General features: G+C 45.6%; 4 protein-coding genes and 2 long non-coding RNA genes across 7 annotated transcripts; 2 read left to right on the top strand and 4 right to left on the bottom strand.

Annotated features, from left to right (window-relative positions):
- Positions 1–21665: 21665 nt before the first annotated feature.
- Positions 21666–25144, top strand: LOC9272092 (uncharacterized). Of its 2 annotated transcripts, none has more exons than XR_010740116.1 (5): positions 21666–21797; positions 21886–22431; positions 22635–22710; positions 23934–24093; positions 24750–25144. It is a non-coding gene; the product is annotated as an uncharacterized lncRNA (long non-coding RNA). The 2 variants fall into 2 exon arrangements; XR_010740117.1 differs by having other exon boundaries at positions 24731–25144.
- Positions 25145–28525: 3381 nt separating this feature from the next.
- On the bottom strand, positions 28526–30329 carry LOC4333363 (dolabradiene monooxygenase). The gene is made up of 2 exons (XM_015774537.3): positions 29381–30329; positions 28526–29235 (listed from the first exon to the last, which is right to left on the bottom strand). Exons 1-2 carry the CDS (start codon positions 30287–30289, stop codon positions 28609–28611), a joined length of 1536 nt encoding a protein of 511 aa, XP_015630023.1. The 5' UTR covers positions 30290–30329; the 3' UTR covers positions 28526–28608.
- Positions 30330–48917: 18588 nt separating this feature from the next.
- Positions 48918–61625, top strand: LOC4333362 (DUF21 domain-containing protein At1g55930, chloroplastic). The gene is made up of 14 exons (XM_015776281.3): positions 48918–49732; positions 50836–50933; positions 51187–51280; positions 51374–51456; positions 51556–51654; positions 52325–52406; positions 53272–53411; positions 53483–53561; positions 53672–53735; positions 53976–54067; positions 55247–55312; positions 56206–56322; positions 57000–57179; positions 60669–61625. The coding sequence occupies exons 1-14, from the start codon at positions 49157–49159 to the stop codon at positions 60936–60938; spliced, it is 2040 nt and encodes a 679-aa protein (XP_015631767.1). The 5' UTR covers positions 48918–49156; the 3' UTR covers positions 60939–61625.
- Positions 60936–61537, bottom strand: LOC4333361 (uncharacterized). Its single transcript, XM_015776282.3, has one exon. The coding sequence runs from the start codon at positions 61535–61537 to the stop codon at positions 61127–61129; it is 411 nt and encodes a 136-aa protein (XP_015631768.1). The 3' UTR covers positions 60936–61126.
- Positions 61626–77565: 15940 nt separating the features above from the next.
- LOC4333359 (chlorophyll a-b binding protein, chloroplastic-like) lies at positions 77566–78913 on the bottom strand. Its single transcript, NM_001402184.1, has 2 exons — positions 78623–78913; positions 77566–78533 (listed from the first exon to the last, which is right to left on the bottom strand). Exons 1-2 carry the CDS (start codon positions 78760–78762, stop codon positions 77882–77884), a joined length of 792 nt encoding a protein of 263 aa, NP_001389113.1. The 5' UTR covers positions 78763–78913; the 3' UTR covers positions 77566–77881.
- Positions 78914–90134: 11221 nt separating this feature from the next.
- On the bottom strand, positions 90135–92643 carry LOC136355810 (uncharacterized). The gene is made up of 4 exons (XR_010740268.1): positions 92368–92643; positions 91983–92048; positions 90795–90913; positions 90135–90660 (listed from the first exon to the last, which is right to left on the bottom strand). It is a non-coding gene; the product is annotated as an uncharacterized lncRNA (long non-coding RNA).
- Positions 92644–101663: the final 9020 nt, after the last annotated feature.

Below are 101663 nucleotides of genomic sequence, written 5' to 3'. Positions count from 1 at the left end.
GTATAGGTGACATTGGATCCCTTGTCGCAGGGCTATGTGCGTTTCAAATTTATTACCCAAATCATCATTGACTTTTATACGGACACTTCCCTCTTCAACCATTCTAGAAATCCAGTGACACCACTGCTGAGAAAATCCCTTCATGCGTAGTGTTATTTTCAGAAAATTTGAATTGTAGTGAAGTCATTTTGGACCATTTTAGCATGAAGCTGCCTAACCATCTTTGAAACACGCAACACAAGTTTCTTGCTCCTGTTCTGGTTTTGGGCCACATGATCAGGGTTTCCATTGGCTAATAACAACAGGGGAAAAAACAAATCCATTCAGTCAGGCATATACATGACAAAGCACAAGTCACACATCGATAAAAAAAATCCAATCAAGAAAATCGAAAATCCCAAGGAAAGGAGAAAAAGGAACAGAAAACGTGAAGGAGATACATCCATCTATGTGTCTCTCTTCTCATCCCGTTCTCGAGATCAAAGGCATGGAAAAAAGAGACAGTCAACTCGTCTAGATCAAAGGCATTGAAAAAGAAACAATCAACTCGCCTAGATCAAAGGCATGGAAAAAAGACAGACAACTTGCTATATGGAGCCATCCTCATCCAAGAGGGGCACACAGAATCACGGTGATGCTATATAACTGGCTTCATTGCCTCTTGGGTTGGACCTGTTGATGGAGGCTGCAAATTAAACTCCCGATGAGTGGTGCATAGTCTTGGGCATGATTACTAGCGTGAGAGTAGGAGAAGGCGTGAGCGATGGCCGGCGTGGGAGGACACGGCACTGATGCACTGTCGAGGGAAAGAGACAGAGAGGCGCGTTGGATTAATTCTCGATGTAAGGTGAGGGGGTTTGTAGATGAGACCAACTTGTATATGCCTAAATTTGAGGACATGGGATTAAGTCAGTCGAGCTGAGCTAGGCTCTCCGGTTCTCTAAAGTTAAAGTTCAAGCGCAACTCAATTATACTAGGCATTTTACACTTTTTTTTTCTGAAACAGTAGGGCGACCACCCTTTCCATTTCTTGTTTTTTTAAGGAAAACAACGGCAGAAGGACTGCCGGAATATATTAGGAGAAATAAAATTTATGTTCAGGCAAACATAAAAAGGGCAAACAAAATTATTTACAAGAGAAACATCAAGGGGGTTCGAAGGCCGTATGGCACAGATCGAGATCCTGTTGAATTAGGGAAGTCACTTTGTCGGTCGTCGTGCATATATTTTGAAAAATATGTTGATTCCACTCCAACCAAATGTTCAACCAGAAGGTGATTAGGCACCCTAGAGTTCTTTTTTGCTGGGGTTTTGGTCGAATGGCTGAGAGCAAATTCCACCAACTTTTTAAATCTAAGGTGTTAGGCAAAGTATTTTGACCTAAACCCTTCCAAACACAAATCTTGTTCCACACGTCGATGAAGATTTTGCGCGGTTTAGAGTTTTTTGGTATAGAATGAGCCAGCCAAGAAAGCGATGTTTTGGCTTAGTAGGAGCTGACCAGATTTTCGTAAAATCGGTGGTGGCGAATATGCCCTGAAATTGCATGCTTTTTGAGGTGTAAATTCCGTTAGATGAGAACTTCCAAAGGATATCATCTGGCAAACTTGAAAAGAGGTGCATGTTCTGAATGAGGGCTCCTAGAGAAATAAATGCATGGATCTCCTCAATTGTAGTAATCTACCGAAAGGAGAAGATCCAATTATTGTTAGTCAGCTCGTGATGCACTGTATTTCTTTTTCGTTTTACTAAGCTGAAAAGCCTTGGAGTAAGGTGTTTTGGGCATTGGTTTGAGAGCCAGTTGTCATCCCAAAACAACGCTTTTTTTTCCATCTCCTAGCACGATCTCTGTAGCAACTTGGAAAAGACTCTTGTCAACATTGTCACAAGGCAACTCTGAGCCCAACCAAGGCTTGTTTTCCTCCTTCCAACTGAACCAAGAAAAGCGAAGACGAATGGCTCTAGAGAACTTGTTGAGGTCTACACTTCCGAGGCCTCCTAAATTTTTCGGCATGCAAACTGTGCTCCAATTAACTAGGCTGTTTCCTGCGCTGATATTCTCGGGGTCGTCTCTTTTCCAAAGGAATGCTCTACAAAAACGATCAATGTGTTTAATAACCAACTTAGGTGTTTGGGTTCCTATCATATGATATATTGGAAGGACGGTGAGAACTGATTTAACAAGAGTTTCACGGTTTTCTGAAGTGAAAAACTTTCCTTTCCAACCTGGTAAGCGTGCACCAAATTTGTCAATCAAGGGAATGAAGTCCACTTTCCTCAGTTTGCACGTATGCAGCGTCAAACCTAAATAGGGGCAGGGGAAAGTTTTTATTGACCCCAGGAGAACTTGCGTTATATCTTGAACATCCACCCCCTCACAAGCTATTGGGAATATTTCAGTCTTTTTAATGTTGGTGTGCAGACCGTATGCTCTGGCAAATGAAATTAAAATCTGGCACAACATGTCGAGATCTTGTTTTGTTGGCTTGACAAAAATAGCAACATCATCATCATAAAGAGAACAGCGAAAACGGCTCATTTTGTTTGACACCGGTATGAGAATAGACAATTCTTCAGCTTTACGAATCATTCTTTGCAGCGGTTCCATGACAAGAATAAATAGGAGAGGTGAAAGGTAATCACCTTGTCTTAAACCTCTGCAATGCTTTATTTCCTCTCCTGGTGAACCATTGAGGAGAATCTTTGAAGAGGAGGCAAGCAAATTTGAGACCCAATTGTGCCATCTTGTTTCGAAGCCAAAACGTTGTAGGACTTCCAGCAGGAAAGACCAGCTTACCAGGTTCATTTCTATTAACAGAAATGGCAGACTACCAGGTTCATTATTACAGCTGAAATTGAAAGACAATGCAAGAAAACTATAATGACATCTATGTGATACCATCTCATCACACAAAGATATATAGCCGCTGAAATTAACGTAAGTTCAGGAATTCATCCCGCTAGAACTACTAAGATCTAGCAACCTAGCACTCTCATCAAGCAGTTCAGGATTATCACAGTCCAGAACACAATAGAAATGCGCCATCCTGCCTCAAAAAACCATCTCAGCAACCATATTTCTCTTGCTTTCCTAGAAATCTCCTCTTTCACTGCAACTTTCTGATGCCCCATCTCCAGCTGTATTTTCCTATTTGGTGATGTAGATTTCATTGCTACTCGCTTAGCAGCGGTTCTCCCCTTGTCTGCGACTTCTTCAGAAGTGACCAGGACGAAATCCATGGCAAATAGCGAACGTAATTCAACTGGTAGGTTCTTTGTGGTGGAATCAGCCCACCTGCGTTCAAATTCTAGATTTAATATGGGTTCTCATATTTACGGCTATTTATTCTTTCAGTGGTGGACGACGTACTCCTTGACAGCGAGGCGCCCGTGGTGACTTCATCATATAATAAACAGGGGCAAAAGAGTAGTTTTAACTTTAATTAAATAAAATTGGCAATTTATATATATTAGCTTTCTCTTATGTGACATTTCTGGATGACGTACTCCTCGACCGCGAGATGTCCATGGTAACTTCATCATATAATAAACAGGGGCAAAAGAGTAATTTTAACTTTAATTAAAAAAATTGGCAATTTATATATAGTAGCTTTCCCTTTTGTGACATTTCTGGACGACGTACTCCTCGACCGCGAGGCGCTCGTGGTGACTTCATCATATAAAAATAGGGGCAAAAGAGTAATTTTAACTTTAATTAGATAAAATTGCCAATTTATATATATTAGCTTTCTCTCATGTGGCATTTCTGTAATGAAATTTGGAAGAGTGGTATCTCAAGAGTGCCACTATGTAAGAGTGGTAGTTAATAACCCCCCTCCCACCCAAGAATAGCTGCAAGACGCATAACACCAGTTATTTTCTCTCTTTGCTAAACTATTTATTTCGGCGATAGGCAAAAGCTTTTCACATAAATATTTTCGAAGAATAGCATACAACCGTGACATACCGAGGCGGTCATTGGCAGGTTAGGAGGAGCGCATAGCCCATTGAACATAAGCTACTCTAAACCAAGCGAAGCTCCTAATATAAGCTAAGACAGAGAGAAAGAAGCGATGCTATGCTAAGTTATGTGCCTAATCGCTCCTGGCAGTCGCTGCCACCCATTGTTGCCCTTCTTCTACAATACATCCACCACCGTCGGCACTTGAGGCAGAACCCTATCAAATATACAGGCATTCCTCTCCTTCCACAAGTGCCAGGTTACAAGGTTGATAAGGGAAGTGCACCACCTGCCTTGGACCACTGAGTGGTGGCTTAGAGAGAGAGAGAGAGAGAGTATCTTCAGCTTGCACCAAACTTGCCTAGCAAAGACACGGTCAACAAGGACGGCGTCCGTCGTCTCCTCCTCTTGCTCATAGAAGGGGCACATCGATTGGTTCTCTATCCCCGACTGAGCATCCTGTCGGCCGTCCAACAACGTCGCGGAATCACTAACTAAAGAGAAATCTTATGCTCCCTCCGTTTTCTAAATATTTGACACCGTTAACTTTTTAAATACGTTTGACCGTTCGTTTTATTAAAAAAAATTAAAATTTAAGTAATTATTAATTCTTTTCCTATCATTGATTCATTGTTAAATATACTTATATGTATACATATAGTTTAACATATTTCATAAAAGTTTCTGAATAAGATGAACGGTCAAACATGTGCTAAAAAGTCAACGGTGTCAAATATTTAAAAACGGAGTGAGTATTTAGTTGGCATGCCACTTCTTATATTTAGTTGGCATATGCCGCTTTGCCAAAGAAACTCCGCACATTGGAAGGAATGGCAGCAACCAGACCTCAAATGTACTATGGTGAATTCTTTCTATTTTCCCAAACTTAAAAGTGCTATTTATAAACACTCCAGATAAAATGAGCCGTATGACATTTCAGGAATAAATGCTCAATTCTTTCATCTTCTGAGCAAAACAAACAACTTTTCTCTTTACCTTTCCATCCTCTCTTTTATCAAGTTATCTCTAAGTTAGGATGCAATAATTTCCATCCTCTCCTTAAGTAGTAGCGGCATGAACACTTTGATTTTAACAGGAATTTTGAACTTCCAAAACTTTTTTAAAAGGAAACCGTAAGTTATGAATTTGTAAATATCTATAAAAGGAGCTTACAGAGGAGCCCACCATCACAGAACAATGAGTTGTAGGTTTTGAACTTCCATGTTTTCATTAAGATCACCAAATTCTGTCCCTTTCACTAGTCAGAACAACGTTCTGGGACCTACTATTCAGTAATTTCCATTGGATTAGTTTGTCACCAGAGATGCTTCTTCTGAACTTAAGCACTCCAAAATCAGTATTAGAACCTTAACAACCATCACATTTCTTGTGTGATATGTTAAATAAGGAAGGGAGTTGATCACCTAGGGATTGACTACGCACCCAGATATCTTCCCAGAATAGAGTTCGTTGACCATTTCCAGGCTTCCTTGTGCAATTTTTTTTTGTGAACCCAAATAAGGAAACTAGCTTTGAATCTTCTTTGACTAAGATTTTTATTGTTCAAATATATGTTCCCCAAGTTACCATTCTCTTTATTCTCACCATAGCCATTTACCTTACAAGGCTTTGTTCATGATTTCTAAATCAAGTATCCCCAAGTCACCACGAACTTTTGGTCTGCATACAACAGACCATCTCACCATATATATGATATTTCCTGGCTTCCAAGTCTTCCTGCCACAAGTCCTAAAGTACTCCATTTCTTTTTAACCTCTTGAGGCATGAAATAAAATGGCATCATATAAATATGTATTGAAGCAAAAAAAAAATGTATGCTGCTGAGAGCCTGAGACTAGAGTTAACAAGGGTCAATCTCCCCACAACTACGCAGCATTCCTTGCCAACATAGGCTTAGCGTCTATGTTTCTGCAGCTTAATTTCCAATACTTATTACAAGTCCTTTATTTCATCAATAGGAATCCCCAGGAAGACCTGTCCCTGAGCACGTACGAGCTATGCCACCGTACAAGGCTCAAAAAATTATGTGTGTTTCAATTTAAAACAATACGTTCCGATATATATATAAAATCTCTCGATTCCTTTGTTTCCTTCAAATTTCACTTTTTATGTTCCATTGAATCAGCGAGAATGAGTTGTTTTCTTCTCAACTCCACGAAGTGTTCGATGGCAATCATAACTACATCCAAGAAGTGTATTTCATGACAACGATGTGAACGCACGTTCTAGTCATTGAGGATTCATTTTTCTATTTAGTAAGAAAAAAATGAATTGTTGCAATTATTCTTTTTCTGCTTAGCTGGAACGCCACTACATATGTACGTGGGTGGGCTTGTTTTCATTGGTTGAAAACAATTCTTGCTTGTTTGATAGCAGGGCATAGTTAAAGAAAGGAGTACCGGACTTATGCTACCTTTCGTAACATGGTTGGAAGGCAGTTGAGATATAGAATAAAGCAGAGTGACAATAGAGACCCACCCCATGTATTATAAACAATACGCATATCCCTTATCTATTATGCAATTAGCTAGTATATTTTTAAAGATAAGGACTCGTTTATTTCGCACGAGACTCCCAAATTGTTAAGGTAAGCCGTGTCCCCGGATATTTCATAGTAAAGTAACCAATCTTACAAGTTAGTATCTTGCTATACACTAGTTCTTTAATTTTTTCTTTGCAGCCACAACAAGTTAGTATCTGGCTATACACTAGTTCTTTTTTCTTGGCAACCCCAGATAGTACAAGTCACTTTTATGAAAGTTGTTTTTCAGCCCTAACTTCTGCTAAAAAAATTAAAATAATATATTGAGGTTTTTAACTACATAAAAAGTCATTTTAGAGTAGAAAAATAATTAATGTAATCTGCATGTTAGAGGATTGGTATGCTTTGTTTTAAGAATCCTGGTCCGAACTGCACTAAATTAGTGTATTTGGACCAAGCTGCACCGATTGATTCGTTTTTTATCTGCTGAAAACTGAGAATTTCTACCCGAAGAGCAGTAATACGAGTAACTGGGAAGAAGGCAAGACAGAATCTGTCTCGCAACTTTTCCCAACTACCGTTTATACATCCAACGGTAGAGGTGTACCATTGCTTCGCTCTCTCTTGAAGAGAGAATGGAAACAATCTCCACCGTACAGTCTCCTGTCTCATGCCACGAATCTTAAGGCATGAGCAGATTTGCTCAAAGTCTCACATATGATGGTAGGTATTTTCTAGATCAAAGCCAGAAAAAGGATTTTCCTTAACCATGCTGATTAGTTCAGGGCAAATTTTATAGCCAGTTGTATAAATGGGCTCCGATGAAGGAGGTGGCTCATAGAATTCGCCCCTAGGAGCAGATAGCTCAAAAAGAGGTTGCTCCATAGTCGAGAAGAATTTAACAGGAATACTTCTCTGGTTAGCAGGGGTAAAGGAAGAATAAAAAAATGAAAAAGAGATACGAGGATGATCTGGGTTCGGAAATGATCAGCAACTGTTCCCCGGCAACAGCGCTAGAAATGCTTGTTGGTATTCCTTACGATCACAGATGAAATCCACAAGCGCACGGATATACCGATGTAGCACTTCCTCTACGGAGTATTCCAAGGGTATCGAATCCAAGGGAACGTGTGTGGTCAGGTCTTCTTCCGGTTCATCCAAGGACACTAAGCAGATGATAGGCCAGGATAGAGAGGATTTACTAGCGAGAAACAGTGTCTATGGAAAGCTTAACTTTAATCCTAACGCAATACTTCAGGCACTGGCAACCCGCTGTTCCCAGATATCGCTCTACTACGCACCCGGACAGGGAGGACTTAAGTGCTCTTGAGGACTATCACCACCTCTACACCTACCTCAAACATACTGTGGGATACACAGCAATCACTAGAGATTAATTACCAAGACACCGCGTCTACGCAATTAATAACTACTCTAGTGCCGATCAAGCACTAAAGCAATCACTATAAATAAATGGACTATAGTGAACAATGATCCCGTATGCTATTTAGGAACTAACCAAGAGATAATTCTCACGAGATAAATCTAAATTACTCAGGAAGAATATTATATTGAATTCAGAGTAATAAACAGAATAAAATAAATGAAAGAAGATTACCGACAACTTCAGAATTCTTCCGACTTCTTCTACTCTACTCTCTTCCTATTCTAATATACAATATAGTACAATAGAGCCTCTTATAATTCAGCTCAAGCTTGGAAGTGTGTGTTGAAGTGAGGTCTTTATATAGAGGTAGATATGATGGTTAGCGAAGCGGAAATGTCCGAACTGCCCCGCAACCGCCATCAGGGAGTGATCTGGAGCGTCCAAGCCAAAACCTAGGATCAACGGTGATCACCAGGGTTCGGCCGAACCTGGGCTGGGCCCCCCTGGCCTGACCTTTGGCCTGGCTCCTCTTCTGGTACTTCTCTATCCATTCCTTAGTATTTTGGGCTGATTCTATGGTATTTTGATGAAGTTCACAACCCATCCTTGTATGGATATATATTTCTCCTCACTTTAGTCTAGATTTCCTCCCAACCTCAGGGTTTATCACCAGCATACAAATATACACCAACACTTGTGGAATATGTGAGATTAAGCACCTATCACTATGTTTGGATATTTTATTATCTGAACTTTATGCAGATGTTGGCGGTATAGAATTGGCATTTAACAACCGCCAACACTCATAGGGTCTAACAAATTTCTTACTATCCTTAACCCGGCTTTCCTGAGCCAGAGCTTTTTGCAAGAGTTGACTAACATCAAGAAATTGTTGGCTTTCTAATCTTTCTTTAATAGGAGCAATTAAACCATTAAAAGCAAGATCAGCCAAATCTCTATCAATTATATTCAAGCTATAACATCGGTTTCTAATATCCCTAAATCTCTTAATATAATCAATGATAGATTCATTGTACTTTTGCCTAACCGATGTCAAATCACTTAGCCTAAGTTCAGTTTCACCAGTATAGAAATAATCATGAAATCTTTGCTCTAATTGAGGCCAAGTATGAATAGAATTTGTCGGTAGAGAAGTAAACCATGTAAAAGCAGTACCAGACAAAGATAAAGAAAACAAGCGCAATTTAAAAGTATCAAAACTACTAGCCTCACCACATTGCTCTAAGAACGGACCCACATGCTCCCATGTGATCCTACTATCCTCACCACTAAATTTGGTAAATCCGAGAACTCTATAACCACGATGATATGGGATATTGTCATAGTAATCAGGATACGGCTTTTGATAAACCTTAGCACGATTTCCTAGCTTCAATCCCGAACTTATCCCTAATAATACCACTAATCAATTCCTCCATATTCTCAGGCCTATGTTGATTTGGTGGTGGGTTTGGTGGCCTAAGAGGTGGTTGTTGCGGCGCAATAAAATTATATTGGCCATACCTAGTATCGGGATGATATCCCCTAGTAGTATCATTGTAAACATTAGGGACATGTGGGAGAGCTTGGGGATTAACAGTAGATACAAGGGGATCATGTGCTCGAACATGGTATAAAAGCCCGTTATTTGTCATTGGATCTACCGCCCTGTATTGGGATAATTGCACCGGTCTGACCGGTCCAGGGCCCGGTCTGACCGGCATCCAAAGGCGCAGTCAGACCGGTTTGGGGTCCGGTCTGACCGCCGGGAGAAAACCCGGTCTGACCGGCCATCTGGCTGGTCTGACCGGCGGAAAACTTGCGGTCTGACCGGCCATCTGGCCCGGTCGAACCAGCTGAGTGCGCAGCCCATCCCTCACCGGTTGTTTGCATATTCGCTCCATCGGTTTTGCTATATATTTGATCTATAGGAGGTTTGCTAGCACTGGTAGAGGCTTTATCTTTAGATTAGAAATCGGCTAAAAAAGAACCGAGCTTATTCCTCAAGAAATCATCAAAACGAGATTCAAAAGATGCATCTATCTTACTATTTAAAGCAGCAATGGATGAATCTATTGTACTTGCTACATGTTGTTGGATAGGGATTGATACCTCTTCGGTACTTACCACATCAAAAATAGGTTTAGGCAACGGTCCAGGCTTGAGAACCACACCTTGACGGGTCCTAGTGCATGTTCTCATCAGTGCCTCATGCGTGATCGCCTTAATCTACTCCTCCATGGCCTTGCGTGCTTCCCCATCAAGATTCTCCAATGAGATTGGCATGATATTGGATGGTTCCACCTCCGACTTGGTTGATGGCGGCTTTGTCATGGCGGCATCGAAGTTGAGATGGTGTTGAGCAGATTTCCCCAGTGGAGTCGCCAAAAATCGTGTTGGCGACTTTTTGTGACAAGTTGACAAGCACGATCACAGCACCTAAAGCTTTGCGGTGATCCTAGAGTCGCCAACCACCTCAATCTAGCAAAAGCTAAATCAAGATGGGTTTTGATAAGCTAAACCGGCTAGCGGAGCCGATCTAAATAGAACGATAGATAACTATCCGTCTCGTGGGCAAAACGGAAGGTTTTCAGGACAAACCTACAAAGAGGTGTTGCACTCTCACAGTGGCGGCGGACGATTTACGGCGCAAATCGACAAAGATAGACAAACTAAACTAGAACTAGAAGCAAAAGTAAAAGAACGATACGATTGATTGATAGTTGATTGATTTTACAATGAACCGGCCTTACCCCTTATATAGGGATTGGTCTTGCCCTCTACAGGCCCTCCTCCACGTCCAACTCGGGATATAATCCAAAGGAAACCTGAAACATGACTTCCTGAGCAAGGAAACCTCGAGACCCGACGAAACAGACTCGGGTTTGGACTCTGCCAGTCAGACCGGCCACACACCACCGGTCTGACCGGCCCTGCATCGGCGGTCTGACCAGCCTATACACGGCGGTCAGACCGGCCCAATCAGAGAAAAACCGGCAGATTTCCAAACTTTGGTAATTTTTCCTATTTTATCCCTAGGTGCCAAATTTGGGTGTAAACAATATCTATAAGTTGGAATAACCTTGAAAGCCATTAAGGAAAGGTCAAATTCCACTTGGCACTCCACGATATAAGACGCTCCATTAGAAACCTCGTGTAGCTATGATTGCAATTTGTACTGCAATTCAGCAAATGCATATGTAAATGATGCTGGACTGTACTGTTTTATGATATTGCCTCTGTGTGATTAATGTATGTATCTACTGGCCCATTAAGGATTGCTGATCATACATATCCACCATTTGAACAGATATCATTGCATAATCTTCTTTATGTGAGTCTTTCACCCAACCTGAAAAACACAACATGTAATATTTGTGATTTGTTGTAATTTGTGAAGTTATATCGTGTCAGCTTTGTGCACACTCTCTAAGTTTGTTTTTTTTTGTTGTCTTTGTATTTGTATTTGTCTTTGTTAGATTTTTATATTTTCATTTGCTCCAAGACAGTTATTGACATGATACATCAGTGGGCATTGTTAGATCAAGAGGTATCTATTTCTTCTCTACAGATTATATGTAAAGTGTCATGGACATCATGCAAACTTGGTAATGAGTACTAACTGAATAGACAAGCATATTCACACTGTTGTGCTGCTACTGCCGCTTTCATGGCTCAACTTTCTGCTTTTTGTTTTTGCTGCTACTTCATATTGTGCAAAGTGCAAAGGCAGGAATTGTTTCAATTCTTATGTTCAGATATACCTGATCATTGTGCAAACTACTATTTTGTTCTATGTTTTTGCGGTGAGCATTTGTAAGCATCTTGTATTTTGTCTTATTTGTCTTTGACTTTGTCTTTGTCCCTGCATTTTTTAAGTCAATAGGTTGGTCTTGGCACTGGGTTGGTTTTGTCTTTGTCTTTGTCAACTTTTATAAAATTTAGCTACATATTTCTATTGTTTTTCTCTGCAGGAGTTCAGAGCAAGAGGAGCCTAGGGGGCCATGGCCGATGATGCCTATCTGGAGACCCAAGCAATTCCAAATGTGCCAAAGTGAGCAATTCCTATGTGCTACTTCACATTGTGCAAACTACAAAGGCAAGACTGTTGTTCAAACTATTTTTGTTCAAATGTTTCTGTTCAGACTGTATCTTTCAGTTTTCCGATATGCCTGACCATTTCTAGTAGAATCTAGAGTTCTACACACTTTCGGTTCTGCTGTAATTAGCGTTCAACAAATTGACTCAAGATTGTCTTTGTCTTTGTCTTTGTCCCTATTAAGCTACTAAAAATCTGAAACTAACATGACCTATAGAAATAACAATCTAACTCATGTGACACTCTGCTCTCCAGACAACTAATGGAATTATATAGTTTGCAATTTTCAGTTGTTTTCATTGAGAAACTGAACATCTCAGAGGCTCTAAGAACTAGTTTGTGTCTTGATCTATGTTCTGATCTAGTGATGGGTCTTGAATAATGAGAGGATTGGAACAACAAATACACATTAGCCCCCAATGCATCTACAGAAGTGTTTTTATCCCAGTAACAAACAGCCGATGGTCAGACTACTGTATGGAGTCTTTTTGAGTATGTATTTGATGTATGCATACTATATGTAAGTTTCATCAACTTAATTAGTTGTTAAAAGCTGGCATGGATTCAAGTTCTTCTTTGCTTTATTATGGTTGTGCACTTTTTTGATTTCCCAGGGGAGGTCTCTTCAAAGTGGCAACCGCAGCAAATTTCTTGAACCAACAAGCAAGGAATCAGGGAGGTGGATCTTTGTGTTTTGCTCATCACGTGAAATCAAAAAAAATTTGTTGAAGCAGCACACGCAAGAAACCAAAGAGAAGCACCAAAAAGTTGAATTCAAAGAAAACTAAATGGGATTTTTCGTCATAGTGATTTGTGTTCATCTTCGGCTCATCTCCCTGAATCTCCTCATCGTCCATCTATTTGATTCTCTCCTCTTCTTTTCTCTTTGATCTGGATTTTGATCTGGTTTGTTCTCCTTTCTCCTTTATTCTTGGTTACTAAGCCCTTTTCTATTTCTGGTAGGCACACGGGATTTTGTGTGGGTGACATTGCGTGCTGCACGTGATTTCTTCGTATTTGGGCTTTTTAATCCCATCATGGGCTGCGGGCTGTGGGCTGTGGGCCATGTGAACTAGTGGGCTTTTTTGTTTGTATTTTTTTGCACAAATTGTGACGGGCTTTTTGTTTCTTCAAAGAAAAGAGGATGTGGGCTGTGGCCTAACAAAAAAACAGAAATGGACTGTGGCCTAAAAAAAAATTAGTAAACAGAGTCACGCTACTTTTTTTCTGCGCGCATCAATTGTCTGTGCGCGGATCGCACGGCCAGCGGAAAAAAAAGGCTGACAAACCAAAAAATTTCAGCCCCATGTTACATACACAATCCCTATTATACTAGAAAAAAAATACACGTACGTTACAACGGATAAAATATTTTTAGATCGTTATATATGTTACTCTTTCATTTTATACCAAAAGCTTATTCCTTCCTTCATTTTCAGTCCTAGCTTAGCCCGCTACCTTCCTTTGTCGACCGCCGTACTCAACCTCCGGAAGACCGTAATTGAAAGTGAAAACCATGAGGAAAATTAGGAAGAAACACATGCCGGAGAAAAGGTGATGAAAAAAAAGTAAAGTACAAACAGCGGAGGGAGATAAACCGAAAAAAAAACGAAGAAAAAATCAGACAGAAAAAAAAAGCCAAAAATAAAAAGGAAAAAAGGGTGAAAAAAACAGAGGGAAACAATCGGAAAAAAGGGAAAAGAGAAAGCGGACAGAAAGAAAGAAAAAGAAAAAGGAAAAAACGAACGGGAAAAAAGAAAAAGGAAAAAGCAACGGAAAATAAAAAAGACGGAGGAATTTTTAGCGGAAGCCTTACGCATTTTTTAATTGAGTAGATAGATATAGATATAGGTACACGTATAGTTTTTTATGAGTAAATTTCATAAAACTCCATCTATTACGGTTAAATCACAGGGATTGTGACACATGACACATAACTCTACATATTATGGTTCTAAGGGCCCCTTTGAAACAATGGATAGGAAAAACACAGGAATAGGAAAAATGTAGGAATTGAAGTTGTATGTTTTTCCAGTCCTATAGGAATTGAAAACACAGGAAATAAAGAGAAGAGCCCTTTGATTATAGGGTAAATTGGAACCATGCCATTATAATTTTGTAAAGTTTGAGATATGCCATCGGTATCTCAGTGACATGTAGGACACACATGAGTCAATGACATGTGGGTCAGGATGACATATCTTAAATTTTGCAAAATTATAATGGCATGGTTCCAATTTTCTCTTGATTATACCACAGGATACACTCAACAAAGGAAAGCTTCACAAGAGGTCTAACCTCTTGCTTATTTTCCTATGGAATTGATCATAGGAATGCAATCCTATGGAAGTTTTCCTATCTCTTCCTATGAATCAAATAGCTCTATAGGAAAAAATCCTTAGGAAAATGAATCCTCCAAAATTCCTTTGCTAATCCTCCATTTCAAAGGGGCCCTAAATTTGGACCATAATTAGTGGGGTTATGTACTCTAATGGTGGTCTATCAGTTTAAATAAAAATCAGTGATTGAGTTTTTTTTTCTTTTCAATTGAAATTTCAAGGATTTTATCTAATAATTTATTAGAGTACCATGTGAACGTTTATAAGAGTACCTTGTGAAGGCTTAGGGGCGTTTGTACAATCTTTACTGGGCTTTTAGTATATAATAGATAGATAATTGATTTCCATTTGATTTGCTTGTCAACATGGATGCTTCTTCTGAACTTAAGCACTCCAAAGTTACTTAGAACCGTAGCAAGAACTTTGTCATGTATTCCCTCCTTTTCAAAAATATAACATCTACAATGCATTCTGCTACTATAATTCTAAACACCCTAATACAGTATGACTTGATAAACTTTAGTTATATAAAGGAAAAAGTACGAATTACCCCCAAACTATCGCGGTTGACTAAATTATCCCCTTGAACCCGAAAACCAGACAATGCTCACCCTGAACTTTCAAAACTAGACGAATTATCCCCCTCGACTCAATCCAGAACGGTTTTGTCCTATGTGGCATACATATGGCAATCCAGTCAGCATTCTCTTTAAAAACAAAACAAATGGTGGGACCTGTTGTAAACCAACGCGCCTATTAGCGGATCACCGGATCCGTTCCTTGTCCCTCCCACAGCAGTAGAGACGTGAGATGATGTAGAACACCCGCGCCCATCCCGTTGCCCTCAAGAACATTGCAGAAGTAGACAATGAACACAAATATAGGGTGGAGCTCTCTCTTCATTATAGATCTCATCTGTAGTACAAGCCAGCCATTAGCCATTAGATGTCACACCCTGCCCCTGTATATATAGGGGTCTTAGGAGGAGATAGATCTTATCTCTACTCCGGTTTGGATTGGCCCACAAGAAACTTATCTCCAAGAGATTTATTTCACAACACTCCCCCTTGGGCTAATCCGCGACTAACTCATGCCTCGTCAAAACTCCTACCAAAACCCAGTGGGAAAAAGGCTAGGAGAAAGAGTGCATAGTTATCGCTCATGCATTGCACATTGTTGCCTCGTTAAAAACTTTATGTGAGGAACAACAGCTCCACTCACTCAAGGGAAAAAGAGTACAACACTAAGGACTACACAGTCCATATTGTGGGTCATGTTCTTGGGTGCTCTCCCCCTGAACCTAGCAAACATCAAAGTCTTCTCATCCCAATTCTCCGGAAAAGCTTCCGAGAACTAACAGTTGGGAGAGACTAGGTGATCAATCCTCTAGATTATCACTAAACTTGAATTGCTACTCACCTCACCTCACCTCAGGAGTCTGTGAGGTAGCCCACTTGTATTTGGTGTCGGTCAATAAAGACAGATCTTATTATGATAGGACCTTAGGAACAGGTCTAAGTGATCGTCATCGAGTCAATGCCCTGGGCATACTCTAAGACATTTCAATGTCTTGCAAATGACAATCAACACATAGCACATACTCCCCCTGATGACAACCTTTGTCACAGACCATGTTCCCATAGCATTAAACATCTCTCAGATGTATGCGTAGGCAAGAATCCTTCAGATCCTCAAACCATTAGTCTTAAAAGACTTGTCTCATTTCACCGCTAAAACGAGAATAGGGAACACAGAGAGTAATGCATTCCATCACTATCATATACCATAATACCATACTGCTGTGCAACGCAATCTGTTTCATCCTTCAGAAGGATTATGGGGATAAATAAGTCGCAACGGCACGCACCTCCTCGACGTGACTCCATCAAGAACTAGATCTTGATCATTGCAACTTTCTCAGACGATGTCAACAACAATGGGGGATCCACAAGATCAACCACAAGCCTTCCAAAGACATGTTGTAACGATCAGAGTAACTAGCTAGTCTGAAAATTTAAGCACTGTGGGGGATAACACACGGCCAACAACACCAAGTATACCTTAATAGGTATTAGAGGACACCACCGTTCCTACCATCGGGTAGAACAGATATCACGAGTGTACATACTCCAGTGATAATCGCGAGATGCACATGTGCCTACAGACCTCGTCTGTGATCTCATCAGGTTCCTCATTGCAATCTTACCGGGTCATAAATGGGCCATCATTCCTCCAAGGGATTATACAATATGGTGTGTTCAAACTTACTAATTATTTTGTATCTCAGAGGAAAATTCATCAATGAGGTCTCCCCCTCAGAGAAAATTCCGTCAATGAGATTTTCTCCCAACGGGAGATGGTACTCTTACCGGAATACCTATTGGTACGAGATTTGCATGCTGCAACTTCACTACCGAGTCTATTCAAGACCTCACGGATTTCCTAAATCCGTTAACTGCATATTTAATTTCATGCTATTTTGCCAATACCTTTATTTAGCGGAACATTCAGCTCATGTGGGAGAGGTCACGTCAAGGACCTACTTGAACCATCGCACATCACCACCTCATTATCTCAATAATGACCCATAAGAATCCGAACAACGTTCGCGATTTTCAATTGGCGATTCAATTCCGCCTCAATTGCATTTCCATTTGACCCGATTTGAGCACCGCATGCTCATGCCATGGACTTGTTCCGGATCCGGGTTCTCTCTAAGAGAATCATTAGCAAGAGGCAACATAGTGTCGACACATTTATTCCCACTTACACATTTAAGCAGATCTTCGTTATTTCCCAAAACGATCGATCAATGGTTGTTCCGTATTCCTAGCACCATATATGCGCGCATTGCTAGGAATGTCGTCTCCACGACGAACATCATTATGAGGTATATCACCTTCCAAAGGTGAATTCTCCACCAGGAGAATCAGAGGAGTATGCTCACATCCAGTGAGAACTCTTATGCTCTGACTAAGGCCTACGAATCGTGTTAGCAGGCGTCCCCGCACAACATGATCAAATGCCATAAGTCTTATGTGGATACGATATTATTCCCGGGTCTATCCACATTTACCACAATTGGGAGCATTACTCTTTTTAACAAATATCTAGTTGTTCCTCATATGATTTTGTTGGCAAAAACTCCGTGCACCAAGCAACCAGGAGTATGAACTAAACATGCAAGTTCAGCTCATTTAGTGCGTTCACTCAAAGAAATCTCCAGGCATTCCAAAATGGGCGATTCTCTCCCCTTAATGCCGAGATATCTTACAATAGCATACTACCAATCCCCATATCGTGGCACAAGATTAAGGCATTTCACCTCAAACACATGTGTTCTCCCACGATTGTATGCTACGGTGGTGATATATTTGGGAAATATTACGCACTTTAATAGGAGAGATTTTTCCATTATATGCAGTGAGCCTGGACATATACCAATACAGTGGCATGAATACTGTATTCTTCCTTCTCCCGAAGGGTTATCCTTAACCTCCCAGTTAGGATATACAGGTTTGCAAAAACCACCATTGCTATCAAATGTATATGCAACCAACATGCAAATACTTTAGCCAAATGCACTCTCCATGGATTAATGCTCACCTAGTGCCATTCAAACTCACAATCGATTCCGGGTCGACGTGCATTAGACATCGCATGTCATATGCTTAAGAAGGCAACCTATGATGGCATAACGCATTCCGATGCGCTCAACAAGGAGTATGATAGAAAAATGCGCGGCCACTAGCCTGCGCTGCCAAGCAGATTTTTGTGGTGCAGAGTTGTTTTAAAGTCCATCTCGTTTAATGCCCAAGTTTGACCCCAATTACTCATACCAAACTCTAGAATTGGGTCATAGTTAAGCAGCATGTATTAGGTACGATCCACGAGCGAATTATCAAACCACATTTGCTAATGTCCCCTGGACATAGCCATCGAGAGATAATCCATACCTCCGACAATGGTAATATTCACAATAAAACCATTATATTCAGACATATCCACAAAAATAGTGGAATGTGTCGGTGCAACCGTCATTGGCATAACGAGCTCAATGCATGCAACATGACGAACCTTTGCACGGCTTGCACACGTCCACACGCGAAAAACGCCAGTGTGTGACAAGCATGGTCATTAACCCATGGATGACCAACCAACACAACCAGGGAATAGTCATCGACTACGAGAGTGCGATAAAACGCAATAGTGCATAGCCAACATTTGTCTGAAATACAGTTACGTCGAACTGTGTGAGTGGTTGTAACTCCTCAGATTATACACTAATTGTTCTTCTAAACTAAAGCATTTTATCAATTCCAGCATGAAGATAAGCTTTAGAATAGAACAGGAAAGACCAAGAACGTTATTTATCTGAGAAATATCAATCTAATGCAAAGTTCCAAACTAAGCAAAAGATAAACTGCTTGGCAACAGTATAGTCGACCAATGTCCTCCTAGGACATGCTCTAAACTAGCCATATAACTCCCATTGTCAAAACAACTTTATTAGACAAACACTACCAACAATTGGTCAACAACCATAGGTGGCCATTTAGCTAGATCCACACGAGGACCGAGACTGAGTCAACACCCAAGTCAAGCTGTTGGCGCTATAGTGAAGTGGGAATCATGCCTATTCACAGCATCTACCCTTGGGCTTATTCCTCTAGATTTGCCTCCTCTTTTCTGGTGTCCTTGCAAGACATCAGGTTCCAAATAATATTGAGAAGATATGTGCACACCAAGGGCAACCATACGAACAATGTCATTCCACCACATGGAAAACACTTTACATCTTTCACCGGGCCAGGTGAAAAATATCTCAAATTATTGAACCTCGCAACTCCACGTTGCCAAAAAATTGAGGTATAATCATTTATCTCCAAATCAGAAAAGCGTGCTCTCAACCATTGGGAAAGCAAAAAAAATGTCAACCGTAGTCCGACCATACTCTGATTGAGATGTTAAGCCACTAGGGAAAAAGGCACAATGAATCCCAAACACATTGTCTAATTCCATACATTTCAATGACTTAGAATCCCATTCTTGAGTGTGATCATAGGGATAGAGTGATCTACATTAATGCCCAAAGCCATATAATAGTCATTGAAGGCCTTTACGTGAAATCACCCGCACTATCTATCCGAATCGTTTCATGCGGTTCTCAGAGAACGCAACATGCAAACGGACGATATGTGCAATGAATTCGGCAAAAGTATGGATCTCATACAACAAGTATACATGACTCCATCTTGTAGACACATCGATATCACCATTTATGTATAGAGGAGTGTACCAGTAAAGAGTGGTCTTATCCATAGCCATGGATATTTAATTTCCCAGAATTTCCATGCATTAGGTGATTTTCTGTTATTTACTTGGTCTTATTTGGCATTATATTCCCAATATTTATGCCACACAGAAAACCATCACACATAAATGCAGGAAAATAAACCCATCATAATGCTTCCAAGGGGGGATTCTACACTATGTGAACACAATTTATGGAAGCATCATAACCTAGAAAACCATCTCTAGATTATTTAGTTGGAATTGCATCAATTTTAAAAGCAAAGCAATGCTTAAAAAACACCATTACATAGTTATTTACGAGTCCGGAGACCCACACGCAAAACCAAACTATACAGGGCCTAAGCAACGAGACATAGCCACACAAAGAAAATTAATATAATTCTTGTTAATTATAAGGTTCAAACTGTAAAATTGCATTAAACAGTGAACTATAGCATAAAAACCCAACACTCCGGGGGCTTAAACACAAGTTGTCAATAAACCGAAATTAATCGGGCCGAATTACCGTTCAGGCCACGATCTTATTTGGGCTAGCAAGCACAGTGTAGCCCAAAATGCCTAATGGGCCGAATTTCCAAAACTCTAGGCCCATGAGGATTTCCAGGTTTATTATTTTTATTAATTTGTTTGGGCTGTCTCGTTACTGTTGGGCTTTATTCGGTCGGGCGGAGGCAGACCAGCCCAGCCGGTTCGCCTAAGTGACCGAGAGAGGTAAGGGGGGAATTAGAGTTTCTCCTTTCCCATTCATTGTCCGCAACGGCGTCCACCGCCCGGTGCACCGGCCCCTCGGGCACGGCGGCAGCGTTGGAGGCCGTCGACTGTTGACTTTGAAGGGATTTAGGGCGGTGCACGGCGAGGAGGTCATCGACGACCCATCCACTACCCTGATTGGCAGGACGGCGGTGACGACATCACTCCCGTGTGGCAATTTGGTGCGGTGGCGGCTCGGTGGCACACGACGGAGCTCCGCGTCGACCCGCGCATCCTCATGACGGCGGCGAGGCGAACTCAACGACGGCAACTGAGACCCTAACAATGGCAACCAAATTGCATCTGGCCATATCGTCTCGGCGGAGGTTAATCCGGTAGTGGACAGCCGACGACCCATCATCCTCCCACCACGGCTCGACGGCAGCGTCGATGGGAGGTCAACGGCGGTGGCGCCTCGCTTCGGCATTAACTCCAGCGGCAACGGCGATATGGGTTTAGGGCTTTCTCCAAGACGGCGGTTTCCTGCGATGGCATCGACGCAAGGCCGACGGCGTACCCAACAGCGACGGCGAATGATGGCCAATATGTCTCTAAGTCCGACTACACAGACTGAGAATATGTCACCGCGTTCCCGGCATGGCATCATCAGAGAAAGAGAGAAATAGAGAGATGCGAGGGAGGTGGGCGAGTCGGCCAATTCGGCCCAGCCGAATTAGGCACTTCTCCAATCCAGGGTTTCCCATCAATTTTAATGATTTCTCTCACACGGTTTTCTTCAGTTTTCATCAAATAAAATAGATGCATATATATATAGATCAAAAGCAGGAAATTAATCTACTGCTAGATCAAGAGCAGGATCAAGGCTACTGCAAATAAAGCATCTATAATATGATAAAAACGAGAAAATATAATCTATCTATAAAAACATATAGATTTCATACCTGAATAGATACATGGATGTATCTATGAATTAGTAAATTAGTTTAGGAACTAATCATACTAATTACCGTGATTAGTGTGCTTGATGAGGATGGTTGCACACTTTAATCTCCAGGGATCTGTGCACGTGGCCATCTGGTCAGGTGCATGCAACATATCTCTACAACTTAAAAGTTTCGTAGCGGTGGCGGTGACTCCAACCTTAACAGACACGTGAAATATAGAACGTGGGATCGCCTAATCGAACGGCTCAGATTGCCTTTCTCTTCCTACGCATCCAGCGCACGCGTCTCCCTCGAATCTCGATCGCTCTCTCCTCTCCCCTACCCTCAACCCCCCGATCCACGCCGCCGCAACCCCCTCAACCGCCCGCATCCCCGATCCGTTCTCTCCCCCTTTCCTCCTTCCCCACCGTCGCTGCCGTCCTCCCCGGCACTCCCATCCCTTTCTCCTCCATGCCGCACCCCTCCCCATCGTCGCAGCCGCCCCGTCGCCCCTGCTCGCCTGCATCCACCACACCGCCTCCCTCCCCAGTCGAGACGGTGTCGCCTCCTCGCCCCCTCCGCAGCTAGATTGACACTGCGCCATTCAATCCACCGCCTCAAGCACCATGCATCGTCGTCGTTGCAGGCGTCGGCACGGGCGCGGGCACTGCCGATCCCGAGTCGAGACGACGTCGTCCGCTGCTGCTTCTCCACCACTGACGGTTGCCCTGCGTATATCCTCCCTATTATCGCGGTCCCCATCTGCTCCTGAATCCTGATCCACAAAAACAGCGGAGCGCCGTCGGCCTCTCTGCCTCCCTGCGACCACCAGTGGCATCTGCCCCGCCGTCGGCTCTCCCTCACCCGCGACTCGCCGACATGGTGCTCCACAAACCATTCAGGCCGTCACTGGTCTCCGGAGCGCCCGAGGCCGACGTGTCTCGCACTCCCTATAATCTTGCTTTGCTGCAGCAGTAACAACATCATAACATATCGTGGTTCATACAATGGATCAGGCTGGTAATTCGATTCCAATTCTTGCTCCTGAACTTTTTTATTGGTGATTCCCTCTAATGTTCAGCAGATTGGGTTTGGTGGTGGCAGTGCGGCACCACTGATTTGTGTTAGACATTGGTCCTTATCCAACCCTCTAATCTCTTGATTATGCTCACTTACGATGACTTCAGCTCAGGTGGTTGCAAGAAACACTCCTAGACTGCTATTTAGTTTTACGTTACAGGGATTTGGCTACAGATAGTTGCAAGCTGCAATGTTCTGATATTTGTTATGTTTTAGAGCAAGATCTGCCTTATATATAATGATATAATTAGGCTTCGAATTTCTTGCTTATGTTCTTTAAAAATTCCAAGTAACCTTTTCAGTTCTTTATGTCAGGTTAATTGACAGATCGAGTTGCACTTACACATATCTTGTTTTAGGAAATGCTCCAATGGCCCTTGAATCCAGCAAAGTAAGTATTTTTTTATGCTTGATCTGTGACTGATCTCAAACAGATAAATTGAAATGAGTAACTTGTACACAGATAAAAAAGTGACATGGGACTTGATTAGAGTTACGGTATTTTTATCTTACGAGGCGCCAGCATTATTTGAGTTTTATGAGTCAAATATTCTTCCATTTTTTCCTGTCATTTGGTTGTGTCATGTCATTATTTGAGTTTTATTGGGTAAATTGTGTCCTGACTGGCCCTGAGCTGGATGCAGTGCTTAATTGGTGCAAAAACTGGGCTTAATGCAGTCAATTTCCAGTCATGTGTTTGAAACCATTGTTTTCTGATTACTTTAATTAAATAATCCATGATCACAATATAAACCATATGTGCAAATATCCAGTCATGTGTCATGTGCATGATCAGATGACTGCTATTGGCTATAATGCAGTGATTCTGAAATTGCTATTTGCCAAGGCTTCCTATTTTTGCTGAACTGCTGCAGCAGAATAGTGCCACCAAATGAAAGTGAACACGTAAGCATATTGTTTGGGAGAAGATCACAGTTCGGAATTTCAGATTATAACCAAGATAAAGAATCACTCAACTTTATGATCGACTTGCTATTCATGTTTATTACTCCCTCATTTCCTAAATGTTTGACGCCGTTGACTTTTGTAAACATGTTTGACCGTTCGTCTTATTCAAAAACTTTTATGAAATGTGTAAAACTATATGTATACATAAAAGTATATTTAACAATAAATCAAATGATAGGAAAAGAATTAATAATTACTAAATTTTTTTAATAAGACGAACGGTCAAACATTTTTAAAAAAGTCAACGGCGTCAAATATTTTGGGATGGAGGGAGTATAAAATAGTTCCTACTGAACATTGTCGGCTACTTGTTGATTCTTTTTAGGTGGTGTTTGTTCCTGTGCACAAATAGGTCTACACATGCACATGCGATTTCTCTTACAGTTATTTTGGTGCTTTAAAATGCTTTACGTATTGGTAATATTAGAGCCTAGAGGTCAAAAACTATTTTGTATAGAGAAAATTATCCCACATAGCCATCTGTTGTTTATTCAAGAAAATATTCTATGTATCTTCAGGGAACCATATGTGATACACAAATTCAATTTTATGTCCATTGTTAGAGAATCCATTTGCTTGAATCAAAATTAGAGAATCATATATCTGATGGAAAATTGTCTTTTTACCAATATGTTTGCCTTGCAGATTGGTAGTTCCTCTCGTCCTCCAGGCACCAGCTATGGACAATATCTATACCTCAAGGAAGCCTCTTCATGTTCCCCTCAATATTTCTTTCTGGGTGCATGCACTCTATGCTTGCTATGCAAAACCCAATGTATGTGAATGTGATCCTTATGCTGCAAAGGTGCTACTATAAACACTTCGTTCTTTTATCTATTTATTTAAACATTCTTTGTTGGTGTCGGTGCATTGCCTCTGAATTTTAGATCCTTTTTTAGTGCAAAATGCATATGAATGTGTGGCATTGATATTCCCTTGGAGATGAAACAAGGTATTCAGTGTTTGCAAATTAACATTTACGAGTAGGATTTACCTAGCTAGCATGGCCTCTTTCATAGCCACTTTTGCATGTATGAATCTTTGTGAATTGTGGTCCTATAGGCAAATAGAAAGGTAAAATTACGTGATCAACTCGAGCTCTTTTTCATATTTGTGCCACTCATATTTGTCCTAAGTTTTAACTGTATTTTAATTTAATCTTAAATTCAGGCCAACTACTCTTGCGGATGTTATTTAATGAATTTGGATGTGATTGTACTGCAAGTTAATCTAGAAATTCATTTCCCTGTTTTCATAACAACAAAACTTTTAAAGATGATATCCCTTTATTGTCATTCAAGTCAGCATTAAGCTTGCTGGTTGAAAATTTGAAGTTTTTTTAATTCATTCTGAAGTATGAAGTAGTATAGAACTTTCTGATTTTCTATTGGTGTTTAGCTCTTAATTGTTGTTTTATCTGAGAATTCACTGCTGACTGCTAGCTTAACCATCTCAATAAAGCTGATGAAGACAAGGTGCTCGATATTCAGACGATATTGGTCAAGTATAACATATTTCATATTGACCAGTGAGAAGCATCCAGAAGAAGTAAACGAATGAGCATTGAGTTCCAGAAAATGGTGTATAGTATAGATGGAATTATGAAAAGCAATCAACCTCATGTTTTATGTATAGTTTTTATTATTTTGTGAAAGGATGGTAGTGTCAATATGTAGAGTTTTTATTAATTTGTGAAAGGATGGTAGTGTCAATATTTAGTTCCAGAAAATGGTGTATTGTATAGTTGGAGTTAGCAAGAGTAATCGTCTAGCTCATGGTTTTGGGAAAGGATTTTGGTGTTAACTATTTTTTCGATCAGATTATCAAATTCAAAACTGCAAGTATTTTCACCCGAATGTTGTTCGTGAACCCGTGAACTTTATTAGCTTCAAATGTTTTTATTTTCTGATACAACTCACATGCTATTTTATTCACCAACTTTCGTTGTTTGTAGATTTGTATTACTACCATATGAAAACTATAAACATGTGATATAATTATTATTCGTGCTATATTAAAGTTTTTATTATAAAGGAATTACACTTAATAATTATTTAACATTATCTTACTGTGTGCTTTTAAATTGGTTTATAACTTTTACCCGTTGTAACGCACGGGCATCTATCTAGTGTGTGCATGTTTTCACTATTCGTTCCATCAATCCAAGGCGTGTGATCCCGGCGGCACGCCGGCACAGCCGATGACCCGCGCACATGCGGGTAGATGCACGTGGTTTGGCCACCAGACAGAAGCGAACGGCATCGCTGCGTCGTGGCGCCGTGCGGTAGCCATTGCCCATCGGCCAAATCGCGCAGGACCGAAACAGGCGCTCGGCATGGCCCGACCTATCCGGAGCGGCTGTGCTCCCGCAGGGCGCGCCGCACATATGCGCGACAGCAGGGGCCAGCGGGCATCGAAGCGCTTCAAGCGCACACGGGTACGCCGCGTCTCTGCGGTCGCTCGACTTCCCGGCACTTGTGTATGGACGCCATGCTTGCTGGCGTAGTGTCGTCCCACCGGACGATGGCCAAGTCCAAGCTCGGGTCGACGCTCGGCCACTTGATCCGATCTTGTGCGCATGCATGTTGCCGCGGCCACATGTCCGGCCGGCGTACATGCAAAACAAACAAATCCAATTAGATTAGCATCAAGGAGTTAGATATGTATATCGACACAATGATGCATATTAAATCCATCCATCCACTTGTCCAACGACATGCATGCATGCCGATCCATGCATGGTTGTAGCGATCAATACATCTCGTCGTGCGGCTGACACACCGGCATCTCGATCACCAGCGGTATATGCAAACAAAAGCAATACCGGAACAGATCAATCTGTGAATAGAAATTAATCTAATAATAAAAACAGATTGGAACGACAAACCGGTGATGGAAGAGCTGCTGATAACGTGTTGTAAACCAACGCGCCTATTAGCGGATCACCGGATCCGTTCCCTGTCCCTTCCACAGCAGTAGAGACATGAGATGATGTAGAACACCCGCGCCCATCCCGTTGCCATCAAGAATATTGCAGAAGTAGACAATGAACGCAGATATAGGATGGAGCTCTCTCTTCATTATAGATCTCATCTGTAGTATAAGCCAGCCATTAGCCATTAGATGTCACACCCTGCCCCTGTATATATAGGGGTCTTAGGAGAAGATAGATCTTATCTCTACTCCGGTTCGGATTGGCCTACAAGAAACTTATCTCCAAGAGATTTGTTTCACAACAGGACCCACCTATCATACCTCCTTTCCCCTTTTCCTCTCTTTTTCTCTCTCTTGGGCAAAAGGCATGCACTGCAGTGCTGGAACGGGCAGTGGACGGGCGGCAGCGCGCGGGGATGGTCGGCTCGGGGATGGGCGATGGATGGCGGTGCGCGGGGATGGTCGGCGCGGGGATGGGCGATGGGTGGCGGTGCGTGGGGACGGACAGTGAGCGGCGACACGCATAGCAGCGCGCGGACGTGGAGAGGATGGGGGAGGGAGAGTGGAGATGGATGGGGAAGGGGAGGTCAGCGCACATGGTGGCGTCACCGGGATCCGCCATTTGTAGGTGGGAGGGGAGGGAGATCGGAGGGGAAGATGAGGTGGCCCGCGCCTCCGGCCGCCACCCGCCGTGCCGACCACTTTGGTCACCGCCCGCCTCTCCGCTATGCCCCTGCCTCGCCCGCCATGGCTGCCGCCATGCGCCGACCTCCCCTTCCACTTCCATATCTCATCCCTTCCCTATCCACCTCCACGCCCCTCCCCTCCCCCATCCCTTCCACCTCCCAGCGCGCTGCCGTTCATGTCGTCTGCCTGCCCGTCCATGGGCGCCGCCACCCACCGCCCCTCCCCTTCCATCTCCATCTCCTCCCCTTCCCCATCGACCTCTCCCTCCCCCATCCCTCCACCTCCCCGCACGTGACCGCGCACCCGTCCACGAGCGCCACAATGTGCCCACTGCCTGTTCCCGTGCCGACTGCCCGCCCGTCCCCGCGTACCACCGTCGGCCAACCACCCGTCTCCGTGCCGCCGTGCACTCCTTGCAACTAAGAGAAAGAGAAAGAGAGAGGAAGAGGGGAAGATGAGGTATGACAGGTGGGTCCCAACATTTTTTTAAAAAAAAAGAAGTGCTGGTTGGATTGCCACACGCACACCACGTAGGGCAAAACTATTCTAGATTGAGCCGAGTGTGGTAATTCGTCCAGTATTAAAAGTTCAAGGTTAAAATTTGGTCGACCGCGATAGTTCTGCGAGTAATTCATAATTTTTCCTTACTAGAAAAAAATACCCGTGTGTTGCAACAGGTGAAGACTAATTTAAACTTATTATTTTTATATGGTTTAATTAAGATTAAATTCACAGTGGAAATTCGCTTGGATATATATATATATATATATATATATATATATATATATATATATATATATATATATATATATATATATATATATATATATATATATAGAAAACCATGAGCTGCAGTTAAGAGCCCGATCATCTCAAGTTAGCATGCGAGTTTTTTTAAGAGATTTCTTATACGACTCCTATATTTCCAAAAGCGAACGAACTTAAAAACTGACTCATATAAGAATATATAAGGATGACGATCCAAAGTACCGGTAAAAACATCTTTAATTTTTATAATAAGGATAGATTTAAATTTAGACTAAAATATTTTCTTATGGAATGATGATTCGCAGGATCAGGACAAAACGAGGCATCTCTTCTGTTGTGCTTTCTTGGAAATAAATTCCAATGATTGGCCTTGTGATGCCATATAATTGGATTCGTCCTTTGTCATGGTAACCGATATATAGTACTCCCTTCGTTTCCATTCTAGCTTATTCATTTTGTGACGAGTGGGTAAGCGTTAATTTTGGTAGCAATGGATGACAAGACGAGAAGATTGAAAAACTATGCAGAAATTTTGAGAGATTGTCGATTGATAAAGGAACACGGCATTGGCATACATGAAGGAACACGGCTCGTTACAAGATACTTTGTTTTGTTTTTTTTTTTCTAAAAGATGTACTACCTTTGTCTTAGACTTAGAGTATAGCAATCTAAAATTAGACATAACTCAATCCGGTACTACAAAACTAAACAAGTCACCTGTCCAGATTTATAATTCTAGGTTAATTCTCTATTTTAGCTTATTATATTCTAGGATGAAGAAATTAGTATAGTTATAAATCCAAGAAACATCCTAGCCTCCGCCTTCTTAAAATATGTACATAGCTACATTATTACGAGATAGGAACATTTATTCGACAGAAGAACTAAATTTCATGGTACCATTATTACACGGCTTCTATAGATTAATTAATCAATACGTGGATATATAGGGAACTCGAGGTATTGCGTGCAACCAAAGCTTGGACTTCCTTCTTACCGTGATACCAAATACCTCTGTCATGTCTAGCTCCTCAGATTTGATGCCGTCGGGAAGCTCCCAATCAAAGTGGTAAAGAAGGCTAGCAAGAGCAAGCTCCATATTAGCTAAACCTAGCGCTATACCAGGACACATCCTCCGCCCAGCTCCAAACGGGATGAACTCAAAGTCCGCCCCTCTAAAATCAACTGTACTATTCTCAAATCTCTCTGGCCTAAATATCTCGCCATCGCCCCAATATTCGCCTTCCCTGCCTATCTTCCACACGTTGACAAAGACCTTGGTGCCCTTTGGCACATCATAGCCCATGACCTGGCACGTCTCGCGGCACTCCCTGGGGATCAGGAGTGGCGCTGGCGGGTGTAGCCGTAGGGTCTCCTTGATCACCAGCTGCAGGTAGCTCAGCTTGGCGACATCATCCTCGGTTAGCTTGTCTTGTCCCTTGAACGTCTCCCTCACCTCTGATTGCGCCTTCCGCAAGATCCGCGGGTTCTTCATCAGCTCCGACATGGTCCAGTCTAGCGTCGTCGACGACGTCTCGCTCCCGGCCGAGAAGATGTCCTGCAGCCATGAGATCGACCAGACACGCATCATATATCATGCATGATGCATGCCGCTGTCACGCTAAAAGATTTTCTGTTTGTACTTGGGATTTATTGCAATTAAGCAGGTGTTAATTACTGGAGTACGGTGTGAGATGGCTTACGAAAATGACGGTGCTGATGATCTCGGTGGTGAGTGCGAACTTGAGGCCGCCGCTCCTCTGCAGCCGGAGAAGGACGCTGAGCAGGTCCTCCTCGTCTCGCTCCGGCGGCGGCGCGCCGTCGCGATCGCGGATGATGCTCTCGGCGATGCGGTAGATGTTCCTCTGGCAACGCGCCATGTCCCGCGTGGCCGCGCTGAGCCGGCGCACCAGCCGTGAGGACGGGTACAGGTCGGCCAAGTTGATCCCGCCGGTGAGCCGCACCGCCTTGTCGAGCTCGTGCAGGAACTCGTCCCGGTGGTCGCACCGCGCGCCGAACGCGGCGCGCACCACGGAGTCGTTGGTCATGCGGCAGATCCTCTCACTGAGGTTGAAGCAGGCGGCGCCGCCCTCGGCGGAGGCGGCGGAGACGGAGCGGAGGAGTCGCCCCACCTCGTCCTCCCTGACGGGGCGGAAGGAGAGCACGCGGCGGTGGTTGAAGAGCTCGAGCGCGCACACCTTGCGGAGCTCGCGCCACCGCTCGGTGTAGGGCCCGAAGATGATGTCCTTGCCGCCGCAGCTGAGGATGTCGATGGTGGCGCTGAGGTGGCGGCCGGCGAAGGCGGCGTCGTGCGCCCTCATGACCTCCGCCGCGGCCTCGGCGGAGGAGACGACCAGCGTGGGCACGGCGCCGAGGCGGAGGAGCATGAGGGGGCCGTAGGTCAGGGACAGCTCGCGCATGGCCCGGTGCGGCAGGTCGCCGTACCGTGACAGGAGGAGGTGGTGCAGGCTGCCGATGAGCGGCAGCTGCGACGGCCCGGGCGGCAGCCGCAGCGCACTCTCCCTGCCGGACGGCGAGGCATAGCGGGCGATGAGCTCGACGAGGAAGAAGAAGGATATCAAGGCCAGAAGCAGCAGTGTCGTCAGCTCCATTGGTGCTAGTTTGCAAGTGAGCGTGCAGCTGTACTGACAAAAGCCAGATCATATTCATATGGGTCCCTTTATATTGGAGCGGTAGGTGGTCAGTGATCATTGGATACAGGATACTTTTACAGTGACGGAGCTTGAGCTAAATATGTGTGTGGCTAGTGCTAATTGACACAGGAATCACTGATGTTAACCAATATAGCAAAATATCTCTCTTGAGCTAAATATGTGTGGGGCTAGTACTAAATTTGCATATATCAAATACTAATATTTTTTAGGTTAATTGGATTCATACCATTACAAATATGTCATTTTAGATAAATGCCATTACTATGGTTGCGTTCTTCTCCCTCCTTTTCCAACTCACCTCTCTTTTTTTTCCGCGCGCACATTTTTCAAACGGCTAAACGATGTATTTTTTTAAAAAAAAATTATATACGAAATTTACTTTAAAAAAATATATTAATCTACTCCCTCTGTTTTTTAATAGATAACGCCGTTGACTTTTTCTCATATGTTTGACCATTCGTCTTATTCAAAAAATTTACGTAATTATAATTTGTTTTTTTATGAGTTGTTTTATCACTTATAGTACTTTAAGTGTGATTTATATATTATACATTTGCATAAAATTTTTGAATAAGACGAATGGTCAAACATGTAAGAAAAAGTCAACGGCGTCATCTATTAAAAAACGGAGGTAATATTTTTTTAGAAAAGAGCTAATACTTAATTACGTGCTTATAGAGAAAGGCTATTGGCACATCCATGTCTCCTAAAATCCTGTTGAGAGTACATCCACATGGGCCGATATTCGTGGGCACCCTATAGTGGATAGAACGATGCACCTATAATTTCACCATCATATGACCGGTGCATCTAATTCTATTATTTGACCATCATATTAGCGGTTCTTCTCTAAATTCTAACACTTTCATCCCGTAGTGATTCAAGATACTGTTTGCTTGCACGTATTATATGACATTAACCAAAAACAGAGTGGTACAAAAAGAGTAGATGGATGCATAGACGATAGATGTATGGCTCCGTGAAGGCCGTAACCAAGTGGCGTGAAAAGAAAAGTTGGATACACGTATCTCCTATCACCATACATATATTTTTTAAGGGGAAACTATTTTGATCCCTTAAGAGGATGTCCCCTTGCTATTTACATCACTACTACAAAAACCCTTATAGGGACTGGCCTTATAGGTGCCGGTTCATTTATAACCGGCACCTATGAAACTTTTCCCACATCCGCACATTGAAAAATATACAACCGACACCTTTAAGGATTATAGGTGCCGGTTCATTAGAAAAACCGGCACCAATACTATATGTACCGGTTTTTAAAAAGAACCGACACCTATAATATATAATAGGTGCCGGTTAATTAAAAAACCGGCACCCATACCAAACCGAGCCGAACTGGGCGAGCCGAGCCGGCCTCATCTCCGGACTTATCTGCGCGTAGGTCCCTGCTTCTCTTCCTTATCCGCGCATCTTCTCCTCCGGCCTTATCCACGCGCGAGAGAGAAGTCTCGACTCCTCTCCACCGCGGCACCGCCCTCCCCTCCTCCTCCTCCCCCTCCCACCCACGCCTTCTCCTCCGCCGCCCTCCCCTCTCCCTCCCCCTCCAGCACCCGCCGAGTCCCCCTCTCCATCCGCCCTCTCTCTCTCCGGCCGGCCGCTTCCCTCCCCCTCCGTCCCCATCTCCTAGCCGGCAAGCAGGGACGCATGGACCGGCGCGCGACGAGGAGGAGCACATCCGGTCCCCTCTGCCTCTCCCTCTCCATCGGCTTCATCGAAGGCGGCCAGATCTGGAGAGGGGGAGGTCGGGGTGGTAGGTTGGTGGCAGCGATGTCCGGCGGCGGCGGTGGCCAAGGGAGGTGGCAAGCGGCCTCCCCATAGGTGACCGGGTGCAGATCCGGTCTCCCTCCTCCTCTCCCTCTCCGGTCGGGGCAGCGACGTGCGGCGGCGACGTGCGGCGGCGGCCGTGGCCAAGGGAAATGGCGGTGGCAACGGACCCCGGCTGTGATTGGCAGCAGCGCATTGACGACGACGGAGTGAGTTCGTGCATTTGCTTCTGTTGTTGATCTGTGATTTGTGATTGATTGGATTGTTGTTCACTCGGGACTTGTGATTGTTGTTGTTGATCAGTGATGGATTTTGTTGTTGTTGTTGTTGTTGACCGGATTGAATTGCATATGTGATTGTTGTTGTTAACCGGGGAATTGCATCTGTGATTTGTGATGGAATGCATCTGCTTGAATGGTGTGGCTCAAAAGCATCGGCTCAGCTCGGCTTGGAGCCGGCTTCTTCATTTTTTTTTTTGAATCTGGGAGAGCACAAAGGTGCCAGTTCTACAACCGGCACCAATGACATAGGGTCATTGGTGCCGACCAAAAGGTGTCGGCCGGGAAACTGGCACCTATTGCCGGTTCCCAACCGGCACCTATAAGGGTTTTTGTACTAGTGCATGTCACTCAAATGGTTATGAAAAAAATTTGAGGAGGTGTATTAACATGTGATATATCACTCCACAAACATGCAAGTTCAAATTCAACTTCTATATCTCGCAATGGAAAAAGAAATTAAATTAACTATTTGAGTGACATGTAAACAACGGGGGACATCTCGTTGAGAAATTAAAATCCACGCCCTTTCTGAAGATAATGACACACACAGCTCCTCAGTTCTTAGGTTATCAACAGATCAATCGAACTGACATTTTGCAGGCAATTATTAAATAGAGTACTACCTCCGTCCCAAAATATAGTATTTTTTTTGGCTATGAATCTGGACAATTGCTACATTTTAGGACGAATGTAGTACTTAACTCAGTAGTCAATCTTCACACTTGGTACGTAGGTATTAGGTACTAGTCAGCAGCTAGCACGAAGTCTTAAAATAAATGAACAAGAACATCACGAGCTAGAGAACTACGATTAGAATTGAACAACAAGAAAAGAACATATAACCAACGGTAGGTCATCAGTAGATGCCGTGCATAAGTCATGCGAAATTATCCCTGCTGAGATATATTGTAGAATTAATTTTATTTTCCTAGCGATCAAATTATGCACGTAGGGCCATGGCGCGCGCCCCCCACATGATTATGGACGAGGTAACATCCACGTGATCTATTATATAATTTATAAAAACAGCACGCGTGGCCTCGTGGGAACAAAGTTAATTTGATTGCTCTTGTTGCAGGCACGACCAACAAAAATGAAATTAAAAAAAAAAAACTATGCGTGTCTGCTAGACTGCTACATCCAAAATATATGATGTAACAAACATTATGAAAAAAAAAAGAGTGAGTATAGTTGTCTTCATGTATGTCCGTTGTGTATGCTCACATGCGCATTATCAATCAAGAACAACCCATGCATTGATCCACTGGGCCACCAAAATGAAGTATATGCATATACTATCTCCCTTTTTACTACAAATTGATCTTTCATCTTATTAGAAAATATACATATTTATTATTTTATTTTATTGTGACTTGTTTTATTATTAAAGATATTTTAAGCATAACTTATACTTTATATATTTTCACTAAATTTTTAAATAAGATGAATAGACAAACGTCATGTCTAAAAGTCAATAGCGTTATATATTTAAAAATGGAGAAAGTATTCCCTGTAGTTTTTAAAAAATGATTTTTAGAAACTTGTATAATTTTGTTCTCAAAATTATCTCATTTTGTAATGCTCTATTCAAAACTTGTTTGCAATAATTGCATTGTTAGGTTGCTATCAATGCTTGTTCATGATGGCGGCACTGAACAGTTAGTTGTATGACCTAATAGCATCATCAAGAAAATGAGAATAATCCATTCCCAAAATTTTTTATTAGATTTTCTAAAATGAAAATAGGAATTGAAAAAACTCATCCCTCTAAGAGAAACCCTAAATTTAATTCTCAAAAACTAAAAGTGAGCCCTTCTGTTAAACTACCAACAGAAATCTCCCGTTTTCCATCATCCCCGCAAGAAAAAAGATCGCGCGACCCATCCCATGCACTCCTCACTACCCTGACGCTGTGTCGATCTCCCTCTCAAGTGCTACCTGGCCCCGAGGCCGATCTCCCTCCCACGTACTCCCTGCCCAATGCCGATCTCCCTCCCACGCACTCCCTAGCCAACACCAATCTCCCCCGGGGATTTTTCTCAACTACAGGTACTTGTATAGGTCACAAGGCAAATGTTCAGACATTACAAGTAGATGATCAAATGAACTCACAACATTGACTCTTTAGCAGTTTGCCTCATCATGGTCCAAGTGGCAAGCAAAGATGGATGAAGAAATATAACATTATATGTTTCAGTTTTAGGACTATATTTTTTTTACTAAGATTTGTGCTATTTAATCAAGTTATTGTGTAGTAATACGTTTTAGATGGATGACTCTGTAACAATATACTTGCTACGTGCAATGACATGTGATTCATAATAAAGATTTTTCAATAATGATTTGTGACAGCAACAAGAAATTATTTCTTAAACTGTGTTTGATGATGATACTATCACTGCGGTTACTATAATGAAAAGTAGTGTTACAGCTTATCAGAACTCATGTGTTACCAGTGCAAAATTATGTGTTCCTAGGCTATGCGGCAACACATGTTCTTGTGTTACAGGAGCTAAAAATGGTGTTACTAGCTAAAAAGATGGTAACACCTTTTCTTAGCAGTTGCAACATGAATTATGTGCTACAAGGGTCATACTGTAGTAACATGGCCAATAGGAATACATATCAGTTTGTGTTACTGGAGTCCTCAGTAACACGTTTTTGGGCATGCAGTAGCGCAAAGATGTGTTACCAGAACCCTGTTCTGTAGTGGTGCACCATCCCCTGTCAGCTCCCCTTCCCCTCTATCCCCCGCCACTGTTCTTGCTCCACCTCTCCCTCCCCTCGCTTTGCCACCTCTCTCTGCATGCACTCACCATGCTAAAAAAACAAGGAGACGAGTTGTCGAAGCAATCTCGTCCAGATGCTACTGGATGATGAGTCTTCATCGGATGATGAAGAAGAAGAATTTTTTTTAGGTGGTTCAAATAGTGTACTGTCAGTACATTGAAGAATCGAAGCGAGACAGGTCTGTCTTTGGACATGAGGTGATTGATAGGGAAAGATTGGCTGGTCATTGGAGATTGTACAATGACTACTTTTTAGAAGAACCTACATACCTTCATGTTCATTTTAGACGCAAGTGTGTAATAGTGAATAGTATTTTTCTTCAATCTTGATTTGAACAGTGATGCATGTATTAATTCTTATTGCTACTTATTGTGCAGGTTTAGAATAAGAGGACATCTCTATTTACGCATAATGAATGATGTTGAAGTGCATGATGATTAATTTGTGCAGAAAAGAAATGGGGCTGGTATCCTTGGGCTATCCTATTTGCAAAAGGCAACAATAATGTCGCGCATGTTATGTTATGGAATAGCAGGAGATGCAGTGGATGAGTAGGTTCGTATTGGAGGTAATATCATTATTGAGAATCTTAAAAGATTTGTCATAGCCGTTGATGAAGTTTTTGGAGAGGAGTACATGAGGACACCAAATGAGAATGATATAGCTAGGTTATTTGCAGTTGGAGAAAAAAGAGTATTTCTAGAAATGTGGGTTCTTTAGATTGCATGCACTGGAGTGGAAAAATTGCCTGACTACGTGGCACAATTAGTATAAAGGGAAAGAGAAAGTTCCTACTTTAGAAGTCGTTGCCTCACATGGCCGATGGATTTGGCATGCGTTTTTTTTGGTTTACGTGGAACTCATAATGATATTAACGTGCTCCAAAGGTCATCGTTATTTGCAAAGCTAGCTAAAAGGCAGGCTCCTAAACTTTATTGTGGTATTAACGAACATGACTATACTATAGGGTATTATCTTGCATATGGTATTTATCTTTCATAGGCAACACTCGTGAAGAGTATTCAGCTGCCACAAGGCAATAAGAGAAAATATTTTGCTAAAGCACAACAGTCCGTTAGGAAGGACGTTGAACAAGCATTTGGGGTGCTGCAAGCTCGCTTTGCTATTGTCCGTGGACTAGCTAGTTTTTGGGATGCAGTTGAAGCATGTAGATGTAGGCCCTGTTTGTTAATTCTGGTACTCCCTCCATCCCAAAATATAACCACTTCTAGCCCTCAGAATTTGTCCCAAATATAACAACTTCTCCACCAACATTCTCTTCCCAATCAATCATCACCCTCTACCATTCACTTTTTTCCAGCAACCTCCACTTCTCAACCAATCACAACCTCTCCCCATTTAATTCTTCCTACTTTCTTAATAATAGTGTCCAACTCTAAAACTTCTTATATTTTGGGATGGAGGTAGTAATAATGACAAGCGCTAATTGTGGACTAAAGTGATATAATTGAGTTAGAACCACATGATATACATACCAAGGGTGATTACCGCAGATTAAAATTGATGGTGCAAAGCAATGGGATAAAGGTGGTAAATCTAGCCTTTTATTTTAATCGATCGAGGCATTGGGTGATTGAATTTTTGCTAGGTTTATTATTAGCTTTGCCGTACTATCAAAAAGGGTAATAACTTTACTAAAGAAGTGATCAAAATGTCGCATTATGTCATATGCATAAGGTCACTTGGTTTGATTATTTGTTCCCTCCATCTTTTCAATCTCTAGTCGGTCTGACCGTGGGCAGACCGACGGGTCATGGCCGGTCCGACTGGGTGTTTGTGAGTCGGTTGGATGGTCACGGTTTGGCGATCCAGAACAGCCAAAGCCAATGCCGGTCTGACCGAAGCCACAGGCGGTCTGATCGGCCGGCCCATGGTGGTCTGACCAGTGGGTCTTCGGCGGACAATGGCTTGTTTCTAGCGGTTGCCCTAGAGGCCGGTTTGACCGGCCACCCCCTAGCGGTCTGACCGGCAGACATCTGAGAGTTGGGGTTTTGCCCTCAACGACTAGTTTTGGTGAGTGGGGGGTATATAAATACTCCCCTACCAACAGCGAGGGGACGCTCTAGGAACTCTATTCACTTGCATAGACCCCTTGCATTCACTCTCACATCAATTGAGCTCTTGTTTATTCATTGTGGTTGTTAGAGAGTAGTTTTAGCAAAGACAAGTACATTGCATCATTGATTGAGTTAGTGTGACACTTGATCATCTCCGAGCCAGGTTGCTACTTATTACTCTTGGAGGTAGTCGCCTCCTAGATAGCTTGGAGGAGTTGCCCTGTGACCTCTCCGAGAAGGTTGTGGAGAGGTTTAGTGTTGGTTCTGAGTGGTTTGGAGTTCACCATCTTGGGAGCGAAGGGAGAACTATTCTAGTGATCGAGGCTTGGGTAGTCTACTTCGAGACCAGCTCCCACCTTGCCCACCCCTTGACGAAGGGGTTCGGTGGTTGTTGTGGTTGTTATAGACCAATTTTGACCGTCAATATTTCTGGAAATAAAAGAGAACTAGCAATGCTTGCATGCATATTTAATCAAGAATAATATATTTCCACTTGTACTTGGCAAAGTATTTGTATGCAAGAGATCTTCATATAAATGGAGGAGAAATGATGGAAAATAACCTTTCAGCTCGACGTGTGGCACACTTATGGATGAATGGGCCCACAAACCCATTAGAACACCTGTAAATGGGCCCAATCACCATGCCACTAAGTTTAGGATCCATCAAGTGAAGCACCAGAGAAAGCACGGGCCAGATGGGCCAGCCCAGGGTTCGGCCGAACCGCCACCGGCGCTTCTGATCCTGGTCTTCCACGTGGACATCCCAGATGGCTTCCCAATGATGGTTGCGGGGCGTTTAGGACATTTCCAACTTTGACAACCGTCATTGGCAGCCTATAAAAGGACCTCTCCCCTCTCCATGTCAACACACACAAAGAAGGATCAAGCAAGAAGCTCTCTGTAGTTTATTTACTTTGTTTTAGTGCTTGTGGAGTAGAAATAGAATAGTTTCTTAGTTCTTGAAGTCTTTCGGTGAATTCGGATATGGCTCTAGTAGCTTCTCTCTCTTGTAAGACTTTATTCAATAATAAAATATTCTTCTCTATATAGTTTTGGTCCTTTACTTTACTTATATAATTATTTGAGTACCAACTTTAGTTCATACTTGACTCGTCATAATTATGTAGCTAGCTTATTGAAGATATGCAATGGTATTAGTTGGTGTTCATTTATATGATTGCTCTATGTCATCTGCAAAGATGTGGAGTACTATTTAGTAATATAAATGCGGTGCTTAGATTATTAGATACCATTAAATGGTGCTATATGCCACATATCTGTAGAGGTAGGCCGCTGATGGTGACAGTTCAGTACGTGTATTCCTCCACGTGCTTATATAGGGCTAAGAGAATTTTCTAGTGTGGGTACTCCTCCATATCCATTACCGGTTGGATGGCCATGATGGATTATCGTAAAGAACTCGACAATCAAGGGTTGTTTCTCTATATACCAAGAGAGCATAGTTAGAGGGTATTGGCTGCATAATTGTACCATAGCAAATGTAGACTAAAATGACTATATACTAGAAGTACAGAAAATGATGCTTTTCTTATTCTTTCTCCACTTAGCTTAGATTATTATTTTAGTGAGAATATTCTGGTTAGTTTCTTCTATGTGTCAACCTATCTTACCCTTGAATTGATTAACCCCTGCATTAGACTTTGATCTATACATGTGATGTAAATATTAGCATGGTACTCTCTTATAATATATTCCCTTTGGTTTGAATAAATACGATACCTTGGAATACTTCCGGGTGAAATGCTAATATTTCAAGCGTCATTGCTGAGAATTATTTCTTTCTCCACTTAACTTAGATTATTATTTTAGTGAGAATATTCTGGTTAGTTTCTTCTGTGTGTCAACCTATCTTACCCTTGAATTGATTAACCCCTGCATTAGACTTTGATCTATACATGTGATGTAAATATTAGCATGGTACTCTCTTATCATATATTCCCTTTGGTTTGAATAAATATGATACCTTGGAATACTTCCGGGTGAAATGCTACAGCGGTATATCTATGCGCTTGCGGTTTATATTTGTAACCGTAAGAATACTGAGTAATATTTCAAGCGTCATTGTTGAGAATTATATTTCTAGTAAGGCAAATTTTGCTACAGGACATCGCGACTTCGTGGTTTTAGCTGTAGGATACCGCGCGAAGTCACTTTTAAGGAAACACACTCACAAAAGTTGGATATTTGCTGGTGGACACCACACCCATTAAAATAATAATTTTCTGTTGGAGAAGAGAGAGAAATCATGTGAAATGTCAGAAATACCCCTGGCCCCACATGTCAGCTCTCCATCTCTCTTCTATCTGTCCTCTCTTCCTCACTGCTTGGATGTAGAGCCGGTGCGGCGTATGCTCCCACGGCATCAAGACCGGCATTGCCGCGGTGTTCACAGCGGAGTGCAAGGCGACGACGAGTAGGAGAGGGACAACAGCGATTTCTTGGGCGGTGGAGGTCGGTGGATCCAACGACAAGAGAGAGAGCGAGAGGATTCGATCATTTGAGAGAAGAGTGAAAGATGGCGGCGATGGAGGAAGAAGACGATGGAAATGAGAGAGAGAGAGAGATGACAAATGTGGTCTGCCGGGGAGCCCACGCCTCCTCTGCGGCTGCCGAGCAGGCCGCTTGCTCGCCCTCCGGCCTCGGCACGCCACCCGCCGCTTCCACATCACTGCCGGCTTGGGAGAGATAGAGAGAGGAAGATATAAGGGGCAATTTGGTCAAGCCGTGTAAAAAAGTGGACCCTCTCTCGCCTAGTTAGCACGAAAACATTAATTTAATGGATGGAGTATCCCCTAGCAAATAACCACATTTATAGAGTGGGTTCCCCCAAAAGTGACTTCGCGCGGTGTCCTACAGCTAAAACCATGAAGTCGCGATGTCCTGTACCAAAATCAACCGTGTCTTTGTGGTTTGAGCGGTGAAGTTTGGTTTGCCTCAACGGGGATTACGAAAGCAGTGAAGTTTAGGAGCAGAAGAGGGAGATTGTTGGACCATATTTTTGGACTAGAATAACAAAAAATATGGATTGGGAGTGGATTAGAGGCACTGCTGGTGATGTTCTACAAGCATATCCAGTAGATGTGCCATATGCCCATAGCTAAATTTAGGCAACGAGGACAAAAACTAGCTCCAGTAGATGCACAAAGGTTTTGCAAAATAAAAAACAGAACCGAAAATTCGATTAGTACTTTGAACCAACCAAATTTATTCTGGAATAACGAAGTAACCTAGAAGACTTAATTTTATTATAAAGCCCAAAAGAAGGCAGTATAAGCCCACGAAATCCCTAACCTATCCCCCTCCTCACTCAGTTCACAAACTCATCACGCACTCATGCTCCCCTCCTCCCCCTGATCGGCAAGGCAATGGCTGCTGTCGAAGGGTAAACTCCTCGAGCGGGGGACTGTGAGGGCCCCTTTTTGGTTCGGACCAGGGGTGCGGGTGAAGGCTTGAGAGATGAAGGGAAGGTGATGCAGAGGCATAGTTATTAAGACCAGACCAGTAATCAAACCGGTGAGGCTCTTGGTTAAATGGTTCACTGGTTCAACCGGGTGAATAGGTGGTCTAACCCGGTTCAATACTTATCAAATATATTAATCATTCTATTAAAACACAAGAGGCAAGGTAGCCTGGTGGTTGAGAGAGCACTTTCCCTTCCTATCCCACGCATAATTTTCCCTCATTTTTCCCCCACCTGCACGCGCACTTCCCCTTCCTATCCCACGCATAGTTATTGAACCGGCAAGGCCCTCGGTTCACTGGTTTGATTGGTCGCACCGTTGGTTCAAAGCGGTTTAATAGTTTAAATATATAACTGATTCAGTTCATTCAAAACGACAAGCATGGCCTGGTGGTTGGTGCGCTGTGCTTTCAATCAACCCATCGTGGGTTCTCGAGTCCCACCCAACACCTTTATTACCCTATATTTTCTCCAACTATCCCCCGCATGCACGTGCCCTCTGAGATAGCAGCGGTTCAGTGCCGATTTATTAACCGGTTTTAGGCGGTTTTCACAAAAAACCGGGCGGTCCAGCCGGTTTTTACCGGTTCAATCGCACAAGCGGTCTTTTAACTGGACCAGACCGATCCTACGCAGCTGTCGGAGAATGAACTCCTCCACCAGGGAACCGTGAGGCCCCCCTTTGTAAGTTCGGCCGGGGGCAGCAGGTGAGATTCGAGGGCTTGGTGAGCGAAGCTGTGTGATCTTGAGGGGGTTCAATCCCCCAAAGACGATGAGACAAAAGGGGTTTATATAGGTTCGGGCCACTAAGTGTAACACCCTACTCCTGTGCTTGATTGATTGAGTGTAGAACATAAGTGCTTGGGGTTGCGAGACCCAAGCGCCAGTTCGCTCGGAAGTCCCCCCCTTTCTCACTAGGCCTGGACCTCCTTTTATACCTCAAGGGGTTACCACATAGGCCCAACAACCTAACTTCGTCGAGAAGTATTACAATCTTTGCATTAAATACATGTCTTGTTCCTTGACGTGGAAGCCGCATACACGTCGCCTCGGTCGTGGGGCCTACCAAACCATGCCGCCTGACACGGGGGATGCCCATGTCATTCACCATTTAATGGGTGAAGATTTCTGGGCTCCTATTACACCGGGAAACGGGAGCCTAGCTTTGACCGGAGTGGGAGGACCGACTCCGGCTAGGATAAGAGGATGAGAACCTCTCACCATCATTATTTGATGAGACATGTCAGGTTGCACGCTGCCTGACACACGAGCAACGCACAGGCGCACTAGCCAGTCCCATCGGTCATTCGACCGGTGACAGACCGGTTGAGTACACTGCACGCCGCATTAAATGCGGCGTGGCGCGACCGCTCGGGTCGCCATAAATGTGGGTAGGTGGGCACCTGTAGGCGGACACCTAACCCAACGTACATGGTGACCTAGAGAGGGGGTCGGGGGAGCCCAACCCCTAGTCACGGGAGGGAGCGGTCGCCGCCCGACCTCGGGCCCGATCCCCCCGCGGGGGAGGGCCACGTGGCTCCTGGGGCAGCCTTCTCCCTCTAGTCTTGGCCAGGGAGTGGCCGCCACCCTACCTCGGGCTCGATCCCCCTCGGGGGAGGGCCACGTAGCATTGGGGGGCAGCCTCCTCTGTCCAATCTCTGGGATGGAGTGGTCGCCGCCCTACCTCGGGCCCGACTCCCCTCGGGGAGGGCCACGTGGCATTGGGGGGCAGCCTCTTCCGACTAGTCTTTGGGAAGGAGTGGCCACCACCCCACCTCGGGCCTGACTCCCCTTGGGGGAGGCCACGTGGCATCGGGGGGCAGCCTCCTCCGACTAGTCTTTGGGAAGGAGTGGCCGCCACCCCACCTCGGGCCTGACTTCCCTTGGGGGAGGGCCACGTGGCATTGGGGGAAGCCTCCTCCCTCTAAAAATGATACCCCTGGGCCCATATCACCGATAGTAGCACCCGGCGTTAGCCCTGACCAAAACCTTTCCCAGGTGGTCAGGGTTGACGCCAATCTGCTAGTCAGTTGACATGTGGGCCCGATCTTCTGTCCTATCATTCTGGGAGTTGGGCGGTGGGAGTTTAGTCACGTTCAAACGTCGCCTTAACTTCCCACTTTCCTCCCGGTTTCCGAGGCGTTGTGGGCTCGGGAGTTTAGCCCGTACCTTAGGCCGTGAACTTATTTCCTGTATATAGTTAGCAAACGTTGTTAGATTCTCTCGGGCCTGTGACCTTACGCCGTGTACCTTGCTTGCCCCTGCCTTTTGTTAACCTCTGTTCGTGTTCTACTTCATCTATTCAAACGATTATTTTGGCGTGAGCGTGAGGACTGAACTTTCCATAGCCAGCAATCTTCACCCGCGATCAAGCCAAGCTAGGCACTGTAGCCAGCCGGCGGGGCTAGAGCCAACCACTACGGAAGAGCCAGCACAGGGGGCCCCGGGCGTCGACGGCGCCCAGAGCTTGACGCAGGGCTAGGAGAGAGCTAGGAATCGTAGCCCCCGCACTTTAAGCAAAGAATAGTTTGAATGGTTGAAACGAATACAAACTTTTTGTTACCAAGGGAGGCAAGCCAGCGCGCGACACGTGGGTACCGCGGGACCGCGAGGAAGAGATGGGTGAGAGATAAATATAAGCAATAATAATTCTATGCAAACGATTACCTTCGCGTGAGTGCGAGGACTAAATTTTCCATAGCCAACAATCTTCACCCATGATCAAGCCAAGCTGGGCGCTGTAGCCAGCCGGCGGGGCCAAAGCCAACCGCTACGGAAGAGCCAGCACAGGGGGCCCCAGACGTCGACGGTGCCCAGAGCTCGACGCAGGGCTAGGATAGAGCTAGGAATCGTAGCCTCCGCACTTTAAGCGAAGAATCGTTTGAATGAATGAAGCAAACACAAACCTTGCTTGCATGTCGCGACCTTTCAAACCTTTAGCTCGAAGAGGGCCTCCCACCATGGGTTCCTAACCATTTTGGGAAGCCTGCGACCACTTAGCAAATGAGGTGAGGTTCCCACGAGCCTGTGTCCTCACGCTACACATTCTGTTTGCTCTTTCCTTTCGGTGGCTTCCTTCCAATATCTCTCCCTTCTACATCGACGACTACTTTCGCACGAGTGTGAGAGCCAAAAAAACTCTAGAGCCAGCGATCCCCATCCATAGTTGAGCCAAGCCGGGCACCGTAGCTAGCCATCGGGACCAAAGCTAGCTGCTACGGAAGAGCCAGCACAGGGGGTCCCGGGCTTCGACGGCACCCGGCGCTCAATTTAAGGCCGGAATAGGGCTAGAAAACTTAGCCCCCACACTTAGCGAGGAAACGTTCATGTAGATGGGAGAGAGGTTGGGCTCTTACCACCGAGGGAGCAAACAAATGCGTAACACGCGAGCGTCGCAAGGCCATGAGAAAAGAACGGGGGGAAAATAAATATAAGACTTCAAGCTGTACTAAGCTGATGAATTGAAAAATTGAAAAATACTTGAAGCTTGAAAGGACGATTAGTTGAGCCGGGCCGGGCACCGTAGCCTGCCGGTGGGACCAAAGCTAGCCGCTACGGAAGAGCCGGCATAGGGGGTCCCGGGCTTCGATGGCACCCGGAGCTCAACTACAAGAGTCCTCCCAGGAGTAGACCGAGGCAGGTGGCAGGTTCATAAGCGATCCCCGTGCTTGGCCCTGGAGGGCCATGGGGAAGAAATTCGCCTTGACCCGGTCGTCACCCCACGCCACCTCTAAGATCGTCGTGTGGATTTGGAGGGACTCGGAGGGGTTGACGCTTCCGTGGTACCTTTCGGTGAGGCCGGTGAAGATGTGGGGGGACTAGCCCCCTGCCTGGGGTGGCGCGGCTCTCCTGAGGAGGCTGCGCCTTCCCCCACATTGGCGGTGCGACGCTCGTCACGCCGGCGCTCAAAAGAACCTCAAAAATCACGAACGCGCCCCCTACCTGGCGCGGCAGATGGCGGGGAATGAACTCCTCCACCAGGGAACCGTGAGGCCCCCCTTTGTGAGTTCGGCCAGGGGTAGCGGGTGAGATTCGAGGGCTTGGTGAGCGAAGCTGTGTGATCTTGAGGGGGTTCAATCCCCCAAAGACGATGAGACAAAAGGGGTTTATACAGGTTCGGGCCGCTAAGAAGCGTAACACCCTACTCCTGTGCTTGATTGATTGAGCGTAGAACACAAATGCTTGGGGTTGCGAGACCCAAGCGCCAGTTCGCTCGGAAGTCCCCCCCCCCCTTTCTCACTAGGCCTAGACTTCCTTTTATACCTCAAGGGGTTACTACATAGGCCCAACAACCTAACTTCGTCGAGAAGTATTACAATCTTTGCATTAAATGCATTTCTTGTTCCTTGACGTGGAAGCCGCATACACGTCGCCTCGGTCGTGGGGCCTACCAAACCATGCCGCCTGACATGGGGGGCGCCCATGTCATTTACTATTTAATGGGTGAAGACTTCTGAGCTCCTATTACACCGGGAAATAGGAGCCTAGCTTTGACCGGAGCGGGAGGACCGACTCCGGCTGGGGTAAGAGGATGAGAACCTCTCACCATCATTATTTGATGGGACATGTTAGGCTGCACGCCGCCTGACACACGAGCAACGCACAGGCGCACTAGCCAGTCCCATCGGTCATTCGACCGGTGACAGACCGGTTGAGTACACTACACGCCGCATTAAATGCGGCGTGGCGTGACCTTTCGGGTCATCATAAATGCAGGTAGGTGGGCACCTGTAGGCGGACACCTAACCCACCGTACGTGGTGACCTAGAGAGGGGGTCGGGGGAGCCCAACCCCTAGTCACGGGAGGGGGCGGTCGCCGCCCGACCTCGGGCCCAATCCCCCCTCGGCGGAGGGCCAAGTGGCGCCTGGGGCAGCCTTCTCCCTCTATTCTCGGCCAGGGAGTGGCCGCCGCCCTACCTCGGGCTCGACCCCCCTCGGGGGAGGGCCACGTGGCATTGGGGGGCAGGCTCCTCCGTCCAATCTCTGGGAGGGAGTGGCCGCCTCCCTACCTCGGGCCCGACTCCCCTCGGGGAGGGCCACGTGGCATTGGGGGGCAGCCTCCTCTGACTAGTCTTTGGGAAGGAGTGGCCGCCCCCCCACCTCGGGCCTGACTCCCCTTGGGGGAGGGCCACGTGGCATCGGGGGGCAGCCTCCTCCGACTAGTCTTTAGGAAGGAGTGGCCGCCACCCCACCTCGGGCCTGACTCCCCTTAGGGGAGGGCCACGTGGCATCGGGGGCAGCCTCCTCCCTCTAAACATGATACCCCCGGGCCCATATCACCGACAGCAGCAGCCACGCAACCCGCTATTTCTTCAGAACTGGACGGTCTAACCGGTTCACAGCAGGGTCGATTGCATGCTGGTCTTTTACCTAGACCGGCAAGGGCTCTGGTTAGTTTTTTCCGGTCCAACCGCCAGTCCAGTCTTTTTTCCAGTCCGACCGCCAATCCGGTCCGGTTTTAATAACTATGTGCAGAGGGGGTCGGGCCCCTCGGAAGCAATGGGGACGCAATCGGTTTATACAGGTTTTGGCCGCTGTGGAAGCGTAATACCCTACTCTTGTGTGTGGTTGGTTCTGGTGGGAGGATACAAGTGTTTTTTTCTCTTCGGATCCCTCTCCCCCTGTTGACGGTCATTAGCGATTAGTTTCGACCTCAGTGTTACCAAAATAGAGAACTAGTTATGCTTGCAATATCCATGTTAGAATAATAATATTCCTCTAGCATTTGGATCACTAACCTTTTGCAAAGAATAACCATAAAATGGAGAGGAATCGACATCAAACCAGACGATAAATCAATCGGACGATGTCGAGGATCAGACTTATGTATGAATGGGCCAAGAACTCAGAAATGACACGACCAATTGGACCAAAATTCACAAGTCTATAGAGAGGAGAAGTCCAGGAGGCCGCCAACCAAAAATGTGCTGGATTGGACCAGCCCATGGTTCGGCCGAACTAAGGGGTTCGGCCGAACCCCCATCTGCTCCGTTGGATGCAGGGTTTGGCGTGGACGTCCAGGATTGCTCTCCAATGACGGTTAGAGAGCATTTCCGACCATTCCAACTGCCATAACCGTCATTGGGAGGCTATGAAAGGACTTGGCACAATCATATGCCTTTGTGAGAAATTATACACTTTGAGTGATCGAGAGAATCAATTGAGGAGCAAAGCAAAGTTATAATTTCATGAAAAGTAAGGGCGACTTGAGTCAAGATTGTTCCATTTCTCAATTCCCCAAGATCGCATGGTAGACACTACAAAGACCCACAAGTATAGATATGACTTTGAATAATTTGTTTGCATAATTATAAGGAAGTCATAAACCTTTTGTAGAGTCCATAGCCTTCACTCGGGACGAGCAAATGTTAAGTGTGGGGATGTTGTTGATGATCCTTAAATCGTAATATTTGACCGTCAATACATGCATATAATTAAATAAAATATGGTATCTAACTTAGTGGTAGGGATTATTACTAATCAATTCCACTAGTGTTGGTAAAATATGTGTATGTAGGTATTTTAAGGAGAAAACACACCCGGCATGTGAGGAAACACACCTCCGGCCAATCAGACACAAGCACATAGATTGGAGGGCCCACAAGTCAGGTGGAACCACCATGGAATGAGTCATAACTGTCATAACCGCCATCAGGGCCCACCAGTCAGTGTCCCTGTCAAAGGAGAGGCCAGGAGGTGGGGCCCACCATGGGTTCGGCCGAACCACCACAGCCTCCTCTCATCCTGACCTTCGACGTGTACGCTCCGGTTGAAGTCTCAATGATGGTTGGAGGGCATTTAGGACATTTCCCATAGCTGTAACCGTCATATGAAGGCTATAAATAAAGCTCCTCTCCCTCACTTCACTCACACACAACTTTGAGCTAAATTACAAGAGGCTCTATTGTATCTTTTGTACATTAGAATTAGGTAGATAGTGAGGAGAAGCTCTGGAGGAGTGCCTGGAAGTTTGGCGCTCATCCGACTTCTACCTCGACGAGTGTAGCTCTCTAGGAGGAATTCTGGAGGAGTACCGAAGCTGTCGGTACACTCTGCTCCGGGTTCGGAGAACTTCTTCTATTAAGTAAGCATTCGAGATCCTTTCTCTTGTTATTTAATTACTTAGTCTGAGTAATACAAATTTCTATCTTTGCGGGTTCATTGTTTAGTATTCATACTAAGTGCTCTAGTACTATGACTCTGGATAAAGAAGGAAGTTCCTGTATAAGTATTAGACTAGTAATTAATAACATAGACGTGGTGTCTTGGTTAGATATTACCTTTGTTTGTTGTGTATCCCACGGATTTGTCAGAGGTAGGCTGCAGGTGATGACAGCCCTGAATCCCTTCCTAGTAATCCTCAACATTCGAATACATCATGGAGCTATAGCCGGAACCACGCTGGCAGACCAGCAGGGGTCGGTGCCCGAAACAACAGATAGAAAACTACCTTTGCTTAGCTTAGATAATTAAAATACATAGAAAATCCTCTCTAGCCTGCCTAGCCTACCTATAGCTGTTGTCCTTGGATCATCTTAGCCTTAGATAGATTGTACACATTTTCTGAGTTCGATATCCTTTTGGGGTCACCCGAAGGTGAAGTGTTACAGCGGTATTCCGTGCGCTTGCGGATTTATCTGTGGTCGTAAGAAATACCAACATTGCCGCCACCTGTCGCCGCCGATGCTCCTCCTCACCGGTGTCCACGCCGCCTGCCGCCGCCGCTTGCCCGCTGTGCCACCCACCCCCCGCCGCCAGCTTCCCGTTGACTAGGATTGTTGACCCTACATTTTTTTCCCACTTACATGTGGGTCCTAAAAATTTAATTTTTAATTTTTGCTTACTAGTATGCCATGTCAGCAAAACTAGGCAAAAAAATACTACCATAAGACCTCCTTTGAACGGTTTGTGTGAGTTTAGAGGTAGACATTTCTGGTTTTGTGGTTAAAGGACCTTAAAAAAAACTCGCTGTTAAGTTGAGAGACCTCTGGTGAACTTATTCCAAATAATAAAGCTCATATAAGCAAAAAAAAAAAAAAAAAAAACAAGCCCAACCAAGAAGCGGCCCGCTAAACTGCATGTTTCTCCAATCTATTGGACTCCGACGATGTTCTGTAGGAGTTGAGTAGGACCATGCGTCGACTCAAGTGGCAGTAGGTGGGGCCGCGGGTGGCTGCTCGCTCGTGCGCACCGGCCGCCCCCACCTCCAACCATGGCGTCATCCTCTTCCTCCTCCTCCTCCTCCTCCCCCTCTTCCCCCTTCTCTCCCTTCGCGCAACCACCACCCACCACCCCCCTCGCCGCCTAGTTCCCCCCACCTCCGCGCGCCACCCTCCCGCCCTCTCTCTCTCTCTCCGCCGGCGGTGGCGGCGGCGAGCGGCCCCATGTCGTCGCCTTCCACCTCCACGGCGGCGCTGCTGCTCGCCAGCGGGAGGCACCCGCGGCAACAGTTCCAGTCCCTCCGCGCCCCCACCAAGCCCCCCTTCCACTTCCCCCACCTCCTCCTCCCCTCCCGCTCCTCCTCCCGCCGCTGCTGCTGCGTCCCCGTCCCCGCCCCCGGGGCGAGGTCCCGCGGCCTGCCCGCTCCCGTATCCGCCTCCGCGCTGCCCCTGCGGGTGACGCCTCCGCCCGGGGTGGAGGTGGAGGGTGGCGTGGGGAGGGCGGTGGCGGCGGCGGCGGCGGTGAGGAGGGTCGCGGTGGCGCTGGCGTGCGGCGCGCTTGCGGCGGCATGGTGCCACCGGGCGCTCGCGGTGGCGGGGGCGGCGGGAGCCGCAGGGGCATCTGGGGCGGTGGAGGCGGCGGCTGGGTTTGGCGGGATGGCACTGCGTGGTGGCTGGCCGAGGGTGCTGCAGATTCTGCAGCTGCTTAGAGAGCAGGGGATTATTCTCGCTGTGTTGCTTGGCCTCTCGGCGTTTTTCTCCATGGCTGAGACTTCCATCACCACGCTATGGCCTTGGAAGGTGCGTCTACCAACTATCAAGTGCCATGATACAAATTTGTTACACAATGTCTAATTGTTGCGTAACATCACTTCACTGGTTGAAAATTTGTTACACAATGTCTAATTGTTGCGTAACATCACTTCACTGGTTGATGGTTGTAACATAAGTCTAGCTAGATCAGTGATTGTGCGCAACTGGGCATGATGATGAAAATGATAGTATTTGGGGTTTAATTTTAAAATTTCCATGGTGAATTGAGCCATTTAGGTAGGAAGGACACGAGTTTACATGAGGAAGGTGGAAGCCGTATAAAAACATCTCTGATGTTGGTTTTGAGTGTTGACGGGTGGGTACTAGGCCATTAGGCATTACTCAACAAAGGGAGATTATGTGCATCAGATGAACAGTTTGTGCAGGGGCTTAGTTGCTTCCTGTGCTGGTGTTGTTGCATGATCCTGAGCTGGTACTGACCCTGTAAATATTTACCAGCTCCCAAAGTTTCTTTTGATGTATTTATGGTTTGAAAGAAATACATACAGTACACACCATACTAACATATGCACTACTTCAAACTGGATGCATGCACTGATACCCCTGTAATTGTCAGGGGAATGTGCACTGTCACAGTGTCACTGACTGCCCATGCTAATTCTTATTATTTTCTTTGTCCCAACAAACAATTAGTGTTCATCCAGTGGTAGGTCAAGTTATTTGCACATTTTAAGTTTAGTGCGGCTTTATCTTCATTCTTCAGGATCATGATTTAAGCTCTAGGTTCAGGTTTAGTAGGTAATAACATTAATTTAACATTGAGTTTTAAGCTTCTGTAATAATTTAGTTGTTACAATTTGGTCTTTGTGTCATCGTCTCCCAAATCAGCATGCTTTGGATGGACAAAATTTAATTGAATCCATTAGCAAGGCATATGACCATACTATTGAGTCCATAGTTTCATGTGTGCATCTCTGCTGGGATTATAGTTTGACATAACATCTTTTGTTGTTCCATGGCAAATGCATAAGTCCCCACCTTGTTTATCATCCATTAAACCCTGTTGGTTGATGGTAGTCCTTTTCATGTCTAAACAATTGATGCTTAGATTTGGTTTTCTGTTCCACTAGGTTCGTGAGTTGGCTGAAAAGGAACCTGAAAATGGTGTTTTCAGAATGCTCCGAAGTGATGTTACTCGCTTCCTGACAACCATACTCATTGGCACAACGTAATTTATTAAACCTATGTGTTCTGCCATGTTTATTATATTTTTTTTCTATAATCCATATTATGTCATTGAGTTCAATCCATACCCACAATATGCCACTCACTGTGAGACAAACTTTTGGCCTTTTGGGTCTTGGAACCACACATTTGGAGATGCCAGTGGTGTATTGTGGACATTGAGTGTAATTCAGTGGCATAAATTGGATCCCTCCTTATTATTTTCTTCCTCACACTGGAATACTTCTGTATGAAAGTGTGGTCAACATTGGCGCAACAGCAATTGTTACTGAGGCGGCAACTGCAATGTTTGGTGAAGCAGGTGTCAGTGCAGCAACAGGCGTCATGACTGTATGTCGTCTCTTTTGCACTGATCTACTCATAATAAAAAATGTTCTCTTATGTTTATATGACGTCTAACTGTGGAGCCCCACCTTTTTTCAGGTCGCCATCTTACTTCTTACAGAAATCACACCCAAAAGTGTTGCAGTTCATAATGCTACAGAGGTTGCTAGGTTTGTTGTAAGGTGAGACAGATGTAAGCAGGACTTAGTTTCAAATATTTGTTGAAATAGCCTGCTTGTTAATACGATGTTTAATGCTGTATATCTATTGTAATGTATCAGACCAGTTGCATGGCTTTCATTGGTCCTGTATCCAGTTGGGCGAATTGTCACTTTTCTGTCCATGGGGATGCTACAGATTCTAGGCCTGAAGGGAAGAAGGTAGGCATACATAATACTGGCATTTAATGTATATTTTCTGCTTGTGTAGCATTGTTAATTGTTGTTCTTGATTAACTGAGTAACCAAAACTTTAAAAATATGAGTAGCGTGTCCTTCATAAACAACTCCAACAGGTTACAAAAAGCTTCTTCCTTCATATTTTGCTATTGGTGTTAAAGGTAACTAGGCAGGGATGTGAACGGCATGGGTGGTTCCACAAAATATGCACCAATATAAAAAGCCAAGTCGATCAAACTCATGTACAACAAGGATTCAAATATGGATTAACCGAATAGGTGGTTATCAGTTATCGTAAGTATTGGATATTTATATACTATATACACAACTATCACTATGATGGATTTGGATTCAACTGTATATTTTGAACCTAATATCTGTATGTGTATTGTTGTGCAATTTAAACATGTTCAGAACTCGAGGTGTGAAGATTTTTAAATAATCATCAGATTTTTTTTAAAAAAAATTGGTAGGGTAGAGTTGATAATTTGTGTTTGGATTGGCGCCAATAAGAAACAAATTTATGGGTAATGCTGAAACATTTGGTAGGGCAAACTTTTGAGGGGATGTTTGGTACGGTTGCAAACCAAAATGGACGTACATTTTTTAAGGACACGGAATTCTGTGTGTTTTACACAATTTTTTTTTTCAGTGAACCATATGTTACTGAGGATGAACTGAAATTAATGTTACGAGGTGCAGAGTTGAGTGGCGCTATTGCAGAAGACGAACAGGTTAGATAATATCACAATAATTTCATGTATATATTTTGCTTACCTATGTTGTTGTTTATTGCCTTGATTATTATTAATTTTGTGAATTTGACTTATTTTTTGTATACTGGCCAGTGTGTGCACTTGTTACTGGAAGTTTATTTTCGTTATTGATGTCCATTTGTACTTTGAATTGGAGTTGCTATGTTGAAGTTTTACTGTTTGAAGTGGTAAACACCAAACACCATGATATACCAAAAGGATGTTATTTAGCTATTTTCATAATATGTGCTAGATCATTGCGCTTTCTTTCCTGGGAATGCACAAAAGACTTGCACACCTTTATATTAAGGAGTAAAGTTGACACAACACCCTGCTGCAAAACAACAGGCTGATGAAAAGAAAAAACACAGAAACACTAGGCAACTATCTGATCACAATGTGTTCTTTTTACTATTGTACCATCAGATGGTAACCTTTTATATGTTTTACCATGGGGCTCTTATTCATGGCTTGGAAAGCTTTCCGGTGGTGATTGCATTTAATAAGGTTTATGTAGGCAACTTTCTAGTACATGCATATTCATCCGTTCTGCATTGGGAGTTCTCATTCTACACTGCTCTTTGTCAAAGGATTGTTTAATCTTGAGTTCACTGACATAAGGAGGCAATAAATGTTCTCATTATCTATTATTATTTCTTCTATTGAAATGCTCCGAAAGAACGCTTCAAAAAGTAAAGTTAGATGAACACAAAGATATAGGTGCAATATGTTTTCTGTATTTCTGTATTGTACTATTCAGAATTTCTGATCCATCCCTGCTTGTACTGAACTCTTAGCTAGTTATTCTTGATCAGCTAAATTCAATGAGTGACATTTGTAACAGGATATGATCGAGAATGTACTAGAGATAAAAGATACACACGTCAGGGAGGTAATGACGCCTCTGGTGGATGTAGTTGCAATTGATGCTACCGCAACACTGATTGATTTCAAAAACTTATGGGAAACTCATCAGTACTCTAGGTATCTCAGCTGTGAACTTTTAGTATGCATCTTCAATTCTTGTTGTTGACATGTGCAGCTCTTACTTCCAGAGTTCCAGTGTTTGAGGAACGCATAGATAATATTGTTGGAATTGCTTACGCCATGGATATGCTTGAGTATGTTGAAGAGGTCTGTCTCTTGTTTACCATTTGAATTTTTAAAGTAGAAAAGGATGAGTAGGTGACTCTTATTTGTTCGGATTAAGGATTTTCTGAAGAAAGATGCATTTTGATTTGAAGGTTGAGAAGTTGAAGGAGATTACTGTGAAGGAAATTGCACATATGCCCACATACTTTGTTCCAGGTAAACTTTCACGAATGATACTCATTACAAAAATGTCCATTGATAAATCTAAAGGCAGATACAGAACATTACAAGTATTTGAGTACTGTCCTTTTTCAGCATCCATCTAACCTATTTATTTTCTATTTCAATGGATTTTTTCAAATCCAGATTTGTGTAGGGCATTGCATTCTTTATGTCTTAATGTTTCCTCTGGTCCACATGTCATATATGTAAAAATGTGATATTTTGTCTTGACAGATTCAATGTCTGTTTGGAACTTGCTAAGAGAGTTTCGCATCAGGCAGGTTCATATGGCAGTGGTCCTCAACGAATATGGTGGGACTATTGGTGTAAGATTTTATTAACCAATCCTTTGTTCCTTGTACTTTCTCAAAATAGAATTGACTTTCTACTTATAGTTCTTATTATTGATTCCATTTATCATTGGTTATTTGAAGGGGATCTTTTAATTCATATTTGGTCAAATAACTGGAAATTCAATATTTTTAGCTCAACTTAGACACCTTTGCTCTTTCATGGTTTGTTGTTCGATAGGAAAATCATTTTGTTCTCTCCAATCTGCACAGTTCAGTTTCACCTGGTTTCTCTGAAATATAAAAATAAAGATTGTTTTCTCTTTTGTTTTGAACAAAACACCCCAGAGGAGTCCTCTGCTGTTATATGAAGATCTTTTTTTTGTTTTGCTTCACGAATTTGTTATATTATAACTAATGATTAGATGTTCCAAACTAGAGTAGTATCCAAACCAAGAAAGCAAGAATAAAATGGACTGTAGTATTCACAATCTAGCTGACAAGGCAAGAATAAACAAAATGAGGGTGTAACAGGGATGAACCAACCTGATTGCAGAAAGAGGGCAGGTTCTGGTTTACGTGACAGTAACTGCCTGACTGTAGTTGGTTTTATGAACCTTGCTTGCCAGCATTTTGATGGGACAGTGAGTGGTCTGTATATTCGGAACCGCAGATGTGTGGCAATATTTGGAGGGAGGATTGACAATTTTCCACACTCATCTTTGGCAATTGAGGATTTTCCACTACATATATCCTTGTCCCACATGTCATATCAGTGGCAAATTCTCAATTGCCAACTATCAGGAGTGGCAGAGCCTTGTATCCCAATATTATTGACATTATTTTTAGGTTGTGTTATATATCCATAGTTTATTGTCAATTTTTATATGCAAATACCTCTTGCAAGTTGTAGGGTCAAACGTGTTTACTCTTTACAACGATCTGAAATCAAAATCATTAAACATCTTTACAGCACAAATACATTCAGCAACTATTACTCTATATTGTACTTGTTGGGAATTAAACATGCCTTCTGGATGAAACTCAGTTTTATTGTAAGGTTTCCTATTTCATTAAATAATTATTCACACTCTTGCACCAGCTTTGTCCTATGTTCTGTGAATAATCAGAAACAGCTTCTGTTCATTACTTATCCCATGCATCTCTTACTTTCGGAAGTCTCTCTGACTAGTGACTACTGCTAAAAAATTGCAGATTGTAACATTAGAAGATGTTGTGGAAGAAATAGTTGGAGAAATCTTCGATGAGAATGATTCAAAGGTTGGCTATTTCAGTGGTCCTTTTGATTTAAATTTTACAATTCAGAGTCTAATGCCATTTACCACACGCTGTATGGAAGTGATATTTGATTTCTGCTTTTCTTTTCTCTGATCACACTAATCCCTCCATCTGTGTAGCAAATCAAATGCTAATCATCTTGTATAAGGATTTCATGAGAGAAAGAAAACTTAAGCACACGTGCTATTATGACTTTGTGAACATTCTTATAATCACTGCAGTAGTACAACTTTCAAGCTCTTAGTATTTATGTGTTTGCATTGTCTTAAGAGTTAGTGTGTTCCATAATTAGCCTTATTAATTAGATCCTGGTCAGTTACATCCCGGTTTGATGGAAATCATCCAGCAACTATCTAGTGCCAATTCTTATAATTAATACTACCTCCATCCCAAAATGTTTCTATTTCTAGCACAGTACATTGTCCCAAAATGAATCTATTTCTCCACCTACCTCCTCAACCAATCACAACCATTCTCCTTCACCTACTTTCTCTTTTCAACCAATCACAACCTTTCTTCAATCATTCCCACCTACTTTCCTAATGCTTGTGCCAATCTAAACAATGCTTACATTTTGGGATGGAGGAAGTACTATGTAATGGTGGGAATCAACTGGCATCATGAAGAATCATTCTGAATTAACATAACTCAAGAGTATCATAAAAACTTGGCATTGAAGTTGTCAAACTGGCAGGGATGAAGTGCTCTGCCTCTGCTACTGTTTGAGCTATAACTGCCTGATTCTTGCCAGTTCTCTTAGTTTTAAGTCATAACAACATATTGCATTTAGTAGACCATGATCCATTTTGCTACTCTTTTGCTTAAGTAGACAGTTGTACCCATTTCCTTATGCTACTATGTTTTTACCTTTGCAGGAGGAAATCCAGAAGAAAACAGGTTATATAGTGATGCTGGATGACGGAACATTTGACGTTGATGCAAATACATCAATAGACCACCTATCTGAAGAACTTGGTGTTAAAATACCAGAGGTGTTATTTCTTGTTTGGTCTTTGCTTTTTCTACAGTTGCTGTTTACTTCTACAGTCACTATAAGTGTTATTTTGGACATTGCCATGGCAATCAAATTGGAATCTTGGTCACCAACATATCTTGAAAATCTAGCAAAAAATATTATATTTTATTTTCCAAGGCAAAATCATTTATATGATCGTTATAAATAATATTCAAATAATTTAACTAAATGTTCCCATGGTGACACATTTCTCACTGGAGTTAACTATATGTGCTCCAAGGGTAAATAAATGCATTTTCCACATATCATATGCAACTTGATATATTCGAATCAGTTCATCCCATATTTCCATATGTAAGGCCTATCTCCTGTGGCTGTTCCTTCTTATTCTTGAATATGAAATCCTGTTAATCATTATAATATCAATTTCAAGAGTTATCTTGAACACATCAAGTTTGTCTCGAGCTAATTCCTGAGGATTGAGTGCTTCTTCATTTACTTAACAGAGCTGATTGAGTGCTTTGAGATTTCTTCTGAATTGTCAATAACACATCTTGCTAGGTGTTAGCTTTAGAATGATATATGCCACTTGGCTTATATTAAGCATAGTTTTCTTAAGTGGAATGTGCTACTGCAATCACCATATGCTGGATATGAGGTTCACTTGGAATTTGGAAATGCATTTGTTTGCAGGGTCATCAGTATGAGACGGTGTCTGGTTTTGTCTGTGAATCCTTTGGTTATATACCAGAAGAAGGTGGGAAAATGCTAGTTATACTCGAAAAGGATAACAGAGAAGAAAATGATGAATATAAAGAAGAAGGATCTGATAACCAAGATGATAAAGAAAGAACTCAGGCTTATGAACTTGAGGTAAGTGGTACAATCCTCTGTTTACAATTTGTTTGCAGCAGGGTCAGACACTAGGTCTCTAGTAGAGATGTATATTAGCTAGTGTTTCTAAGATCATTCTAGATTTTTTTTTTTTGCCAACACCATCCTGGATTATGTTTGCCAAGTCCTCCGACTAGAAACAATGATGAATAATCGCTATATACACCCCTAGGGTCTTTACTTCCTACATGATTTAAAATGATTGTTGGTATAATGCAAGCTTAAGGACCTTGTGAAATGATCACACTGGCTTAGTTTTTTGTCCACCACAGCCTATTATTTGAATGTATGAGCCAACATTACCCTAGATGTTTTATTCTGCATATAAGGAAAACAAAGAGCAATAAACAGATCTAGAGCTACTTTCTAGAAATGGCCTTTATTTTTAAAAAAAAAAAATTGTAGGGTACAATTTTTTTCTCGAACGCAGGAGAACTGCTTGTCATTTTGTTAAAGAAGAACATACGGGATACAACACCAAACACACACACACACACACACTCCAGCCCATATACATACATAAGACGTTTTCTAACTTCACACCAGACTTTAGAAAACAACCAAAATAGGAACTCGGGTTGATGTTCCTAGCTACTTTGGTTGTTCATATCATTTCATCATGTAGGATACATTTTATAACTTTTTTTTTTGTAAGCAGAGATGAACATCTCCTGCATCTATATTTTTTTAGTGATTTTTTTCCAAGCCCGGAATGGTTTCTAATGCATTTGGATGCACAAATGTCATCCAACAAAATTGGCTTATGTTATTTGTGTCATGTCCAAAACTTCCTTTGGTGATTCATTTCCATTTTGTTCACGTTCTATTTGTACTACTTTGCCTTTTAAATACCTTTCTATTTCTACATAGGATGAAATGTTCAGTTATGTGTTCTGATAATTTGTTTTTCATTTTTTTGCTTTATTTGAAAATAGTTAATATGAGTTCAGTACTTCAGTTATTAACCTGAACATAGCATTAATAAAGGCAATGGAATAATCAATATTACCACCTCAAGGTTGGGGTAAGTTTCAGGTTTTGACTGAACCTCATGAACTGCACAATTGGATATCTTTACTCCTGAACTTTTGGAACCAGAGCACTTAGACCTTCATGGTGGTCTTACCTCCAAAACACACACTCACTATACATAACTTTAGAAAAATTTGGAAGTACACAGGGAGTACAAAGGCCATAGGTGAACAGTCTCAGACAATGTTCTGCTTACGGCGGAATTTCAAAACTACATCAGCAAGGTGGCGTGACCTGAATCATCAAGGACCAGCTGAAGGTCAAACCTTGTTTCCTTTGTGTCAGCTCGGATCCATACACTGGCCTCTTTGGTTCCTTATCCCAGTGCAAGGGTCGTGGTGTCTCGTGGCAAACAGGTTTTGGGGCATGGACTTAAGTTATTGTTCCGTGGTTTGGTTCTTCAAGACCACACTAGGATCCCCTTATGAATACAGTTGTGAAGTTCATCCCACATGGGACATCGTCCAAGATGTCTCCCTCTGGATGTTCTCCACCGTATCCTAAAGTCAGGGGTGGAGGAAGGATGAGACAGCAGGGGGAGCTGTGGCTGAAGAGGGGGCTGCTGCCGAGAGCTGTCATTTGGAGTGAAGGCATGAGAATGTGGGGCTTTGTAGGGTAGTTGTCAATCTCATGATATTTGTCTGTTTAATGCAATTTGCTAAATAACTAGTGACCTACAGATTACCTTTCTTCTTTGATCCATAATTTTAGCAACCCATGGACCATGTCCTTGTCATAGGTTCCCTCGTGCTATGCACTGTAAAATAATCTTGGCACATCATGCAACTATACCTGGCTGGCCTAACCAATCCCACTTGGCCATCAGCCTACAATCTCTGCTTACCAAATCTGGCTAGAGTTTAGAGTTCATGAAAATGGAAAATTTGTCAAACTCATTGCACCTTTTGAATTATTTATCCACCATATATATAAAAAATGGACCATACTGCTCAATCACCATGTCTGCTTTTGGTACCCCTATTTTGGTTCACCATGTCCAAAATAATAGTTTCTTCAAACTCATCTTACATATCAATAGACTTGTAGTTGCATATGCTTTATATGCTTAGGGTCAAATCCGGGGAAAACATGGAAAATTGAGAAAAAAAAAGTTGAGAAAAAAGAAAGGTAGCTGGATTTGATGATTTTTGTGTGAATTTTAACCAGTGCCCCTTCTGCTGTCTGACCTAGTTCAGGTTTCCAAAAACCCTGTGAGAACGTTTACTTCAGTTGATTTATTTAGCTTTTATTCAAGGTTGTATTTATTGGGTTATGTCACCACTTTCTTTTCAGTTGGAAGATATTTATTGTGTTCATGCCTATTCTGTGTACATAGCCCACAATAAAGCTGTTTTTTTCCAGTACTCATTTCTTTCTCTCTTTTTTTATTTTGCTTTTTTTTTTACAGTCCCTGAGCTGTGACTTACAATTATTATTTTTCCAACTTTAGATCACTCGAATTTATAAAGTATAATACTATTTTCATATATCCATATTCTATAATTTTAAGCATAACACATGATGTAAGGTGTCAACTATCAAATGAAAAGGGTAATATGAAAAGTAACATGGTTCTAGGAAACAACTAACTTCTTGTTTGTTTTTTTTTACCTATTACACTTATGTTCTCTAGATAACAATATAATAAAACAGTTGAATTACTAAAACTGTATGAAGGCAAATCCATGTATAATGTATATTTGTCTTCAGGAAAAAAAAAGGAAACATACCAACATACTTGATCTCTAGTCAGGCTGGACTAAGTTCCAAAGCTTGCATATTTTTCACATGTTTAGTAAACATTGTTTACCACAAGAGTAGTTGCCCAATTATGCTTGCCATATTTTTTTTCACCCTTACCATTTCCTTACTAGGGAAAGTGGATTTTAAATATTCTATTTATGCAGGGATATAAAGTAGTACAATTATCTTGCTCAAGATCGTATTACTTAAATATTTTTTTATTTTCTAATAAATAACTCAAGAAAAAAGAGCTGGTAGCAGAATAATCACAACACTTTTCATTGACGTTTTGTACAGAACTTTGATTTAGTTGTCTCCAGATCTTTTTTTTTTGGTGCAGTTAGCAATCCTTCTTAGGAATCTGAAGCTTCCTCAGTTGTGCTTTAACTTGCATCATGTTCTGCTTACTAATTACTCCCTCCGTCCCTAAATATTCGACGCTGTTGACTTTTTTAAACATGTTTAACCGTTCGTTTTATTCAAAAACTTATATGAAATATGTAAAACTATATGTATACATAAAAGTATATTTAACAATGAATCAAATGATAGGAAAATAATTAATAATTACTTAAATTTTTTGAATAAGACGAACGGTCAAATATGTTTAAAAAAGTCAACGACGTCAAATATTTAGGGACGGAGGGAGTATAATTTTTGTCACCTTTTCTAAATCTCTGGCCTCCCTTGCAGATACTAGAGGCTAATGCAAGAAAGGTTGGCAAAGTCCGTTTCAAGCCAATTAGCAGCGAATGTGTAGATGTTGACAGCAAGGGTGTTAACCGGATGATTTCGAAAAAGATCATCAAACGGAAGAAACAGAACCCTGGTGATTCTTCCGATAGCGATGATGAGGAGTGTACTGATACATCAGAAAATGGTTGCCCTGCAGAGCTACTCTACTACTCAGACGATAACAGTGCCCAATTGGAAGATGCTGGCAATTCAGCGGCGACAAGGTAACAGGGAAACAACCAGCACAATCTTACTACTGGCAATAATTACAACTCACCACCCTCCTGCCCCTTGTTACAAAACCAAAGAAGAAGAGAAACATACTAGGCTACCAAAAACAACTAGAGCAGCAACACTGGTGGATACTTGGAAGGTTAACAGCTTAGGATAGCAATTTTAGTAGCAGTAGTAGTAATCTAGAGGTGCAGTGAGGTGTCGACATCAACTTCACTGGATACATGCTTGTAGGCCTTACTAGGCCACAGGTCCACGGCGAGCGAGTCACCACGGAGCTGGAAGGTTTTGAATTCACAGTCGATGGTGGCCGGCATGACCGGAAGTAAGGTAGCAGCAGCCATGTCACGCAGAGGCCTGCATGGATACAACAGCTCCGGATGGAAGAACCATTTCACCGGCACTTCCCTCGGAGCAGCCGTGGCTACGACGACGGCCGCAGCGCCACTGTGGGAGCGGTCGGAGCGGGGAGGGAGCATCTGGATGAGCCTCTCCTCCCGCTCCTCCTTGATCCTCTCCAGCTCCCTGAACCTCTGCTGCAGCAGCGCGATGGAGGAGAACATGACGGCGCCGTCGTTGCTCTGCATCCCCATCTCTCCTCGGACGATGATTGGCCAAAAACAACTGTATGATCAAAGGAACTCACTCTCTCCTCTCTTTGAGTTTCCGTTTGTCTGGCTACTTTGCCGTATGTGCTTTGGTGGTGGGGGTTCTGTTGTTTGAGGGGGGGTAGTAGTGGTGGTGGTAGTGTAGTGGGCATGTGCCTATTTATAAGCAGCAAGTTTTTGTCTTGGGGCAGATTGTCGTCTTGTGGTCGTGCTGCAACTTGTTTCAATTCTCTCTTCCATTATGCGATGGTGCGATGTTATGGGGCTGGTAGAAAAAACTACTCGCTCACTCACTCCATCCCCCCATGAGAGAGAATCTGGGAGTAGGAGAGGAGAGGAGAGAATGTGTCACGTTTTCCAAGAAAGAGAGAGAGGCGTGCAGGTGAGCGAGAAAGCGAGTAGTAGGATGCATAGGAGCATAGGAGAGAGTCCAAGGAAACTGGGCGTGGACGTTTGTGGTTGTGCCGTTTGTGTAGGTTGGAATCGAGTCGTGTTTTGGGGGGGTCGGCATGATTGCGCCCTGTCTGTCTCCCCTGTCGCCTTTTTCTTCTTCTCTCTTGGCTTGGCTAGTGCCTGCTGCAGCCTGCATGCAGCAGCAGAGCGCTTTTCTCCTAAACACTGCTCCTATCATCGGAACACCCAGATGATGTACGCTGCCCGGAGGAGTGTCCTACATACCCCCTACTCCTCCGTGCTTTTGCCGTAGTGGCCCTGTGGGTTCTGGTTCCGTTTGGTTCTAGCCCTCTCCTAGGTCCTGCGTTTATGTGTAAATATAGGTAGATCGTCAAGGGGAGTACTACGCATGTAGGGTAAGGTGAGATGCACAGTAAGATCCAGCGGCGACAACTGTGCGTGCCATGAGCCATGGGCCGGTGTCTTGGTGTGAATTATGCGTGGGGAGTGTTGGGAGTCTTGGGCGCAGAAAGTCCCCGGTTGAATTTGCTTTCTTTAGGAGCGCACTGCTGACTGCTGCTGTTTCCAGTTTGAACCTTGTGAATTTTTGAGTAATTGACGCAACTCATGCGTCCTTTTATCGAATATTTGCAATTTATTGAAAATTCGGACTTTGCAAATCATCGAATATGTGCTCCAGTACAACGCATCTACATTGACCAGAGTGCCAATTATATGTTTCGATCGCATGAAACGATGTGTATGCTGATTTAGAACAAACAGAGATGTTATTTATCAAAGCTTTCATCAAAATGCAGCCAGTACAGACCGATATATATATATAGAACTGAGCACCACCCAAGCACTCTGATTACCTATCCCGTAAATTTGCCATCTTTTTATGAATGTTGAAAGGGGCGCAGATGCTCTTTTTGATCAAAATTTTGTTTCTCTTGTCTGTAAAATAACATTTAAAGAAGAACCGACAATATTCCAACAGTGTATTATATAAATAATGATAAATGTGTAACATTTTCCAATAAGGCGCAGATATTGTGAGGTTATGAGGGTATAAATTTTGTAACTAAGGTGTAACACTTCTCAAGGTGATAATATATATATGCTCAACCATTTGTACCAATTTATCCACCCATCTTGACACATGCATGCCCACACTCTCCTTTCCACACACAAAATAAAAGGCCCAAACTCTCCATGCTCGAATCATGTTGAAGCTGGCTTAAGTAACACCAATGGAGCTCACCTGGCAGCAGTTATCTAATCTCGCTGTCTCAGTGAAGATATCAGCAGCCTTATCCTGTGCTGGCCTTAAAGTAATCACGCCTGAATGCACAGTCATGTCAGAATCCACTGTGCGATGTCTCTCTTGATTTGCTTCCTACCTATGGCTTAAATGTTACCACTAATTTTTTACTCGCTCCGAACAAAGAACCAACACATATTATCTGCTGGTAATTCTCATCCCAGCTACGGACGATCCTGGCCGTACGTACCGCGACCTATTCTTTCGATGCCTCAATTTTTTTACTGCAAGTGCCGCTTCCATTCCGATCCTCCTCCTGGCTGCAAATTTGCATTGGAGACCGTGGATAGATAGTTAAACAGGGAATAGCCTGTTTATTACGGCCAGATCGGTGATGTCCGAAGAAAAAGGGGTCAGAGAGATTCGGGCAATAGTTTAATCACATCTGCGTACGTTTGATCCCTTCAAGACAATGATCCTGCAACAAACATGCTTTGATTATTTTAACAACTTTCTGATGAACATCGGAGCGACATACAGATAGAATGTGCGTACTAGTTTTAGAAGATCGACGACAGATATATACTCCTATGTAGAGAGAATGAGAATGTGTGAGGTAGGAGTATATATACAACACCTTCTCTCTGTCTCTTACTTTCTCCCTCTACAATGTGTATATGAAACTAGTAAAGTGGATGTGTAGCAAGGTATGGTGGTAAATAAACAAAGGGCGGCTGGTGCTGCTGCTGCATCGACGACGATATTCCCTTGTCGTGGACTGGATGGACGCAAACGGCATGCGTGCACCTGCAGCAGAGGAGAGGCCTCTCTCCTCTCACACGTCTCCATCACTCGCTCTCGCCCGCTTGCAGCGCTTGCTCTCCTCGCTTCGCTGCATGCCTCGCGCGTCGTCGTCTACCTCTAGCTTCCTCTCTGCAAAGTGCATGCGAGATGCAACGCTCGCTGCTGCAGAGCGGCCGATCGGTCGATCGATCGGTGACGCCCGTTGGGCTTTTGCTGCTCCCTAAAGCGAGCACCGGCCGCTCTCTCTCTTTCTTTCTTTCTTTTCCGATGGCTTTCCGGACTTTTGCTCTTTTTTTTTTCTCATCTCATGCATGCTGCATTGCCTTTAATTTCCTTTTTACGTTTTGTTGTTGTTTTCTCTGGTGGATATATATATATGTATAATTTTTTTGATCCTTCTTTCGCGGGCGCAGACACTGTCTCCAGTACAAACGCTAGAGGACGACGAGCCAAAAGAAAAAGAAAAAGGAGCAAGAGAGATGAGAAGCAAAATATTAATGGCCGGCCGGCCTGGCCGTGTGTTGTGTTGTACTGATCATTGCACATCGCCCTGTCTGCCATGCATTTTACTGCACCTGGCCTATGTCACTACACTTACCAGCCGCTTGCTCGATCGATCCTACGTGCGTACGTACGTACGCGTGCTGCGCTGTGCTTGTAAGACGGACATGCATGACTAGCATTGACTAATGCATGCAACCGCTTTACATACGTGTCCATCGCTGTCCAGTAATCACACCAGACATTTTTTCTTCAAAAATGTAGCTATCGGTAAAGAGCTTTGTTAACTGCTATATATTCTTGCTTATAGAGTTTTAGTTCGTCACCTGACTGAACCTGATACGGGTCTAGGTATATATCAAGCATTTTTGTGATGACATGTGGTGAACATTCTTTTTCTTTTTTTAAGACTTGGATGCATTCAAACATAGATGCAGTATTTGTAGTAATAGTATCTCCAGCTTAGATGCAGACTACACAAATTTCTTTATGCATGCACGGATGGTTGCATATTGAAATTAACCAACTAAGCTTACTAATTCCATTTTAAAAAAAAAATTCCAACAATGTTGGCAAACATGGACAACACTAGCTAGTAGTTTCTTTTTTAATGAGATCTACCTGCAGGGAAAAAATAGCTACTAGCCCTGAAGCCACATCATATATATATAATATATTTTTTCCATACATTTCTTGCATATGTCGTACACAATAATGTGATAGCAAACACACAGTAAATTCTCACCTAAAAGATCATCGCTTTTTGTTTGCCTTTATATAAAAGTGAAAGGTGATGGATAGCTTGTTCAAGGCTCGAGAAGGATGTGTGTATGTGTAGTTGGTGGGTGTGGTGTCTGACGACGATCAATCGATCATATCGATCCAGAGTGGAGTTATTACTGGAGTACCATACCTACCTAGTAGGAGCGCTTGCATGCATGCGATGATAGATCGATATGGATCGAGGGCCAATGAATGGATGGAACCGATATGATGATAAGAGTGACCATGCATGCATGGACAAATCAGAAGTGTGCATGGCACGTACAGCTTGGTGTTAGCATTGCACCATGGGATGCTTCTGCGTGTGGGCACTGTACATGTGAGACAGCTCGGTAAGTACGACACTGGACAATCTGCCTAATAAGCTAGCTATGTCCAACTGTAGCTCATGGCGCCATTAGGTTAGAGAGAGAGGGAGTTAATATATATATATATATATATATATATATATATATATATATATATATATATATATATATATATATATATATATATATATATATATATATATATATATATATATATATATATATATATATATATATATATATATATGTATGTATGTATGTATGTATGTATATGTCCTAGCTATGTACGTACATACATACGCTTCTGCTTGATCAGATACGAATGATTCTTTGACCATATGCACGCGTAGAACCTGTAGTGATCTGTATGTTTGCTATTGCTTGTGCTTGTCCCTTTTGACAAAAGCAAGCATTTTCTTATACAATATATGTTCTGGAGTAGCCCGTACGAGTGTTAACGACAGACATATGCCAAATGTGAATGCATGCATGCAACATGCATTATCTAGTACAATTTCATTGGCTACCGGTTATTTTTTTAAAAATAGAGAAAATCGATTACACTACTACAAGGATTTTTCCGTGCGGATGAAATCGATTTTCGCGTGCAGAAGATTCGACCGTCTGGAAGAAATCGTCTGCAAAAATACGCGATTTTTTCGTGTGGGCGATGCACCCGCACGGGAAAATCGATTTTCGCGTGCCGCCCGCACGGAAAAATAAAAAATCGAAACAAAAAAAAAGAATAAACAAACCCTAACCCTAATCCAGCCGTCGCCGCCGGCACTGTTACCCTAGCCGAGGCCCGCCGCCATAATTGATATTAGGTAAGAGTCCATCTATAAATACAATCTGGAAATATCTAAAATTCCAGTTAAGAAGAATCCGATTAGAAATACAATGTAATTAGAAAAAAAGCCACCACGTTCACTCTCACGGGTTAGAAAATCCCATATTAACCAAAAAACAAAAAAAAAGATTAGACAAAAGAAAAAAGAAAAAATCTACACCATTACATCATAATATATCTAGATCGTAAGGTCTAGATCTGCTATAAAAAGAAAAAAATTACACCTTTAGATCATAATATATATAGATCGTAAGGTCTAGACCGTTCTATCATAATATACCTAGATCGTAAGGTCTAGATCTGCTATAGAAAAGAAAAATCTACATTTTTAGATCATAATATATCTAGATCGTAAGGATTAGATTTTGATGCGTCAGCGAGTCAAACAAAACATAAACAGCCACTTGGACCTCTACACCATTAGATCATACACATTTAACAACAAAAAATCCTACTAGAAATAATGTAAAAAGAGCCTTGAAATAAGGCACAGAACAAATTGCACATCATATATATTCATGTGGTCATTGGTTAATCTTCTCCATAATCATAGATAATATAGATTGGTACAGATAATAATAGGTTGCAAAAGGTATTTGTTTCCACATTATACTTTTAGATAGACAAAATTGACATACAGTAAATATATTACGATTTTAAACATATAGCAGGAATTTTAGTTCACTTTTGCCATCTTACTATAAAGAATCATCTTTGTTCTCATCTTTACCGTCCTACTATTAAAAGCCATGCATTATCTTTTCAAGCTTACATCTTTTGCCACCCTTCTTCCTCACCACTTTCTTGAGAGCATATATGTTTGAAGACAAACTACACAAGAAATTTAACGAGAATGTCGAGCGAGGTCGATATAATGGTGGTTGTGGACAAGCTTGAGGGCATAGCAGTAGTGATTGTTTCAGTTGAGATCGAGGATGAGACGATCATGAATAAGCTCGGATACCCAGCCCTTGCTGATGAGTTTCAGTTGCAAGTTTTGAGCTCGAGGACAATAGCAATTGTGCATGAGGCGAGATCAAACAAGGTGACAACCACAAGTAAGCACAAAGAGTGCAATGGCCATGGAACAAGATTGACGGTATGATAATAGAAAGCGAGCTTGATGATAGTAATGTCTAAAGTGGAGAGCAAGCTCAAGGAGATGACAACATGATAGCTCGACCACTGTAGCGGACAGACAAGAGAGCATCAGCCGACAATAGTCTTGAGTAAGTTTAAAGGATGGTAGTTCACATGATCTCACATGCAGCTATGGTTCTAAGCTTGCGCAACACCATGGCACAATTAATATATGCTTAAAGAATAAAAACATATAGATAAATATTAAATAGAATTATACTGAAACAGACAACAATTACTTAGTAAACAAACACATGTTTTATAGTTTAAAGAACAAAAGTAATATGAGTAAAACATAAAATGACTTAAACCTAGTCGCGCAAATGCGCGGGCCAACCTGCTAGTTATATTCACCCCGACATCGCCCGTGACCACGTGCGCACCGCGTCTCTGGCCGCCAAGTTGCTCGTCCGCCTCTTTGTGTCGTGCCGCGTCACCGTCCATCAGCTGATTGACGATCGACGAGCTACACCTCCACTACATTGATGCTGAGTTGACGGCGCACCCGCATCATGCATGGGCGACCGTGGAGGCCGCCACGAGCACTGACGTGTCCAACCTTGGCGCGCCGCGGCGAGGCATCAGTGGCGCGTGCAGCCTGAGGGCGTGGTGTCGAGGCATATACGTACGTATATCCGGATCGGACAGACAAGGATGGCGGACATATCTTCACCCTGATTATCGACCATCGCCGACTTCAGCGACCAGTACACGCACTAACAGGATCGACGACAAGCTATCTAACAACGACGACGGGTGGCTCGAGTACGTTTCGCTGCGACAACTGGCGCGTGTGCTGCAGCCGGGCCGGGCACCAGCGCAAGCCGTAGCTGACCAGTGCCCTGCCAACAAGCCTGGGCGCCCGCCACATCTTCATCCGCACCGGCGCCGGCGGCATCAAAAACCACCGATTACTTCCACAAGGCGCACTGTTCCAGGCAAGCCAAACGTCTCTCATTTCCTTAATTTGCATATTATTTCTTATACTCTCAAGCTAGAACATGCAGCATGGCTATTATTTATCACGCTAATACACTGAAACACTAGGTCGAATACGTACGTGAGCTGAGTAGACATACACAAACAATCTTTTATACTAGCACAAGGGTTCACTACAAATTGTTCAAGTCCCAAACGGTTCAGAACCAGCGGTCCATAGCAGCACAGTAAAAATTTCTAATGCACGGACGTGATGGGAGGAGGTGATCAACCGCAGGAGGTACATGGAGGCAGAGGGGCAAACTTGTCTTTTCTACGTTGTTTCTCTTTCTATTTGATCCGCAAATAATAAAATAATGGTGGCAGTGCCTTTTAGCAAATTATTGGTTTGATTTTTTAGAGCATTTATAAACTGTATCACGTTTTCTGGATTTGCAGTAACAAAGACCATGAACTTTGAGCGGGTGATGTAGTAAATTTTGTCAAATTGTAAACACCAATGGTAATGTGATCACTGTAGCATATCAAGCTAGCTGTTTGATCGATGGAGGTGGCCTGTTCGCTCGGGCTAGCCGGATTGGCAACGAGACATCAAGGCCCATCAGGCAGCAAGGCGGCATGGCATGCGCACGGCCCAAGCAGCAGCCGCCGAGGCGGGAGTGCAAGGACCGGTTGGCGGCTTGGCGCGTGTGCGGGACTTTGGGTCTACTACTACAAGGAAAAAGTACACCCCTGAACTTGTCATCAAGTTACAAAATCGTCCCCCAACCACAAAACCGGATACAACTCATCCTCCAACTTATAAAAACCAGTGCAAACTAGATCCATCAGCGGTTTTGACTCCGGATTTATCCGACGTGGCGGCTGACTCAGGATGCCACGAAAGCAGGCCAGCCTCTCCCTTCCTCTCCTTTCCTCCTCTCTCTCCTCTCTAAACTCTGAGCAGGCCATCTTCATTATCGTCGGCGGTGGTTGCGTTGTCCGCGCCACCTTACACGACTGCGACCAGTGCAGCGGCGCGGCGCCAGTGCCCGGGACAATGGGTGGGCGTGACGAACGGAGGAGGGCGAGGTTGAGGGTCTTGAAGAGCGGGTGGGACTTCACGTCGGTGGCGCCGCGTGGGAGCCGAGACGGGCGGCGGGGTCCTTCGCAAGGAGGCGAGCGATGAGGTGGCGCATGTCAGCATTGGCGGGGCCGCACGAGCCGGAGGCGGAGAGGAAGGCAAGAGGTCGGCGGACAATGTTGCGGAGGGTGGCCTCCAGTCCACGGTGCGCGCCGCCGCTCGCCACCTCGGGGACAACCGCTTGCAGGCCTACATGGCTGCACCTCCTGCTGGTCTCCCACTCCCACCAGCAGGGTGGCCCTGTGCAAAGTTGAAGGATAAAAACTTAATTGATGATATAATATGAAAATAATTTATACTCCGTAATATATTTCATAGCAATCTAGTATGGCCTAAAATGATAATCCAAAATTAGGGATTATCGGATTAGAAATTACCGGAAAGAATTAGGTCAGGGGCGTGACAGGTGTCAGGCGGCGACGGCGTTAGGCGGCACGACCGCACGAGAGAGAGAGGTAAGGCGTCGTTTACTCCTCTCGTTCGTTGTGATTGGCGATTGGCGAGTTCCACAGTGGGAGGCGATTCAAGATTGCGAACCGGCGCAACTGTTCGAACCAGCAAAGACGTAATCGAAACCGAAACGATAAGAAAAAATAACAGATTTTCGGAACTAGTTAGACTAGTGTTGAAGTTTTGGACCTAAGGGGTCCCTGGAAATTGGAGGCCCTGTGCGGACGCGCTGACCGCACACCCCTAGGACGGCCTTGCCCACCAGGGCCTTCCCCGCCCGCGTGCCGGCGAGCACGGTGAGGCAGATGGCGAGGTACACCTCCTTGTTGATCACCGGCGTGGGCAGGCCCAGGGACAGCGCCGTCGGGTCGAGCAGCGCTTGCAGGGCGGCCGTCATATCTGTCCCTGTTGCCGTCGTCGTTAAACCTAACTAATCAAGTTGATTGCTAACAAGGTGTATAGTTACGTAGCAGCAGCGGCAGCAGCAAGCGGCGGATGATTTGATGGGATTGGTTGCTAACAAGTACAGTACGTAGCTGCAGGGAGATGGATCGATGATGAGCTTAGCTAGCCATGCACGTGGCGGCATATATAGTTAGGGATCGAGAGAAATTAAAGCGGCCGGCCGACGCCGACGCGCACGGCCTCATCGCCCGCGGCTCCTAGCCAAGGACCCCTCCGCTCGCCTCGGCTCCCGCCGCGGCGCCGCCGACATGAAGTCCCACCAATTCTTCAAGACCCTCAACCTCGCCCTCCTCCGTTCGCCGCGCCTGCTCGTCGTCCCCGGCAGCAGGTGCAGGCTAGCAAGCGGTTCACTGGAGGAGAAACCATCTTTGGTCGGTCGACCAAATTTCACAATAGTTTCGGTTCCATTAAAAACCGGGACTAAAAACGATTTTTAGTCTCGGTTAAAAAAATTTTGATCTTTACCAACCGGGACTAAAGATGATTTTTAGTCCCGGTTCATCCCTTGTCAGATGTATGTCAGGGGTCGAGGATCTTTAGTCCCGGTTGGAGCCGGGACTAAAGTGGTAATCTTTAGTCCCGGTTAGAGTTATCAACCGTGAGTAAATATTTCTCTCCCACATCTAATCGGTTAAGTCTCAGATAGATATGTAGATAAGATTGGAACAACCCCTCTCTTCCTCTTCTCAGATCCAATCCTCTTCCTCCTCCCCTCCCCTCTCTTCCTCCCCTCCTCCCCTTCCTTTTCTCCTCCCCTCTCCTTCCTCATCCTCCCCTCTACTCCGTCTTCCATCAGCCGGCCGGAGGCGGGCGGTGGCGGGCGGTGGCGGGCGGCCGTGAAGGGGGAGGCGGCGGCGGCGCGGCCACGCGCGGGGAGGCGGGCGGCGGGCGCGGGGAGACGGGCGGCGGGCGGCGCGGCCGCTCGCGTGGAGGCGAGCGGCGGCGCGGCCGCACGGCGGGCGGCAGCGGTGGCCGCGGCTGGGCGCCGGCCGGGCGCCGGCTCGTTTATTTATATATATATATATATATATATATATATATATATATAATGTGTGTTTCACTGGATGTATATTTTTTTTAGATTTTGTGATTCATTGCATCGCATGGATCTGAGATGTATAATTTGTATAATCTGTGATGTATTTAATTTGTGTGTAGTTTTTTAGGATTTGTGATGTATTTGATCTGTGTGTAGGATTTGTGATGTATTTGATTTGTGTGTATAAGTAACTTAATATTTGGGATGTTGATTTGGGGATGTGCATCCCATTCGATTCAGGAGAAAATACATGGATTAACCCTAGCCATTAAGCAAATCAACAACAAAATTAAAAAAAAGGATCTCAAGGAACTGTCGCTTGCCCTCTTTAGTCCCGATTGGTGTTAGATCGATCTTTAGTCCCGGATTCGTTGTCCCGGTTGGAAAACCGGGACTACAAAGGATTCTAAACCGGGAGTAAAGAGCATTTCTCCACCAGTGGTTGTCCCTGAGGTGGTAACCATCGGCGCCATGCGCGCCGCTGTGGACTGGTGGCCACCCTCCACAACATCGTCCGCCGCCCTCTCGCCTTCCCCTCCGCCTCCGGCTCATGCGGCCCCACCGACGATGATGTGTGAGACCTCATCGCCCGCCTCCTCGCTAAGGACCCCACCACAGCGCCGCCGACGTGAAGTTCCACGCACTCTTCAAGACCCTTAACCTCGCCCTCCTCCGTTCGTCGCGCCCGCCCATCGTCCCCGGCGCTGGCGCCGCTCCGCTGCACTGGTCGCAGTCGTGCAAGGCAGCGCTGACAACGCAGCCACCGCCGTCGTCGACGACGTTGGCTTGCTCAGAGTCTAGAGAGGAGAGAGAGGAGGAAAGGAGAGGAAGGGAGAGGATCGCCTGCTTACGCGTGGCATCCTGAGATGTGGGGTCCACGTGGGTCCCACGCTGGCTCAGCCACCACGTCGGATAAAACTGGAGTCAAAACTGCCGAGGAATCTACTTTGCACTGGTTTTGTAAGTTGAAGAATGAGTTGTATTTGGTTTTACGATTAAGGGATGATTTTGTAACTCGATAACAAGTTGAGGGACCTTCAGTGTACTTTAAAATTCGATTAGTAGCGTAGATTTTGTCCCAGTACAAAAAAAAAAAGCACACGGAACTTGATTCTCCACCCACAGCCCACAGGCTACAAGCACAACTCTCTTAGATAGTATTAGCGCTCCCGTCACTTTAATTTGCCCGTTACAAAAAAGAATGTGAACACTAAAAGACGAAAAGGCCTTCACGTCAACTCCAATATCTTCTTCATCCTTCAGATCATGACTTGTCTCTTTTGCTTAGCCGTATCAGGTAAAAATAGATAGCGATTTTTAGTTTTAGTGGATTAAAATCAAGGAAATAGATAGTGATGTTGTCATGCTGATCACCAGCACGGAAAAGATAAACGCCGCTGGGAGACGGGCGGCTTGTGAGCTCATCATCATACATGTGTTGCGAATAACGGTTTGTCTACCAAATCGAATTTTCTCTACTATAATCTGTGCCACGCCTCCTGTAAACAGCTTAGCGTATGAGTTAATGTGGAGATGAATTGTTACCAACAAAAAGAGATGAAGGTTATTTGGTGAGGGTAGAAAGAAAATTCAGTTTTTTCCTGTTGGCAGCAATTAATGCATAATTAGTGACAAACTGTAGTGGAGTATCATCCTATTTTTTTCCCAGCGTTGTCAGTGAGGTGTAGGTGTGGAGATAATGAACTATATGCCACTTTTAGATGTGGCAATTAACTATTTGCCATTAGACCCACATATCATAGACATATGTGGACCCACATGTCATTGAGATAGGTATGCCAAATAGTTAATTGCCAAATCTAAAAGTGGCAAATAGTTAAATGCCCCGATAGGTGTGTATGTACTGCAAATGCATATATATTTTACATTACTGTTCATACGCGTATAATAGGAAAAAACATAATTGTCATCATCCATACATAAAAGTGTTTACACATTGATCCATTAATTCGGAACCCAAAAGGCTCAGTTAATTCAGCATCTACTGTTGGGGCTGAACCAAATCATTTGAACGTGTAAACTATAGTTCATCAACTGACAACCATATTTTACACAATCAACCCATCATCTTACCATGAACTCTGAGAATAGTTTCAACTAGCAAACCAGCACCAGAACAACAATAAACACATGCACACAAGACATGTTGTTTGTGTGGAAAAACATCCTCGGTGTGAGGAATAAAAAACCACGGGACCAATGTTCCACTCCGAACTTCCACTATAATCAACAATGGATACAAATGGAGTCTTCTCTAGAACATTTAGAAACACATCACAACAATAGCTAATAGCTATAACATCAAGTTGCACACATGACATCATCAATATCAACCATCAAAACTAACAAGAGGTATATCATCAAACAAGCGAGAAATAGTAGATTATGTCCTCTTCGGTTCTCAGCTAAGATCTCCCAAATTATAGATGCAAATTGTACGAAACTTGATAGAAATGATGGTGTATGAGTCCCTTCCAAACTCTAAAAAAAACAGCACAATCGATCACCATTTGACCCCTCAAACTGACATTCTACCAAATGTTGCATAAGCTGTAACTGCAGTAACTCGAGCTGAAAAACTACTACTCAAATCCAGTGCTCTTCTCAACCGATTCTCACATAAACTGATCAGATTGAAGTGATCAAAGTGAGGAACGAACTCACCAAGTTTGGTGCCAATCCAATCACGTTTGAGCCTCCTGACTTGATGAAGATTGGGTAAGAGCCACCAAGCCGAACAAATTACAACTCTTCTTCTCCACTCTCTTCTCCCTCCCTTGTGTTTTGCTAGTTTCTTCTCATCCTCAATGGCTGCTGCTACACTCTACTCTTTCAATGGAGGCTGGTTTTTCTTCCCATCACAAAAGATGATGCAATCTTCACCATTAATCAAGGCATGAATCAATGGCTCACATTTATTGGACTTTTGGGCTGCAATAGGCTAAGAGCACAGTGTGACGCCCCACACTCTCCGAGGCCGGGCCCTTTTACATCTGGCAGCTACTTTTCTTCTCCACTCTCTTCTCTCTCTCTTGTGTTTTGCTAGTTTCTTCTCAATCCTCAATCGTTGCTGTTACACTCTACTCTTTCAATGGAGGCTGGTTTTTCTTCCCATCACAAAAGATGAGGCAATCTTCACCATTGATCAAGGCATGAATCAATGCCTCACATTTATTGGACTTTTGGGTTGCAACCTAAGAATTCGTTCGAGATCGGCTTCCAAAAAAGAAGTTGTAACTTGTTGGTATGAGTATTCTATTAATCCTATTAAGACCTGGGCCGGGATGTCACATTCTCACCCCCCTTAAGATACCGACGTCCTCGTTGGTCAACCCAGGCCAGGAACATCCCCTATTAGCACCACGTATATACAAACAATTTTCGGCGTATATATACGTATAGTTGCAAGGGTCGGCTCTGATACCATCTGTGATGCCCCACACTCTCCGAGGCCCACTTTGTCCTCACTCGTGCGCACCCGGGAAAAATTTCCCAGTCGGTCACCTATCCCGAAATTGCTCCAGGCCAAGCACGCTTAATCTCAGAGTTCTTTCAAAATCGGCTTCCGGAAAAGAAGTTGCAACTTGTTGGTATGAGTATTCTATTAATTCTATTAAGCCCTTAGCTGGGATGCCACACAGGCTCCAATTGGAGAGAATTTAGCCCAACATCTACCAGATGCACCTGAAGATGTAACAACATAATGCCCAAAACACTTTTTTTTTCTGAAATAGAAGCTTGTCTTAGAAAAAAAGTTTACAATACCACTTTAGCAATTTCACGAGGGAAAGTGTCTGATCTGAATTCAAATCTTATAAGGTTCGTGACAGTACTACCAATTAATTGCTACATAGAGACACAAAATGGTTGGGATACTCACAAAAAATGGGATTTTGTTTTCAGTCAAATCATTTTATGATGCAATGAAAATAGAAACAAGTGGTTACCCTTTCAAGAAGATGTGAATTTAAAATTTCAGTTAAACTCGAAGTGTTCATTTGGTTAGCACTTATCTTGACTAAAGATAACCTCATTAAAAGGGGATAGAAAAAAGAGAACATGCGGAGAGCGCGTGGAGCCTCATGGCCACGCGCGCGGCAGGTGAGTGATGGGTGGGTGAGCGACGGTGTCCTCCGCGTCTCTCTTCCTCCTCTGCCTCGCAGGGAAACAGGAAGTAGTAGTACAAGAGGTGAGAGGAGTAGTGTGTAGTGCAATGTGCACACGTATACCGGTAGAGTAATTTTACCATCCAACATTTGGTACATCGAGGTACCACATTTTGCATATAAAGTTTTAAAACCTCGAGGTACTAAATTTTATACTACAAAGTACCTCGAGGTACTAAATTTTATACTAGAAGGTATCTCGATGTACCAAAAATTTGTGGTACGTACCTCTGGGTATCAAATGTTAGATGGTAAAATTGCTCATATCGATATAGTTCTTCAATTCAACACAGGGTTTCAAATGTATCCTGATATGCAATTTTCAGAACCTGAGGTTTTGAATGTGTTGATTCAAACTAGATATGTGGTTTGGAGTTTTGAAGCTGCAGAGGCAGGTGAAGCTGACTTATCTAGAGAGCAATGGCCCGCTGCGGGTAGAAGGATGAGAGGGTGCGTGGTGGGGAACAAGAACGATGACGAGATGAAGCCGCTCTTGAGCGTGACGCTTCAACACGCTTAGGCCAGGTCCCGCTCACGGAGTTCGCTCCGCCTCATACACGATACCAGCGCCTTCCTGGACGGCATCGCCACCGCGGACGCGCAGTACTCGCATATGTCCCTGGACATGCATCCGTTGGGAAGAGAGAGAGGAGGAAGATGGGTTGGCTGCTGTCATTTGGGGTCCACGTGGAACCCATGCAGTGGCGGAGCCAGGATTTTAAAGTTGGGTATTCCCGTCTAAGCGTTGAGCCGTTGGCCGCTTCTACCCCTCGCGGCTGCCGGCCACCCAACCGGCCTGACTGCCTGAGCTTGGCGGAGTGGCGGGCGCCACCCGCTGCCCGCCGCGGCAATAGCCTCCCCCTCCGTGGTAGCGCGGTCCAGTTCTCGCCGCCAGTTGCCGCCTCGCCGCGCCGCCGCCTAGGGTTTGGAAATGGGGAGCGGCGCGAGGGAGCCGAGCCAGGGAGGGATGGGTCATGGAGGGAGAGCGAGAGGGGGCCGTCTGGAAGAGTGGTGGCTAAGTGGTGGCTAAGTGGATCAACTGATGTCTGATGGGTCATATAGGCTGGTTGGGCTGTGTTTGGATCGAAGAATTGAGGATTTAGGTGCACTAATATATGTACATGTGTATAGGGCTATGTTTGGATCGAATAATTGAGGATTTAGGTGCACTAATATGTGTACATATGTATATATTAGAAATATACTTGTTTTTCGATAAAAAAGTTGGGTATTCCCGGGAATACCCGGGAATCATGGTAGCTCCGCCCATGAACCCATGCTACTAACTCAGTTGTTACGTCAACCAAAATCAGGAGAGATATTGCCTAAGGATCCAATATGATTTGGTTTTGCAAGATTAGTAATGTGTTATATATGTTACTCCCTTCGTTTCACAATATAAGTCATTTTAGCATTTCCCACATTCATATTGATGCTAATGAATCTAGATTTACTCCCTCCGTTTCACAATGTAAGTTATTCTAGCATTTCCTAGATTTATATTGATGCTAATGAATCTAGACATATATATCTATCTAGATTCATTAGTATTAATATGAATGTGGAAAATACTAAAATGACTTACATTGTGAAACGGAGGAAGAATTTCGGTTTAGCGATGATTCTAAAACTAAACACTTTTCCATAAGACGAGGGACCCCGAGTGAACATTTTCCTTAGCCGCTCGCAGGGTCCAGCTGGGGCGCGGGAGCGCGAGACGCAAGCCCGCAACGCTGGCGTGCTCGCGTGAACTGGGTCCCGCACCGATTTATTGGGTCGACGCACAAATTGGCATCGTTTTAGCTGGCTTCGTTGTAGATCCTATAATAACGATACATCATTAATTCGATCATCCCTTGGATGCGGCCTGCGGCTTACATTAAATCTCGATCCAAAGAAGCAAAGATGATGACAGACAGAAATTAATTAAGCTAGAAATCTCCTCGATCGATCACACACACACACACAATTAAGGTACATACATACATGCACTGCTGCAACTGCAACTGCAGGGTCGGTGCGTGGCTACTACAAGTGTACACATGGTACGTTGGTTGGCACCATCTCGATCGTGTCGTTGTGCTCACTTGCCGGGGACGAAGTTGGTGGCGTATGCCCAGGCGTTGTTGGCGACGGGGTCGGCGACGTGGTCGAAGAGGTTCTCGATGGGGCCCTTGCCGGTGACGATGGCCTGGACGAAGAAGCCGAACATGGAGAACATGGCGAGGCGGCCGTTCTTGAGCTCCTTCACCTTGAGCTCGGCGAAGGTGTCAGGGTCGTCGGCGAGGCCGAGCGGGTCGAAGGCGCCGCCTGGGTACACCTTGTCGAGGCCCTCGCCGAGCGGGCCGCCGCCGACGCGGTAGCCCTCGACGAATCCCATGAGCACCACCTGGACCGCCCAGATGGCGAGGATGCTCTGCGCGTGCACCAGGTTGGGGTTCCCCAGGTAGTCGAGCCCCCCCTCGGAGAAGATCTGCGCGCCGGCCTTGAACCACACCGCCTCCCCGAACTTCACCCCGTTCTTGGACAGGATCTCCGGGAAGACGCAGCCCAGCGCCCCCAGCATCGCCCACCGCGAGTGGATCACCTCCAGCTCCCTGTTCCTCGCGAACGTCTCCGGGTCGGCCGATAGCCCCGCCGTGTCCCACCCGTAGTCTCCCGGGAACTCTCCGGTCAGGTACGATGGCGTCTGCTCCGAGAACGGGCCCAGGTACTTGGGACGGTCAGGTCCATACCTGCACATATATATACTTGTATGTTAGCAATTGCAGTGTACATATATACAGTACTTATGTTTGTATATACATGCATGTACGCTACGTACCAGATGCTCTGGGGCGCGCTCTTGACGGTGCGGCGCATGGTGATGCGGCCACCGGAGTCGCCGACGCGGCGGACGAGCTCATCCCGGCGAGGGGCGGTGCCGAGGAAGCTGGTGGTCTGGTGCAGCGCCGACGCGGCCATCGTTCTAACGAGGGCGATGCGGCGGCGGTTGGGTTGGTTTTTTGTGGTGTGTGGTGGAGATGGGCGGCGCGGGAGGGGAGATCTTTATACGGCGTACGAGTGGCGGAGCGGTGGACTGGTGGACGCGCGGCGCGCCACGTCCGCGCCACACAATTGGCCGCCGCGCCCCCGCGACTGGATATGGGTATGGCGCGGAATCTCCTCCCCGTCCACTCCACCAATCCGCTGATGCCACCTGGACGGAAAGATCTCGTCTCCTGCATCCAACACTATCTGCACCCACCAACCAACTCACCTAGCTAGAAGTAGCTTGCTGCTGAAGTGCTGATGGTCTACCGGAAACAAAAAATTGTACAGCTAGCTCAGCATATAAAAATTAACTTGTTCATCAGTGAATTCACTTGGAAAAAGTTACTTGTTCTTTTTGCAACACGATGAATCAGACTATCGCCATAGCCAAAGGGTGGCATTTCTTGCATTCAAAATGATATGTTAATTACTTCGTAGGACTACCTTGCCACTAACTATGGTTTGATGTGGGCCCACTAGTGACAAATTGGTGACTGAAAGACATGATGAAAACTCTTTCAATTAAGACATAATACATTTTTATTAATGGACGCTAGAAATAACAAATTGTTACAAATACGGTCTTTTCTTTTTGGAATTAATATTTTTCATGTAATTTATCATGTTGTCAAACATGCTATATTTTAAGTCATATATATTGAGAGAATTTGCTCCATGTCACTGAGTTTATCATAGTTTAACGATTTGCTATTTGCTATTGACATTATCTTTTTTTCATAATATACCAGTGAGTATATCAATTGTTCTAAAATATGTCATTAGGCTGATTTTTTCTTCAAAATTACCAAAAATATCCTTACAAATGTACAAGGTTAACAATAGGTTTATCCATTTAGAAGTTTCCAAAAAATTATGAAACATTTGTGTAGTATCTTTACACAATATAAAAGTTTCTGTATAGGTTTTAAAATTTCTACATTCTGTTTTTCAAATATAATTCATCCATTATATGCTATACATAATACTTTCAAATTGTTGTTTTTAATGCAAATAATATTTCATATCCAACACAAAATATTTTTAACTACTTTTCTAAAAACATGAAACTTGTGCGCAAACTTCCAAGTTGTGTAAGGAGGCTAAATAAAAAATGATATATTTTTTAAACTTCCAATGGGATAAATCAATTCTTAACATTGTATGTGTATAATAGTGTTTTTTTTTTCTAAAAAAAAGGCTTAGCTCAATGACATATTGTGGAACAATGTCACATCACATTTTTCGTGTTTTCTAATTTGCTTGATTTGAAAATTTTACATTCATATTTATTCGCCTAAAATAGCTTAATAAAAATTTCATAAATGAAAAGGGTTTAATTTGACTAAATAAATTATTAATTATGCCACACTTTTATTTTATCATTTGTTGATTGGAGTTATTTGATTTTTATTTGCCTTTTGGAAGTGGAGCTAAATTCCTAAAATCTCATAAAATTGCTAATCCAGAAAATTTCCCCAACATTCTTAAAATGTCCAAAATTCCAAATCCTTCAAATTTAGACTTTTCTAAAAAAAGTTCCTGTTCTTTTCTTTTTCCTCTCTTTCTCCTTTTTCTTTCTTTCTTCGTCCCGTTGCCTGCTGTTTATCTGTCACGATATCTCCTCCTATCCCTCGATCTGTTTCTGCTCATGGGCCAGCATCCAATGCCCTTCCTATCCCGTGAAGGAATAAGTTCACTTTGACTCCCTTAAAAGTGACCTGAATCTAATTCATCAACCTAAACTACAAAACCGGATATCTCGACCACCGAACTATTGAAACCGGTGCAATTTGATTCCCTAGGCGGTTTTATTGACGTGGCGCCTATGTGGCAGTATTGACCGGGTCTTCTTTACACGTGGCGTTAACGTGGCGCTTAAGTGGCATTAGAATTAAAAAAGTACGTGGGACCAATTTGTCAATTACACAAAAAAAATTGCGGGACCCACTGACAGGTAGGGCCCACATGTCAGTTTATCCCTTCACCCATCTCTCTCTGTCTCTCATTTCGAGCTTGACACGGCAAGGCTATCGGCGCCGGCGCCGGCTGCCTCAATGGCGTCCACTAGAGCACCCTCGCTGAGCTCCGTCCCGCTGCCATCATCACCAGTCGCAGTCCCTTGCGAGCAAGAAAAGGAGATTGGGGAGAGAGAGAGAGAGAGAGAGAGAGAGAGTCCCTCACCGTTGATGGGGTGGCTGAGAAGGCAATGGGCGCGTGCCGAAGTGGCGGTGGTGGTGGACGGTGGCCGGCGTATGGGCGGGCACTGGAGCAGCACCAGGCGAGGGCCACGATGGCGGCGGCGGGCTTGAGGGCGGGCGTTGGAGTGGCGGCGACGACAGGCTGGCGAGGGCCGAACAACTCTCCATGGCCACCCCTCTTGTGGACCTCGGTGTCCGCGCTGCTCGATGCCGCCGCCGCTCCAGGTCTAGGGGTGCCCACCACCACCGTTGGTCGATCGCCTCGCCCTTTCGTTCCCCTCAGATTCACTTGCCGTGGTGGCGCCATATCGAAGATGGAAGAGGAGGCGACGCTGCTAGAGAAACGGAGAAGCCTGGATGCCTTGCGTCGCCACCTAGCTCTTTTCCCCTACCGGCTACTGCTCACCGCCGCTGCCGAGGGAAGTAAAGGTGGGAGAAAGAGATAAATAAGGGAGAGAGGAGGAGGACGAGGGGCGGCATCGCTGGAGCCACGCCGGTTGCATTTGGGGCAGTGCCGCCACTACCATTCGCTCTCGTTGGCCGCCACCGAAGGGGAGAGAAAGAGAAAGAAAGAGAGAAGGGAGGAAGAGGGGAGGAAGCAGAGAGAGAGGATGACATGTGGGGCCCATATGTCAGTGGACCCCACAAAATTTATGTGTGTGAATGACAAACGGGTCCCACATATATGTTTTTTATTCAAATACCACCTAAGCGCCACGTCAACCCCACGTACTAGGTCAACACCACCACATCAGCGCCATGTCAGCAAAACCGCCCCTCCAAAACCACCCAGGGAGTTAAATTGCACTGGTTTCAATAGTTTGGGGGTCTAGATATCTGGTTTTGTGGTTTAGGGTCATGAATTAGATTCGGGTCACTTGTAAGGGAGTCAAAGTGAACTTATTCCTTCCTACTGAAACGAGCTGCAGAATTTGGAATAAGTTCACTTTGGGTGCCTCTATTTCTCGTCCAGTCCGATTTTCGTCCCTTGACCGCAAAACCGGGTACGACCCGTCCCCCAACTTACGAAAATCAGGCAAACAAGGTCCCTCCGCGGTTTTGGCTGATGTGGCGCCTACGTGGCTTGTTTGACCAGGTCTCTGTCCGACGTGGCATTGACGTGGCGCTTACGTGGCAATTCAACTCGAAAAATAAATAAACCTCATGGGACCCACATGTCAGTTTCACACAGAAATTATAAAAAAGGTGGGGCCCACGTGGGCCTCACATGTCATTCTCTCCCCTTTCCCTCCACCGCCCTTCGCCGCCCGCGCCCGCCGGCGGTTACCGACGACGCGACTCCATCCGCCGCCGCAGCCCAGCGACCGGCGGCGTCGCCTGCCTCCCTGACCTGCCACGGCCACGAGTTAGTGCAAGCGCACCCGCCGTCCCGCCGCTCCCGCCGGTAAGGAGGTTCCCCTGTTGCCATGCTGTATCGAAGAGAACCAGCAATGCTTCCTCCCTGCTCCCCGTGCCGGCCATTGCGACGGTCTCCTCTTCTTCCCTCTTGCTGCCTCCTCTCTCCTGGTCCTTATTCTTCACGATCTCCGTGTCCTTCATGGCATTCGTGATCTCTGCAGCTGGCGTCTCCACTCGCTGTACATCCTCCACGCAGACCACGCCGCATTCTTGGCCACCTGATACGTCGGCGCGTTTCGCCGGACTCGCTGCCTCTCCTTTGCCGTCAACGGGAGCCTTGTCGCCATGCACGGTAACGGTGTTGCCACCGCCACCGCCGCCGTCATCCGCCGTGACGACCTCCAAGTTCTTGAGTTCCTTCCGAGCCCATAGGAGTAGCTCATACGCATATACATCGGGTATAGACGGCCGCATGCATATGCGTCTTCGTACGAGCATATATATGCATGCATGGAGACGACCAGCTATAGCTTCTAGCTAGCTTCTTATTGGTTTGCCGCCAACAACATGCAGACGTATATATTAGCCAAGCATGTGTATATGGCTTAGCACACTCACATGTATATATGCCATTACATGCATGACTCATGCATGAGTCATATTTAATTCATTAGCTTGCTTAGCACATTAGCGTTGTTAGCTAGCTAATTTACCTGCTTCCTGCAACCAGCCACTAACACAAAGTATGCGAGCGTGGCGGAGGAGCGGCGGCGGGCGAGCGCAGCAGTGGGCAAAGCAGCGGAGGGCGAGCGCGGCCGCGGGCAGAGCAGCGGAGGGCGAGCTAGGCGAAGAGGAAGACAGTGGATGGGATGGGGAGCTCCCCCGTGCTCGCCGGCCACCACCGCCGTGCCCCAGCGGGTGCCCCACGGCGCCGGCGACGAAGGCCTCGAGGCCGTCGATCGCGTCGTGAGCTTGCCGGGCAGGGACTCGATGAGGAGGACGAGGTCGTCGGCCCTGCCGAGGACGCGCTCGGTGGCCGGGAAGAGCACCGCCGCGATGTCCTGGATGACGAGGAGCTGCTTGTCCGTGAAGGCCAGCGTGGGGCCCACCAGATGTCCCTAAAGACGGTGTGAAACTGACATGTGGGGCTCACGTGGACCCCACCTTTTTTATAATTTCTGTGTGAAACTGACATGTGGGTCCCACAAGGTTTATTTATTTTTTGGGTTGAATTGCCACGTAAACGCCACGTCAATGCCACGTGGGACGGAGACCTAGTCAAACAAGCCACGTAGGCGCCATGTCAGCCAAAACCGCCTTCAAAACCACCGAGGGACCTCGTTTGTCCGGTTTTCAAAAGTTGGGGGACTGGTTTTGTGGTCAAGGGACGAAAATCAGACTGGGCGACAAATAGAGGAACCCAAAGTGAACTTATTCCACAGTATTTTCTTCATTTGGGCCAGAGACTAGTGGACCTTTTTCTTGACTTGTCTGGGCCAAAGCCCATGCCTGACTTGACTTCATGGTGTAAGGGGCCGATTTTTGTGGATGCTTATTCTAAACAGAATAATTTGTCTTTTGGAGTTAAATATGAAACCAAAGCATCAAATATGGATCATTATCAGCAAAATAATCATTTGAGAATTTTGCAATTTTCTCATGATTAGTAAGGTGACCAACATCTGTGGCTACTCTATTCCTAAAATTAGGAGCGCCTCTTTGCACTAAAATGGCTATTATTTGGTAGAGATATTTCCATCAGAAAAATATTACTCCCTTAATAATACTCGTTATTTCAGATAAGAACATGTTTTAAAAAGGAAACTTTAACAATTATTTTCTATATAAAAATATCAACAAATTTATAATTTTATTATATTAGTTTCTAAGATTAATCTATGCCTATAACCTACGGTTCATATTTATGAAGTCTTGTTCGGTTAACAATCAAACTAGTGGGTTTGAAAAAGATTGAGGAGCATAATTCCACGTTATAATAGGTGTGGAATAAATCATTTTAAAATATCTCTTAACTCTTTTATGAGAGGGATTAACTGAACAAGGTGCAATAAAGCAAATATTTTGAAAATTATTCATAGTTCAAAACTAAAAATATACTCCCTCCGTTTCGAAATGTTTGACGCCGTTGACTTTTTTAAACATGTTTGACTGTTCGTCTTATTCAAAAAATTTAAGTAATTATTAATTCTTTTCCTATTATTTGATTCATTGTTAAATATATTTTTATGTAGGCATATAATTTTACATATTTCAAAAAAAAAATTGAATAAGACGAACGGTCAAATATACTTAAAAAAATCAACGGTGTCAAACATTTCAAAACGGAGGGAGTATAATATGTGACTATAAAAATGGTCACCATATCCGGATTGGGCTTAAACCCGATGGCGGCCGCGGGGGAGGGGGGCACGGCTTGCTTCCCATCGAGGGCGCCGAGCTCGCTGCCCTGTACGACCACGCAGCGGCGATGACCGGCAGAGATGGCGGTTGATTCTTCAGTGGCGCGGCTGGCCGAACTGGGTTGGTGCTCATTGGGGCCAGCTTGGGTTCGTTAGGTGATACGTCCCACGTCAGCAACAACAGTCCCGGACTCGGACTGGGTTGGTGCTCGGTGGCCGGACTGGGTGGTGATGGAGGAGGGGTTATAACGGTATTGCGGCTGAGGGAGGTGACACGATCGGGGGCAAGAGTTGAGGGAGGCAATGTAGACTTATTCCTGAAGATGAAGTCTAGGCCCATAGGGGAATCGGCTTTAAAGGCCAGAGGAGCCGACCAGTCCAGCAGTCTCCACTCCAATCCCCACCACGCCGCCATCCATGGCCAGCGGTTGGGATAGACCCCGGCGAGCGGCGAGAACGGTGACCACCCGCTTTCCCTCGTCCTCCAAACTTGCTGTTGTACTATGAATCGGATTCGGAGATCGATCGAGTTGCATTGAGTGTCGGATCGGAGGAGTTGGCTATAGAAAATCGGAGGAGTTTTGTTCTAGCGGGGAGGGAGGCGACGACGGCGGAGGAAGAGGGGATGGACGTACAAGGCAAGCGCAAGGCGGATGGAAAACCATCTTTTAGTGTCAGGTTTTCTCTAATAGGCACTGATGATGGGGGACACTGATGTGTTATTTTGTCGTAGTGTTAATAAGCACCTCCAAAACAACAAAGTCCACCGGCCAGGCCTGTAGGCCCTATCTAGCTTCTCCTGCGTTCCCATACACTACTAGAAAACTCATTTTCGGCGTCGTAGGGGATCTATTTTTGCAGGCGGGTATGTTATTCGGAGCCAAAACCCCGCCGACAAAAAAAGTACCCGGGGTAGAGGGGGCGGTCCGCCTGCGAAGATTGATCTTTGCAAGCGGACCAAATAAGCGTCGCCTGCGAAGATCGATCTTCACAGGCGGCAGACGTCGTGCGCCTGCGAAAATCGATCTTCGCAGGCGACGCTTATATGGTCCGTCTGCAAAGATCAATCTTCGCAGGCGCCGCTTATATGGCCCGCCTGAAAAGATGCCCCTATATAGTCTTCTTCCTCCCCGAGCCCTGTTCATTCTCCCCGAAGTTTCTCTCTCCTAAAGTGACTTAAATATAGGGGGGAGGTTTTGAACTTCAAATCTTCGGGGGATTTTTCTACGGTGCTTAGATCTACTCATTTCCACACTAGGTATGTAATTTTTTAAGCTTTTAGACCTTAATTTGTGATGGATTTATGCATGCAAAATTGTGAAGGAAGAGCTCCATGTTTTTTAATTTTATTTCTTTTGATATGTTGATGTTAGATGTATGTGTAATACTTGATGCCTCTTGTTGTAGTGGTTTAATGTGGTAACATAAATTCTCATTTTTTTATTTTTGTTATCACATCCACCTCTTAGTTCTAGATCTAGATCTAGATCTTGTCATATATAGAGAGAGAATAAAATTTTTAATGTCTATTTATTCGGTGCAATCAAAAAATAGTTATAGTATTTTGTAATATGCCGATGATATGATTTTGTTAGCTTTTCCTAATGTACTAATTTGGCATGTCTGTGTAAAAAAAATTGAAATAAACTTTGTTTTTTTATTAATTTACAATTAACCTTTTGTTAATTAGTTTTGAATAGCGATAAGTTTTTTCAATAAACCCTACAAATTTGGTATTAATTGTGCAAATATTTTATGTGCATTTTTTTAGAGATATGGAAAGTTAGGAATGGATGTATCATTGGCCGAGGTTTTTGTCTCCATATAGAAATGAAGTGTCTAAATTTATTGGTATTGCCAAGGCACACGCTGAGAAGTATAATATGAGGAAGATAATTTGTCCATGTGCTGACTGTAAGAATAAAATAGCCTGGGACTTCGATGATGCTTTTAAAGTGAAGGAGCACTTAGTAACTCGTGGATTTATGGACAAGTACGAAATATGGACACGTCATGGCGAAGAACAAGTGGACGGGCCTGAAAATGTAGATCCGATACAAGTTGAAGACATGGTGCATGACGATGGTTTTGTTGAGGACAAAATCGACCTAGAGGAAATGTTACGTCATGCAGAACCCGAGGTGCTGATGGGGTCAGCTAGAGGTTTAAATAACTTTGAAGCTTTACAGGAAGCTAAGGAAGTTTTGTACGATGAGTCGAAGGGCTGTGACAGTGAGTTCACAACACTACGGTCAGTTCTTGAACTTATGAGGTTAAAGGCGAGACATGGATGGTCTAATACCAGTTTCGACAGTCTGTTAGAACTTCTGCAGAAAATGCTCCCGAGGTCTAACTCACTACCATCCATTCACTTGGTGTGGAAAAGATTCATGCGTGCGTAAATCACTGCATAGTGTACAGGAAAGAGTACGCTTCTTTAGATGAATGTCCAACATGCGGTGCTAGCCGGTACAAATCGAATAGCAATACTGGCCTAGAACCGTCTGACACAACTGAGGGAAGACAAAGAAAAATCTCGCAGCTTGTGATGTAGTACCTTCCTGTCAAAGACCGTATTAAACGGGTATACTCTAACCCATGAGATGCGGAACTAATGCGCTGGCACGAAGAAGGGCGCAAGAAGGATGGGATGATTCGACACCCGGCAGATGCTCGTTAGTGGATAAACTTTGATGCTCAGTATAGAGAGTTTGCTAAAGACCCACGGAACATTAGATTTGCCATGAGTACTGATGGAGTTAATCCTTTTGGAGATATAAGCAGCTCACATAGTACTTGGCCAGTGCTTCTCACCATGTATAATCTTCCTACCTGGCTTTGTTAAAAGCGAAAATACGTACTACTCTGTATCCTCATACAGGGACCTCGTCAGCCTGGTATTGATATTGACGTATTTCTTGAACTATTATTAGAAGATATGGCTGATTTATGGAAAGAGGGATTGAAAGTGTGGGACGAGTACTTAAGGGAATACTTCACAGTGAAGGCCATCATGTTCGTGACCATTAACGATTATCCAGCAATGTTTTCAGTTTCAGGTCAAATTAAAGGTAAAACAGGATTTATGATCTGCTTGAATGGAACGTACTATAGGTATCTCCCGGGTTCCAACAAGCTTGTGTACATGCGGCACCGGCGGTTCCTATGCACAAATCACAAGTACCGCAAGATGAAGGCGGAGTTCGATGGCACTGAAGAGACTGATCCTACACCAAAACCAACATCGGGAGAAAAGGTGTGTGCAATGATAGAGAAAATTGTTTGCGAGTTTGGAAAAGTGACTAAGAAACCATCAAAGGGGACAAAGCGCAAGAAACCCGAGAAGAATACGAAACAAGGGGATAGTAAGAAGCAAGATGATAGTTCGAAGCCAGATGATAAACTCCCTCCCCCATTCAAGAAGCATTCCATATTTTTTAAGTACCTCCCATACTGAAAAGATCTGGAGGTTCGGCATGCCATAGACGTCATGTATCTAGAGAAGAATGTATTTGAAAACATAGTTGGAACATTGTCGGACATGCTGAACAAGACTAAAGATGGTCTGCAATCAAGGATGGACCTAGTCGAGATGGAAATCAGGGAAGAGTTACACCCTCAAGAAGGAGAAAAGAATGGCAAAGTATATCTTCCACCAGTCTGTTTCACACTGACACCTGAGGAGAGAAGTCATTTTGCAACTCACTCCGTGATGTCAGAGTGCCCATAGGTTTCTCATCAAACATCAGTCGACTAGTTTCAATGAAAGATTTATCGGTATCTGGTTATAATTCACATGATTGTCATGTCTTGCTCACCGTGTTTCTTGCAATGGCAATAAGGGCCATAAAACCGGAGCATTTAAAGGTTGCTATCACAAGGTTGTGCTACTTTTGCAACGCAGTGTCATAGAAGGTCATTAGTCTTGAAGAGTTACGAAATCTTCGTACATTCGCACATGAGACACAGTGCCAACTTGAGATGTGTTTCCCTCCGTCACTTTTTGATACGATGGAGCACCTCATTTTTCACATAGTGCCGCAGATGGTTGCGCTTGGCCCATTGTACCTCCATCAAATGTGGTCATACGAGCGTTACATGACAGTTTTGAAGGGTTACGTCCGAAATCGTGCACATCCAGAGGGATCAATGGTTGAGGGTTATAGTACTGAAGAGGTTGTCCAGTGCTGTATCGATTACCTCAAAGATGGATATGCAATTGGAGTACCTGTGCCCCGACACGAGGGTAGATTGAGTGGCAGGGGAACGATAGGAAAGAAGAGATTCGTCACCTATGATCACAAATCATTCCAAGAAGCTCACTTCAGCGTGCTTCATCAGTTTGCTATCGTTGAGCCGTACATCGATCAACATATCGAACTAATACGAGCTAACAATAAGGGTCACACCACCGAGTGGATAATGAAAGAACACAAGCGTCTCTTCATAGATTGGTTGCGAGACCTAGACTTACCTGAGGGACAAACTACTGATGAAATAACTATGAAGCGGTTGGCTTGTGGTCCATCAACTACAGTAAATTCTTGGCAGGGATATGACATTAATGGATACTCGTTTAGTACAAGAGCCCGAGATAATAAGATCTGTACGCAAAACAGCGGTGTCCGTGTGGAGGCAATTGATGAAGCCGAGGAAAAACAATCATACTTCGGGTTTATTGAAGAAATATGGGAAATCGACTATGGGCACACAGTGCAATTCCCCATATTTAAGTGCCAGTGGGTAAAATACCCAAACGGGGTCAATGTTGATAAGTTCGGTCTTACTATTGTTGACCTGGCGAGTGTGGGTCACAAGGATGACCCTTGGGTACTCGCCAATCGCGTGGCACAAGTGTTTTACGTGAAAGACCCATCAAATTTGAAGAAAGATATAGTGCTACCCGGGAAACAAAAGATATTGGGAGTGGATGGGGTTGAAGATGTCGAAGATTACAATCAATACGATAGTATGCCACTTTATAGTCAGTTTGTACAGAAGATTAAGAATGTCGAGACATCTACTCAGAAGATCGTGAAGCCTTACATGCGCACGGACGGTGTGGGAAAAAAATGTTAAAGGGTAAAGATTGTTGAGTCGCATGTAAGCATCTAAGAAATTAGTAGTTATGTAATGGTGGTATGTAAGGTGATGTGTGATCATATCGCAAATTGATGAACAATTGCACGCAACATTTTGCATATTAGTTTGTATTAATTTTATGTGCAATTACCATTTGTAAGGTAACATTTATAGTTTTTTATTTTTTAAAATTTTTTAAAAGAGGTTTAAAAATTTAGTAGCATTTTGTTATGTTCACTAACCATTGTTTGAAAACTTATTTTAAAAAGTTTGAAACATTTAAGTAATATTTACATTTGAAAAGTAGTAATACTAAGGTTTATCTATTTGTATGTACAATTACCATTTTTATTACAACTATTGTAGACATTTTCAAATCATAGAAATGATTTTAAAATAATTATGAAATAGAAAGGGTCAGTTCTGCAAAAATCTGTCCGCCTGCGAAGATTATTATGCCGAGTAGGGTCTACATCTTCGCAGGCCGACCGATAGTAAAAATGATCTTCACAGGTGGACCGCCCGCTTGCGAAGATCGTTTCCCTATATAAGGGCAAGCCCGCCGCACCAAAATTTCTAAGTTCAAACGGCAACCCTAGAAATTTTGGCGCTGTAAGGTGCCAAATTTTTTCGCCACCGCACGCCTCCGCCGTCCTCCGCCGCCGCCTGCTTGTGACCTTCACCCTCCGACCATCGTCCTCCTCTGCCGACGACCGTCGTCCTCCACGCGCCGCCGGCCTTCGAGCTCGCGCCGGCCGCGCGCTCTACCCCTGTCACGCCCGGAAATTCACTAGTGATTTCCGAACTTATTTGTGCATAAAATCCTCGTCCAGAAATCAGCCGAGGTACACAAACTGACAATTTAATATACAAATCCATCATAATAATAACGTTACATACTTACAAAAGAAAAGAAAACAGCAGCGGAATAACGGTCTAGCGATGGCTTCAGCTCCACTCCCACAGACAGCTCAACTGGGGTATAAGCCAAACGTCTTCTCTTTCTGGATCCTTTTTCTGCAACTGAGGTTGATTGATTATTGCAAGAATGAGCATATGACATACTTAACAAGCCACACAGCAAATATGCAAGTGCACAAGGATACCAAAGGATGGCATAATATAGTCTCATTTGCGAAAGCAGCATTTAGTAAAGATTTAAGAGTAGTGAAACAGTAGAGTAATTAATCAAAAATTTTAATCAACACTGAACAGCACACCCATGCTGCTCAGGCTCAACCATCCTGAACAACCATACCCGGCTGTACAGATCTAAGCTAAACAAATTATTACCAGTTATTGCATCAATAATTATTTGTGAGAGGTGTGAGACTAATTACGAAAAACATTGCTCAACCCGCCCATGACCGCGGGCACGGCTATTCGAATAGTTTTACTCTGGCCAGAGATGTACCGCTGTACCCACAAGACACGATTCCACACATGTTGCCATGCCCCGAAGTACCACCACAGCACTGCAAAGGGGGAAATCGTGACAATACCCTTTGCACAATACAACTCACCACAGTGCACCATTCCTGGATCATAATCACCCCCTCTATAAATATAACTAGAGGCATGGACTCCCCAGCGATCCCCACGGACTTCTCGCCGCTTCTCAGTCTGGCACCCCATAATGAACCATGTTATATAAAAGGTAAAGCCGTTGCCCACGCTGGCTTGTGGTTAGCACGGTTAATGTTTCACAACAGTAGCTCGTGAACCGGTCCTTAATTATCATGAGCACGACCTTCAAAACCATGTGCTCACAACCCACCTTAATCCAGTTTTAATTATCTAATATTAACATAACACGATTAACCATCGTGAGCTACCATTAAATATAACCATAATTAATAATATAATATGATTCATCCCATTATATAGCATTTAGCTGAACCAAACCAATATATAAGGTTCTAGCTAATCAAATTATAACCCATAGGAAAATAAAGTTATCTTCGGCCATTAATTAATTGGGAAAGACTCACCACCCGATGACATTCGAAAATAATGCATAAGTTGAAATAAAACATTAGTTTTAAACGGGTTCAACATGCTCAAAGGGTTGTTTGGGATCTGTGTGACTTGCCTTGAGCTTCCGCAAAGGCTTCCGAACCTTCCTCAACGAAAACGCTCTCCTCCGGAACGTCGGAAACTAAAGCAAATGAACGAAATCAACAAAACAGCACAAAAACAAGCATAAACAGTACATGTGGATATTTTTAACAGGTAGATCTCGATTTTAGATGAATTTAGCAACTTGAACCACTCGAATCCGAGTTACGATGATTTAGTTATGAATTTCCGAAGTTAATCGATTTGCATCTAATAAAGAAAACTAAAAAAAGGGAATATGACGTCATCGCTGACATCATCGCCGGCCATGGCACTGCTCCACACGACCACCGGCAATAGAGAGCTCGGCCGGGCTAACGGAGGACGTCTACGCGTAGAGGACGACGACGCGAACTCACCGGTGCAAGAAACTACGACGGACGACGATGAACGGCGGCCGGCGGCGAGGTCCTAAGGCGGCGCGGCTCGGGTCAACGTCGACGGCGGCGCTCCGGCGGTCTTCGGCGGCTGCGAAGGGGCGGCCGGGATGCTCCTCCTCCGTTCGCACCCAACGGCGGCGAAAAGAGGCGTCGGCGACGGCGCTGGCGGCGGCGCGACGCGGCTGCACGACGGTCGGCGGCGGCGGCGACTAAGACGATGCGGCGGCGGCGCTACGAGCGACGAGGGAACTCGGGAGTTGGGGCAAACGAAAGAGGACGCCAAGGGGATGCTATTTATAGGCTTGGATTGAAGAGATCGGACTCCAACCGCGAGAAATCAAGCCGGGAAAAACTAGGGTTAGTTTGGAGAGATAAACTCAAAACGAATTCGATGTGGTTTATCCGGGCAAAATTGATCTCCGAAATCTTAGGGGAAAGGAAGAGGATAAGGAGGAGATGATTTTCCCTCAAGCAATCGGACTCAAGGGCGACCGATTGAGGCGGATTTGGCGGAGAGAGGCGGCGGCTCGGGCTTGGCAGCCGGCCGGCTGGAGGAAGAAGAAGGTACTGTAGCGAGGGGATGTAAAACAGACTTCTCCTGGGCTTCCTTTTTTCTTGCTTGGGCCGGCTGAGAGAGAGGGACATCAAACAGACTTGCGCAGAGAAGAGGGGAGGCGCTGGATCGGGCTAAGGGAGAGAGAGGTGGGCCAAATTAAGCCCAAAGCTAAGGAAAGGATTTTAATTACTTTTCCAATTAAATTAATCACTAAAATGACCTTTGAATTGTTAAAAATACTTCCAATGCTCAAATAATTTCAAGAGAAATCCTGAAAATACTTGGACACTCAAAGTACTTAACAAGGTTATAATCAGACCATTTAATTATTAATTTAATATGTGGGTAATTACTGAAATGTTCTTTGTATGATTAAAATTAGGAATTGAGCTCCGAAAAATCCGAGAAAATTCCAGAGAGTATAATTAACCATGGAGAATTTAATAAAAATTAAATCCAGCCATGCTTTATATTTAGGAAATTTTATTTCCCACATCTAACTTCACTTGTAAATTAATGAACATTTAATATAAATTCTAAATAATAATTTATTACATAATTTATAAATCCTAAAACGAAAATCAGTATGTGACAACCCCGCCGCCGGCCATCGATCCAGCTCCCCCGCCGCCAGGCCGCTCCCGCCGCCGCCCGCTTCGCCGTCGCCGGCCGCTCCACCGCCGAGCTCCACCGACCGCGCCCCTCTGCCGCCGCTCCACCGCTCTGGCGCCGCTCCACCGCTCCGCCGCTGCCGCCGACCTCTCCACCGCGCGCAAGCTCGCGCGCTAGCGCTCCACCGCCGCCACCGTCCACCGCTGCCGGCTGCTTCCCCCCCGGCCCCTCCACCGCGCCGCCGACCTCTCCACCGCCGCCGGCCGCTCCACAGCCGCTGCCGCCATCTCTCTCTCTCTCTCTCGCAGTCGTCCACATGCGGCTTCGTCATCGGCCTTTCGTCGTCCACGAGCGAAGACGTCCTCGGCCGAACGGCTTCGTCGGCCGGTTCATCGTCCACGGCCGAACCTTGTCGTCGGCCCTTCCTTCGTCGTCCATGACCGAAGCTCATCGTCGGCCGTTCGTCGTCCACGGACGTGTGTGCATGTAGGTGTGTGTCGGTGACATGGGACCGGGAGTATCATGACTTAGAGACTTGAGGCAGACACGATCACCCACGTGGCCTAACCCCCTCGGGGGGGGGGGGGTCGGGCCCGAGGGTGATACGGCCGCCCTTCTCTTTGTCTCCCCGAGGGGTCGGACCGCTCCCGTCTCGGCCCCGAGGGCCGAGGCGCCCCGACCCCTTGTGGGTTTTGCGCCGCGTATAAGGGGTAGGTGAGCATAGCGGGGCTCACCTAACCACATTTATTGCGGTTTGGACGAGCGCGTCACGCCGCATGTAACGCAGTGCAGCGCACTCATTTATCCGGTCTGTGACCAGTCACAGACCGATCAGATCGTGGGTTAGGTGGCGACAGGCGGTCTGACGCACGCCTCGCCCCATCCCGTCAGGATGAGAGCCTCCAAGCACTCGTCCCTAGCCGGAGCCGACGTGTTAGCTCCTGGAGATGGCACGTTGGTCCCGGTCAGATATATACCAGGCTTCATCCTAACCATTACAAGCAAGACATTGTATGAAGAGGGGCGAACATGCAGATTGATAAACTGACGCGTGGTGGACAAGAATGACCGATTTGTGACCGGTCTGACACTGGTCATGTCGTCAGCAGACAGCCATGTTCCCACGTCGCGCCTGCTTCCGGCGGAAGTGGAGGTAGGTATGGGCCGTCCCATCAGAAGGTCATTCGGACGGCAACCATACAAGTCTCCGTCTGTTTATGAAAAGATAGGATAAGTCCCCACAAAAAAGAGAGAGATGGTGCATGTGGTATCCCCTTGAGGTATAAAAGGAGGACCTTGCCCACTTAGAAGGGGGAGATTTTGTTTGGAAGGGATCCAGAACGATCAGAGAGGGAGAGAGTAAGAGCTCTCTGGTTCTCCAGCTCTTTTGTAGCTTCTTCATACATAGATCCACCAAAACACAGGAGTAGGGTATTACGCTTCTCAGCGGCCCGAACCTGTATACATCGCCCGTGTCTTGTGTGTTTCCATTCTCGCGAACCTTCCACACACCGAGAGCTTAGAATCTCACCCAGGGCCCCCGGCCGAACCGGCAAAGGGGGGCCTGCGCGGTCTCCCGGTGAGGAGCCCCACGCTCCGTCATCTGGCGCGCCAGGTAGGGGGTTCTGCGTGTGTTCTTCTAAGCTCTCGCACTCTTTCGTGTGCGCCAAGCTTTTCCTGTTCAACCCAATGGCTGAACAAGCAAAGGCGCACAACCTCTCTCCGAGTGTTAGCGGTGACGACGGGGAGCCAAACCCACGCCGTCGAGCTCGTACTCCACCGCCCCCTCCACGCCAAAGTCCTAGGCGGGAGGAGGCGCTCGAGAGGGTCGAAGGATCCGCGACTTCGACATCCACGGGTGATGGAGGAGGGCGCCGAGATGGGGAGCGTCGCCTCCTCGTCTATGGCGACGGCAGCACGCCCCAGGGCGCACTCCAAGCTGCGGGCGCGCTCCTACGTCACCCGCCCGTTGTCCCTGACCCGGAGTCTCCAGCCCAATGTTGGCTGGACGACGTGGCCAACTTGGTCATGACGGCACGGCAGCGCCTAGGTGCTGGTGGGCAGTCCTCCGCCACCAAGACCTCTGGAGCTGCTACCACCGGCTCCGTGTCGTCAAGGCGGAGGGCGCGGCGAGCGGCGGTGGTTGCTCGCCATTCGGCCGCCACTCCTTCGTCAGCGCCTCCGACCCAGGAAGATCTGCGTGGGGGGCCGGATGCCCGCATCAGTATCGAGCGCCGGCGTAATGGCCGACGTGCTGCCCACGCAACGGAGGGCGCCTCCTCGTCCGGAGTGTCACATCAACACGGACGCGGGGATCAGCCCTCCGTGCCCCCGGTTGGTGGTGTTGGCTGTAGAGCCTTTGTGGCGAGCCTTCGGAACGTCCGTTGGCCCCCAAGGTTCCGGCCCACCATCGCCGAAAAATATGACGGGAGCGTCAACCCCGCTGAGTTTCTCCAGGTCTACACGACCGGGATCGAGGCCGCCGGGGGTGACGACAGGGTCATGGCGAATTTCTTTCCCATGGCCCTGAAGGGACAGGCACGGGGTTGGCTAATGAACTTGCCACCCGCGTCCGTCCACTCTTGGGAGGATTTGTGCCAACAGTTCACCATGAACTTTCAAGGCACATATCCGCGCCCAGGTGAAGAAGCGGACTTACATGCAGTCCAGCGAAGGGATGATGAGTCACTTCGCTCATACATTCAGTGGTTCTGTCAAGTCCGCAACACCATACCATGCATCCCTGCACACGCGGTGATCTACGCGTTCAGGGGGGTGTGCGGCACAACCGCATGCTCGAAAAGATCGCCTCCAAAGAGCCCCAGACTACCGCGGAGCTTTTTCAGCTCGCGGACCGAGTGGCTCGTAAGGAAGAGGCATGGACCTGGAACCCCTCCGGTTCCGGTGTGGCAGCTTCGGCCGCCCCCGGATCTGCTGCTCGGACAGGGCGGCGTGACAGGAGGAGGAAGAAGAGGTCAGCCCATTCCGACGACGAGGGTCATGTCCTCGCCGTCGAGGGCGCTTCGCGGGCCACCCGAAAGGGGAGGCCTGCGAGCGACAAAAAGAAGGAGGCCGGCGCTCCCAGTGGGGAGCGCCCAACCGGCAAGTGGTGCATCGTCCACAACACCTCCCTTCACGACCTCGCGGACTGCCGCGCAGTCAAAAGTTTGGCTGAGCGGACGAGGAAGTGGGAGGAGGAGAGGAGGGAGGAGCGCCGAGAGGGCAAGTCCCCGGCGGTTCCTTCCGGCAATCGGCGAAGTGAGGCCAAGCAGAAGGCCCCCGCCGAGGACATCGATGACGGCGATGATGACCTAGGTTTCCAAGAGCCTGGGGCCACCATTGCCACTGTCGATGGGGGAGTGTGTGCTCACGTTTCTCGCCGGAGCCTCAAGGCCATGAAGCGAGAGCTTCTGGCCGCGGCCCCTACTCATGAGGCGACGCGCCGGGCGCGGTGGTCGGAGGTTGCCCTCACCTTCGACCAGACCGACCACCCACCGTGCGTTGCCCGGGGAGGACAGATCACAATGGTGGTTTCCCCCACTGTTTGCAACGTGAAGCTGGGGCGTGTCCTCATTGATGGGGGAGCAGCCCTCAACATCCTTTTCCCCGCAGCCTTTAACACTATCAAGGCCCCGGGGATGGTGCTCCGGCCGTCCCAGCCGATTATCGGTGTGACGCCGGGTCACACTTGGCCGCTAGGTCATATCGACCTCCCGGTCACCTTCGGTGGATCCGCCAACTTCCGCACGGAACGGGTGAACTTTGATGTGGCGGACCTCAGTCTGCCCTACAACGCGGTCCTAGGGAGGCCCGCGTTGGTGAAGTTCATGGCGGCGGTCCATTACGCCTACCTCCAGATGAAGATGCCGGGCCCCGGGGGCCCCATCTTTGTCCATGGCGACCTCAAAGTCGCGCTTGCTTGTATGGAGCAGCGCGCGGACCACCTCACCGCCGCGTCCAAGCCCGAGGGAGGCGACGAGAGGCTTGGCACCTCCGCCTCCGCCGCCCCGAGGCAGCGGATAGTCACATGCGACGAGGTCCCGGTCAAGGAGGTTGCCCTGGGCGACGGCCCGTCCAAGACCACACGGATCGGTGGTCTTCTGGACGACAAATAGGAAGACGCGCTCGTCTCTTTCCTGCGGGCAAACGCTGACGTCTTCGCATGGAGACCGGCGGATATGCCTGGGGTCCCCAGGGAGGTGATTGAGCACCGTCTCGCCGTGCGGTCGGGCGCAAGGCCGGTCCGGCAGAAAGTACGGCGGCAGGCCCCGGAACGTCAAGCCTTCATCCGCGAGGAGGTGGCGCGACTTCTGGAGGCCGGATTCATCCGCGAGGTCATCCATCCGGAGTGGCTGGCGAACCCGGTGGTCGTTCCCAAGGCGAACGGCAAGCTTCGGATGTGCATCGACTACACCGACCTTAACAAGGCATGTCCTAAGGACCCTTACCCCCTGCCTCGCATAGATCAGATTGTCGACTCCACAGCGGGGTGCGACCTTTTGTGTTTTCTAGATGCATACTCTGGTTACCATCAGATTCGCATGGCTAGGGAGGATGAGGAAAAAACTGCATTCATTACCCCCATAGGAACTTATTGTTATACGACAATGCCCTTTGGGTTAAAGAATGCAGGTCCTACTTTTCAACGTACTACTCGAATTTCTTTGGGTAGCCAAATAGGACGTAATGTTGAGGCTCATGTCGATGACTTGGTTGTAAAGACGCGCAACCAAGAGACCTTACTCTCGGATCTAGCGGAAACTTTTGAGAGTCTCCGCTCCGCCCGCATAAAACTGAACCCCGATAAGTGCGTGTTCGGTGTACCTGCGGGCAAGCTTCTCGGGATTTTGGTCTTTGCCCGAGGCATCAAGGCCAACCCCGAGAAGATACGAGCTATAGAGCGGATGCGCCCCCCCAGCAAGCTTAGGGATGTGCAATGCGTCACCGGTTGCATGGCCGCCCTAAGTCGGTTCATATCGAGGCTGGGAGAGAAGGCGCTACCCTTATTTAAGCTCCTCAAACGCTCCGGGCCGTTTACTTGGACGGAGGAAGCTGAACGTGCCCTCACTCAGTTGAAGGCGTATCTCAGCTCTCCCCACTCCGCCTCGCGCACCTTGGTTGGCAAAGCCTTTCGACAAGGTTTCTATTGGCCGACAGCTCTCAATGATGCGGTCGACCTGGTCTGGCGATGCAGAGCATGTCAATTCCACGCCAAGCAAATCCATCAGCCGGCCCAGGCCCTGCAGATCATACCACTTTCATGGCCATTTGCTGTCTGGGGGCTCGATATCCTGGGACCTTTTAGGCGGGCCCCGGGCGGGTTTGAGTATCTGTATGTCACGATCGACAAGTTCACTAAGTGGCCCGAGGCTTATCCGGTCGTCAAGATCGATAAGCACTCCGCACTTAAATTCATTAAGGGCATCACAGCCCGGTTTGGAGTGCCTAACCGTATTATTACGGATAACGGCACCCAATTCACTAGTGAACTTTTCGGCGATTACTGCGAAGACATGGGCATCAAGCTTTGCTTCGCCTCACCTGCCCACCCCAGAAGCAACGGCCAAGTGGAGCGCGCCAATGCGGAAATCCTCAGAGGCCTTAAAACCAAGACCTTCAACATCCTCAAGAAGCACGGCGATTCGTGGATCGAGGAGTTGCCAGCGGTGCTCTGGGCGAACCGAACCACGCCAAGCCGAGCAACCGGGGAAACGCCTTTCTTCCTCGTCTACGGCGCGGAAGCGGTTCTCCCATCCGAGCTCACCCTGAGGTCCCCTCGGGCCACCATGTACTGCGAGGCTGATCAAGATCAGCTTCGCAGAGATGACCTCGACTACTTGGAAGAGCGAAGGCGGCGCGCGGCCCTCCGAGCCGCGCGCTACCAGCAGAGCCTGTGGCGCTACCATCAGCGCCATGTCCGGGCCCGATCACTCTGCGTCGACGACCTCGTCCTACGCCGCGTCCAAACGCGTGCTGGATTGAGCAAGCTCTCACCAATGTGGGAGGGTCCGTATCGAGTGATCGGCGTCCCCCGGCCGGGCTCCGTTCGGCTGGCCACGGGCGACGGCACAGAGCTGCCTAACCCGTGGAACATCGAACACCTTCGTCGCTTCTACCCCTAAAGGGGGATCGGGTGTCAGGTTTCGGGCTCGGGCCAACCCCGCACCCCCCTCGGGCGTGCAGGGTTGGCCGGGGGCTACCACATATGCATATTCTTATTTCTCTTATATCTGTATTTCAATAAAAGCATTTTCGATTTCCTAAAGGCTGTATCTGTGCTGTTGTTTCCTTTTGAAGGATCTTGACTTGAAATAGGTCACTCGTGTTCAATCCTGCCCTCGGGGGCTCGGGTCGGCTAAAATCGCCAAACGGGGCCCAGAACCGAGCCGTGCCCCGGGGCGTGGTGAACTCCGGGGGGGAATCGACAAAAACCCACAATCGGGTCACCCATAACCCTCGGTCACCACGCTCCCGGCCTGGCCAGTCTCGACATGTGGATCTCCCCAGGCACTAGCCCCGACCCGAGCCATTTGAGGACTAGGACCTGGGCACGAGCCCTTGTTCAAGCCAAGACACAAAAGGACCGTGGCACAGACATCCTCGTCTCATACACACAACAAATAGAATTGACACAAAAAATTTCCTCTTTATTTGATTGCAGATTAAATTAGTCTATACAAGAAGGGGGCCCGAAGGCCTCGGAAGAAGAAAAGAAGAAACTATTTAAAGATTGGCGGGGGCCTGGGGGCTCACTCCAATGCACCCGGGCCGCCAGCCTCGTCGCCACTGTCGCCCACTCCGCCGTCATCGTCCTCCTCGTCGGAGTTGAGGGCGAACGCGAGCCGAGGGGCCGAACCCTCGAAGCTGTGGACGATATGGTCGGCGGCGTCCCGGACCTGCGCGCGCGCACCGTCCTCGGTCCCGGGAGGGAACTCGTCCAGCGCCGTCCATGGGGAGAAGTCGGGATCCCTGGCTTGGTAACTCGCCAGTACGAGCTCCACCACTCCTCGGGCGAGGTCCCTCGAGGATGACTTAATCGTCCTCTCGAGCTCCTCGGGGAGCCGTTGGAGAGTCCCGGCTATCTCCGAGAGGCGCTGGGCGAGGCCCCCCTGGTTGGCGGCATACTTCGCAGTCCGCCCGCCCCAGAGGCCCGCCTGCCGGCCGGCGCAGTCTAGACGGGAGACGGCGTCCCGAAGCATGCCGGGCCCTACCTCGCCTGCCAAGCGGAGGGCCTCGACCTCCCCGGCGGACGAGTCTAGCGCGCCCTGCAGATCGGCGATGGTGTGTTCGGCAGCTGTGAGGCGGGCGGTTAAGTCGCTTTCGCCCGCGGCCGCCCCGCCGCTGCGCGCCCTCGCGTCCAGCTCCTTCTCCCGCGCCTCGAGCTCAGCGGCCCGCTAGTTCAGCGTGGCCCTCTCGGCGCGGGCACCTTCCAGATTACGGCGCGCCTGCTCCTCCCACGCTGCCTCGCGGAGGGACAGACCGTCCGCCAGCCGTTGCGCCGCGGCCTCGGCCTCCTCGAGAGCTCGCTCCCGCTCGGTGAGCGCGTCCTCGCGGAGGCGGAGCGCGGACTCCTCTTCGGCACAGGCGGCCTCGTGCGCAGTCAGTGTTGCCTCCCGGATGGCAACGGCGGCCTCGCGATCCGCCAGGTCCCTCTCCACGGCGCAGGCACGCTCTTCCAGCGCCATGGCACGGGCCTCAAGGGCTTCTTCGCGCCGCCGGGATGCCACCTCGGTCTCCGCCGCCCGCTGTTCTCGGGCAGCGGCAGCGTCAAGGACCCCCCGGGCGGCGTCGAGCTTCTTCCCTAGCTCCGCCTCCCAGCTCCCGTATTGAAGGCGGAGGGTGTCCTGCGCCTCGTTCATCACGGTGGTGGCGATGAGGGCAGTCCCCCGCTCCTCCTCCACCTCCTTGGCGATCTCCCCCAGCACCTTCCGACGGGCTTCGAGCTCTGAGACGTGCCGGCGGTGTGCCTTGCGGCCCACCTCCACCATGGCCTCCACCGAGCGTCGCCCCTCTTCGACACGCGCCCATGCGGCGTCGAGCTCCGCCCGCTCTGCTTGCAGGGCCTCCACCTGGGCACTTAACCCGTCCAACACCGTGGTGTTTGCGA

Source organism: Oryza sativa, chromosome 3, assembly GCF_034140825.1.
Source record: "Oryza sativa Japonica Group chromosome 3, ASM3414082v1".
Lineage (NCBI taxonomy): Eukaryota > Viridiplantae > Streptophyta > Magnoliopsida > Poales > Poaceae > Oryza > Oryza sativa.
The sequence above is the reverse complement of the archived record's forward strand: the minus strand, read 5'-3'. Positions and strand labels throughout refer to the sequence as shown.

Bases quoted from the DNA above. Each gene is read 5' to 3' on its own strand.
- LOC4333361 (XM_015776282.3), bottom strand. From the start codon at position 61,537: ATGGGGATGCAGAGCAACGACGGCGCCGTCATGTTCTCCTCCATCGCG.
- LOC4333363 (XM_015774537.3), bottom strand. From the start codon at position 30,289: ATGGAGCTGACGACACTGCTGCTTCTGGCCTTGATATCCTTCTTCTTC. The intron at 29,236-29,380 runs GTAAGCCATCTC...TCATGGCTGCAG, and splicing joins TCATCAGCACCGTCATTTTC to GACATCTTCTCGGCCGGGAG.
- LOC4333362 (XM_015776281.3), top strand. From the start codon at position 49,157: ATGTCGTCGCCTTCCACCTCCACGGCGGCGCTGCTGCTCGCCAGCGGG. The intron at 51,457-51,555 runs GTGAGACAGATG...GTAATGTATCAG, and splicing joins GTTGCTAGGTTTGTTGTAAG to ACCAGTTGCATGGCTTTCAT. The intron at 53,412-53,482 runs GTATCTCAGCTG...TCTTACTTCCAG, and splicing joins GAAACTCATCAGTACTCTAG to AGTTCCAGTGTTTGAGGAAC.
- LOC4333359 (NM_001402184.1), bottom strand. From the start codon at position 78,762: ATGGCCGCGTCGGCGCTGCACCAGACCACCAGCTTCCTCGGCACCGCC. The intron at 78,534-78,622 runs GTACGTAGCGTA...ATATATGTGCAG, and splicing joins AGCGCGCCCCAGAGCATCTG to GTATGGACCTGACCGTCCCA.